Below are 139,383 nucleotides of genomic sequence, written 5' to 3' on the forward strand. Positions count from 1 at the left end.
CACCTGTTGAAAGTGATGACATCAGCTGACACTGCACAAAGATCTGAGGTCTGACCTCCATGTTTGTTTGAGAAGAGAGTTGGTGATCAGTATTTTTAAAATTTGCCTGTTTATTTGTAGATGCCATCTTTTTCAGAAATCTGAAATAAATAAGCACCATTCAGGTGGCCAGAGATTCCCTGGAACTGTAAAAAAACTCCATCTCACTCTTCCCTACCTGATTCAGAGAGTGGACACCTTCTGTTTTCCGCATCCTCACTTAGCAGTTGTGACTCCTCAGACTTAGCTGGAGAGGTCTTTTTAAGTGAACTAGTCTGCCCAATTCTGCTAACATTTTCAGGCAAATCAAGGGAGTTTTCCAAAAGAAAGCATTTTCAGCTGAAAGTGCCATCTATTATCTCTGTTCATTTAACTTCCAGAATTTCTTAACTGTTCAACAGATACAATAGAATCAGCAACTTATAAAGTCTCAGAAAGACTTTCCAAGTACATTGGGCTTCAGCAGTGTCAGCAAGGCAGTGCATAATACACCAATCCATCAGTATGAAATGAAACATTAAATTTGAAAAGAATGCCCTAACAGCCATGAAAGGGCAGCTGCATTTCAAGAGTGCCCTGAAAGATGAAAGCAGCTGAACAAGAGTTAGGAAAATGCAGTCAAGAGATTCGGAAATGTGAAGACTCTATTCTCTTTGAGTGTTTACTATCTCTGACAGGCAAGAGATTTCATGTGAGGCTGTTAAAAAATTAATAGTGAGTTACTATATCTCACCAAGAAACATTATCTTGATGATCAAGCTGGTTGATCCCATCCTACTTATTAATGACAAGTCCTCCAACTCCCCTCAGTCATTTATTTGTGGTTTTATCCTTCTTACAAACAGTTTTTTATATTTCCACTTAATCATTAATAAGTCAACAATATAAATTCATTCCTTTTATTATGCTTCATCAAATAATCACTCCAATCTTCAGTGATTGCACAAGACTGAAAGAGAAAAACTGTTTTTCTGTCCCACAGGAATGTGAAAATTTTCTAGCCCTAATTTGGAATGGGAACCCAAAATCTAAGCAGAAATACTAATAGTGAAATATCTCTTAAGTATTTTGCTGTGTTTCTGTGGGAACCCAGAATGCAGAGAATATTTCTCTGCCTGTTTTGAAGGGTTCTACCCCGCTGGACAACACTGTTTTTGACCTTCGTCCATGGAGAAAATTGCCTACCCTCTGGGAAGAATTAGAATCCACACTGGTGTGAACTAGGTGATAGAATATTATGTAAGATTGTCACAGGGTGAAAAATTTAGAGGTTTTGGGTTCATTAATATAGTAAGTAGATAAAAGCAAAAAAACATCAAAATTGAGGATTGTTGTTGTTCTCCAGACCTTCTTCTTCTTCTTCATCTACTCCATATTCTGCAGTAAAAATAGTCTGGGATGATTGGATAAAGAATTCCGCAGTTCCTGTCTGCATGACAAGAAAATTTACTAGACATTGGTAGAAAAGTGAAAATATCTTTTGTTTTAAGTTTTCATTGGGTGATTTACCTTTAAAAGACTGTGTAATCTTGATAATTTGGCTTTTTCTTGCATTCTCTACTTCATGCTATATTTGGGTCACGACAGTGGCTTGTATTTCGCTGATAAGACTTAACAAACAACTTCAGAAGAAAGAGAAAGCTAAAAGTCCCATTCGTCTCTGACTCCAGGCAAAGACACTAAAAAGCCTCCCCCATCAGGGGAGACACAATTAAGGTGCTGGACTGCGTCAGTTTCTATTTTACAAAAATAAACAGTAAAACTAAGTCTGGCTGTTTAAACCAAAACTTCAGATCAAAGTTATCTGCATGGTCTTTTCCTGTATTTGAACAGTAAACAAACAGTTGTTGATACTAGCCTTTTCCTACAGGAAATTGACTTCAGCAGCTCAGCAGTTTCATATGAAAATAAGCTTTGTCCATGCCTGTCTTGGGTCAACATTTGCACTCTAGCTAAAACCTCCTTTCTTGGAGGCATGCAGCTGTAGAGACACAGCCATGAAATGATATCAAGAGTCAGTGTCAGTGTGGATTCCAATAGCGTAGAGCCAACTTTGAGGTCTGAGCAGATAATTTTGGCAGATAAGCAAAATGCATCAGAAATAATTGAAATTGAATTGGTCACAATATGAACAATGGAAATTTCCTCAAAGACTTTCAGTACAACTTCTAGCTAAACAGCGAACAAAAATAAACCCCCAAAATCACTGTCACTCTGAATACAAACTCTGTAGAGAGTAACCATAGGAGTCAAATCAAGCTGCTGAAATATATTTAAAGGTCAGGAGAAGACTAAGCTCCCTGTGGCCTAGAAATGCAACAAAGAGTTTTGCCAACCAAGACAGAGTTTATTTTCTTTCTTCACCTTCCTGTAGAATGGTTCCTTATGGTGAAAGATGTTAAAAACAAAATTTTTGATATCACCTCATGGTGCTGATAGACCTTCACACACCATCTTTATCAGTGAAGCTCTGTATGTTACAGTAAATTTGCTTCTGTGATCATCCCTTTATTTGGTGTGCAAGAGTAACTCTTATTACTCCTGCCAGACACAACATATTCCCATCTTCTCTGTTTTTTTTCCTTTGTTTTTTGGCAAGCTGTGTTTCAGTGATGGTCAGGAATCATGCTTCCTTGCATGCCACTGCACAGCTGTTCTGTGCCCTTGTTCAGTGAGATGTTTAAAGTACATTTTTAAATGTCAGTTGTGCGATGAGCTTCACTTATTTGAAATTTTAAAGCTGTCAGTACCCAGATGAGTTCATGCTTAAGTGATTCATGGAGGAGGTTCACAGAGCTAGTTGGTGGCTAGCTTTACTTTGAAATAACATCAAATTGATGGGATTAACTAATAGCACACACTGGTTTAATCTAGTTCCACATTCTCGTATTTTAACAACTTCCTCTAATTTATTGTTGCAAACAGAATAAAGTCCAAAGAGGTATATAGAAACTTTCTATGTGAAATGTATTTAAGCATATTTTAGGCTTTTAAAGGGCCAGTCACAGAAAGCAGGGAAGAACTGGGAGAATAAGCAGAGAGAGTTCAGATATTTAAATGTGAATAATCATAGAGAACTATTTTAAATCATTTCCCTACCTACACAAATAGCCTGCAAGTGAGAAATAGACCATACTACTTAAGAAACTTAGTTTTGCCTAAGTGTATTGAGAAAAATCGAGGACCTCTTGGTGCATTACTAGATGGAAGTGTCAGAACTGAGAATTACTTTAAACAAAGGGTGGAGGTGTACATGAAATGAGTGTTCTGTGATCCAGTCATAGCATACAATGTCACTTATATTCCAACAGTTCCACATCTTACATGATTACTTTAAGGAGGCCTTCTTCAGTTAACAAGTCCAGTACCTTGCATCTAAGAGCTTAAAAATGCTGACATATTCTCTGAATTACTGTTGTTGATTTTCAGGATTTGATCATCAGAGAAGCTCAAGAGGCCTGGCAGGAAATAATATGCTGATATATAAAGGAGGTAAAAAATTAGAAAAGCTTATCTAGGTACTTGAGTAAGTGATGTGACCTAGTGAATTCTGTATTGTGAGATTGATCCTCTGCAATTTAACATTACATTAACTGAGAAGAATATAGAAAATCATTACATAACTAATGATACACAGGTTGTATGAGACAAAAACTGAAGAAGGCTGGTTACACATATGGAGGGAGTAGATGAGACTGGACTCTGGCCAGTTGGGAAACTGAATGCAGTCAAGAAAGTATTTCTTTTTCAGAAAAGGATATGTGAAATTTTTTGCATGTATAGGAATAATAAAGGAAACCTTTCGTTAAAAGTAAGCCTCTATGTTAGCAGCAATGAATAGAAAAGATATTTTGAGTAATGTTTATTGATTATCTAAATACAAGTTGCCAGTGTGATATTGTTGCTAAAAAAGAAAAAAGTGATATTTCATACACACAGGGAAAATAGTGAGTAGAGACAGAGAACTTCTGATCCCTTTATTACCTCTAAACAGTAATTAGTACTGCAAAATCATTTTTAAATGGAAAATGTCTCTGAGGAAAGAGAAGAATGTTTATAGGTTAAGGAAACCTGCCTCATAGAGAAAGACACAGAAACACACTAAGTGAAGAAGAAAAGCATATTGAAGCCTAAATCCCCGCAAATGGAACACAGATTAGGCAGTGTGATACTGCAGCCCAGCACTGAAAAAACACGTGGGTGGATGCTTGACAAGCTCACGATTTTCATTTCATTTTTTCCCAGAAATTTAATGACCAAGGAGAGCAACCTACTGTGGTCTGTTCTGTGTTGTCCATCACTCAGCATTTTAAAATAAATGTTAGGCTTTTTTTCTAAAATATGTGCCACTGCTGAAAAAGGAACTAACGCTGTAATGATGCATCACTTGCATCAAGCAACCTAATACAAAGTATCCTGTTCTTTTCCAATGAGAACGTATTTCTGGGATAAGTGTGACCTTTTTATCATTGTCTCCTGGATATATCTATAAAAAATGCATCCACTGCAGCCAGAGGGACATATACAAGGATCTTGTGCTCCTTGACACAACATATTTCTGCATCTTAACTGGGCTTTGTTCCAAATTACCCCAAATTCTCAGAGCAAAACTAAGGTTTAGGCTAATGAGGAGAAACTGGTCTTGTGTCAGGAAGGGTCTGTACTGCCCCCCACTTTAATGAAGACAAATTATCCTAAAAGATCCTAAATCTCCACCTTGGTGAATCTGAAGGTAGATTTTGAATCTATATGATTAATACCTGTCTTTCCATCACTGACATCAAAGTACTTGTTGATGAAATATTTTCCTACTAGATTATAGGATCACTTAAATGTAGATAGTTTATGGCAGAACCGTGGATAGCATACCTCAAGAGTTTAGCGAAGAGGGAAACATGAAGATTTTGCCTCTGAAATGTCTTGCTGTCTTATTTTAAAGCTTTTGTGCCATTCTCTCAGCTTTATTGAAAACTGATTTCTATAGCATGACCCTTTCTGATTAATCACTCAACCTCATTTTCCTCTTCTGAATTGCAATAGCTTGTCAGAGAGATTCATTCTAGCTTCATTTCCATCTTGAGGACTAGCTGTAATTAGTTTTGAAGTGTTTGGGCCTTTTTTCCTGAAGTTGCTCAGTTTTCTCAGTTTTCTCTTTTTTTTTTTTTTTTTTAATATCAACTCATTTACCTCAAAAGCAATCAAATGAACACTCACTATATAATTGGACTGTAGAGGCATTAAGGTATTTTATTCCTGGCAGCAATATTTTCCAATTTTATTTTACCCATTTAAACAACAGCAGCAGCATGCAGTACAAATATTGAGAGCTAGAATTCTACAGAAACACCATTTCACACTTTTTTGTTTGCATACTGCAGAACACTGCCTTTGATCATGTTGAAGGCAATCTTACCCCCTTTTTCTTCTCTCAGATGTAGCAAACTGGTTGTATGTTCTCACTTTTCATGTTAGGCACCCTACTACTGCAGAAAAGTTGAGTTCACAGAAGCACAGAATTACTGAGGTTGGGAAGGACCTCAGAGGTCACCTAGTCCCAATACCCCTGATCAACCAGGGTCACCGAGACCCAGTTACATAGGACCATGACCAGATGGCTTTTTAATATCTCCAGGGAGGGACACTCTAACACCTCTCTCAGCAACCCATGAGAGTGTTTGGTTATCCTCAGAGTGAAAAAGTGGGTTTTGATGTTCAAATGGAACCTCCCATGTTTCAGTCTGCCCATGGCCTCTGGTCCTGTCTTTGGGCACCACTGGAAAGAGCCTGACTCTCTCTTCTTTGCACCCTCCATTCAGGTATCTATAGTCATTGATGAGATCCCCCAGAATCTTCTCTTCTCCAGGTTGAACAGTCCCAGCTCTCTCAGCCTTTCCTCATCCAGGAGATGCTCCTGTCTCTTTATCACCTTCATGGCCCTTCACTAGACTCTCTCCAGCATGTCCATCTCTCTTGTACTTGAGACCTCAGAACTGGTCATAACACTCCAGGTGTGGCCTCACTTGAGCAGAGGGGAAGGATCACTTCCCTAAACTTGCTGGAAATACGTTGCTTAATGTAGCCCAGGATACCAGTAGTCTTCTTTGCGGCAAAGGCACATTGCTTGCACATGGTCAACTTGGTCTTTGCAAGACCTCCCAGGCCCTGTTCTGCCACACTCCTTTCCAGACGGATGGGTCCTAGTGCTTGGGGTTGTTGCTTTCATAGAGCAGGACTTTGCACTTCTCCTTGTTGAACTTCATGAGGTTCTTGTAAGCCCATTTCTGTCATGCATTGAGGTCACTCCAGATGGCAGCATGACCCTCTGGTGTATCAGCCACCCCTCCCAGTCTTGTGTCAGCAGCAAGCTCCCTGGCTTACTTTTGTCACCTAGGTACTTACAGAAGCCCTTTTTGTTGTCTGTGACATATCTCACCAGGTTCAGTTGGGATTTAGCTTTCCTAATCATATCTCTGCATGCTTGTTAGTGTCTCTGTATTCCTTCCAGGTTACCTGTCCTGGCTTTTACCCTTTGTATGCTTCCCTTTTTGTGTTTAAGTTTGGCCAGGATCTTCTTGTTCATCCACATAGGCTTCCCAGCATTTGTGCCTGACCCTTTCTACTCATTGGGATGGACTTCTCTTTGAGTTTGCAGAAGGTGATCCCTGAATATTAACCAGCTATCTTGGGCCACTTGTCTCTCCAGGGCATCATCCCATGAGACTCTTCCAAGCAGACATTTGAAGAGGTCAAAATCTGCTTTCCTGAAGTCTAGCATTTTAACTTTGCTTTCTGCCCTATTCCCTGCCTACAGGATCCTGAACTCCATCATTTCATAGTGACTGGTCTTATCACCCCCAGCAAAACCCTCCTTGTTATTGATTGAATTGTCCAGCAACACCCTCGCCTCATTGGCTCCTCTTTCACATGAATCACCTGTCATCAGTCCTTTCCAAGACCAATCATTTATGGCCTTCTGTGTTGTCCCCTCAACAGACACTGGGGTGTTTGAAATCCTCTGTAAGAAGGGAATGGGAAGCTGTGTCTGGTTCTCTGTTGGAGACTTCATCCACTTGTTCTTCCTGGTCAGGCAGCTCATAGCAGACATCCACTACGTCACATCCACTGCTCTGCTCTTTCTCCCTTACTCATATGCTCTCAGTTGCCAGAGCAGAGGTCCATGTATTCCAGTTTCTCTCTCACATGAAGGCCAATTCCCATTCCTCACTTTCTCAGGCTGTCTTTCTAAATAGTCTGTATTGTCCCCATGCAGGCATGGGAGTCTCTGGGCAGCAGGAAGGAAGAGCTGAGCTGTTCTCTGCTCCCCGAGAGAGCTATATACTGGGTATCTCAGAGGTAAAGATACCTCTTGGCAAGACTGCAGAAAGCTGCAGAGAAGATGCTGGCATTCAGGTATCCATATCAAAACCCTTTTCTCTGAGGTTGGATGCTTGATTTCAATAATCAGAGCTACACAGGAACAGCAATCTCTGAAAAAGTAAAGTTTTCATTCACTGCAAAACCTAATTTTGCTCTTTAAGTAACTTAGGCCATCCTGGTCTTTATGGTGACAACACTCAGCTTTGCCAGCTGAAGCTTTACCAGTCAGAATCTTGAAGGAAATCTATAACTGATTGAGACCTCATGTCTCTGACCACGTTATTCACTGTGTCATTTATGTTCTTTTATTCTCCTAATCTCCTAAAAACTTTTTTGAAGAAGCTGTAAAAAAGCTATTGAAGGTGTCCTTATGCCTGATACTGTAACTGTCATTACAGAAGGCTGAAAGCTGTCTCCTAAAGCAAGTCAAAAAGAAAACCAAGATGAAACAATCAAAGAAAGCTGGCACAGTACAGCAGGGAATTCAGTGGAGAAAAAATAAAAGGCTAACACAGAAGTGGTGGACAGGAGACAAAAGTGTGTGGTTTTTTTTCATTGTCACTGTAGAGAAACCACTTTTATTTGGTAAGAGTTGAATAAACTCTACCAGTAATGCAATGAAAGAAAATCTGCAATTCTCTTTTCTGTAGAAACATTGACTAGCAATGTCACAGTTTTGCTAAATAATTTTGCATCTTTCCTCTGTTTCTACATGACCTCAGAAGAAAACTTTTTTTAAAAATTCCAGATTTAGTTATGAGTGGGGATTCTGTAACACAATGTATCAAACAAGGAGGCCCATGGGAAAGAAATATATATGGACCGATTCTTGGTAGATGTTTCAGAGAGATGTTTATTTCTCCAGCTGCACGGCCAGAGCTCTGCCAAGGAACTGTTCAGTCACGGGACCCGACGGTCCTTGCCCATGCAGGGGAACACAAAACAACCAATGGGGAACGAGGCTGACCAGGGGCAGGGAAACCCTGTGCCTCTCCCCCCAGGGCCCCTCTCCCAGGACCCCATGGCAGGGGGGAGGAGCCCCAACATAAAACCAGTGAACGCAACACATAAACTGCTGCAGTTGTATGTGTTGTAAGAGCTTCTGCTGTGCTTCCATTTGGAAGTGAAGCTTTCCAAGAATCATGGAGAGATGTGAACTATTGGGTGTGATTGGATATACTCAAATGGGCAGCAAAATTAAGTTTTGCAGAGTTTAATTAGAAGGCACCACTCATGTGTATGTTGGCTTGCTCTTCCAGAACAGAAGGGATGTAAGAAATGTCTATCAACATTATATTGCTGCTGTCACCAGGGTTCCAAATGTCCCCATCAAGACAATAGTTTTGTCAAGGTATTGAATACACACTCACAACTGAGTAACTGAGGTCTAAAATATTAATTTCAAATTGTCCAGGTATCTGCAGTGCAGCAGACGTTTCTAACATTCCAGGTTAGTGTTACAACTACTAAAGTTTTCCTTCCTTTCTGTAATTGCATATTCCATTATTGCTACTCAGATCAGTTCTCCAATCACCAGCCTTTCATTTTGATACATGCTCAGAGGAAACATACATGATGGAATACTGCTGGGCTCTTCTGAATGATGGAAATGGCATCCAAATACACCTAATAATAGCTAAAATTCTTCTTTTCACTTACAATAAAAAAGACCAATTGCTCACAACTGAAAGAGCAACAGAAAATAACAGTATTCATACACCAGAGGTATTACAAGCAGCTGTAAATTTTTCCACTCTCATCCCCTCCACAAATTTTTTAATAAATTTTCTAGAAAGGAAGCAGCTCTCAGATAAATTTCTTCTCCAACATCTTTTCATACAATTGCATAAATATATACAATACGATATACAATACGAACAAGCCTGTCATCTGCTATTTTTACATCGTAATTTTAAGGAAAGTTTGTCACATGAAAGCAGAATTTAAGATCCTATTTACAACTTCAAGTGCTTTTTCCTTACGCTCCCTTATCTAAATTTTTCTGCTTTATGACTGCTCTGGCCATGCTGTACTCTCCTGATGAAACCTGATCCACCCTCAAGCCTGTAGGGTTTGTGAAATTATTAGGTATTATGCAGAGTTAAACATTTTGGACGTGTAGCAGGTCTGATTACATGCTCACTGGTCTGCAGTGGAACTAACATACAGATGATTCATGAAGATTATTGTTTCATTTCTAACCCACCCAATAAGTCAGCCTTTGTGGACACATATGCAAACAGTAAGAAAATACACCACACCCTTTTAAAGGATCCCTTTTGGGAAACAAAGGTTTTCTTTGCTCAAGAGAACCTTTTTAATATGACTAGGTTCACACAATCCTAGTGGAAGTGTGTAACTAAGAAAACAGGCCAGTCTGTTTAGCAAATCTTATCAAACTGAAACCAGCAGAGTTCACCCTGTCTTTGGTCTTTCCTCATTTTGATTTAAAGAAGGGAGCCACAAGTGCAGTTCTTTAATTCCCAGAAGTTTCTAGGGAGCCAGGCAAATAAAAAAGGAAGTGCACAATAGGCCTTTTGTTTGTTGTTTAACTCTTCCTTTGTCCTATCCCAAGACGAAACAAAAAAACCAATATGATTTCCAGTTCACTTTATTTTGCCTATTGCTCTTTTTTTTGGTCCACATATATATGAATAATACTCTTTATACAGGATTAATAACATTTTTGATCTACATTCTAATCATTAAAAAGTTAATGCTTTTCTACTTAATTACCCACGGAAGCAGTTCTCAGTGTCTCTTTTGGAAAGATATTGCAGAACTCTGCTATATCATACACATCTCAGGAGCACTACACACCTCCCCAAGGTGCCTGGAATCAGTCTACTGCAAATCCCTTTCACAGTACCTTTCATTGGACAGGGTGCTGGGTCATCTTGTCTAGACCATGCTTTTGCCATGAAAGGTTCGACCAGATAATCCTTGAGGTCCTCTTCCAATCTGGTATTCTATGAAATATTGTACAAACATCAGCTCAGTTACATGATCTTGGCAGTTATAAACATCATCCAATATTTAAATCCTCCAGAGTGTGATACAGAGCCACTTCCTCCCAAAGCCTGTGACTGTTATTAATGGCTCATCCTCACTTCTTGAGGTAAGAAATTAAATTTTTGTTGTTGATGGCATGTAACACAGGGGTTTTACATCTTCTTTACAAAGTAAATTGGTAATGTCAGCTGAGATGTCTTCACACAGTCAATGGTATCTTGCCACCTTTTCAGAACAAGGACTGATAACTGTGTTTGGACTTTGCCTTGTCCATGGGTAACATGCCCTTCTAAACATCATACCTCTGTGTGTCTGTGTGTGTGTAAAGAGTATCAGATTCCATGCATGGAAATGTGTTCAGTAAAGATGGTGATGGCCGTATTTCTGGAACAAAAAAGAAAGTGGGGAAGGTCATTGCTTCTTACACAGGCTAGAAGGTAGGTACCAAATGCTGGGGTCTCCTCCCCCTGCCATGCGGCCCTGGGAGAGGGGCCCTGAGGGGACAGACACGGGGTTTCCCAAGCCCCTGGTCAGCCTCCTTCGCCATTGGTTGGTTTGTGTTTCCCTGTTTAGGCAAGTACCCTCGGTCCCAGGACTGTAGGAGTTCCTCAGCAGAGCCCCAGCCATGCAGCTGGAGAAATAAACATTTCTGAAACATATATCAAGAGTCTGTCCATATATATTTCTTTTCCACAGGACTCCTTGTTTGATACAGCGTGTTGCAGTATCCCCACTGCAACATAATGGTAGAGAATGCGGGCAGAACGATCCCCAATCCCTAAGCGACTGATGTGTGTGAGTAAACCCTAGAAACTTTGGATTCCTCTTCTTGTTTTTGTTTTGCTATTCCATATCTAAACTATGGAGGAACTGTGGGAAGACTCTTGGCTCTCAGAGCCGCACATGGACATTTATCTTAAAATTATTCTTGAACAACAATTTGTAAATTTTAGCTTAATTCAAGCTCAAAAGGAACTGAAACATTTCCTTTCTTGGTTGTTTAAGAACTTTTTCTATGGGATTTAATTCTTACCAAAGACTTTTGGAACACTGTTTAGACACAGTTAGTTCTTGAGTCAAAATATATGCCGATGGAAGAATATTTTCGTGAATATTATTTAATTACCGAGACTGTTGAGCAATGTCAGCTGTGTCCTGGTAAAGGGAAGCCTGGCTCAGGGACCCTGCGGCCTCGGCCACATGGACCAAGCCCTCCGTGAGCAGCAGCGAGGCAATTCCCGCACACAGGCAGTGCCACACGAGTCACAGTGTCGGTGGCGGAGTGAGGCGCGGCAGGAGCGGCGCAACCCAGTAGTGCCCACCCAGCCCCATGCAGCGCATGGTGGAGCGAGCCCCGTGAACGCCCAAACGAGAGGGGCGGCGCGCGGGCAGCGGCTGGTGGCAGTGGCGGTGGAGCGGAGCCGTGCCCAGCCGAAACACGCACTGGAGCAGGACGCGGGGGAGTCATCGTTCGGGAGCCCAGCCGAGACGTGGATACAGCGCCTGGCAGCGGCAGCAAAGCTGCAACCAGAGGAGATGACGCGCAGAGAACTGAGCGGTGCGGCCCGGCCCGCGCAACCCCGGGAGGAGTGCACAGGCACAAGCAGCTCCGGTGGCCCCGGCAGCACTAGCAGCCCTGGCAATTGCAACAGGGGAGTGACCGAAAGCGAGAGCAAAGACACAGCGAGATAGAAAACAGCAGCCACTCGGAAAAAGGAAAAAAATCACTGTAGCTAAAGTTTTAGGAATAGTAAAGTGGTATAATGTCAAACAAAATTATGGTTTTATAACAAGATGTGACAACCAGCAAGACATATTCGTTCATAGAACTGCTATTAAAAAGAGTAACCCTGAAAAATGCATCCCAAGCTTGGGAGATGGAGAGGTGGTAGAATTCAAAATTTTACTAGGTAGAAAAGGGTTACAAGCATCGCAGGTCACTGGGCCTGATGGTGTTCCTGTAAAAGGCAGTATATATGCTAAAAATCATAGTCATGTTAGACAATATCTCTATTGTAGCCCCCCCCTACAGTCTCCCTTTCCTAATACCACCTTTCCCTTTTACCCTATATCTTATTACCCCCAATGTATTCCCAATCCATTTTTTCATCCATGGTTTCCCTCACAAAATCATGCCTTTGCCAATTGTTTCCCCAAAAATCCCTTTCCAATGCCGAGTGGGGGATGAAAAGGGGGAGGGAAGAAATTAAACCCTCTCCTGCCTCAGTTTCCCCACAAAGCATGCTTGGAGAGTCCTGTCTCCCTTCTGTCAGCCTTAAGATGTTCCAGAGAATCTGTTTGGACATTTAAAGACTCAGGAGGGTGGCTTATTTTGTTTTAAAACTGTTTTTGTTTTGTTTATCCAGTTGTTTTCAATGTTAAGTTTTAAATCTCTTTTTGTTAAAAATAAACAGGTGAAATGTCGGGGTCTCCTCCCCCTGCTATGCAGCCCTGGGAGAGGGGCCCTGAGGGGGAGACACGGGGTTTCCCAAGCCCCTGGTCAGCCTCCTTCGCCACTGGTTGTTTTGTGTTTCCCTGCACAGTAAGGACCCTCGGTCCCGGGACTGTAGGAGTTCCTCGGCAGAGCCCCGGCCATGCAGCTGGAGAAATAAACATCTCTCTGAAACATCTATCAAGAATCTGTCCATATATATTTCTTTTCCACAGGACTCCTTGTTTGATACAGCGTGTTGCAGTATCCCCACTGCAACAACCAAAGAAGCCTGTCAACTGGAGACAAAATGAAGGATAACCTGAGGAGCTGTGGGAGGAACACAAAGTGAGAAATTGTAATTTATTTAAGAAGGGATGTAAAGAAAGTGATCTAACAGCTTGGGAAAGAAAAAAAGCAAAAGCCAAACAGCAGTGCTCCTGCCCTCTCTCATATCTTGCCTCTCCAAACCGCAGTTTTGTGTAGCATAGTTTTCTTGTTCCCTCCCTTTTTATCCACTCCTTGCAGTTTCGCCCCCCATATTTCCCACATACGTTTTCATTCTAGCCCTCTTTTCACTGCTTAACTGCTTCACTCCTTTTCATTTGCTTCCCACAAACATTCATCCTTTCAGATTTCCCAGTGACTGCAGAACTGCAGGACTGTGAAACGACCGGCGTTTGGGTGGTCTCACCCCCTCTGGAGTAGACTGACTGCAAGCAAGAGTAGCCTTCCATGAGTCTGTCCTTGTTTGGTTAAGGTACTAAGAACTAGTTTTTTTCTTAGTAGCTGGTACAGGGCTGTGTTTTGGATTCAATATGAGACTGATGTTGATAACACACTGATGGCTCAGTTGGTGCTCAGCAGCACTAACCCTGAGCCAGGGGCTCTTCAGGTTCCTGTGCTCTACCAGTGAGGAGCTGCACAAGAATCTGGGAGGGAGCATGGCCAGGACAGCTGATCCAAACTGGCCAAAGGGATATTCCAGACCATAGATCATTATGTGCAGTATTTAAACTGGGGGGGAGTTGGCTGGGTGGGGCTGATTGCTACTGGGGGACAAGCTGAACATTGGTCAGTGGGCGGTGAGCCGCTTGATGGTGCATCACTTATTTCTCTAGGGTTTTCTTTCTCTTTCTCTCTCCTTTTCATTATTATTTTAACTGTTGTTACCATTAGTAGTATTAGTGCTACTAATATGTTTTATTTTGCTTCAATTATTTAACTGTTCTTATCTCAATCCATGAGGTAGAGTCTTTCTCCCTTTGATTTTCCTCCCTGTCAGGGTGGGGGAGCAAACATGCTGCTGCATGGTACTTAGTTGTCAGCTGGAGTAAAAACATAACTGAGCCTTATGCAGTGAGCCATCTGCTTTTCTGCCTTGGCTTTCCCAAGTCATTCCCACAGGTTCACTTATGAACATTTCTTAACTCATGGTTTCTGTTTTCCCCAGTCCCTTTCTTCCTGCCTTCAGAGAATATTTGTTTCAAATTTACACAAAAAAAATACCTTAAGACCTTTAACTCCTGGATGTATTTGTGCTACCAGTGTTTCCTTATTGGACCTGCAGCTGAAAAGCAGGACTTACAGGCACATATGCTGCTCAGGTCTTATTACATGCAAACCTCAGTGAGGCTGGTCCCACCATACTGACCCTACAGGAAGCTTTCTGTCACCTCCATAAAACACATGCATTGCATTCAAAGTCTGACTGCCTGGTTGTCCATCCACAACAATACAATACAATGTACTTTCTCCTTTCTAAATTAAAAAGGCTTTCCTTTGAAAGCATCTCACCTAAAGGGATTTCACCAGTTTTAAAAAAGCCTCTTTTAAAAGAAAGATTTTTATGTGACAACAGCCCATTCTGTGCCTTATGAAAGCATTTACAGAGTTGCAGACCTCAGGTTTTAAACTACCACATGCAAAACCTTAGAAAATGTGATTTAAAAATAGAGGTTAACTGTCATTCCGTAGTCTCATTCTCATTTGCCTGAATCTGTGCTCATAGGCTAGAGTTAGGCCAGAGAAGCTTTTTTGGAACAGCAGCAGCAGGTAGAAACAGCTAGGGTTTTTTTTATTTCTAGGGACTATTAGGTTTTCTTACATTCATATAAGATCAGTATATCTTTAATTTAGGTGTATGAAAAATAACAAAAGCTGGGAATTCTATCCTTTACTCTAGCTGGGCATGGTTTTCCTCTCTCCTCCTTTGTGTGGGAAACCAAATAAACAAAGAGGTGACTTTCATCACACTAGGGAAAACATTATCTTAGATATTTTTAATCAGCTTGAATGCACAAGGAATCTCCTCCAACCTTGAAGACCACAGCCTTGCTGTGTCGCTTTTCCCTCTAGTTCTTACCAAAGCAATCCCAGAGCCTTCTTAAAATTTAAGTGTTTCTTTTCAAGCTTATTCTCGATACCTTTCTACTCCTTTCTTCCTTTTATCCCTGTCTGCCCTGCACTTCACAAGTGAACACCTGAATTTCTTGTTTTCAGACAATTCTTTTTACACAGTTATTAAAAAATAGCAGCTCAAAAGTGCTAATATGAACTTCCAGAAACTATAAGTCCTGAAATAATACTATAATCCTGAATGCCTTTAACTCTTGGGTACCATTTTGAAATTCTTGTATGACATAACAATCTATTAGATCATCATATATATGCACTTATTTCAAACAAAACCTTCTGCTTAGGAATTCATTTTCATTCTGGAGCAAGAAAATATGTCAAGAAAAGTTTCCAGAAAAAAAATTCTTCATATGGCTAGAAATACTTGAATCACTCTATTCTCATTTTTCCTTATTTTACATGATGTTGTAATCTGTAACAAAAGTGTGAAAGTCATTTCAGTACAAAAAGAAAAGGAAATTCTTTTGATATAAAATAATTTCTCCCTAAATATAATGTTGTCACGTTGATATGGAACACTTATCTTAGAGGAACAGTAGAATAATTTGGAGAAAAACAGTCAGTCAGGAATATTTTGACTGCTGCAGAGTTCCACCAAACAAGTGCCAACGTCCCTGGGAATGGTGAGTTAGATACTGCATTGTCTGGCTCTTTTGGAACACAGGATGGAACCGCCCATACTTTAACTAACAATTAAAAACTGGCAGTTATGAGCAGAAAAGCACTACATTTCTCCTTAGAGAAACTGCACAGAACTGAGGTAATTTCTCAAACTAAAAAAAAAAAACAGGAAGCAAATAATTGAATACAATAAAGGTGCCCAGAACATGGCAGTATATTAAGGATGAAAGGCTACAGGAAAAAAATTACTCAAAGAAAGAACAAATGTGCAAATATTTGCTATTTACAAAAACGTGTCCACCTGGGCTACAAAAGTTCTTAGTGAATTACACCCCTGATCTTTCAGATATGTTTTGTTGTTCTTAATCTTACATGGAAATACAGATTTTCAAGGATATAATTCAAACAAATTGATTTAACCACTTACTTAATTGCTTAGAGGACTACAGCCAGAGTTTGGGATTGTTTGTGAACCCAAGGGATTTTTTGGCTCAAATCCTATTTACAGTTTTGTTATCTTTTAAAAAATTCATCCTAAATATATACTTCAATTATAACTCAAGTTCTAACTGAACCTGAGTTCTAACTAGGAAGTGTGAGAGACTGAGAGGTTCCCATACTTTGGTGAAACCTCAAAATCAGACAGCTAACCTCTGTCTCCAGAAATGGCATGGTAATGATGGAAGAATCAGTCTTCCCATGAGAGTTTTTCATTTGGGAATGAAACCAAGAAATGCAAAAGAAATGAAGGTTTGGAATGATTCAGAAATGATGCCTGATTTGATCCCATACTCTCTCCAAAAGCATCAAGTATTTGGTCACTTCATCTATGTATGTCATCTGCCATCTCACCTAAATGCACCTCATCCATATGCAGGACAGTATTCCCTCTATGTAAAGTATCCATGCCATTTAAAACATTTTCTTGATATGATCAATTACAAAAATCAGAGGAGCTACTGATCTGATTTTACAGTTTGCCAAATATCTAGTCAGCTGCCTAGTGTGCCTTTTCTCTAAAATTTTACAAAACCAAACCAAACCACCACCAATAACAAAAAATCTCCACCAGAAACATCAACAAAAAAACCCACATACCAAACCCCCCCCCCAAAAAAAGCCACAAACAAACAGAAAATCCCCCACCACATTAAAGTAATCCTCAATTGCTTTCATCATGGTAACTTTCCTGGCCCCTACCTCTGCTCTCACCTGCAATGGGTTTTTCTGTAGTTCCAGAGGGCATAATAGGTCTCAGCTGAAACCTTGAACAAGCTCCTCTATGTCCAGCTACCTGCAACAGTCTATATCTATTTGAACCAATATTTAGATCTGCCAGGAAAACATTTTCATTAATGAGCCCCCACTGGATTTTCCCCTCTATCACTTGTGATAAAATTAATTTTATAAACCACCTCATCTGGCAACCACACCATTTTAAACCATTTTATTACTATAACATTGAACATTTTAATACCTTCAAACTTTGCTTGTGAAAAATTTAATACAGCACACAGCATCTGGAAGAGAAATAGGGAGGCTACCAGGAGGTAGCAACTCCTTCATGCCAACAGCCAGGTCTGCCAAGGCTACCCAGCCAGCATTTCAGGGCACTAAGACAACACCTGTGCTCTTAAGTTGTTTTGAGGTGTATGTAAAAAAGCTGTGTGATTAGGCAAGGTTTTAGCTACACTAAACAGAGCTGAGGAGTGATAGAGAAATATTTCTTTAATTTATTTCTAAGGTTGAAGCCTAGGTTGAAGCCAGTCTTAAAGAACTGCTTAGGTAAATGACACTTTAACTGCATCTGGCCAGCTCTAACTGGAAGAATCCAGAAGTGCTAGAAAACTGGAGAAATACATGAACTTTGCAAAGTCAGCTACAGCTATAAAACAATTTCCTGATACATTTGAAGAGGGAGAACCGAACATGATAGAAACCTCAGGTAACATTTCTGATTGGCCTTGTACATGGAGAAAATCAAAGAACTGGAACTGTGTAGTTAGGGAGGCAATTTGCAGCTTGTGTCAACAGCACAGTATAGAAGGTAATAAATAGTGGGGACAGAAACCCCATGGGGAGGGGGGGGAAGAAGAGGAGAAACACCTGACATCATTTGAAAGGCTAAGTCCAAAGTGGAATTCCTACAGGGGCCAACATGCCAGCCAGAACTTTGCCACATCAAGTGGTTTTATTAAGTCTTCTGTCTCCCTGGGTCAAAGCTGCCAGGCTGAACTGCATTACAGGTGTAGGGGCTTGATTTCTGCAACTGAGTGAGAGTGTTATACAACAGAAATCATCATTTGCTTGCAATACTCATACCAAAAGCAAACCTTCAATTTTATCTTACTCAGTGTTAGTTCTATTCTTCTGTCAACTCCACCTAAATTCCCTTTATTAAGTTCCTCAAAGAGGAAAATATCCTTTTTTCCAGACTATGAGAAATAATAGGCCCAATGGTTAATTCTGAAGGGCCAACATCCTTTGACAAAGTAAACCTTTAAATCTAAAACGTGCTTGTTAGGTGAAGCGGCTATTGATATTCTTGATAGAGCTAGTTAGAAAATGTCTTTTTGCTGGATAAACTTCAATACATACTTCCATCTGCTTTTGCTTTTCTTCCAAAACACTTCTAAAATAGGCAGGAATGGAGAGTTAAGCAATTAATTTTCCATTCAGATATACACATTTTTCTACCTTTTTAGAGTAAAAAAGGCCAGACCATTGTCCCATCTGTCCCACTAGATAGTGCTGCTCAGGCATTGCCACCCGGGTGTGATGGTGCATGCACCTCATCTGGGAGGTCACGGCCCAGGATGACTCAGATGTGCTAGGCCTTTGCTGTTTGCATTCAAACTGCATCATTACTGAGGCTCTGCAGCTTATTGACAAAACCTGCCCTACTATTAGGCAGGGAACCAAGTTTCCTAGGGAACTCAGGAATCAGTTTACTAACAGCCTTACACCAGTTTTAGATCTCTTTGTTCAGGTCCATATATTCCAATGTTTTATATTTCAGTTAGGTTTGTCACACACCCACAGACCCATAGACCCACACCCACATACACCCCTCCCCCACAAAAAACCAAAAACTGTTGGAGGAAAAAGAGGCTTTGTTTCCTTAATTTCATGGGAAACCCCACAGCTTCCAGTTCCCAAAACACAGTGAAGGCGCGACATTGCCATTGTTGTGTGTTAGTATTCTTACTGGAGTGTAAATCCCAAGGGAATGATTTCCCCTATTGCAGGGGAACCTGGAAGAGCAGCAGAAATTTCAGCTTTTTTCTCACTTCTTTCACAAGTCTGCCCATATTTTGGTGTTGCAGTAAAAATGGTGAAGCCTCTTTTGTCTGTATGAAGTACCCTCCCTCATGATGAGGGGATGATAAGGCACTGTCCTTTACAACCTCAAAAGGTAAATCGATGTTCTCAAACCTGTAGCTTTGTCTTCTTATCCCCATATCTACAGAAACCAAATGAGTAGCTCATGAGGCTGACTTTGAAGCAACAAATACTGCAGAGGATCTGCTTCCCATTGTGACTGGTCCATATGTGATGGCAACATTCAACTTGAGTTGTCAAATCCAAGGAGAGGCTTTCTTAGTTTAAGGACCTGGTTTTTCTGTTCATAGTCTTTGCTGTAACTTTTGTTGATGACTCAGATGATGTTCAGTTATTGATGAAACCTGCATGCATTTTTAATGGGTACATGTAGGGATCACTTGGCTGTAATTTGCTCACTTGTGTATCAAAAAGTTTGTAAGTTACTTGGCTTTAGTTTTAGGTGAGATTGAGTTTCAAGAAGGCAGATTTTCACTGTTAAGAATCTAAAATGGTCATAATACTGAATCTGTAGAAACAGCAATCAAATAATATCATCAACTGGCAATATCAATAAACCACTTAACTTCAAGTAAGTTCTACTCCCCAAATTTGACAACATTTAAAAAGACAAAAAAAACCTCATTCTTAAGGCTCATGCTAAATGTTTGATTTTCAGGTAATTGAACTGGTCATTTATTGGTTTAGAAAACTATTTTTCAGCCTGGGAATGAATATTTTCTAAACCAGACCACTAGCATGATTAGCCAAACAATTTCTGTGTAAAAACAAGTTTACTCTTCCCAATAAGCACATACACTGAGATATTTATATGGTTTGAAATAGCTCTATTCAAGCCAGTAGAAAAACTAATGCAATTCAAAGCCCTCAGATCTTAGTTGCATTGTAAAAATTGGTGTCGATTCCTCCCTATCCTCACCCTGCTCCTGCAACCTTTTCTTCAGATAGGCACAGTGTTGGTCACAGGTGAGGCTACTGAGAACCTCACTACCTGAGCGACTGACTGACACCATCTCAATAGGAACTGTTTAGCTACACTTCCTAGTGCTGGGCCACCTGTCTGTAGAGAGTGCTGGATGTTTTCTATCATTTTTAACACATCTAGACAAACTCTTATTCCTCTTCATTCCAATTCATTTGCACCACTCATCTTCTAAGTCTTTTTAATAAAAACCCTTTTGAGACATTGCATTACTTTATTTGGAAACCGTGAAAATTTTACTTGTCTTTCATTTCTTTGTAGTTCTGTGTACATGCTGAGATAAAACTAATTCTAGTTCTCTGAAAATTTTCCAGTGTGTCAAATCTTCTGTGGATAAGATACAACTTAGGTCCTTCATGAGGAACTTCACTGATATTTAGATCTGTCCATATGCTTCCTGCACTCAGGTCAAACAGGTATAGGAATCACACACAATTTACTCACCTAGGGCAATGAGATGTTTCTCTCCCCAAAAAGGCTCTCATGAGGGGACCTACACTTTATGCAGATCCTCTGCTCAGAGGTTAACCTCCATCTACACCAGTAAGGATGAAATGTGATTTTCCTGACACTACTTTGGAATTCTCTCTCTCAGAAGAAATATCACATAACTGCTTCTTTCTACCTGTAAAAGGGACCATTACTGACTGCAGTGCAATAGCCCAGGTAGCACCTATCTGTGTCAGCTTCAGAAAAAAGGTGGCATCTGGCTAGAACAGCTTTGCAATTATATTCATATATTTTATAGTAGAAAGAGAAAAGTCAGATATGTATAAGAAAAATTATTAGAGGGCTAGAATGACTTTGTATGAGGAGAGACTAAAGGCATAGAGACTGTACAGTTTCAGGATGAGATAAATAAGAACAGATGAGCAGATATAATAGCTGGTATTGGGATGGTAAAGTACTCACTGAGAACCACTCCTTCTTACTCAGTTCAGAGCCAAGACACATATAGTAGAAGTCAACGTGCAGGGAGAAGGTATTACACTCCACATGTTAATTATGTGCCATTTATTGCCTCAAGATATCACTGTATCTACATTTTGGGAAAGCTTATAAAAAGAGATGAACATTCAGGTAAGTCTTATTCAGGTAAATGATGTCAGTATTTGTATCTATTTTCAAAGTCATAAATTAAGCTAACTTCCTCTGTGCTGGTTATTCTCTAACACTGCACACATCCCTCCAGCTAATGTGATGTGTTAACATAATTTACTTCTGATCTTTATACACAGGAAAGCACTTCCATGTTCCTGGAATCCAAACTGGTTAAACTATTAAAAAAAATATTTATTTGAAGGTTCAATCAGTTCTTGTCCCAATCCATTTTCAAGTGAAGTTCAGTAACTGACTGTACAGTCAAAAACCTTAGTGACATTTAGGAAGTCTTATTTTACAGTCCAGTTTCATACAGCTCTCTGTGGTTATTCAGAGAGATATGCTAACTAAACCAAATGGAACTGTTGATACCCGAAACTCACCCAGCATCAAATTTAGATTTGTTTCCTAGTTCTAAGTGTCTGCCTTTACTCAATCAGTTTTTTTCCAGCTGTCTTGTATATAAGTAGTTTCAAACAGTTGAAAACAGGTTTCTGCCTGGTTTTAGCACAGATTGTTCAAAGCTTCCCAAAGCAATTAATTACTTGTCTTTGATATTTAAAAAGTTTCTCATACAGGATGTGTCATACCTTGCATTCATAATGTGCTTTCATCCAGAAGATGTGATGGATTTTACAATGTCTGAATCTTCATGCCAGAAGCTGGAAATTATTTTTAGCCTCCTTTTTCTCATATTTGGTCTAGTTTTGACCAACATTTTACTAGAAAAGCAAAAAGGAATTTGGCAAATTCTGTCAATCTGAGACATATGAATGGAATACATATAAAGAATATAGATGCAAAAAAAAATAAAGATATTGTAGGCAGAAAATTATACAATTAGTAGTGCCACTTAGGCAACTTGTAAAGCTGGGATTTCCAAGTGCAAGTTTCTTTTAATTTGCCTGGCACTGAGCCACAGAAGATGAAATATTTTTAAAAGTTCTTACACAGGATCCACCAAACAAATGCAATACTCAGTGATACTACCTACTTTTGAAAATCCTAGGTGTTAATTGCTGCAGTGTTGATGTGGTGATTTCAGTTTGTTCCAACGTCAGCTTTGAATATGTTTTTTCATGATGACAGAGTCCTATTTTTGAATGCCACATGTTTATTTGTTGGGGGATGGAGGATAATTTTCAACATTCACACTTCAAATCCAGGCAAGGTCTGTGGATGGAACATCAAGACTATTACAAGCTGTGATTATCGTTAACTTATTTTCAGTTGAGAATATGGAATAAAAACAAAAAGTTCAGAAATTGATAGCCAGTATTTGTCATCTGAGAGCAAGTAAATTAACTATCTGGTATCCTAAGCAGGGAAAACACCATCATTAATGAACGTATCTGATGAAGCTCTATTTAAAAGTTTCCCACATGCCACAAATTGGGGCTGTCTCACTAAGACTACACTGGTTCCACATTGAACTGCTGATACTTCCACTGTAGTCCTCTATGATTCTAAAAGACAGGCAGAAGAAAAAGGTGGAGGAAACCGAGTAACATCTATAATGTTCTTGCTAAAATTCATATGAAGGGCTACACAGAATCCACTAGTGTAGGAGGTAGGTAGGAGATAAAGTAAACAACGAACTATACCATCATAAATAGCAGATTTTTTATAAAGGAGAAGTTGTGGAGCAGAATAAGTGATATAAAACTGCTCAACTATATGGAAAAAAAATTCATTATCTCTTGGCATTGAGTAATCCATCATCAGTAAGGTTTTATTCTTCCCTGCAAAAAACCACATGCAAACTCTTTTGTAATCATCAGCTACACAAGCAGGTGGCATAGGTATAATTTTTCAGGATTTATGATGTCTTAATTTAGTCATTAACCCTGTAATAATTTTACAGTTAGTAGTTAAGAAACAAAAAGTAGGTATTATTATTATTATTATTATAAAAATCAGATTTTTATACTACTGAATTTTAAAATACGCTAATTCCACACTGAACTTACACTAGCAAATAATAACCATGGTTATTAGCAAGTCTAAATTTCAGAAATCTTCACCTATTTACATAAAGAAAAAAAATTAAATATAAATGAAATACAAATGCAAGTGTATTAATTACTCGTTCTTGCTAAATGCCAATCCTCCTCATCCACTAAAAAAGTAACACAAATATTAGGAAAGCTACATACCTAAAGGTTATAAAGAGTCAAAGAAGCAGAAGAATTGTACCAAACACTGAAGTTCCAAAACACAGATTGTCCAGACCAGTGTATCACCGATAAATGGTTGTGTGTGTAAATAGATGAGAAAATCTTAATGGTAACAAAGAAAGGGTACAAGGTACCCTTTGCCAGTTGCTGTAGAGGCTTGACTAAAGTGAAACTGAAAAAAAAATGCCCAAAGGTGTAGAAGAATATGCTTCAAGAATATTGTTACAAAATTTCAACAGGCACAACTTATTTTGCTTATAGGAGTTTTGGCACATTTTAAAGGACCACTTATGTGAGTGCCACATGAAAGTAATTTCAAAAATGGGAGCAAAGCACATTCTTCCCCAGGCAAGATGGCATCTAGATTGTGTCCTAGAAAAATCTGAAGCCTGTATAAAGGAGCCATAGAATCACAGAATGAGTTGGGTTGGAAGGGATGTTAAAGATCATCTTGTTCCAACCTCCCTGCCATGGGCATGGACACCTTGCACTACATCAGGAGTCCCATCTTGGACTGGCCTTGAACACTTCCAGGGATGGGACACCTGCAACTTCTCTGGGCAACATGTGCCTCAGCATCCTACCAATTAATTTTTTTTCCTAATATCTAATCTAAACCTACTCTCTTTCAGCTTCAAGCCATACCCTCCTGTCCTGTCACTACATGCTCTTGTAGTCTCCGTCCAATCTTTCTTGTTGGCTCCCTTTACGTACTGGAACCCCATAGGCTGTTCTGTCCTTTCTTTGCTAAAAGTACAAAATGTCAGTGGTGATCTAGTAGCTCAGTGAATCAGAGAGCAGCACAGAGTACAAACTGTCCTGAAGAGTTACTTAAAGAGTTGCAAAGGATATATTTGGTCTCCATGCATTCTCTTCAGTGATTAAAATATTACCTACTGCAGACTGGAAGAAAAAAACATGAGAAATTATAACTCTTTGTTAAGGGATGAACTCATGAACTCTGCATAGACAATGAAGAGGCACATGCAACTATACTAGCTAAGTCACCAGCTGTGGAACTTGTTCCTTTCTGTAAGCCTCTCACAACTTGATTTTATCAGATAGGGAAAGTCTCATCACCTTGCAAGTCTGGATCACAGGATCTAGTTTTCAAATTCTGTTTAGTGGAAAAGGGACAGAAAGAGAGATAATTTCCCTCTTTTGCTATTTCGAAGTCAGTTTAGTGTATGCATAACTTTGAGTCAATATGATGTAAACACAGTCAGCTGAACAAAGAGAATCCTTCATATCCCAAGCAGGCAAGAAAATGGAAACAGATGAAACAGGAAAGGTATAACATCTGAATGGTCCGAGACACTTGAGACCCAACAACACCCTCAAGACCTGATCATTAGCAAATTACTCCTTATGAACATTGCTTCCTTACATTACTGAGAAGAAAGAAACCTTCCTGAGGCTATGTTATTGAGAAAATAGAAGAGCCAACCAACAGCACACAAGCACCAAGTTATTAATTTGTTAATCAGTTCAGCACTGATACTGTAATGTGGTGCTATTTCCTTAGTGTATTTTTTAATACATCCATTATTCACTTCATAAGTATATAAGATCTCATGTTAAACTGCTATTCTTTTTATAATGAGAATAATGAACACTGAAAACTTTTTGGAAAGGAAGTCAGACCTTGCTGAAGGAAAGTCTTACTTCTTAAGTAATGGATATATAATGTTTCCTCCTCAGTGTGCTCCAAAACAATTCTGAAAAAGAAATGTCTGTAAGGTGCAGTAGATATGAGGTAAAAGATCATGCTTTGCTTTGGGAATTTCTAGGTTTCATATCTTCGAGCTTTCATTTTTATTATTGTCTGTGAATTGCTTGGAAGGAAGCATGGATTGCAAGAGTTTAAAATTACATAAAAACAAATATGTAAATACACAATTCCAGTATAACCTGAAGATTACAAAAATGTTCTCCAGTTTGGTCTCTCTTGTTAAGATTGCACTTTCTTATACACCTAATGGACAAAAATTTCATAAGAATATTTTTTTAGCTTTTCATGTATCAAGGTAAAAAAATCGAAGACTTTCAATGCTAGCTGAAAAAGCCACTAAAATCTACTGTAGACAGCTGGGCACACTCAGACAGAGCACTAGCCAAAACAAGACATTTTCAAAACTGAGCATCAATATTTTGGACAGGTCATTAGCAGCTGTAAATCCTTGGAAATAATTTGCATCAACTAAGAGCTGCATTGGAAACATCGTTCAGTTCCCTCTGTCTTTGGCTTATGAAGCAAAGCACAAACTCTAAGCAGCAAAGCAAAACTCTGATCAGCAAAGTACCCTGTTCTTCGCATCTTCGCTTCTGATATTGATGGCTTCCATATCGATGGTTTCCATCCAGAAATACAGCTCAGGATACATTCATGTAAAACATATCCTCTCATTTGTCAGTCAGAATTCCAATGCTCAGGACTATTAGGAATGAAAGATACCCAGTCTGTAGGCAGAAAGCTGAGAATTTGCAAACAAGATGCATGTTAAAAGTTTCATTGGGACATAGTTGTGGACTTAGCAATAAATTGCACTTTCTGAAAAAAGATCCTCTTCATCTTAAGTTGCTTAATGTCTGTAGAGCAATTTGAGGTGATAAGACTGCAATGCCTTGCAAAAAATCAAAGCTATTTCTATTTTCATCATTACTATGAACTTAGAGCTTTTATTTTACTTCCCTTCTGTGGCTCTTTGTGTCCTTTAATTGCCTTTGTCTCTCACTGTCTTTGCCTACTTAAGATTGTAACGTCTTCAAGACAGGAACCATTACTGCAGCTTCATTGCTTAACACTCTGGGCTCCTGACAGCTACCTAAAATCTCAAAAGTTACACATATTCTATAATGTCAAGACTAATTCTCCAAGCAGTTTCTGTTTAAAATAGACACAAGGATTATTTTTCAACTAACATAAAATACTTGCTGGTCTCTATCACGCATACGGAAACAAAATATTTTGCATAAATCTGTAATTGTAAAGCCCAAATTTTATCTGATGAGTATAACCTGCATTTGTCTTAGAATTCATACTCAGGTAAATTGCTTTTAAGTATAGCTAGAGGGACAGGTAGATTCTATACATGGTGGGAAAGATCACAGCATGGCTCTTCTGCTGGTTTCACTATTTCCAAAACTCAAAAAGAATCTGCATATTTAACAGGACAGGTACTTTGGGTTTTAGTGCTTGCTACTCCTAGAGCAGTGGTTACTTCTGCACACCAAATTTTTCTCCCCATAGTGGTGAGAACACTGTGTTCAGCTCTTCAGGAAGTTTGTACAGGTTTCCATTTCAGCTCTGGCCTTTCCCTTACCCGTAACAAGGGCAATCAGGCCTCAGTCACACAGTAGTCCAACAGTCCTCACTCTGAAATACTTGCCTTTGCTAGCACTGCAGACAATGTTTTGCCAGCCTTTCAACCCATTTGTTTTCTTCCACATTTGCTGTCATATCTCAACACCCATCGGTGCAATGACTTATGCTGGCACATGTCTGCAGGGACTGTCAGGTGCTGAAGCCTTTGAAATAGGTCTCCCCATCCTTGAGGAGGACTTGTTGTCCATAAGTGAACATGATTTTATGAGGATTCTGACTGTGAATATCTCCTGAAAGCATTAAAATTTAAATAATGTTTCCCTTTCGTGTTTAAAGTTTTGGATTTTGGCAGTTTAAGTATTTGAACCAATCCCAATGTTAAATATTCTCAAAGGGAAAGAACCATGTTACCTTTGGATCTGGATTTTCTGCAAGAAAACATTTTGCTGGATCAAGACCATAAAGAGGGAGTTAAATCTGAACTGCAAATAGTGTTCTAATTCTCAGACAGACTTTGTAATTATGTTAATGATTTGACTGTGTTGTTCTAGCAAGGCTGATTCTGGGTTTGTGTGCAATTGCAGGGCATATTTTACTCAATTCTAACACTTCCTAGATAACTCCTGCTCATAGAAAATTATAGAAATTCTGACCTTTATTAAATTTTGCCTTGAACAACATACAGAGATGTGACCCAGGAGTAAGATATTAATGAGAAGTCTTCTTTCTAGAGGTAATTTCTAGAAAGTAACAAAGGAGTCAAGCAACTAAGAAAATTCTCAGACATACAACATACCTAACTTAGAGGTAGGTAAAGGTATAATGTGACCACACTACACCTGAAATAGTTTCATATGGTATTGTATACCAACACAAATTTCTTAAATGATATTTGTTTTCTTTTTCTGAATAACCCTTCCTTCTTACATTGTTGATGATTTCCCTTTTTTATAGCTCCATAAACAAAGGCTGAAAGAAAGGTAAATAAAATTGACCAATTAATTTCATTCCAGATTTTTCCTAAAAAAATCTAATTTGGGGGTATCTATACCATTTGCACATACCTATGAATTTAAGTGAAGGCTTACAGTTGAAATGATAAGTAGAATCAAAGAATCAGTGCATCACCATGGTTGGAAGCTACCTTTGGATACTCCCTGGTCCAAACTTCTAGGTCAAACTTGATCAGCTGGAGCAGGTTACTGAGGACCAAGTACATAAACAGATTGTTTGATAACTTAACGGTTTAGCTGTAGTTACTTGAAAGTCTTAGTTGACAACAGACCAGAATTTACAGCTAAAAAGCTGATCTTTTCTAGAAAGTAAAATCCTGAAATTAAAACATGGATACTGATAATGGGAAATTTTTTTACTTTTAATAGTCACCACAGTTCTTAAATGAATGTTCACGAAGTACTAACTGGAAAGCACAAAGTAAATAGTCAAGATTCCTTACATTTTAAAATGGGTTTCCATATTAAAATCAGCTTTTAATGTGGCTATGATTTTGTTTTACCAAACACATGAGGCAAGTGTCAAGCTGCAAACAGGAGAGAATCTGTATTTATTTTCATATCCAGATTATTATACTCACACCCATATATTTGCTGACAACTAAATTAACGGGTAATTCTCACCACAGAATCTATAGGTTAAATTAATCTTTTAATACACAAGGTATTGCCCTTCTTTAATTGGATCACATTTATGCACATTTTCAATGTCAAAAACCAGAGATTGTGTTGTATTTTGCAGCAGGTATACCCAGGTTATGGCAATAGCAGGAGTGCTGTACTTGTGCACAGAGCTGCCTATAAGCACTCTCCATGTACCATTGAAAGAGCAAGCATTACTTACAGCAGCTGTTCAATACAGCCATGGAGGAGCAGGAAGACTGTTTCTAATTTTAAAGACTGGAAATTTGGAGCTATAAACAATAAATGCAACAAATCTGGCCAACTCCTTGATTAGGAGAGGCTATGTAATTTAGACAGAATATACACTTGGATCAGTTGCTACATAGAGGATTCATGCTAATCCAATTTAATTTCTGTACTAATCTTAAGTAATAACAGCCATCTAAGATGAGAATATACTGACAATCTTCTCTTCAGTGAACGATGTATGTAGATTCTACATAATAAGGTCTTAAAATAGCCTTGTTTTGAATGCGTTATATGTTTTGATACAGGAAGCTGACTTCATATACTGCTAAAAGAAGGCTAATCTGATTTGCACCACAGCACAAAAACTATATCAGGTTGGAGCCACTACAGACTCTAATGATACCCTGGAACATCCACATTTACTGTAAAATCTGTTTTCACCTACAGCAGAATAATTTTATGCTGTCACAGTTCTACTGGAAAAAGGAAAAAATGTAAAAAGGACTGCAAGTGCAGCCATATGAGATCATGCTACTTAGGAAGAAACAGGATGGAAACCTCTAGAGATGTAGCTGGAAGTGTTTGTACTATAAGACATTGAATTGAATCTTTTCTCATACAGCCTGCTCTTCACCTTACTCAGAATAGGTCAGCTTGTTCTGAGGGTCTGGGCCAAATTATCAAAATGCAATTCAGTCTTTTGCATACTCTTCTTTGCTGATCACCTCCTATAAATAAACTCAATAAAAAGGGTTACCTCTTGCCTACAATTAGTATTTTCTTTCACTAGTTCTCCAATTCACAATTCAGCTCCTGTTTTGCAAGGAGATTCATTGTGTATTTGAAGAAAAAGAGAGACACATTTGTGTCTGGCACTGCTTTGCTTCCAGCAATAAAAACAATAACTATAGGTCTCTGTTATGCATTACAACAGGAGTGTAGTCATTACGTCATTTCATTATTCCATATCCACTGATGCCTGATTAAGAATGATTTTACCCAGTCTATGATTCCAACATCAATTTAGTTCATAAGAATTTGTTCCTGTTTGCATGTTTTTTTAAACAGAACAACAGCATGGCAGATGCTTATCTTTGCAACATTGGTTCAAGAGAACAAGGATCTTAGAGGTAATGCACATCTATCTAACTTGGTTATACTGCAGGGAGCAACAAAAAAGAAGGTAGTTGTTTGAGTCTGATGAAGGAGATAATATACTGAAATAATGGTTCTTTTGTTTCCTTACTTCCCTGCTAATTCAATTAGAATGTAAACTTCCCCTAGTAGTAAACTAGCATAGGATCCAGTGCCAACAGCAAGTCTGGCTTTTTGAAGACACCACGTTATCAGACATACAGAAGAATTGAGTATTTCAAACAAGAATTCAATCAAATGGGATGTTGCTATCCTTATCTGTAGAACTAAAGCTAAGATACTTTAAGGATTCAATTTTGCTGGAGGTTTAATCCTTTTGGAATTAGTTTTCATACTGAGATAGGGACCTTATTTCTTTTTGAACTTTGTGCTATAATAAAACACCTAAGTTTGTTACTCACCTAGGAAGTATTGATTTTCTTCTCTTTTTGACAAGTTTCCTTACAACCACAAAGCTGTCCTTTCCATTTTAATAAAACCCATTGGAAATGTTATTGTGGCAACGCTGTTGTACCACTACGCATAAGAATTTTCCTGTGCTATTGTTCTGAACCTCTGGGATTAATAGGTCAGCTACAAACATTTGTTGTTCAACCCCCACATTCCTTAAAGTGGCTAAATAACTATAGGATGCTGTCTGCTCATGTGCTGGAGTTAAGTGCATTCAGAAAGTCTGGAAGGGTGAGAATGGATGAATGTATGAGCATGTCTCCTTTTGGGACCAAAACTAAACAACTCAAGTTGACTCAAGTTCAGAGGGATCAGAGATCACCACTTTGTATCTACATAACCAGAACAACATCTTTATCATGCAGTAAACATAAAGTATTTTCATACAATCAAGTTCTTCAGTACTTGAAAAACACTTTTGTCCTTTAGATAAGGGAAATCTAAAGCAGAAACTGTCCTATTCAGGATCATACATTCATTGTGAGACATTTGTATAATCTTCCTGCAACCTACTGAGCCAATTCTAACTTCATTAACATTGTAAGCTTCTATAAATTGCAATATTTTCCCTTTCTTCTTCACGATATTTTTCCATTGCTTTTACATTGTTGCCATAGGGTCTTATATTCCATAATGTGATGCCATGTACTGCATTCTTTATTACCTCTATAATCCAATGGGTTTGATTTTGATTTCTGTAGTTGCTTTTGACTTGGGCTGCTCTTCTAATATGGCAATGTTCTTTGTCTGTGTATTAACTATGATATTGTCATCACTTACACCTATACACTTGCAATGAAACCAAACATTCCCCATTCCTCATAGGCTGCTGAATCCTTTGCCTAGAAAATTTTATTCTAAAGTAGAGAACCAGCAATTTATGGTAACGGTACATATGTCTGTGTCCTCTTCATCAGTTCTGACTTAATATCTACCTCTGTAATACTCTCAGGGAATCACAAAGGTCGTCTGTTCTGAAGACTGGCCTGCCTACAGTTTAGATTGTGGTGTGGTAATACAGTGAGAAAGCTAGAGCAAAAAGACATTATTCTAGAACACCTAAGTATCACTCAACCAAAAAACTCCATGATTTTTATTGACTGATACAGTCAGACAAATTTAATCCTGCAATTGCTCAAAGTTACTAATGCTTTACATCTTTTTTCCCAACTTTAACCTGTAAAATGCTGTGTTTTAATAGATGCCAAGTAGTAGAATGTTTTTCTAAAGTCAGATGAAATTGAGATAACTCATTAGTTCACAGAAATGACCTTTAAGACAGATCTTATCCTAAAATTATGATTCCCGCATTCAGCCTTTGACAGTGAATTTAAAAAATGAAATCTTTTCCTGTTTCTGGAAAATCAGGATGTGATTCATAAACAAAAGTGCAACATTTCCACTCCCCATGTGATAGCTAAGAACTGTACTTGGGCTTTTCAGTTTCACATAAAATGAACAGAACCCAAAGCCAAACATCGTGCTTGGATCTATATACTCAGCACACCACTGAAAACCTTTCCAGAACATAATGCTGTTCCTTGCAGACTCTATGACAAAATTAAAGCTGATCTATACAGCAGTTTTGCTATTCCCATGCAGCAGTCTGAGTACAGGATTTAAAGCTTATTTTACAGCTACTTCTGCCCAACTACGAACTGTAAAAATAAAACAGCTCTTCTGTAGCATTTTCTAAAAGAGAACGGGTTCCAAAGCAAAGATAATGTAAACTCCCTGAGAACAGTGAAATGTAGTCAAATTACATTTGGATCCAGCTTTTCCATTCCAAATCCCATAGGAAATTTTAGTTTGCAGATGGAAACTAAATGTCTCAATGAGATGTGATCTAAGTGGTCCAGTGAGAGATTTTTATGAAAAGAGCAACTAAAAAAAATAACAAAGATATTATTGATTTTCTCTTAATTCCTGTTTCTCTCTCACACTCATTCAAAGCCTTACTTTAATTCATAAAGCAACCATTACTTTCCAGGGATGTTTTAATTTCTATTTTACAAAAGAAGTGCAGTATTTTTTCATTAACGTGATATCCTCAGGACATACCAAATAATATGTTTCATTTAATGAATGAAAATCCATATGTGGAATGAATCTTTTTAAAGATTGCTCTAATGCTGTCTTCACAGATTCAGAGAAATCGTCTTCCATTGTTGGAGAAGTCACTGCGCACACCCTGTCATAGTAGTCAGTCAAGTAATGTGCTAGAATCCCAATCAGGTTGTCAAGCACTTGCATTAAAAATACGTCAGGATTATCGTAAGTGAAAGACCTTAGATCCCTGCAAAGGTCTGCTTTATTCAAAGTCTTTTAAATGTTTTTGCTCATGCATACCCAAACTTACTTTGGTTTGGTACCACCAGTGATAAGAGTGGCAACAACAGCTTCACTTTCCTTCACTGTTCTCTTCAACTTTATAATTTCTTAAACCAGAAGCTCACCTTCAATAAGCAATTGTTGTATTATATCTCCAAAGTTTCCAAACAAGGACTCTTCTCTGCTAAATCAACATTTCAACAAATGTATGTATCACTGCCCCATCTTTGTTCATCACTTAGCTTCTCGATTATTGCAGCAACTTCTTGCAAACTAACTATGCACAGGAGAGTTACTGGTTTACTTACTTTGGGGGCCATAGAGCAAGTACATGTTTTTCCATGCAATTACTCACAGTTATAATTCAAGCAGCATCCTAGGTATGCAACAAAGATACATTCATGAGCTTTCCAAGGAAAAAAAAAAAATAGATCAGGCAGATACAGACAAAGAATTCATCTCAGAAACTATGTTAGACCTGTCACATCCTTATTACAAAAAGTCTATTGCCTTGCTTTGATGCAAGAGGAAGTGAGCACCTGGAAGACTATAATACGGAGTAACCCATCTGTAAATAACATACTATATTCACAGTCCCCTACCCAGGATTTATCTGATGCAGGAAAAAGTCACAGTTCGAATCAAGCCAAATAGATTTTTCCGAAGTCCAAAAAAATTTTGGATTATGTGTCTGCCATGATGGAGAATCTTCATACTTCACAGGAAAAGGCCTTCAACCCAAAACTCTGCCTCCCAGGGAAGACAAAATTCCATTCTGCTGCAGACTGCAAACTGTGAATATCAGGATCCTGCACCACCCACAAGTATAAAATGCCAAAGGACGGATTTCTCAACAGGCAACTAAAATGCTGTAAAGAACTGCAACAAGAACAAACCTATAAAAATCTTCAGCATGCAACAGAAGGGGGCATATTGTAGCCTAAAAACTAATACAAAACCAGGATGTATGCCCTGTAAGATCTACATTTTTAATTTTTGACACAAGTCACTAATATTTTTTCCCCGTACAGTTTGCAACATAAATGTGGATGTTAGCAGTTCTGTGCACAGCAACAAAAAATATCCATTGAGTTGTCCATCCAAGTCATTGTAACTGTTGTTATCCATACACAACACTTATCATTAATTATCTGGCACTATTAACTTAAGTTGTCATATCTTTACTGATTCCCAGAAGATTACACTGGTGAAGTAAGACATATCACAGGGTTCTTCCTCATATATGGCAAAGAAGAAAATGCTTTGTTAAAACCACGTAAATATTACTTTTTTTCTTTTAATAATGTAGTCCTCTTGGTGAACAGTCCAAGGGAATTTTTATGTTCTTTACATACTGAATCCATACAGCCAACTAGTAAAATACAGCTGTCCTCACCTCAGTAGACATGCCTACAAAATCACAGTGTGCTCTTTGGGCAAGCAAAGCAGAAGCCAAATGAGTGTTTCAGTTATTAGAAACATAAAGTCAGCAAGAGTCAATTGTCTTAAGTTTATTTGCAAAATTAAAAACTAATTCACAAGAGGAAGCTGAATTAGAACATAAAGAATGTGTCTGTATCCAAGAGGGAATGAAAGCATTGGAAGTAGTAGAACAGGGTAAAAATTTGCAGAGTTGAAAAATTAATTGGAATATGCCATGAACACCCAAGGGAAGATGGTCCTGGGGACAGGGCACCAGAGCTAAGTACAGAGGGCTTGATTCCACCATTAGCCTTAAAGGACCCCAGTTTTAGGAAGTACTGAGTGTCCAGACTCTGAGAAGTTGGCCAGTTGAAGGTAATAGGAAATCACAGACCACATCAGTTGATTCTGGAAGCTCCCTCCTTGGTTATGGGAACAAAATATACCCAAGATACAGTTCTGAATTTATTAAAATATAATCCCTTCCCTAGCTCTGCTCCATGTACCTCTTTCCCGAAAGATATATTAATATATTTCCAAAGAGGTCCTGAGAGAGGCAAGAACATCAACAGCAGTACTTGCAAAGCAAATAATTCACTGAGCTATCCAATCCAACCCTCTACACTCAAATGTTTTTATTTTAACTCCTGCCAGGTTTGCATCTTTTACATTCAGGGAAAGTATGTTTCTCCACATAACTACTCTGTGAAGAGTGAACATTATTTACTATATAACTTCTATATTCAGAAAATAAAAAGAAAAAAAAAACACAAAAACCCTAATTCATCACCACAAATCTTTATTTCAGAGTCGCTCAGTCAAATCAGTGGATTTACTGCGGAATAAAATTGGCATATTGTGATGATGAATCAAACTCTTACAATAATTTCAGGTTATTTGTGGCCAGTGAAATAGCAATACTTACAAAATCACTGTAGCAATCATCTTTTAATCTTGGTTTCCCTATAATTTGCAGCATGATTTAGAAGAAAAATCACAAGGAAATTTAGGCAGGTATTAATCTAATGGGAAATGAGGACCGTGTAGATTATGTTATGTAAGCAAGCCTGTGACCAGGCAACAAAGAAACAATCCTCACAATTCATGACAAAAAAAAAAAATCAGTTGCCTTACTGAGAAGTATTATTTTAATATTATTTAAGTATTTTAATATTATTTAATATATTTTGAATAAAAATATCAAAAGGAAAGTCAATACCTGATCCACAGTCACACAGGGTTTGCATTCTTCTGAAGTCACGTTACCTTTGTAAATATTGTTTCACATATGTGAGTATCAGCATAAATATCCTGGGGAATTTGGGAGTCTGTTTAAACCAACGCAGTCCAGGAACATAAATACAAAATCATCAAACCACTTGATTCACAATGCAAGAAGTATTTTTAATTGAAAAAACAAGTTTAAGCCAGAAGAGACATAGAAACATAGAATCACAGAATGGTTTGGGTTGGAAGGGATTACCAAAGATCATCTAGTCCCATTCCCCTGCCAGGTGAAGGGGGATTTCATACATCCAATTGCTCAAAGTCCCATCCAACTAGACACTGAAAACTTCCAATGATGGAGCATGCACAATTTCTCTGGGCAACCTGTTCCAAGGTCCCACCGCCCTCACCACAAAAAAATCTCTTCCTTATATCCAGGCTAAACCCACTTGCCTTACATATAATTTCAAGTCTTCTCAAAGACTGAAACACATTTTGCTGGCAGAGAACAAAGCTATTGCTTAATGCAGAAATACTTCAGATTTACAGATCTAAGTGAGCAGTAACTACTGGTCACCAGAGCCATCCCATCCCCATTCCAGGATTGCTGGCACTTCACATACACTGCAAACATGTAAAATGTTTCTTGAAATTAGTTGACTTTTAACCTGCTTGTTCTGTAAGAATAAGCATTCAATGCCTTGCAAAGCAGAATTACACTAAAATACCTCAGACAGCTACTTCACAGCCAGGCCAGGCTTGGATGTGTCTAGACTTTTTTTTATTTTTTTTATTTTAACTGTCACTAGTTTTCTTTTGGAAAAGCAGGGGAATGTTTGAGGCTGTATTTGCTAAGAACTCTTTCCCCCTTCTTTAATCCTTCTTTTCACCCTCACAGAAATCTGCTGTGGCCAATGCGCAAAAGCAGCTCCTTTAAGGGAAAATTTCGCTTTGGTTGTAGGTACAATTTTCTCTAGACTAAATGACAGCTTACTATTTTCTCCTCCGAATTCATACTCAGGAAAGTTAGCTCTTCTCCTTTTAAAATGTCTTCTCAATCTCCAGCAGTCAACATATTTATTTGACTAGGTAAAAAACCCCAAATACATAGTGGATTAAAGAGACCAAATGAAAGTTGAAAGTTATACATTAATTACAAGAAGCATTCACACAATTCTTTGCTTCTATGTCAAAGTCACTCTCCACATTATACATTATTTTATTTAGATTTCAAGGCAGAAACGTACATGCTCTCCAAAATTACCATTTGGTAATTACCATACTCCTGTATGGTTTGGTAACATTAATATTCTTGATTTCCATACAGTAAGTCATTTTGGTTTTTGCTGCTGCTATCTATCTCAACAACTTCCTGGGGCAATAAGTTCCACAGTTTAACCATATTTTGTGTGAAGAAGTTCACGGGATTAGAATTTTGTACCTATTAAATCTGCTTAATATTTCCAGAGTCTATGTTATGCACCAGAGAAAATGTAGTTAATAAAAAAACTAATCTGAAAACCCAAGACACAAAATGCATCTACTGCATTTTGTACAAAATCTATGATGTATTCTTTGGCACCACTCTGTCATCAGTGGTTTAAAAAAACTTGGGCAGAAACATGAATGGAGATTTTTTCTACCAACAACATGAATATACTTCCTTCTAACTGAAAATAACTTTGTTTTGAACAAAATAAAGCAAATTATGACCAATTACTGCCAAATCTACTGTGTGCTTTTGTTTCCATTCGGCTAAGCTCCCTGATCTATGACATTGTCATAATAAAGAATAATTCCCAAATACTATCACTGTGCAATTCTCATCTTTTGATCACCAATAAATATTCCCCAGAAAAATGAAAATTTTTTCAGTGTCATTGGACTGTGCAACTCCAGTACTATTACTTATGTATTTGGTAAGTGGCAAATTTCTTACTTCTGCAGACTTTTATTTTAAAATAATTATCATAGGCACACAAATAATTAATTTATTATTTTAGGGCTTTTTGGTGCAAATTTCTGTCCCCTTAGAGCTATGTTTCATTAATGGATTATCTTGGTTCATCTCAAAATTCTCCAGTATTTGTAACTGTGGGTTTGTTGCATACACACTCACACACACGTATACAGCACACCAGGACTCTACTACTCTACTTTCTGACCACGGTTTCCAGCTAAATAATAGTAGTTCATGCTCTGCAGTAGCCATACCAGTTTATATGCATGATGTGAAAGCAGGCAAGCATAATCAGTGTTCCGTGGCCACTTTTCTTTTTTTTCCCTTATGTAAGAAATAATTTTGGAAGAGTATATAGCCAGGGATATAACCAGTTTTCTTCAAAGACTATCGAAGAGTATTTGTGTGCCTCTAATAACATACGTACAGGTGCAGGACTCCCACTGTGCAGACCTGTAAAGTCAATCGAAAGTGGTAGGCTCCTCTATTCTAAATATTTGCCATGGGTTTATAACCTGGGTGCCACCCCTAATGTCCTTGATATTGACTGTATTGGCAGAGATCCAAAACATGGTATCTTACTGAGAAAAGATCAAATCACTCCCCTGAGCTCATTAGTTATATTATACACCTTAAAGCAAAGTAGATTTGAGGCACTACAGTGAATAAAGGGTCAAACATATCAACCAGGCCAACATTCCATCCCAGTCCATATGGACAAACTGGTGCGTGGGAAACCTGGGGAGTGCCTGGTTTGCACTCAAACATCAGTGGTAGAGACTGAGGACATTCACATGAAGTGTTAGTGGAGTCACTTATGTATGGTATGGTCAGAGTGAACTTGCTTGGGATTCTTCTTGTTTTTTGGAACTCCCCCCAAAATACAAGCCAGTTGAAATAAAAATTACCTAACTTTCTTCTGAATTACATTATAAGCCAGCTGCAGTTAAAGTGACCCTGTGCCATCATGTAGGTTTTTTGTGAACTGCATTGTCCTTGTCAAATGCTTGACTCCTTGTCAATCTAATCCCAGTCTCAAAGGAGGACTGTAAATAGAGAGCAGTTACTGCACACTTCTGATCCACTGCAGCAGCCAGTTTCTTAAGAGAGAAACACATAACCCAAAGCTATAAATATTTTTATTTTCCTTCTTTCTCAGGCACTTTTTTCACCCCAGAGAGTGGAAATAAAACTGAGGAAGCTGATCATATTACCCTGGGAGAGATGAAATGATTGCTCTGATATGAACAGTCTTTGGTGGGATCCTAAGGAACAGTATGCATTGGTGACATTAGCAGTAGTCATTAACTTTTGGTCTTGATTAGCGGTCCCAGGAAATGTGTGGCTTGCAGTATGCTTAATAGTTACTGCTGCTGGTCTAATATATGGTTTACCACTACAAGCAATCTTCCATTTTGGAAGGCGTGTGGGTGTCTCAGATACATCATGTTTAGTGGGAGAATTTAACAGGAATTTGTACTCAGTTTTCAAGAAAAGGAGAAATGTTTGACACAGATTTCTATGATTTCAGGTGTATTTTCTGTTACTATCTGTAAAGCTGTAAGACAAGATATTGTAAGGGACACTATAGTTTCAGCCCTTTTTCTTTCTATGACTTTAAATCTCATGTATTTCTTCCTTCAAAAACAAAACTTTTTAACAGGCTAGTGTCCACATAATGACCACTAGCACACACACTAATAATTTCCACAATGACTGATGACTGATGAGAGAAGAATGTATCTGGTTTGAAAGTTCTTCTGCAGCTGGAAGCATTCCCTTGTGTTTTAATTCCTGTTGGTCACCAAAAAAGGCAAAATTTCCTCACAATATTTGGGGCTGCATTTGTGATGGTGCTCAAAAGACCAAGTTTGGGTTACTAATGTTGAATCAAAAATTCAACATTGGTCAAAGGCAAACTTTATTTTGGCATTGCTCTCTCTCTTCCATCAGTTTCAGAGCTGGATCCAAATTTTGCTCTATACATGTCAGAGTTCTGGCATGATCCAGCCAAAGGCAGAGCAGCAGATCAACTCAACTGATTTCACTAGTGCATAAGTAGATTCTGAAGTCATTTAAGAACAAGTCAGGAAAGAATCATGGAAATGTACAAGCTTACAAGCAACTGAATCCAAAAACAAACTAAAAGTTTGAGCAAAAATAAACAGCTTCCCAGATCAGGGATTATATGCCACCCTAGGAGTACTGACTGGTGTATTGCATTATAATCGATTGCATTTCAATGCATGTTTGCTTTCCGGCTTCTATTCAATTAAAACACTCCCAGGTTAATCAGGCAATTTAACTTTACTGCTCTTATTACCATTAACTTACAAACATTGAGTGACATTTGCCCTGGAGACTGCTCTTATGTTTCATACTGCTAATGCATTCCTTCACTCAGATTTGTAGGGGTATATTTAATGGAATGGAATGGGACAGAAGTGTCTCACTGTTGCTGGTAATCACAGGCTTTTGAGAACAATGTCATGTCTTTTCGAGGCATGAAAGCATGTGTAATAAGTTAATCAGTGTTTCCCTGGTGTCCAGGTCTCAGGGAGCAAGGGCAAAGCAGTGGGCCCTCATCCCTGTGGCAAATAACCAGGTGTCGTGGCAGGGACCTACCAGGCTGCAGGGACCTACCAGGCTACAGGGACAGGCCTGGGATGTGACCTGGCTGGCAAGATATGGTGGCAGGAAAGACCTTCTAGAGAAAACTTTACTCTTAATGTCATACTTGGTTTTCATCAAGGATGTATTTTCTCTCGGCTGGATATCAGTGAAAGGTGGTACTTCCCAGAAGTCATACTTTAAAAAATGAATTGGAAACCCTACTGCGTGAATTACAAGTGATTAACCATCTATCCTAAGGACCAGGTTCATTCTCCATAAATAAAGTGCATTGCAGAAGTGCAAAATAGAGCCAACTTTTGTTGGTTGCTCATTACACTGTATGTCTGGCCATTTTCAAATTCCACCAGACAGTTAGGCATCAATTCCTTTGTCTGTATCCTTGAGCACTAAAATACTGCTTCGTAAGAGACACCCTGAACTGTATTTTTTTTTCATTTCAAGGCTTTTACTTTGGATAGTACTTTACAGAAGGGTAAATGGTGCGTTCCATTTATAACAAATATTTGGAAGAACAACAGCCACATTTTTCCCTCCCACTATGTATCCCCAGGAGCAAGAATAGCATATATTCAACAAAGAGAATGGTGCTCTATTTTTGTCTGTGAGCTGGGTGGTCCAGTTGGTTACTGCACTGGCCTTTCTTCTCTGAACATTTTGATTTTAATAATAGCTTTGGGCACAACAGAACATAACAAATTCATCCACTTGTCCTGACTTGTATTACAAAACCTCTGTACAATATACAGTGTTCTTTAATATACTAGGGAAGTTTAGAAACCAAGGGAAAACATCAGTCTATAACTTTTGCATAAATTAATTTTACAAATATAATAAAAATTTAAATGAATACATACATTGATTATATGATTTTTGACACCACACTTGTTACAGGTGCTGTAAAATGTCTGTCAAATTTTACATCAGATGGAAACTGCCATTTTTTTCTCAAGAAAACATGTCTGTTACTTTTTAATTCTTATATACATCCTTCTAACCTAACTAGAAGTCAAGATAAAGGGGAATAGGTAATATTTTCCATCTGCTAACGTTTATAAATACCAGCAACATTTCAAAGGAACCTTAAATGCTGCTTGGTGTATTTCTGAAGGGCAAAAGTTTTTAAGACTCTGTAGACTGCACTGAGAATGAAAGAAAATTAAGAAACGCAGTGGGGGAGATAATGTTTGACCAACATTTGTTTAAAGCCATTGAGCTAAAATGAAGGTTAACTTCTTTAAAGGAGACTGTTAAGACAGGCACATGCTGTGGTCCAAAAGCAAAGTTCTTGTTCTTTGAATTCTCCAGACTGCAGCACATCCTTGTCACTGGACTCAAAGGCATTTGAGCCAAACAGAAAGGATGCACTGCTCTACTTCTTACCACACCTCTCCCTGAAACTTCTCATCATGGCAACTGGAGTGATATTAATTGCACAAAAAAGGACACCTCCAGACACTCTCCAGACAAAGAGCTGACCATTTTTGTTGCTCCTCTGAGAGCAAGGAAGTACAACTCTGATTTCTTACCAAAAAGTACATTTGCAGAAAATCAGCATTTTCATAACACTCTATAAATACCATACAATTAGAGAATGAAAAACACAGTTTGGACCTATACAATTAACCCACCTCTTACCAAGTGAAATCAAAACTTACACATTTGCAAACCTAAAGTGAGGCATCCAAGTTAAAAGTAACTTGATTTTTAAGTACAGAGAAACTGCAATTCTTAACCAACCTCTGTTTCAACAGCTGATAATGTTGTACCCCAGACAAAAAAATGCATCATCTTTCAATTCTACTACTTGTAGCGGGTTCAGTTCATAACCAGGCGGAAACACCAATTGAGTGTAGTGGTTCGGTTCAAAATATCCATTACTTACTTTGCTTCTGTGAGATAAAAATTAGAAGAAAGCATAGCAGGCACAAAAATTAAAAGAATACAAAGAAGTTTATTAACAGACCTAAAAGAAAGGGAAAAAAATCAGACTAAACCTTCAGAACACTTTCCTCCCCCCACCTTTCTCGCTTCCCCCACTGACAACATAAAAAGACAATCCTTGAGATTTTCAGTCAGTTTACCACCTCTATAATAACGATTTTCAGTTCACTTAGGGAGAGGAGTCTCTCTTGCTCATGCTATGGAGACATCTCCACAAAGAAGTTCTACTATGGCTTCAATGTCACCGCGAGACAGCCGCCCAGGTTGGTTCTCTGCTCACATGTGAGAGTCCGATCCCTCGACTTACAGCTTTCCCCACAACTGATTTCAAGGGTCCAATCTTTAGCTAATGGGGTACCATTTTAAGGTTGAGCTGTTCAGAAACAAAGGTTCTCTTCACCTATCTCTGGGAGCATCTTCATCTCTAGGAATAGAGGCCCTCCTCCTCCCCTGGGAGCAAGGGTCCTCATCAAATTACAGCTACTGTCATTTGCTTATTTCAGCACAGGTACTTTTGCTCACAATTACAGTTTGAATGCTCCAACCCCTCATGCTTTCATGAAATTACAATGGGTACTCTGATATATCATAGTCCATCACCACCATAGCTATACAACAGAATTTCAGCTTCTAAGCTTGAAGCATCTCCTCTTTCTCCTCCCTCAGGGTTTCAGCTCTTCCTGCTTCACTGACTTTGGCATCTTTACGGCGTTTTCTTCACGTACCTTCACCTTCCCTCTTCCTCTGACTTGGGAAAGGATTGATGTCTGCAGGCTTCATCTGTTCTGGAGGAAACCTGCAGCACTAAAAAAGGGTTAATCTCACCTGGGCTTTGCAGGTGGAGTTCGCTTATTGCTTTCGGTCACACGATCTTTGCTGGGCAGCGGGCAGCGGCCTCAGATGAGTTTCGGCCACACCAGGGGCTGCCTGCACAGAGCAGGGCTGTGGGGGGGCCGCGGGTGGAACCACAGCCGGCCCGGCCCGGCCCCACTGGGCCATCTGCAGGCCCCCGCCGCTACCTGTCTGAAAGCCAGAAGACGAGAGAGCTTTCCCGGGCTCTGTTCGTTCTTAAATGTGGATCACAGAGGCGTGTCAAGCTTCTTAAGTGGCTTTAAAAGTTGCCAATATTCAAACTAGCCAGTTGATTGGTTCTGTTAGGTCATAGAGGAAGCTGTAAGCACCTCTTTGCAAGAGAATCACTTCTGTGGCTGATGAAGCCTTCTTTACTAAAAAACCAAACTATGCTAAACCATGACACTACTCTAGATTTCACTTCAAGTCAATAGACATTCTGTGGTTAAAATGGCAATACAATAGATAACATTAGACTCTGACCAGTGATATTTGCAAAAAAAAAAAAAAAAAAAAAAAAAAAAAAAAAAAGAAAAAAAGAAAAACTGATGAGCAATGTGGGTTTTTAAATACAGAATTGACTGCATTATGATCTCTGGAATACACATTGCTTAATTTGCACTGTTTTCTACTTGATTAGCTGTGTTTGTTCTCTTGAATTTAACACTTCTTAAAACTTCTGGAATCCAGGACAATTAATCATAGCAATCTACAGCAGGGCAAAAACATTTGACACACTCAAATCAAACATTGTTTACATCTGGGAAACATCAGCAGCTGACGCAGGTCTAGGTCTTTGTTTTCCCAAGTATTCATCTAACTGTATCCCTGCTCTTCACTTGGGTTTGAGTTTTGTTTTCTAATAAAAGCCTCAACTGGCATCATAAACTATCGTATTTGATCCTTTATGTAAGCAAATACAAAAATATTGATTTTTCCTTAGCAAACCCTCCTGTTTCATTAGTACACTTTTGCGGTATTTGAAGTATTTGTGACCTATCGACAGTCCTTGATTTCTGTTTCTAAACTGTTACCCTAGAGTATACATTGACAGTACGGCATATTACACAAAACATCATATCCTTCAGTCTTATAATCTACCAAAGTATTCAGCCATAGTCAGAAACATTTTTCTTCACTTTTTGCAGCTAAATAAAAATAAGTTCATAATTATTTCAGATTAGATACAGCATGCAGATGGAGAGGATCCAGTGATCAATCACCACATCTGAAGTACTGAAATTGTTCTTAATGGTTTGACTTTCATTGATCTTCCTGCTCTTTGCAGGAAAAGAAACTGCATATGGTAGATTTATCAGAGTATTTTTTGTTAAGTATTAAGGCTTTAGTTATTAGAAAGGACTGCCAGTTCTGCTACTCTGCTCAAGAAAGTACTCCTAAAACATGTTATTTTTGCTAGCAAAACCAAACTGTTGAAAGACAGAAAAAAACAGATAGTCTGCAGATATTCTGCCAACGTGATTGTCAAATACTGGTGTTTATCCATATGTTTTAAAAAGTAGTTTTAATGTCCAGATTAATTCTTAAAAAGGGTAAAAATTACTGGCAGAGCTGTTCACTTTAAAATAAACTGGGACAAATTAGGCAGTCCAAGAGAACTGGGATTCACTCCCTGCTGACAGGAAAATTCATTGCAACCACCTCATAAACGTTATACTCTAAGCAAATATCTGTCCTTAGAGACTCAAACTCGTGGGAATGCACTTATTCAAAATCCCAGCACAGGGATCCCAGTACACAGGTCTCTATGATTCTGATCCTATAAAGTTTCTATAAACTTTGACCTCAATTACGAATAGTGGTCCTTAAAAATTATTTCCTCTGTCAAAATACAGAAAACTCGAGTCTTCCCAAGTGAGGCTTTTCAGTCTGCAGAGTAACTCCAGATAGTCCCACACAGCACTCTACTACAGTGCCCCACTAGGACTAAGATTTCCTTTATAATCGGACTCAGCTATTCCTTCAGGTCTGCTGGCTCAGACTCTGACCCTGACACAACTGTGTCCAATATTTTCATCTAAAATAAAACAGAAATCAAGACACCAGTTGTCTGTGTTAATATCTTCATGCCTTTGAAAAAGCATCCATGCTGACCTTAAAGAAAATAATGTACTTTTATACAAAGTCAAAATTGCAAAATAAACCAAAGCAATAATAATAATAATAATAAAAAGTTAAATAAATTAGTAAAATTCTTAATACTTCATAAAATAATTTGGCATTTTTATTTTTTTCCTTACCCTTATCTTTTCATTCAGGTTAAAATTCATGCAAAGGGCAGAGATCACCTTAAAAATCAATGTGTAACTTTGCATGCATTATTTTATCTAGAAGTGAATATTTAGTTTAATTAGATTTCTACAGCTCACTCAAATCCAAGTCTCATTGCAGTCATTTGAAATAAGAATGATTGAATGTGCTATTGCTTTCAAATTTAGCTCCTATCCAAGTTCCCAACAAAACAATCTGTTTGTTCAATTCTCATAAAATACATATCTTTGCTTTTACAACAATTGATCAATATTATCTGTCAAAATATGAATGTTTGGTGTTACAGGAGTCTGATCGGACACAAGCATGCTCTAAGACTGATATCAGTTGGTCTCCCCAGGTGTCTTGGTCCTAAAGAAGCTGGGCTCTGTGCTCTTGCTAAGGGCTGAACCATGCTGAAATGTGCCTCCAATGGCTTCTCATGCACATAAACCAGTGGGGTTTCCTCTTCGCAGTGACAGGCACCCACATAACTTTCTCTGTTTTATATAGAATGTGTATATGTATCAAATGTTGAGCAGATATACTACTCACACATAGTCATGGAGTCTCCATAATGTATACAACAACTATTAGATGGAAAATAGCAGCACATCCCCTTGCAGTTACATAACAGTCCTGCTGAAGAGTAGGGAGAAATAAGGTACGTATTTACACATACAATTTGGTTTTCTCTAGTTGTTTTCGAATTACAAGCTAAAGTTGTTTTTATGAGGTGAGCAATTAAATGTATCATAATTTCCTAGGATATTAAGTGATTTCTGCCAGTGGAATTATCTGTGTTCCCACTCACTTTCTCTGTACCTATGCAGTTCCCTGGTGCGCTCTCCAAGAATAGTTCAGTTACTTTCCAAGTCACTGAAGATATTTCACTTTTAAGCAGCTATGTGCTAAAAAGCTTCTACTGTAATCATTCTGAATCTTTAATAGTATTGAAACTGTCAGGCAAAAATTGCATTCTCCTGCTGTTCTGAGCAGCAGGAGAATGAAGATGACAAAAGACCCATGTTAATGTTAATCATAGAGGAGAAATACAACGGCATTTTTCAGAAACATAGGGCTCTGCTTTAACAGGCATAGGCTCCGTATTTCCCCCTTCTAGTCCATTAATTTTTAAAAAATATTAACTGCAAATAAAAAAAGTAACAACAAAGAAAAACTATTAGCCAAATGGACTGAATCAGGAAAATTCTCCCTCCCTGTATTTCCCATTGGTTTTCTATTTGCTGTCGTTTTGAATCATTAGATTGTTTTAAGTATGTTCCACAACTCAGTATTCTTCAAGTAACTTGTGATCATTCACTTTCTTATCCTCCTAGCATCCTTCCAAGATTATTCCCTACTCAGACAGGGCACTGAAGAACAGAGGTCTAAGGTGCTTGGGAGCATGATTAACATCCTCTATAGTTTAGATGCCTACATTGTAGCTGACGCTACAGTGAAACTGTCACTAGGATCCATTTGATGGTTCTTTGAGAGCATTTCTGACCATTAATCTCACCAAAACCAAGGGTTTCCCTTAGAATGTGATGAAAATGCAGTACGAGACCCTATTTACATGCAGATACCTACACCCTAGATACAAAAACTTAAAAATAAGAAAATATCCCACCCTGAAGGATTTAGACAGAACTCCGTTATATCTGAATGGCAAATCTTAAGGAGTAATTCCAGCTATGCTGCTGCCAGCCATGCAGGTTCCAATAAAACCCCCAGTAATATGCCTGGTAGTCTTGTCTGTATACACACACTCCCACAAAACTCTACAAAGGCACATCTTTTACAAACTCATTTCAAGCTGTCTCCATTCCAGCAGTCAGGCCATCACACCAGCGATGGCTTCTGCATAAGGCAAAAAAGGCACATCCCTCAAAGCCAAGTACAGCACCACGTTGATGTATCTCCAGACACTTCTGAGCAGAGTTAGCTCTCACAGCCAACTCTAAGCAGGGCGGTACCTCTATACCGCCTGTGACCACCTGGCTCTGCCTCCACTGAGTGTTTTGGCACAGTTGGTGTTGACAGATTACGCCCATTGTGCACCCTTACTATTTGTCTCTTTTCAAAACATTCTGCTGAGACTTTAGCCAAAGACAAGGTAGTAGCCTCAATGCTCCTCAGATTTCCTACTGTGCAGAAAATTTGCTTTTCTTATCAAATTCACAGAGCTATTTGAGGGTCTCAGCTTCTTATTTCGAAGTTCTGTTAGAGTAGCAGAAACACAGACTCTTTAACTAAAATTCAATAGCTTTTTCTATTTCCACTTCTGAGTATTAAGACAACACTGCATGCTTGTAGGTATTTATGTCAAAGCACATACAGAGCTCCATTCTTCTTGTATTCAAAAGCAACGACAGCCTAATTGCTAAGACAAGGACTAATTGTCCTTATCCTTCCAACCCACTCATGAGTTAAAAAAATACAATGTTTTCTGGTTTTCCTATGGAACTCAGACGCTGCAAATACAGGTCAGGACTTTCATTCTCTGAAATACCCTCATGCTTTTGACAATCGAGGCTTAAGCAAAATAATGTCCAGCACCACAGTATTACATTTTGCTGCCTCTCAAAACTCATACCTTCAGTTTCCAAAAGATCCCACATATTGGAGCAGGTAGACACCTGCTGCCAGGATCCACACATGACATTTAGACAAGGAAGAGACACCACCTACACCAGTCAAAAAAGGGGCACACCTGTGTAGCGTTCCCGTACATTCATCTGGATGCCCCATCCGTGTAGAAGGGCATTTACACCATACACATTCATTTAATTGTGGGGATGCCAGAAATGAAAGAGGCTATTAATTCCCCCCACATGAACATTGGACAGAGGCAGAGAGCATGCAGGATTTCCTCACCATTCCTTACCAATACTCCGAAGGATATTTGCTACTAACCTGCTTATGGTGAGGTCATACTCTTGGAAAAAAGTACTGAATTTTTTGTGTTCTTGACCATCTTTGTCCTTGGCGTGAAGCAACTCTGTTCCTCCTTTGGCCTCCTGCTATTTTTCTTGAAAGAGATGACAGCTGCCTCTGCCTTTGTCTTGGCCCTGCTACTCATCATCTTCTTCTGTTAACTCTTTGCTGAAGCTCTTATACCCCATGGAAATACACACTTCCCCAGTTGTTACTGAATGCAAAAAATCCCACAACTCACAGCAGTCAGCAATGTCGGGTAGCTGTCACTTCTCTTTTGGTCTAAACATTGCTGGGATGAACCACTCTTCAGTTCTAGGAAGGATTTTGAACAAGTTATTTTCTTTCTTTTTGAATATCTTTATTCCTGAGACTCTGTTGTGACATCAAATTAATTTGCAATTAATAAATGAGCCAGATTCTTGGTACCAGATGTGATTTTCTTGCCGACAGAAACACCCTTTGCGGGGAGAGGTAGCAAGGTCCATACAGCAGAAAATAATCACTAACTCACATTAACACATAGTACAACCTATGTCAAAAGAGTCAACAATTATCATTCTGGGTCCCTATTAATGTACACAACTGTTAAGAACTGACTACTGCAGCTGCTTTTTTTCCTAAAAACACTATGAATGTTTCTCAGATTTTAACCACTGAGACTACATCAGATAACCAGTGTTGCTTCCCATGCATGGTTTCAACTTCCCTGCCCTTCTTCAGCTATATAAATATTAATGGAAGATTACACCTGGATGAAGAAGACACACAACAATGATTAAATTTTCACCTCCAAAGCATGGACTAGTGACAGAATCCTCTACCCCTACTCCACAGCACATGAAGTAAAATCTACTGATTCTATTTCTTTGGATCTCACATTTTTAAAGACTCTTTGAACTAGAGATTTTAAACATGGCATTCTTTTAAAGACCACAGTACACATCTGGCGGTATGAAGTCACCAAGCTTTCTTCTTCACTTAGTATCCAGGCCAATCTTGTTTTATAAATTAAGCTTATGAATTATGATGACTGGTATCTCTCAGGTGACCTGTTCACCAGGTGAACACAGTTTCAAACAAGTTAGAAATGGTCCAGAATTTGCCCCAAAAATGGCAATTAGGTTGAAATGAATGTGGTTTTATAAAAGTCAAAATTTTTGCTATGTGGTTTCCAAACCAAAGTTTTGAAACTTGCCTTGAAGCTTGCTGCACTTTAGGTAAAATGAGGATTAAAATGAAACTCCATGCAGAATATAAGATTATTTGGTTTTGGCCACACAAAATCCTTAACCAAACAGTATTTTGGATAAAATGAATGGGTTGGGCTTTTTAATTGAACACTAGTTTTGGTGGTCCAAAGCATTTTAATACAGAAAACAACAGTTTAATAGAAAACTAAACTGAAATCCTTAGTACATTATTTCACTCTTCTTTTTTACAAAGAGCAATTTCTGCTAGCATCCAGAAATTGAGAAAGAGTCTTTGGAAAAACACACAGGAAACTCTTTTGAAATTGAATCATTCCAAAATTAGGGTAATGAAAAAACAAGTTGGTGCCTTCAACCCTTGTGAAAGGATGTGAAAACAAACCAGTACAGCTTATAGGGGTTATTTATTTATCTATATACAATGTATGTAGATAAATAATCTAGTAAATTGAGCACTTGTAATTTGATTCAAGCACAGAAATGCTTCTCATACTCACAGACCTAAGTCTCAAACATGGAGCCAGAATCTTAATGGAGAAAAAGGAACTATAAAATATATAAAACACAATTACTCGGACATTCAACTGTATTTTATTTGTGTGCATAAGGTATGGAAAAATGAAGAGTCACTTTTAACAGATACTGCACACTTGTCATACAACAGTGCTGGACTGAAATGCATTTTGTGAAAGGAAGGTTTGCAACGCAGACAAGTTCTTTTGTTTTGAGCATATGATCTTTATTTCAACTATTACATAACTTTAAGATTTCTGAATTGAGTTTTTTCTCTTTCCTCCTACTTCTATTCTAAGTCTTGATGTTCATACTTTAGTTCCCACACTCTTCACAGGACAAGGAATTTATGTACATTACTCTGAAAGGCACCTCAATCAACATGACACCTTTATATTTATTTGTAAGATACCACTTGCACAAATTGAAGTGAGAGTGAGGAGTATACAGTGAACACAAGTCGTCAAGAATAATAATTATAAAAGAGGAAAAATAAAGAGTCTGGCATATGATAGTTTCTTCATTACTCCTTAGTATATTTATAATCAACCAATTTCCTTTCACATTTTCCAGCTCTGTAAAATAAGACCTGTACATCCTCCCAGAGTTCGTTTGTAAAACATACAATTTCAAGTAGCCATGCTTAAAAGAGTTTTATAAACTATTTTATAATGTGGCATGATAATTTCCCTGTGCAGATAGTCACTGGACACATAAACTGTTTCTTTGCCAGAACAATACTTCCCGTTTTTGATAATGATGAATTTGACTAGCTTCTAGGAAAAGCTGCCACCTGGTTACATCCAAGATCAGTTCCTTTGCCAGTGATCTCTCCCAAGTCACAGGGTTCACAGATGAAAACCTCGAGTGTCCTGCACAAGACCTGAAGAGATATCAGTTCCCCCACATACAGCTTTGCATAATTTTACCAGCCAGCTTTACCCATAGGAAGGTAACTTTACCCCTTTTGCAGACAAGGGGTCCATTTGCCTGGGAACTCTCCGGTTTCTGGGAGCTGCCTGTGAATTCCATGTTGATGAGGCTTGATGGAAGTGGAGTTTTCCACCAGCAACACTCATGGTCAAGACAGAAGCAGTGACTTGCAGCAGCAGCAGCAGGCAGCTCTTTGTCCACAGGAGCACCTCAGTATCTCACTGGTTCCATTTCAGCAGATCTGAAATCGTTATGCCAAGTTCCTCTCTTCATCCTCCTTTCCTAGTGTTTAGGGAAGAAAGAAATGAAGAAAAAGAAAGCCCAGAGGAAGAACTTACACCAGGATATCACTTCTCTTGCTGCACCACACTACCAGTGTTATCATGGCACATGTCAACATGACTGGGATCAAGATCAATGTTATGAGAATTTCATCTGGTGGATCTTCCCAGTGAACCTGCTCTGAAGTACAGTTTGAAAAGAATTGTTTATGAATTCCAGTGATAAAGCCTTCTGCAAGGGGGTTTGGCCAAAAGCAACTTGCATTGTTGGCTTCACGTTCTGTGCACTGAGTAAAGTTGTCATAATACCTGCAAGAAGAAAATTAGGCAAGTTTAAATAGAATGTATATGCATATTCCACTTAAAGAAATCTATGGAGTGCACCACACGAAATCTCTGAGTGTGTCTATCATGTAGATACTCTGCTGAAGGACCTCTAATGGAAGCTGTGGCTATTCACTGCACAGTTAGACAGAAGAAGAACTGACTCCATGTACTAATGCAACTGAGGGACTTCATGTGAAATTCTGAGATCCCATATGGACACTGGTCAAACCCTTGTCTTTTGGGTGCTGTTAATACAGCCAGGATCTCCTAATGCCACTTAAGTACAAACAGAACTCCCTCATTAGAGACATCTACAGACTCTTTAAAAAACATGCACATAAATGTGCCAAGAATAGGATATTCTGAACAAAATATGGGTAATTTATGCCTCAATTGCCACTGGACATGATGTTGTGGCAACAATTATGATGTGACACTAGGACTGAACCACAATATGCAGTACTGTGTAAAAATTTTGGTTCTGTTGCACTCTCATGCAGTAAGAAAATAATGGGAAAATAAACACAAAGAAAATCAGCTTTTGACAGAAGTCCTCTTCTTTCCAACTCCAGCAAATGCCCAGCAGGGAATAAATGAATAATTTCTAATTACGTGTTTGCTTTCGCAAGGCTGGGAACTCCTTGTAATACCTAGCACTTTATTTCAATGCTGCATGTGCTAAAATTTACCTGTCCAGGAATAACCTGTATTTATGAGAATCGGCTACCCCTCAGGAAAAAAAAAAAAAGGAAACAATAAGCCTAAATGAGTAATCATATGGATTTTGTGGTGTTATTACAAGCCAAAGAAATTCAGGAAGTGAATGGATATGGGCAAGGAGATCGGAAATTAGGAAGACAAAGAGTGTCTCGTCAGTGCATGAATAAGGCAAGAAATAAGGAAGCTGAATTATTTTCTGTTGCATTTCTTTTAGTCCTGCGTGACTCAATAAACTCCCTTCAAAGGGGAATTAAAAATAAAAAGGAGAGAGCAAGAATCCACATGACACCTCCAGGGACAGCATCCTGTATTATTTTTATAGCATCTGAAGACCCTACTCTCCCTTACAGTCCATATACATATGGTAACTCCTGATGAATTACTCGTTCTGACATTAAGTCCTACAGGGGACTAATGTTGACTCAATCCTTTGCTGTAAAGTAGAGGAGAAGAGACATTCAGTGTTTGGGCAAGAATGAAGTCTTCTGTCTACTGTGTGTCTGTAAGGGGAAATGTCTGCCTGCTCATGCTACAAGCACACAGGTTGGAAACAAAGCCTGCTGAGCATCTAAATTCTCAGGGCTGCGTTCACAGAAGAAGAAAAAGCCTCACAGAAAGGCCCTTCTGCAAGTTCCTTGCAGTTCTCATTCTCAAGGAGTTTGAGCCAATACTGCTTCATTCATAAGCAAATACACTGGACAATCTAACAAAGCCAAACTCTGGCATGAAGATGCATATATGCATAATGTATGTATATTTTAAGCAGAAAGGAAGCTTTTGTGACATCAGCAGCCACAGGAAAACAACAGGAAATAGCTAAAAATAAAATACAAATATCAGCTGTTTGCTATTTTAGAAGTGTCATTCTTATGTGTGACCTGGTGGCATCCATTCTTTATGTCCTTGAACTAAATTAGAAGCTGGAGATGTCTAGCTGAATGTGGGAGATACAGTCCCAGACGACCTGAAGAACAACACATCTAAAGGAAAGGCTACAAGGTTCAGCAGTCTACAATGCAGAGATGGAGGAGCATCCAGCTGCCCAGACAAGTCAGTGCTCCACCTGGCACAGACACCAGGCCAGACTCCAAAATGCTGGACTCTGTTCCAGCCTGCTCTGGGCCATGGTCTCATGGGCACCCTTGTGCCATCAATGACTGCTGTTACAGCCACCTCAATAAGAAAACCAACAATAAATCCAGGTGATTTCAGCATAAAAGTATCCTAAGCTCAAAGATTTGATGATAATTTTTTTTCCTCTGTGTTTAAAATCCTATAGAAAATTCAGTGTTCAAAGAAGAATTCTATAGATTTTTTTTTTGCTTAAATGTTAGCTGGTGTAAACAAAAGTATTTCCTACTGATTTTTTATTGCAAATGTAACGTAGCTAGAAAAACCTGGTTAAGTGTTGCCAAAAGGCCAGATAAAAATAACTTGGGAGATACATTGTATTCGAAATACTGAATCCCTAAGAGCCAAAGTAGCATAAAAATGTTATCGTAATAGTTGGAATTCCTTACAATTTTTCCTTAAAAGCTTCTCTCACCAAAAAAAAAAAAAAAAAGGAAAAAAAAAGCTACCCACACTACAACTCTTAGTTCACGCAATTGTGAGAACATAGATAAAGGAAAATCTCAGCTGTTGGTGAATTGCATGTCTGCCAGTAAAGCTGAAATCACTTAAATATTTATGTAGTTGAGTAATTTAGAGTTTATGCACTGGAACAGAAAATTCATATTAAAAAAAAAGATCCTCTGAGTGGCACTGTGGAACAGCTGCCTCAGAAGGGAGGAAATGCATCCTCATTACTACAGCATGGATGTTTTTGTAGTTGACCAACTGGTTTGCAAGTTGTTGGCCTTTTTTAAGAGGGAGATGGGGTTAATAGATATTTAATTCCAGTTCAGTTCTCCTATGCTTAGATCTTTTATGCCTTAGGTAACTCTCTTTATTCAAATGATAAAGGCTGGAATAGAAAACTTTTTCATTCTGTGTAATAAAATGGCTACCACAAAGATGCCCTGGCCTCTTACTGGAGATACTTCAAAAGAAGTGCATTAAAGTTACACAACTTGCAAAAATGAAGAACAAGAAATTATAGTTTCTACTTATTCCCAGAACAAATAACTGGAGAGCACATTGGAGCTCAAGCTTCTTCACCTCTCAGATTATAAGAGGGTGTGGGAACATTCTTATTCTTTGTGCTGAGTCACAATTTCATCTCTTTTGGGCTAGCTACAAGGGACCTAGGTAGTACTCAGGAAAGGGATATTCACTGGGAGCCAGGTCACAAGCTTTGTGACAAATGGGCCAAAAAAATTAATACGAGTTTCAACTCAACTAAGTAGTTCAATACAAAAAACCCCAAATCTAAGCATAGTCTGAGCAGCAAAATTCATGTAAAGATGTGCTTTACCCTGATATGCTCAGGACAACTGTAGTTTCTATTGAGGAACCAACTCCTTGGTCATACTGCACATTATTGAAAATACTTTTAGAGAACATGAAAATAATTCCTTTCAGAGCAATCTGAAAGGAATTATTATAACTCATTTGTCATGAAAGACAATTTTCAATATTCTAGAATAATACCTCATTTTCAGAGTACACACACTTTTTCTCCTGTACTTCATGTTTCCATTAAACCAGGTAATAACAACTGTGTAGTTGGGTTTTTTTGTTGAAACTGTGGAAAATTTTATTTTGTGTCTTACCCATGAGAAAACATATTTTTATGTATTACCTATAACTAAGAACCTGGACAGTAGACAGGTATTATGAGGAATGGTAGGGGACACATTTGCCTTACTGGGACAGTGTTTCATGGAGAGTCCACTCAAACTATTTAAATAGACAGCTGGGTTTATTACTCATTACTGGGTTTATTGCTCATCTATCTCAGGGTACACCATTGCCTCTCACTCAGGGCACTTCTCATTTTAAGTGGGGGCTTGAATCTCATCTGTAGTTTCCCACATCTCCAGGGAGGAATGTGGTAAATTCTTGCTCTTTCTTCCTCAATATTCCTGCATGGGAAAACTGCAGAGATGACTGGTTTACAAAAACACAAAACCCACAACCCCCTCCTCCAAATTTTCAGGAGACTAAGAAAACAAATAGATCGTTTAATTAAGAGTTTTCACAAATAAGCATTTTCTAATGCAAAATTGTAATCTGAAAGAATCCCAAACAATTCTCAAAAAGCTGAATAACATATATATGCTACTTAAGACAAACATTTGAGGGCATTTTCTGGCTGCAGCCAACAGACTCAGTGTCAGTTCCAATAGGAGAATTTTTCCACCTCTCCAGCACTCATGGACAGACCACCACAGAGACACTCAGCACATAAGCAGTCAGGAACGTTTTGCAATTGCTCAATGAGAAGGGCCAGGAATTAAAAACCAAAACACAACACTTCCACTACCCTGTTTAAAGTAAATCATCTTCATGAATATTGATATAATTAGAGAAGGGTAGTGCAAGATACATATAATACATGGTGAGTAATTTTTGTTATTTTGAGTCCACTAAGTTCTCAGAGAATACAGTGAAAATTCTCTCTAGCATAATTGAGTCTTGATGCAAACCAGGTAAAAGATATACCAGGGACACTCACTCCTGCTATGCTACAATCCCAGACAGCAATCTTGAGGCACTGTTCCAGGCCACTACAAGTCATGTGGTGTATTTTAATAAAGATGCTTTGAAACTATTTGCTTCCCCCCAGATGATTCAACCAAAAATTTCTTTATACACAGTCACATATTAAATTGAATTATCCTCATAACCTCCACCCAATCTGGAATACGAAATGCTGAAATAGTAATAATATTAACAAGAATTATCATATGATGAGAAAGGCTTTTCTTACCACATTTCCAGATGAAGTGGAGGCAGAAAGTAGCAAAAAACCTCACAAAAATAAAAAGTCTATTCTTATGTGAGATGCAGCCAGACTGTATAGAACTTCAGGGTGTAACGGCCTGGATGAACTTCAGATAGGAATCCGAACCTAAAGATTTCCTGAGGTTTCACCATCATGTTAAAATGACAGCTTTAGTTTTATAGTGAATTATGAGCCTACAAATATGGTGGAATATTTCTGAGATTTTCTCACTCAACATCTCTCCAAACAGATTTGTGTCTGTATCCCACCATTCCTTTAATCACATATCTTCTCCCAAGATGAGAGATGTGATTCTCACAGTCACATTTTTACCTCCCTCATCAGATCAGATCTAATGTTGTGCAGCTCCAATACAGAATTCAGCCTGAAGAAAATAATGTGCTACAAAAACATAAGGAAGGAAATGAATGGGGGAGTAGGGAAACTGGTTTAATGACAGCATTATAAAGTATAGTTTACTCTCATGCCACTAATAATAGACACTGTGACAGGTTTACTCCCTTGGGTTGAAAATAATAAACAGATTCTGGTATCCTTTGAGGTAATTACAGATCTCCACCCTTAGTTTCACATCAACAGCTGTCTGGAAAATGCAAAATGGTTGAATAAACCTAACTAAAAACTCAGAAATGCACGCCTATTACTAAATTGTTGTTAATTGCCTAAAGATAAAACCAGAAAATGTAAATATAAAGAGCAACTATAAACAGTTACTTTACACACCTAATATCCATCTCCAATGAGCAACAGAAACCACTATATTAAGCAAATGTAGAACAAGGAGGTAAACAAAGCCTGACATCAGGTACTACGTTATTAAGATCAAATATTTAGTAGCGCCAGAATTTTACCAAGCCAGAAACTTCAACTGGCAAGCAGGGTTTACCTTCCACCACTCCTGGCCTATATTTTAATGATTACTTAGTTGTAAACTTGGCCATTTTTGGAGAACACCTGGTAAGAGGGGAAGTAATCTCTGAAGCCATCACTACATCACATCTTCAGAAGCCAACCGCATAACTCCCTTGAATTAGACAAAAATCAGAAGAGTAAGTGAAGGCAAATCCTAATCCCACAAACACTTAAGCATACATATCCAGCTTCTTATAAGCACAGTATCTCCTAAGTAGCCGTCATTGACGATGTGTGGAAGATGTCCTTAATATCATTAATAGAATCATACATACATACATACACCTTACAGTCAAACACATCAGGCTTGTGATTCTGTCAGGGAAATGCAAGTTTTAAAACCTCTTACTTATGGATCAAGTTTCAAAGTTTTTGTCAAGTTGGTCAACTACTGAAAGCCCATCATTTCCTCAGGTTTCTCACCAAAGGAGACAGCATGTTTCTGGGGGCAAGTATTGAAACACATCACATGTTTTTGTGCACATCAACATTTGAAATTTTTACAACTAAAATTTTAAACCTTGTACTAGAACATGTGAAGGGAAGCAGAAAGCATTCCAAAATTCAGAACCAAATTGTAAGACCATCTTTTGATCTCCAGTAAACACTTCTCAGTGCTGAAAATGGCAGATGCACAATCTCTGCTATCTCATATGCTTTTTCTCTATTATAGTCAGTTATTTCCCTACTCAATTCAGATTACTTCATAATGAGAGAGCAAAGGCAATACCTGACTAAGATCTCGATTTTTTTCTTTCCCATCAGCTGTGCATCTCCCGTCAATGTCACTAAGAAAACCATAACCATTTTCTGGCGCATATTCTCCTTCAAAGGCTAAGCATGACAGAGATGAGTGCCCTGAAAAGGCAGTAACACCATTTTAAGCACATTCCTACTATTTATTGTCATGTGCGACTTCAAACCAAACTTTTGCATGCTTAGAAACTATGCTGCCTTTACAGTCAGTGGAAACACTAATCATTGTAGGGCATGATGCACAAGACAACTTCCTTTAAGCTTCCCCTGCCAAGGAGGGGAGTCCAGGACAACTAGCACCTTGGACAGATGAGTCCCACACCTGTTCTGCCTAGCAAAAAAAGCCTCACAAAAAAAAGCCAGCTAGTAGAGAATTACACTCAAATCTGCCACTGTCAGTGATGGAGAGACATGCAAGCAGTATGTTATCCTTGTATCTCTCTCAGCTCAACTCCTTCGCAAAAGCATTTCCACCTGAGTCACCATGGATCTGCATGATCCCTACTCCAGTCAGCGCAAGTACAAGTTCTCTTGGTGCATGCAGGCATTTGGGTCACCCATTGACACCAGTCACCTGTTGAGGCGGTTCTGCTTTCTCCCAAATATATCAGCCACTTTGTTTATTCACCTTGTAAAGTTTGCTACAAATAACAGCTTATTTGTCTCCACTTTTCTCAGAATGTTCCAACTCCATGACAAAACCATCATTCCACCACTGCTTCCAAAATAAAATGCTCAGCCAGCTTCAGTCCAATCATCCAACACCTGGGCAGGAGCCAAAGTCAGGACGGAAGTTGCTAGCCCAGAGCTGCTCTGAGCTCATGCTGCATCATTTCAGGGGGTTAAGGCTTTTCTTTCCGTCTAGATGAACCAAGCTGGCAGGTGAACAGAGAAAATGTGGCTCTAATTCAGACTGGTGCTCCACAGCTGGGCCTCCAGACAGCCACTCCAAACAAGCAACCATGAAGATAATCATTTTTCTGACCAACAGACAAAAACTCACAGGGAAAGAAATAACAGAAGAGCCCTTCTTCTTCATTCCAGCGTACATCTACAAACAACTGCTTCATGTTCCATTTTTATGAGGATATTAAAGAGCATTAAAGTATCACCTGCTGAGTGCAAGCTGTTACTAGATTCCACTTAGTCCAAAGTAGCACAAGCCTTTTATAATACCACAGCACTATTTCTTCAAGTGGAAAGAGGGGAGAGAAATATCTGGTAATACACAGCTGTGAAATAGAAATCATCAGTCAATCAGGCTTACACTCTGAGAAACACCCACTGTAGCATCTCCATAGATTGAAAAATAAAATAAAATAAAAAAACAGACCAACAATTAATCTGCTTCTAAGTTGAACTTTTCATCATCATTTTCGTAACCCTCCTTACATAATTTTTATGAGCATATGTAAAGAACATATATTTTTGCTGATTATTTATGGAAAATGGGTTTTGTATACACTGAAAAAATTCCTGTAATTAAAAAAGCCACTTGTTTTGGGAGGAGAGAGGCTGTTGTGTTCTGTTCCAAGCAGAGCACAAATAATGGGAGTCAAAAATCAGTTGACTAATTATGGATCTTAAGCTTCAGATTATGTTCAGCTACTGGACTAATTAAAGAAAAAAAAAATCCTTTTTGCAGTCTTGCAAAATAAATGTATTATCTGAAATTGCAATCTAGGCATGGACAGTTCACAAATAAGACCAAAACTGATGAAAAGTTAACCACAAAATCAGATGAATGGTAACAACATTAGAAATTGATTTAAAATGTAGCATAAAGACCTGTTAGGGAAGAAGCCTAACACAGAAAAATTCTGCTGATCTACTATTCAAGTGCATGGTTATGTTTTGGCGTGACTTTGACAGCACAGCATGTTCACCACTGAATGTGGGTTTTTTCCTTTCTTATGTCTTCCCCTCTTACTTGTGGTGGTAAAGACACATTCCCTCTCCTTATGTAACTTCTTCTTGTGTTCCGCGGCTTCCCAAGACTGTTCCAACATCTCATACACACTACAGAAGCAAATGGTGGACCCAAACAGCCTTACTCCTTATCCACAACTGTGTATGAAAGATTCAAGTGTTGCAACACTCCCTGGAGTTGCTTAAGGGTAAGCCATCAGCCTCCTAAGCAGGTGAAAAAAAATTATGTCAGGGGATTTTGGACAACATCCAGCCCGACTGTCTGCAGATCAGGAGCAGAGGGACCCAGCATCTTGAGACTGTCACCTGGGAAAGGTAGCTGTTTCTCAGCTCCTGGATCTGCTGAGTTTATTCAACTTCTTGGGCCCAGCTAAACTCTACCTCAGTTTGAGGAAGAACAGTGTAATATGGCACATCACCTGTGATATGTTACAAACGCTTGCCATAAGAAAGCTGTTACGGGGTCTGATAATACTTAAACACTGTGAGTAGCCAAGTGGTACGGTTCTTTTCTGAGCCTTTATCAAATTCCTCTTTGGCTGATGCAAACAATGACATATTTTCACTGTGACAGTAAAAAACCTATCTGTTTTCCTGCATAGAAATAGCCAGCAGCAGAAACAACCTTACATTTTTGCACCTATTTTTTATAAGTAGCAATACTAATAGTAATACTTTACCCCTGCACACCACAAATCAGCCTAGATATATATTAGATAAATATACTCCCCAGTAACAGGAAGCAAAAATCCATGATAGATTACAGTGCACCATGATAAATTATACATAATATAGAACCATCTTAAGATCATCTTGCTTCTTAAGCTACCTTCCTGCAGATAAAAATCAGACCCAGCACCTCAATGATAACTGCTAGTCCCACAGGCAGACATAGAACCCAATTCTAGATGCCAAAATGCTCATTTTAACATTTCTATGTTTATGTTATAATGACACCTTAATATGAAACGGTACATTTTAGCAGTCAGTGAAATGTATGAAAGACATTTGTATATCTGAGAGAAATGTAAAACATCAATTTCCTGGAAGCTGCAAAGAATTGTGCTCGCAATTGTTCATCAGTGCACTATGCCTTGACGACCTTTGATTTCCACTCCTTCTATACTCAGCTCTGACTTAGCTGCTTAAGAGTGCAGAAGACTGCACTTCTTGTCTTGGAACTACCTTCTGACACTATTCTGTAAAGATAAACAGAAATGCCAGAGTCCTGGCAATTAACCATGTAAAATATAAGTACCATTGCATAATAGACTTTTGTAATTGAAACAAGACCCTGAATACAGAACATAATAGTATTAATTCATACCTATCGTATTGTCAACAGTTAACCACATGACTAATAACACACATAGCCTGGCGCAAGAAATTCTATTTTTTTGTCTCTGCTGAGTTAATCTCCATTATTGCACATTCATGGTTGATCCATTTAGAAAACAAAATGTAGAAACTGCTTTGCAAACCAGAACAGAAGAACCAGAAAAGTCTGTATTAACTTTTCATTTTTGTAACACATTTATATTTTCATTTTCACTGCCTCTAAAAATATACTGTCCATACATATGCATAATTCATACCAGTCTATCAAGTTATACCATATTATTTTACCACCAAGCAACTTTACACAGAAATCTTGTGCATTGTTTTTTTTTAAATACAGCCTTTAATAATAAGCTCCATGAAGACTGTTTTCTATTACTGATCTTACCTCAATAAAATTCAAAAAGGTCATGAAAGTTGTTGAAAGGTATATCAGCTGACAGTCCTGAGATTTAACAGCAGACTGCTTTCTAACATCACCTCTACTAAATTGCTTACATTGTTTTTTCCAAGTGACTTAGAATTATTATATTCTTGCATCTTTAACTATTTGTTAGTTGACTTGGAAATAAAAGCACTGACATACTGATGCCACCTTGTGAGTAAAAGCTACCACCATTAGTCCAAGGCATCTACTGAAGTACACATCAATTTGACTCACATCACCCTTGCTAAAATATTGTAACTGGGGTCTTCAGGTGACCTAGACTTCATCAATGCTGAAAACTCTTCCAGGTGACCTAGACTTCATCAATGCTGAAAACTCTTCCAGAACTTTAAGAAAATATTAATATCAATGACATCTGGGCAAATGCCAGATTTCACTCCCTTTTTGAAAAAAAAATACTCAAGGTAACAAGTGTTGTAACAGGTAATGTTACAGGTGTTAAAACTTGCTGGAAAAAGCACTTGAAAAACTGAAATCTGATCTTAAAAACTGAAAGTTTTTCAGCTCTTGATAATGAAAAGGTAATTCTCTACCTACTTAGCAGAAGGCTCAGAAGATCCTTCTCTTTTTTCATACTAACAGAATTTTCCCAAAGATTTGCAAAATTATTGATAAATTGAAGAATAGAAATATTTGAGCTCTCAAAAACCTTGAAGAGAAGGATAATGGGCTGAAAAAGCACATCATTCTGGCATGATATGGTCATGATATGTTTTTTAAGGGAAGAGCCAATGTCTTCTGTGGTTTAACAAAGAAAGAAAGTTATCCCTGATGAATAACAAATTCCAGTTGTTTTTTCCCCATTCCACTGCACTGTAGCCCTGAATACATGGCTTTTGTAGACTGTGATTACAACATGTATTGTGGTATTGTAGTTCACCAAATCTGAGTTCTTGGTAGTTAGTGTATTTAATTCAGCAGCCTCCCAAAATATTGGCAAATTTCTCCTTATCCTCTACAATAAACCCATTTACTGGTTTCAAGTGAGCTCTTCAAAGCAAGGTTTTGTTTGCAAAAAGCAAGATTTTTCAGTGTCTAAAACAAAAACCCAAGAAATCTCATCAGGCGAAAAAATGATAAGGCTTTGCTAGTTTGTAGCATAGCTATGTCTCTAACATGCTGCAGAACAAATTGATGGCTTTGCATTTATAAGCAAAGTGGTCTGCAGGTCATCACAGAATGTATAAATGCCAGTGTTCTTAATACAGCAATAAAATTCAGAAGTCAGAGTACTTCACTAAAAATTCAACATTTGTGAATGCTTTTCACCACCCTTCTGCATCATGTAAGATGGCCACAGAAACACAGTTTTAGAAATGCATTGCTGTAATTCTGCACTAAAGAGAGAAAAAGTATTAGAAATGAGGATCCAAAGCCTTTCCAATACCTCACCTGGAATTATCAAATATAGACTTTATTTTCACAGCCATGTATTATATAAAATGTCTGTGTCTCTCCTTTATAATAAAAGTGAAAATTATAACTGCACTAAAGTACCATAGTTCAGCCTCTGCATCTATCAAGAGGAAAGCAGTTATAAGGGAATGAAGTATTCCTGCCTCATGTCAAATCCTGGTGTCTGAACTCAAACTAACCACTTTATTCATATTCATCAGGACATACTCTTATCTACACAATATAAACTAAAGCCAATACATTTCATATGAAAGTAATGAAGATTCACCTGAAATACAGATCCTATGAAAGATATTCTACTATAGCCCCAATAAGGGACCAACTGTGCTTTGCATTAACTTCACAGCAACTAGGATGGCTGACCCCAAAACAGCACGTGATTGTACACATCCTCAGCACAGCCCTGTACCTGGCTACTCCGTGACGCTTTATAAACTTCAGGTTTCTTTCATTCCCAATGTTTTGAATAATAGATGGCAAGCATTATTATTTCTGCAACGAAAAATTGCTATTGTCAGCCACCAGCATGATGGCAACAGAAGTGCTTGAATATGACGTTCTTTTCCATTGTTTTACTACCTCACACCTAACTGATCTATAAGCTGCTTTGCTTTGCTTTGCTTCTGAGAAGAAAGGCATGAGTCACACAAGGAAAACAGTATGTTCTTGAAGTAACTATTAACCAGCCTGGTTTTGCCACTGCTGCCATGACCTCTAGGAGTTTTTAGGTGGCTTTTTTAGGTACAAAACTACTCTAAGTTTTGATATGTAAAGAGGTGAAAGAAATACACAGGTAAAAAAGATTAAATATCAGCATAATCTTCATTTCAATGAGAGCTTAAAAAAAAAGCAGCATCTGTATCTGTATGAGAAGCTCAAAGGAAGACAATCCTACCAAAGAAGACCAAATGCTGGCATCTACCACACCAGTCCTTTTTCTATACGCCACCGAACACTAAATGGTAAATCAGCTACACTGACATGAGGGCACACAAAGTGCAGGTTTACTCAGCCTTCCTTCACAGAGACACTAAACTGACAAAGAATATTTTCTTCTATAAAATCTGGACTAACAAAACTGGGAGGACTTACAGCTGGCTAAATAAGGGATTTTGGTCCCCCTTCTCAGTTAGATTTTCAGGAGAAAAAAAGACATTACTCTTCAGACACATACAGAACTTTAGGCAACTACATTGCAGAAGATCACCCAGAGACAAGGCAATACGATGGCCTTTTGTTGTGCAAGTACATTTGTGATTTGCAGCATTTTTATCATTACTTTGGCCAAGGTAAACCATAACCAATGTACTAGTCTGTCTACAGGGATACAAATTCCAGCACAAATACAGACACCTGCCTCCTACATGACACAAGCGAGGAAGGGTGGGACTCCCTTTGATCAGTGGTGTTCTGGATCTAAAACCACATGTGCTTGTCACTCGAACATCCAGTTTCCAGCAGCCTCAGGTTGTCTTTCATGTGAGAAAATCACATGCAAAAATCCAGAATTGAAACTTTTCTGATAATATTTAAAAGAATGAACCAAAGGTGTCAGCTTTCTAATTGTGAGACCATTACTGTGGGAACATATTAGCTCACACGAATCAGTGGCTCATCTCAGCTGTAAAATAAACCCAGCGGTTTGTCTGAGATTTTCACTATTTTCACAAGGGATTTGTATTGAGATTTGATACTAGGGAATACGCTGACCCTATCTGGAAAGAAATGGAAGAGGCTGTTACCCAGGAAATGAGAAGGCTGAGGTACTCAATTTTGCTTTGGTCTTCACTGGCAAATGTTCCAGTCAGACCGCTCAACTTGCAGAAGGCAAAGCAGGAATTTGGAGAATGAAGAACTACCCACAGTAGGAGAAGATCAGGTTCAAAAACACGTAAGGAGCCTGAAGATCCACAGGACCCAATGAGAGGCATTTGCAGGTCCTGAAAGAACTGGCAGAGGAAGTGGCTAAGCCACTATTCATCACATTTGAGAAGTCACAGCAGTTCAGTGAAATTCCCATTGGAAAAGAGGAAACATAACACACCTTTTTAAAAAGGAAAATTTAAAAGGAGCAACTCTCCTCTGAAGACAGGCTGTAGAAGAGGCTTTGTGCAGACCTTGTAGCACCTTCTAGTACCTGAACAGGGTTAAAGGGAGCTGAAAGGGACAGTAGTGACAGAACAAGGGGAATGACTTTAAACTGAAAGAGAATAGGTTTGGATTAGATACTAGAAACAAATTCTTTACTGTCTAGAACAGGTTGCCTAGAAAAGCTGTGGATGCTCCATCTCTGAAAGTGTTCAAGGACAGGCTGGATGAGGCTTTGAGCAATATGGTCTAGTGGAGAATGTCCCTATCCACAGCTTGGACATCATGAATGATCTTTAAGGTCCCTCCCGACCCAAACCACTCTGCAATTCTGTGGTTTTCACAGGACATTCCTCTTCTGTATTAGTTTTGTCATTAGCAGCTGCATGAAATTGCTGATTGGTGTCTAGACCAAGCTTCCTGCAGCGGTCAGTGGGGAAGATGAAAAAACTTAGATAACCAACCAAGAAAATTACTCAGTTTGCAGGGTTCTTACATACACACTCAGCCAGCAGAGGTTCTTAGCTGCAAGCTTTAGGAGGCGAGGGCATATAATTTCATTTTGGGCTTCACATGTTTCTTCCAGAGTTTGCTTTCCCATTGATCTTAATGTGATCTGGCTTTCTTTTATGTAATATTTTACTAAGTTTCTTTGAAAACTAGGCACTTTTATGATTAGCTTAGTTGCGCCAAATTGAAACAGGCAAAACTCCCACTGACTTTAAAATTGAGCAACAGGATTACTTTTCCAGATTACATCAAATTTAGTCACACAGATTTTTTCCTTAATTCTTTTTTTCAAATCCTCAGCATCTGTACAGAACATGGGTGGACTCCCTCGTCATCTTCAAGGGGACAGAAACTGTTTAGAGAATTAATATTTCACGTAAAGTGTTGAGGGAAAACTACACTAAGGCTGTACAGAAAATAAGAATAGCTATTTACAGTGAGCACAGACCTTGGTCCATGCTCACAGCAAAGCAGAGAGTTTCAGCAGGTGCACACATACCTGCAATAAATCTCCTTCAGATGTACAGTTAAAGAAATAATTCACTTTCCTATTCTGATATGAACCGAAATTTAAAACATCAGAAAAATCAGACTTTTAACATCTTCCAGGTAGTGTAAAGCAATGTCACACAGCCACAGCCTCACAGCAAATTAGGGACTCCTAGAGCTGTAAAAACAGGTAAGAAGAAATGCAGGGATTGGAGGAAGAAGTTTGTTACAATCAGTTCTTTTTCTGAAACAGAAAATCCAGACCTAATATGTGTTACATGCACTACTTTGCTAGAACTCTCTTCCAAAACACAAATTGCTATTTCACCCTTGGACTCCAAAACCCACAGCTACTCCTTGGCTGGTAAACACAGAATGACTGGCTGGGAGTTCCCGAAGTAGCAGGTATGCAACCCCTAGACACTTGTGAGATGAGGGCTGCAACAGTAAAATTGGCTTGAAATAAGAGAATGCCTCACCTGTAACAGATGACACAATCTGTTTATAGATGTAATGGATCAATACTAATCTTTTAAACTAAGAGTTGATGCTTTCCCACAATATATTCACTCACTCTTACAGGGTTTAAAAAGTGACTACTGGGCAGATTGCGTGCCATTATTCAACAGTGCTATTATTCAACAGTGCAGACATGGCCACAGCCATCTCTATGGCCTCAAAACTACTGAAATGCTAGTAACTACACTCAGAAATATGTGGAAAATGGGGATGCAGAAGAGAGAAGACTGGTGCTTGGGAGCAGGCCAAAAGCTTAACACTGAAAATCAGCATTAGTACATTTTGGTCCCACATTTCCATAGGGCCTAGGCCTAGGAGACAGACGCAGATTTGTTTAGAGACTGTTTGTTCTAGCTAAATTGTTTCCAGGATCCAGTCAGAAGTATTTGAAAAACTCTCTCATGAGCTTAGAACAGAAAGTAATCTTATCAATTACAATAAGGAACATTTTTTCAGGTTCATGTAAGACAGCTCTGAGCACTCCCATCTTCGTCTGGCCACTTGCTTCAGAAATTAGTCATACCTGGCCTCTCAACTGTAGTCCCACACCAGGATTTATCACAGCAGAGTCAAAAACAGTCTGTCTGTTAATAATAGACTTTGGTTTGTAGCCAGTAGTTGATTTTACATATTCAGCTGTAGTTGCTAAATATTAAGAAGATAACACAGAAATATAATACATATATGTAATATATAATACAGCACTACTAACATACTTGTTACTATAAGTAGATAGAAATATTACACGTGAAAAATAAAAACCTTTCTGCAATTTCCAGTCTTCTGGCAAATGAAAAATATATTTGCTTTTGCTAATTCCCCATATAGCTTTCACCCACACTTTAGTCTCTGCTTACTCACTTGCCATGTACCATAACTTTGAGTCTTTTAAACAACCTCGTTGTATTTTCATCTTCAGAGCTCTCTCTGAATAATCTAAAGGCCTCAGCAAAACTGTGACTAGGTAAACTCCTCCTCTTCTGTCAATGAACACCTCCAGCTGTGTTTTGAAGGTTTTACTTTTCTTGTAAACTGTTTGTGGTTGGCCTTCATACCCTGATGTTCAAGCAAGAACAACTGAAACCCACCACATCTAAATGACTTAAAATATTTTAAAATCCCACTTTGATCCCTCATCATATTTAAGCTTTCAAATACCATTGAACAATTTGACCCAGAGTACTTGTATCCTAACTAATTGCAAATCCTCTGAGAAATATGCAAAAATTAATAGGGAAACTTTCTCCTAATAGTGCTTCTGTCAAACCTTACCTGAGAATTTACTGTTTATATGTGCTCATTTTGTATTTCCAGCAAGACCAATATCAGCTACAGAGGCTAAAACTCTCATATTGGTTTGCAGTATCAGCTGCCAAACACGGGAGCCTTGTCTGTTCAAAATCAGTGAAAAGGCTGCTTTTTAAAGAACACAAGTTTGTTAAGAATGTCAGAGATGTTAGAGAATTTTACAGTTTAATTAAGTTACAGCAAACTGGAGTCACTGCAAATTCTCTCACAACTGTTTGGCCAAACAGTGAAACACTACAGATAATTGCTATTTACAATCCCATAACCAAATGACAGCCATTTATACCGAAGAGCTAAAACTCCTTCATGAAACAAGGAATTTAGAAAATTAGCAGATTTCCACTAACTGTTACATTTCAATATAAGTTGCAAAGATTTCTTTCTAAGTGAAAAGTGCCATACAAAATTTACTGCATGAAGAAACAGGTTTTTTTATACAAAGCTCCCAGTTTTAACCCACTATCTGATCAGGCTGATTAATTGTTACTGCTGGAGGCTAGATATAAAATCAGCACAAACTAATACTACCATGTTTGAACATCTGAATTTTAAGTGCCCATGGCTAGATATATGAGTTTTTCATTACTTTGTCAGATTACGCCGAAGTGTTTCTGTCCCACCTTTCAGGGCTCCTCCAATGAGCTGGAGGATTAGCCTGTATGTGTCCCTGCCCACAGCAGGAGGGTTGGAGCTAGAGGATCTTTAAGGTCACTTCCAACTCAGGCCATTCTGTGATTCTGTATGCTTCTTATAGAATGCATGACATCAAATAACAATGTCTGCTCTCAAAAGAGTAAAAATCTTAAAAGTCTGCTGCTTCTTCAGTGCAATGAACCCTTATGATAAGTTTGTAATCAGATTTCTAATGCTTGATTAATCCTTGATTTAGGAAATAAATTTCAAAACAAATTCCTCCTGCTACTCTCTTCAAAAGTAGAACTTGAAACATTAAAAAAAAAGGTGTTTTTTAAAATGTGTGTTATGTAAAACTGTAAGATTTTTCTTCTATAAGAACCTTGAACTCTTCTGGTGCTGCTTTTGAAGAAAAATGAGCAAAGCCTCAGATTCACCAACTTCTTCAGAAAAATTGTCTTGTAAAGGGAATGAAAACTACACCAAAGAGTGAGCACAAGTGGAAAGGATAAAATCAAGGTAGATTCTTAACTCTAATTAAAAGTCAGGAGAACTCAGAGACTTCAGTCACCTCCTAACCTTAAAAAATTCTTGCACCGAAATATGTAAACTATTGAAGAAATTTTAGCAGAAGTCTTCCAAAAAGCTGCCTGTTTTTTCACCTGTATTAATAAAGGCACAGTCTAATATTTTGGCTCCTATAGGTACTTTTCACTGCTGCAAGTAATCCCATTAGTTGAGGTTGCTTATCAATACAAACAAGATATCAGCAAAGAACTCCTGTGATTATAATACAGTTGTAATGAAGATAAAATGGAGCAAAATTACAGTGTTTCCTTCAAAATAAATAAAACATACCTAGATGGGTTATAAAATTAAATGTATTGCTCCATAACATACAGATATTTATTAAATAAATTTAGCAGTACCAGCACTGCAAGGATTTTCTTTTTCTTTGTATACACACACTTCTCTGTCAGATTTGACTGCAATTTCTGCAAGCTGCCTTAGAAGAGCTAATCTTCTCTTGGTCTTCCCAACAGCTGGAGAGAGCTGCATGAGTGCAACTTTCACTCCAGTGCCGTAAGATTTAAGAATCTACCTTTTAACAGATTGCAAGATTTTAAAGTCATAAAGGTGTACAAATAAACATGCTAAGAAGGAATAGCATCTAAATTGTTAATACACTGTCAGATTAAAACATTATCAACAGACGGGGCATTTCAACACAGGTGTTAGTGGTAAGGGAGTCAAGGGGAACTGCTGCAACACAGCACTGCAGTCTAACATTTCATTATCTGTAGAGTCTGTCAGCGATCAGCTAGTTAAAATATTGCATAACATGACACGACACTAAACAGGAGACAAGATCAGCGATCCTGCGAGAACATATCTGGGGCTCAATGACACTGTAACAGATGTGGTGACAGCTGGCTTGGGGCTACTCTGCCTCCACAGCAGCTTCCAGAAACAGCACCAGCGTGGTTTCAAATGCAGGAAGATGTCCTGCTTCAGGCTGGCTCGTACCACACCAGCTCTAGTTCACTTGAGTCTCATTTTCTGAAGTGCTGAACACCTGCAGTTTCCTCTGATTTCAGCTGGTGTAGAGGGTACTCAGCGTTTCCGTAAACCAGGCATTATGCATGAGCAGACATGGTCTTAAGAAGCAGATGTTCCACAAAGCCAAAAATGCCACAAATTTCACAAGCCCTGTGAGTTTTATCCAGATCAGAATTTGAAGTGTGCAGCTTTATAGAGAGATGTTTAAATATCTTCAGTAACTACGGAACAGGAAAAGAGATTAGAGAATAAAAATGCCACCCTCGCTACTGTCAGTTTTGCAGTACTTTAGACATCCAAAGAGAATGGGTGGTGCTCACTCTCTCCATGCTATCTGGCAGGCAAAGAAACAAATGACAGCAGGTTCAATAGGACAAATCATTTTAAATTTGGATAGGGCAATTTCATACGAGGTGAATTTCTGAAACAGTGTCATCTTACTGAAAAAAGGAAATCAGAGGAGGGAACTGCATTGCTATCGAGAGAGATCAGCACAATTCTAAAAGCATTACTGCTTTAGTGGTTTCACACAAAAAAAATTACCTAGGGAACATTTGCCTAAAATGCACAGAAATATAGATTAAATGTAAACACAATTGTCTGAGGTAAATGCAACAGCAGCTAGTATTAATTAGCCCATTGATTAGTTTTCACTAAAGTGGACTATTTTGCACACTCTTTATGTTAAGAGCTAGGTCTCTCTGTGTGCACATGGCCTTACTGCAAGGGCTTTAGAGCTACACCTTAGCCCTCTGCAACTGGCAACAAAATACAGAAAGTTTTCTATTTTCTGGCACAAAAATATTTTATATGCATTAGGGGAGAACTATTAAAACCAAAGCTAACTCTTACATGATAAATTCTGTCAGGTTGCACCACTTTTTTGAGTCCACTTTCTTCATCATCTCTTCAAAGGATCTTCCACAGGCAGGCAACTTTTCTAACATGAGAGATTCATTGCAGAGCTCAGTCTGTTGACGTGCACCTAGGAAACATCAGAAGCACCTTTAATCACAAACACTGAAATAGAAGCACAAACACATCACTCAAATTTGTTCACGCAGTTCAGCTTGCCACTTACATTCTCATAAGCTTAGCATTTAATTTCCTAAGCAATTATAGAAAATAGATAAAATACATATTTACATAAGTATGTTAAAAACATAACTTAGTATAAAAAACTAAAGGTTACCATACATAGTACTGCCTTTTAAACCTAGCATAGAGGAACCTATCTAATCACTTTTCCAATCTTACTTACCTACTATCATAACTTATTACCGTCCATTTGCATTTTTAGTTAAAAGCTAACTGAATTCCACATTTCAGTGTAGAAAGCACTTTTCAAGCTTACACAGATGCATCCCATTCAACTAACTATATTATTGTGAAATTACTTTAACATTGGAAATATCTGTATGCCTTACCAGCTAAAGGGTGTAAATCTCCACAATCACAGCTTTTTCTTTGGTATTTATACTAAAGGAATTGTCTAGAGATCAAGTCCTACGAGGAACAGCTGAGGGACCTTGGGGGTGTTTAGTCTGGAGAAAAGGAGGCTCAGGAGAGACCTTATTGCTCTCTACAACTGCCTGAAAGGAGGGTTTAGCCAGGTGGGGTTTGACCTCTTCTCCCAACTAACAAGTGACAGAACAGCTCCAAGTTGTGCCAGTGGAGGTTTAGATTGGATATTAGGAAAAATCTCTTCACCAGAAGGGGTGGAACAGGCTACCCAGGGAGGTGGTTGAGCCACAACCCCTGGAGGTATTTAAAAGATGTGAAGATGTGGAATTTAGGGACAAGTATTAGTTGTGGACTTGGCAGTGTTGGAGTAACAGTTGAACTCAATGACCATAGAGGTCTTTTCCAAGATAAACAATTGTATAATTCTGTGAACTGCCTACAATTATCAAATGCTGAAATTACAGCATATAGCTACTTGCAAAGAAAGAGCTAACCTTGACTTGAGCAAGCCTGTAACTTTTTCAACCTATAAAGGCAACTCCATTATATATAATCAGTCAAATATTTTTTCTCATCCAGAATGTGCCTGCATGGGAGTACAAAGGTAATATTTTGTTATTTGTTATAAAATTGAAATTCTGAAAAAATTCTCTTCAGACTAATGTGCTTGATTTTGAAAAGCCTGAAACATTTTGTTTTGATCAAGCCATTAAACGTCTTGCTTTACCTCTACAGATGCCATTATTTTGACCATTCGTCTGTATAAAAAATGCATTAACATTGAAAATTACTTGTAAATATATGTATATAAACATATTTAATACAAATGCCTAAATTAAATTAGTCAGAAGAAAGTGTGTGTATTTCTTCCCTTCACAGCAGCTCAAATCCAAGAAAAATATTTACCTGAACAAAACTGCAAACCTAACAAACTGGTATATCAGGGAATCCTCCTGAGAACTCTGGAGGAACACCTTTTTTTAAGAATAAAGCCAAGGAGAACAGACCGCTTACTCATAAAAAAATTTTCACTGAGAACATATTTACACCAGGGAGAGAAGGTACTTCTTTTGCTTCTATTAGCTACTTTGAAAGCAGGATCCTATCACTGCTGAAAAGAGCTGGTGGTTCTACTTTTATATTGTAAAAGCCAAACACATTGCCAGATGAACTGAGGTCAAAAACATGCATGACTTTGCTTGGTAAGAAGTACAGAGAAGTCCTCATGGCCCCATTCCTTACTATCCAGTAAAAGAAGTCCCAAACTCTAAGGCAAGATGACTGGTCTCAGGCTTCAGATCATAATCCAGCCATCACTCAGAAACTTGAATATCTCCATTTGAAATGAGGCATGTGATTGTAAAACAGGCTTGAGTGAACATCGTTTCACCCAGGAAGGAGCTGGCTCCTTTGGAGCCTGGGCAGGAGCACCTTGCAATTTAACTCCAGCTATCACAGCTGACTCCTTAGCTGGTGGTCACTCTCTCCGTGATGCTGTATGACAAATGACAGCCATCTCATCTGGACAAATGAACACTTTGCTTTCACGTATTTTCCAAGAGCAGCAGGCCCATGATGGTCCGACAGACCATAAACCTCTCCAGGTGTACGGTTGACTCACTGGGACCTAATCCTTGCTCCTTCATCATGTCTGACTGTCAGTGCTCTTAAAGCTGATGTGAAGCCTTCATCCATGTCAGCAAAAAGTCAGAACTACAATTAATCACCAGTGGCAGAAATTGCAAAAATTACCAAATAGGGGCAGCATAATTTTATCTGTGGGAAATTAACGTGATAGCATGGATCCTGCCTACTTAAGTGATCCTGTCAATTCATCTGGCAGCTGCAGCAGTTACCAGTTACACTTTCCACAGCGAGATCTGCAGATGAATGCTAAAGTTGTGTAGAATTCGAAACCAGATATGAAAATTACATAGCTGGCAACCTAAATCCTGCACTAATGCTTTGACAAAAGTTACACAAAGCTGTTTTTTCTGGCAGGATATTCTAAACAGCCAGCTATCATTTGATTTATAATAAAATCCAACAGACTACAGGTTTTTCTTCCACTGTGTTGTGTGCTGACAATTTACTCCAGCCCCTTCCCAGAAAGGTGCTTGAATAGATTTGCCACAGACTTGGTATTTTGGTTGTCTCTCTTTAAAACTTCAATATTTTGCAGGGTCATAGAAAAAAAAAACCTCTATCAGAGAGTTATTTGAGCACAATCTGACAACACAAGAGTTTCTGTCTAAATCCCTGATCAAAAGAGTTCAAAATCATGGCTAATTCTACAGTTTCACCATCACTATTGAGAACGGCCTTTACAAAACACTACAACACTCTCTTTTCATACAGCCAATGGACTAGACCAGTTGAAAAAATGCATGACAACTGACTAATTAAGATGAGATAGGATGGAAGTGTTTCTCAAATGGCAGCCATTAGTAAAACAGAAACAGAAGTTTGAATTTTTGAAGTAAAACTCACCTGCAAATCCAAGCATCATTAGACCATTAACTAGGAAGGGAAAAAAAAAGAGATGAATTAGATAACTCCACACACTCTTATCCAAAATGACTAGTGCAATTGCAAGCCAAGTAGAGGATAACTATGTTTCAACAGAATATTCAAAATGCTTATTCAAACATTAGTTTCTATTTTCTTAGAAAGTGTGTCTGAATAAAATAATGAGCACTTAGAGAACATTGTTTTTAAAATTCTTTTCATCTATCCTTTAAATGGCTGAGTCAGACTTGTTATTGGTTTGTCTGTAGCACTCCTTCCTCTAGTTTCTAATATTAAGGATTAGGGACAGGGCAATTTTTACTTTAAGCTTCTTAATGGTGAAAATGTTCAAGAAGATGATATATACACTCAAAACACAGGTGTACTGCACATTCTAACATGGGGAAAAAAAATCCTTTTGTTGTTAAGCAAACACAGCCATAAGAGAGTGTGTACTCTCCTCATTTAGAAGCATATTGCTGTGTTTAAGTCTCCAGCTTTTGCACAGTGAAGTCACACATTTGGAAAAACATTACAATCAAAACCTATAAGCTTCTTATGCAGAAGTTACACTAACACAGGTATGTCAGAAGAGCATCCAAATGGAAACAGACTATACCAACAGAAGAAGCCTTCCGATTAACGATTTGCAGTATATCCAGATGGATTAAATTAACAGAAGCGCACCGCGTTTGCACAGATCCAGCCACAACCAGGGTTTTGTAAATATAGCTAAGACGGACGTGGCTTCAATTATTTTTGATGTCCCACTGAAAAATAAAAATTCCTGACAAGTCTTGTGTTAACCTCACATCAGAAATTAAATGAATGATTTCACACAGATGGGTGCTTCCCAGTTTATACAATACATGGCACCCCAGTAAAACAAATCAAGATATACATAGCAGCGTATCAGTACCAATCATTGATCTAGACCATGGTCACTGGGATGTGCCAAGCTGTCAGTTGAGTTAACTGAAAATTTTCGTGTACATGCAGGCAAGAATTTAGATCTTTCTAAGGAACATATTTTTCTTCCAGGCAAGCAATAATCTCTGTCTTAGTTATTAATGACCCAGAATGCACTGCAAAGAGCAGGAATTCACACATCGGAAAATTGTGCTGTATCCAAACCACAGAGATGAAACTCCATAATACACTCTGATGACTGTATCTCCTTCACAAATAGAGCACTTTGCTTTCCAGGCTACTAGCAGATGGACGAATAAATATACTTGATGCCCTGGGTAGGTTTTTCTTGAATCCTCATTTGAAAATGTGCCTTATCGACCACAGAAAACTGAAGATCACATTAAAAGCACACACTTTACAATGAACCCAAACCCACTCATTCTGGGTAAAGGCTTCTCCCAGGATGCATTGTCCTGTTATCTTAATCTATCACAGTTTGGCTTCCCCGGTTGGCTGTCAGCCTCTACCCCCTGCCACTTCCCCAGAGCTTCCCCATTGGTCCGTGTTCCCTGCTCCCACCTTTTCCCCGGCCCTGGATAAAACCCCTGAGTTCAGTATTGTTCTTGTCTTTGCCCCTGAATCTTCAGCAGTGTAGAAGCAATAAATGCTCCTGCTGGAACTCATGCAAAGGCCCTTCCCATCTCTTTGCCACTGACTTAATACTGAAGGCTAGCCATGCGTCTGTGTGTGCGTGCATGCATGTGACCCTACAGAGCCAAACAGAGACAGTAATAAATGGCGCCTGAACATGGATGGCCTCAGACCGTCCCCAAAAGCATCTCCAGCAGCTCCTCGCAATTGGATGTAAGTCGCTTTTCAGTGCAGCCATTGCCCCAAAGAAATCTCTGAGTTTTCTCAGCGGTCTCGGCAGGGGAGACCGACAACCTTCTCAGGAGAAGAGAAGATCGGTCTGAGTCGGTGGACCAGCCTCAAGACTTTATTTGATCCTCTAAGGTAATATGGGCCACTTTTGTATCCTTTTCTGTTAATTTCCTTCTATCTTGAGAGCTGGGAAGAGAGGGAGATGGGGGCTCAGTTGTCCTGTCTCCTGCAGGAAGTTTTTCTCCCACTTCTAAGAGTCCTTGTTCGGGAGAATCTTCATTATACAAGGGAAGGTTTAAAACACTTTGTTCAGTGGTTACCTAAGCAGTGGTTAGTTGAGTACTTAAAATGCTTTGTGCGATGGTTGTTTATGTCGGGAAAAGGTTATTTGCTTTACAAGCTAGCAAAAGCTGTTGATAGTCTTGGGAAACAGTTGGGAAATGTTAACCCCAGTTTAAAAAACCCTTTGCCGCTTCCCTCTCCCTGCATCCCTGTTCCCTCTGCCCTGACTCAAGGGGGACCGGGAGATGGATTCTGCCCAAGTGCACAGGGGTGCTACTGACTCCCTGCCACCTCCCGATCGCCTTTGTTCCCTGCCCAGGATGGTGATGGCCAGGCTATCCCAGGTTCCTTCCCAAACCGCTTCCCTGTACCTACTTTGCTGGTTTTTTCCACTTCAAATTTGCTCCAAGATTGCGGCGGCAGCATGGCCAGACCCACTATCCTAGCTGCTTCCTTTGTTTTAAATTCTGCCGCTTCCCCTCCCGTCATACAAGATGGCGGACGCCACGTGGAAGCTGCGGCCGCAGCGGGCTTTTCGCAAACACGCGGGCCCCCTCTCCCGCCTGCTCCTGCTCACATCACCACACGCGGCCCCTCCTCCGTCCCTGGCCCCTCCCACACATCAATGAGCGTGTTTGTTTTGGATCCCTCCCCCTTCATCAGGGGTCCCCTCCCAGCCGCAGACCCCGCCTCTCCCTCCTGTGGCCCCGCCCTCTCCACCAGTGACCTCGTCCGTAGGAACCAATCCACTCTCGGTTTCCATGGTACTGTGGCTGGAAGTGAGGGTGGTATCAACTGGAAAGACTCCAGGATGCTCGGGGACAGCAGCACCTGTGAGTGCACTGCCCTGGTCTCCTTCCCTTCACTGCACAGCCATATTGAGGCTGCAACTGCGCACGCTAGAGCGCAAAGCTCTGCGAGGGCTGCTGCACGAACGCAGCACTTGCACCTGCTTTGTCAGGGGAGGTTGCGAAGCGTTCACACCCTCCTGCTCCAAGCTCTGCACCGGACCAGCCGCTCCTGCCAGGCTCAGCCTGCCCCTCAGCATTGGCTCTGTGCCCCAGCCAAGCCGGCTTTGGGCCCCAGTAGCCCCAGCAGAAGCTGCGAGAAAGGCGGCAATGACTCCCCTGCAAAGCCTGCAGGGCAGCCCTGGCACTACGACCCCAGCAGGTTCCAGCTGCAGCTAGAAGAACCCTGAGCTGAAAAGGCAGCATTTGGGAACTCCCTGAGAGCCTTGAGACAGCCTGACGATACTAGAGACAGAGGGGATCTAGTTCCCTTCGAACACAGACTGAAGAAGCGACAGCAGCTGTGGCAGGTGATAAAGAAGCCTGACCCTACCGCTCTCAGTCTCCCCAGTGGTGCCGCAGCAGAGAGGCAGCAGCCGCCAGCCCCAGCAGGGAGCCATAGGGCAGCAGCCAGCAAGCAGTATGCTCAGCCCGAACAGAGGGCTGCTGACCGCCCTCTTCGGTCTTCTAACCTACGCCAGACCTCCCTTCCCCTGGGGCAGCTCCAGCAGGGCACCTGCCCAGCCGCTTTTCTTCCCTTTTGTCGCGGCCGCCAAGCCCAAGCCCGCCTGCAACCCACTGCCGGCTCGCACCTGCCTGCCTCCCCCTGCCGAGGTGGGGACATGCCCAGGCCGGCTCCGCAGCCAGCCCGGGACCAAGCCCCGCGCTGCTGCTTGCTGCGGCTCGCCCTTGCCGCCCACTTGATGCAGAAATTGAAGAAGATGTTTATTCTCGTTTTCAACCAAGTGGACCTGGGTTCCCCCACCAGCTCCTGGGAAGACGCTTTGCCTCGGCTCCCCCCAGCCACACCTTCACTGCCGTGGCGCTGCTGAACCACGCCTCTCCCCCCCCCACCGCCACTATGGGAATGCCCCAAAGCTGCCAAGCGGCGGCCACCACTGCTCTGTGCCCCTGGCTGCAGGAGCCCCACCTGCATGATGCCTTTCACGTCAGTCCCAGCCCTGCCCACACCCCACACTCCTGTGCTGCAGAAGAAGCAGAAAAAGAGGGGGGGGGGGGGGGTGTCGCAGGAAACGAGCCGTAGGACCCCGACTGTTCCCAGAGAGCTGCGAAAACATCGTAGAAGAGGCGGTGGATCTGAGCAGCTCACAGGTGCAGCTGGAGCATGCAGAACAGCAACCAAAGAAACAGAACAGTGACGTATCAGATTCTGACGCTGAGTGTGAAGATAAAAGGACTGGGGTGAAGAAGCCAAAGGCCACAGATGATACCTGGAAACTGCCAGAGAAAAACAAGCCCTACATCAACCCAGCAAACACCGTTCCTGTAGACATAAAGCCGACCAAGATGAACAAGGTGCAGTCAAAAGACCAGACAACCACTGCTTGGAAACAGAGATGACGCAAAACAGCACCGATGTCCACCATAGAAACAGACACGCCATCCCATTACCAGAACTGCGACCAAAACTTCGACAGGATAAGTCAAGACACCTTTGGTGTCTCCCCAGATATTACCCCTTATGTTGCTTTCCCAACAGTTAGTTTTCCCTACCACCACCCCTCCACTTTGCCCTTCCCACAGCCACACTCCCCAATACTCCTATTGAGATGTTTTCTGTTAACTTGCAGCCCTCTTTATTTGCTACTTCTTATCCATTCCCTAGCCACGGGTTCCCATACCCCTGTTACCATTACATCATTCCCCTTTCCCCAGAACTTGAAGTAAGAGAAGGGTAGAGGGGAAAGGACCCCCCCACACCTGAAATTGCAAATTTTTAACTTTGTTTAAAACCCCAACAGAAGCAACTGCCAGAGCCTGTGCTCACAGTCACCACCATGATGCCGAGCACCCAAAACCTATCACCCTGCCGTCGTCTGGATGCTCCTGGTACCACCAGCGGTGAATGCTTGGACTTTGCCACAGCCCAGGAGAACTGTGCTACTTCAACCTCACCTCCACCTATGAGAGCATCCATTCCAGCATCCAGAGAGAAAAATCCTCTGAAAGATTTGAGGACTTGTTGGGACATTGGGTTGTGGGTGCTTCTGATCGTTTTTGTTGTTTTGCGTATGTTTGGTTGTTTGGGATGTTGGGTTTTGGGATTCCTGGGGGAGGCCTTTTTGTTTAATACAGAAAGGAGAAATTGTGGTGGCCAGCGACAGAGAGTTCTCAGTAAGACAAGTCCCTAGTACCACAAGAACCTCTTAGGTCAGGGTGACCGGAAGGGCTTCTCCCAGGATGCATTGTTTTGTTATGTTAATCTGTTGGGGTCTCCTCCCCCTGCCATGTAGCCCTGGGAGAGGGACCCTGAGGGGAGGCACGGGGTTTCCCTGCCCCTGGTCAGCTTCGTTCCCCATTGGTTGGTTTGTGTTTCCCTGCACAGGCAAGGACCCTCAGCCCAGACTGTGAGAGTTCCTCGGCAGAGCCCCGGCCAATGCAGCTGGAGAAATAAACATCTCTGAAACATCTACCAAGAATCCATCCATATATATTTCTTTTCCACCGGACTCCTGGTTTGATATATGCGTGCTACAGTATCCCCGCTGTAGCAAATGGTAGAGAATGCAGGCAAGACACCGATCCCTAAGGACAGGAAATTCGTGAGTAAAAGCCACTTTAGATCTCTCTCTTCTCATCTTGGTTTGGATATTCTCTCTGGACTATGGAAGAATCGTGGGAAATGTGGCTCTCTGAGCCACAGAAAAAAATATATCTAGAAGTTAAAGGAATCCTTGAACAACAAAACAAGAAAGTATTGCAACCAGGAGATCTAGAACATTTTTTTAACTGGCTTTTCAAAAATTTCTTCTATATTTCTTGAGATTTACTTTTTGATATTAATCCTCCTGAAAATCCTGGAGCTGAGAGTTTTTGGCACGAGATCTTGTTGGAGATGAAGGATCAAACAGAACATGCATTAGTGATTGAACCCTTGCGTGGATCCGTCGTGGTCAGTGAAGCTATTCAGGAGCATTTGTATGGTCCCATTACCCCTAGAGCAGAGGATGGCCATAGTCCCGTGGCCAAGGCTGTGTGGCGGCCATCTCAGGAGCGCGTGACTGCAGCCGTGCTGGCGGAGGTGCCTGCGCTGGATGCGCCCGGCCCCCTCGGGAGCGCGCGCCTTATCGCGGACCCCATCCCTGTCTCGGGGTCCCCGGCCACGTGACCGCGAGTGAGGGAGCGACGCCACAAGCGCTGCAGGTGCCGTGGGCCACGTGCAGCAGAGAAGCAGCCCCCACAAGCAGCCAGAAACCGGGGGTCAGTGTGGAAGCCCGCTCTGAGCATACAGCTCGGAGAGCCCTGTGGAGGGAGAAGCGGCGGTTTCCACAGCGACACGAGAAGCCGCGCAGCGCAGCACTGAGCCGAAATGGGGCCGCTCTCAAAGCAGCATGGAGTTTGCGGAGCGGAACCACTCACAGGGCACAGGGCCGGCGGCGATGGCAGCGCGGGGCTGTGCAGAGCCCAGACACGCGCCGGAGCAGTGCCACTTGGAGGGCGCGGAGCAGCCGCAACGCGGGGGCCCAGCCGAGACGTTGGAGTCGGCGAGGCGGCGGCCACACAGGACCAGCAGCCACGACAAACACGCAAGCATGTGATAGGAGAATTTATAGCAACAAAAATCACAGGAACTGTGAAATGGTACAATGTAAAAAACAACTATGGATTTATAACACGAGATGATACAGGGGAAGATTTATTCATCCATAGAACTGCTATTAAAAGGAATAACCCTAAAAATTACCTGCAAAGTGTAGGAGATGGGGAAGTTGTACAAGTTGATATAGTGCAAGGAAAGAAGGGTTTACAAGCAGCAAATGTTACTGGGCCTGGAGGTATTCCAGTCAAAAGCAGCCATTATGCACAAAATTATAAACAATATTCATCCCAGCAGCTTCCCTACCCACAACCTACTTTCCCCTTTTACCCTATACCCAATATGTACCCTTTCCTAGGTTTACCCCATCCCCAGTTTATTCCTAATGCGTTTGTCACCCCATGGCTTCCCTATACAATTCCCTTTCCCTACAATTCTTCTCCGATGCCAAGGGGGGGATGAAAAGGGGGAGGGAAGAAATTAAACCCTCTCCTGCCTCAGTTTCCCCACAAAGCATGCTCAGAGAGTTCTGTCTCCCTTCTGTCAGCCCTAAGATGTTCCACAGAATCTGTTTGGACATTTAAAGACTCAGGAGGGTGGCTTGTTTTGTTTTGAAACTGTTCTTGTTATGTTTATCCAGTTGTTTTCATTCTCCTTTTATTAAAATAAAACAGGTGAGATGTTGGGCTCTCCTCCCCCTGCCATGTAGCCCTGGGAGAGGGACCCTGAGGGGACACACGGGGTTTCCTTGCCCCTGGTCAGCCTCGTTCCCCATTGGTTGGTTTGTGTTTCCCTGCACGGGCAAGGACCCTCAGCCCAGACTGTGAGAGTTCCTCGGCAGAGCCCCAGCCAAAGCAGCTGGAGAAATAAGCATCTCTGAAACATCTACCAAGAATCTGTCCACATACACATTTCTTTTCCACCGGACTCCTGGTTTGATACATCGTGTTACAGTATCCCCGCTGTAACATTAATCTACCCCAGTTTGGCTTCCCCGGTTGGCTGTCAGCCTCTACCCCCTCACCACTCCCTAGAGCTTCCCCATTGGTCCCCGTTCCCTACTCCCACCTTTTCCCCGCCCCCGGATAAAACCCCTGAGTTTAGCATTGTTCTTGTCTTTGCCCCTGAATCTTCAGCAGTGTAGAAGCAATAAATGCTCCTGCTGGAACTCATGCAAAGGCCCTTCCCATCTCTTTGCGACCAACTTTATACTGAAGGCTAGCCATGCGTCTGTGTGTGCGTGCATGCATGTGACCCTACAGAGCCAAAGAGTACTAGGCACTCCCCTGGCAGATCACAGACTGCACCTCCAATTCTTATTCTATCAATTCCTGTCACTGTGCTCTATATCTTTCATAGTTATGGCTGCAGTAATCCTCATAAGACCACAGCAATACAAATGAAGAGAGGGTTTACAACTACAAAGAGCCAGGCTGACCCAAGTGTCAGTGAGGTAAGCTGTGAAAAACCAAACACTGAATAAAGGCCTACAGATTAGTGCTCACAAATCCTCCCACCCACAAGAAAATGTGCTTTTTGCATTTTTTGATCTGCTCATAACAAAGTAACATAGGATGTTTTTCACCATTCTCAATGAAATGAGTCTGGATACCTTCAGAGAAAGGTAAAACAGCAATTCAGATTACCATGCGCCACCCCTCTATTTTCTTTGCTCTGAGTTACTCAACTCATAACAAAGATTTAATTAGGAGACTACAGCATGCTGGCTATGATAGCTTACAAAAAAGCTTTCCAGTAGCTCTTTTAAGATGGGGCAAGCTCAGCTTTTTTCTTGAAAGGCTGATGCCATGATGTCTCTCATTAGAAGATTCATAGAGGAAACAAAATGGGTCAGTGTTGAAAGGTGTTACCAAGATCCCAAAATAAAACAGTTGCCATACAATCCTACCTAAACTAACATTTAGTGAGAGAAAAGGAGGTTCAGTTTAACTGTACTAGCTGCCTGAACTAGCTGCTCACCTTTTTTTCTCCATACACGATAGCATGTGTGATCGTCCCTAGCATCAGCTGAATCAGATGGGAAAGGAATGACCAGGTTAGAGCCAGAGCAAGAGGTGAAGCAAAGTATCATCAAATGAAGGATGAGGAAAAGTAGGTCTGAAGGGGTTTTGGAAAGAAAAAGAGAAGATAAACAAAGTAGGAGAGAGTAATGGAAAATAAGAAATCTGAGGGAAAAAAACCCAATTTTTTTATTTACAACCTACTTCAAAATCCTGTATATGAAAAATCTCATCCTAGACCTTCACTAGAACCTCTTACTATCTACTCTCTACTCTCCTTTTGTAAAAAGACATTATTCTGACACTAAAAAGGGAGTTCAAAATGAGATTCACAGCAATATGTAAATTTACAACTGGACTACATGACAGGGTAACTGTCCTGTAATTCTGTCAAGTAGATAAGCTTTTCCTGTGAAACGGAAAAACATTTCTCAATGTTTATTTTTCTTCTATACTGTTATTTTTCATTGATATTTTTCCCAGAGGCTTAAAAGAAGCACTGAATGTCTGTCTTGCAACTACTTCGATAAGTCTGAAGCAGCATACGACTTCCTATCTGTTCTTCACCTTTCTCCAAACATGTTTTAAGAATAATTCTGAAAACCTTGTGCAAGTATATGAGTGAAATGTTAGAATTTTCCCTTGTCTGAATGTTTCTTCAAGATGCTGCTATTACTGACAAGATAGTAAGAGTTTTTGAGTGGCTCCCATACTTTCTCAGAATAATTCCTATTTTAACAGATAAAACTGCTGTATGCACCTTTTAACCAGCAATTACAGCAGCGTAATACTGTGCATAGTCTTCAAAATGTGATGTTTATTCAAAACATAATTTTCATCAGTCATAATTTTCATAAGCAAAAAGAACATTTAAGGACCTCAAGTTAAACCTCGTGTCAACAGCCTACCTCTGTATCTCTTTTTAAAGGCAGTCCTACCAATTACCATCATTTAATCTTTATCTACATCAGGACAGATCTCCATTGGAAGTTATGTACTAACCAAACAGCTACCTCTCTGCAGAACTTAAGTTTCATTGATAGCAGCACATAAATGTGCAAGAACTGTCCTGACATACAGTTCACAAAAGCAAGTAAAACCAGAGTTTGAAATGTGAACTGCTGCTCTGCAATCATGCATGTATGATTTGTTGGAAACATAGGTGAGAGATTAATACTCTAGTGATATAATTTTGTCATATTGATCAAATCTCAATACCCACATTTTTTTATAAACCTGATTTTAAATACTGAATAAGCCAATCTTAGAGCAGTCTAGTGCTTCTACAGGTATTTAAATGCTGAATAAAGCTACCTGTTGCACAGGTGCTATTAAAGATCATGTTAAATTCAACAATCTTTTATGCAAACCCCAAGTCATACCATTACAGGTGCTCTAGCAGGAATGCACAGACACTTCAGGGTATCTAATGCTAAAGAAATTGCCCATGGAAATGAGTTCTCCTGTGCTCTCACACAATGTCAAGAGGCATCCTACTACATCAAAAAACACTAGTTACAATTGGGGTACGGTTCCTTTATTATCTGTTTCCTAGGCATTCATAATTTCAAGAGATTCATTTCACTAGTGTCCATCTGAATACAGAAGGACAAGATGAGCTAACACAAGCATTACATGGTTGCCTTACAAAGCCTTTTCTAAAAGTCCTATGTTGGGGTCAAGTCAAATGTACGTGGCCAAAAACAACACACACTCTGAATTAGGCTAAGAAATCCTACAACTTCATGGGAAAGCCCAGAAAGGTCCCTGTATAGAGGCCACTATAAAAGTGGAAGGAAAGGAAAAATAATCTTCTTGGTACAAAAACTAAACCACCTGTCACTCTTTAAATAACTCTCTGCACAATATACATGGCTCAGAAGGTCATCTTTTGTTCTCAGCTACCAACTGTCCTTTTGACACTTCTTCATAAGAGGAGTGGGATGGGGAGAGGGGGACAGGGACAGGACACAAGAACACCATCACACAGTGTGAAAGCAGCCAAGGAAATGAGGCAACTGAAGTTCAGAGACGGGCAATGACAGGAACTCAACACAAAGGAAGGATGCCAGGAATAAACAGAAGCTTGCAATAAATATAGTACTTGAAAAAAGTGCATTCACTTGCATTCAGAACTGACCCAGAAATGAAAACGTGTCTCAGTGTATGGAGTGGCAGGAGCAAGGTAAACTTACTGGCAGGGTGCACTGATCTGTCTGCAGGCCCAAGAAGTTTTCTAGAGAGTTAGCATAACATGGAATTCAGCTTTGCATTATCTCCTGCTTTGATGCTGAATCCTTTTTAATACCCTTTTTATCCCTTTGTGTCAATGGTATGGAAGATACATATATAGCCATGGAAATGTGATATCCAAAACTAAAAGTGCAGTTCATTGCTTACTTTATCACAGCTTGAGGCACTACATTATTGCTTTTAAACTGTGAAGGCAATTTCAGACTGTTAACTATTTTGGACATTGGAGCCTTCTTCCGGCAGAGCAAGAAAAGCATGAAAGAAAGCAATTTAAGCCTTTCCATTTCATTGGTACAAATCAACAGGGAACTTTACTGAGGGCATCAACTGTTCAGACCCGTGGTGGTTCAGAGTTCCCCAGCTTTCCAGTGACTGCAAGGAAATGTGACCACTATTCTGAACTCATGCTTCAGCTGAGAATCTTTCAGAGTAGCAATACAAATTACTGTCCTTTACATTGTTTTGTGAAGTTCTTAAATCATTGCTGGCAGCATATTAATAATGCTCCACAATTTCTGAACAGTCTGTCTACTTCCAGAAGTGCTGGACGGCTTTTCTACTACTTTGAAACTGGTGTGTTTTATTTAAATAAATATATAACCAGTATTTTTAATAAAATATTTATTTCTCTATTCATAATTAATCATTTATCAAATAAATAATTAAATAAACCATACCAGTTCAACAACTGACTTGTGAGGGGATTTCTTAGCTGTACACTAAGATCTGTATTGTACTGAAAGTTGCATGGCTCAGCTTGAAATTCAACAATGTTTTCTTCAAGCCTTTTCTGTTCCATTACATTTTTGATGAAGCAGCGTGTAACTGAAATATAAAATACTTTTTTTTATAGCCACTGACTTTCAGACAGTGAATAAACTAAGTATTCCAACAGCAGAATCAACTGCTTGAAGTAAACTCTCTTCAGACATTTACAAAAGTGGCATACACAAATGTGATCTTTTCAGAAAGTAAAACTGAGGAAGAGTAAGAGGAATACATTTGCTTCTAGACTAGGAAGAAATCTGTGGCATTGGAAACTGTTTAAAGATGACATTTAGGAACAAGCACAGCATCACCAGCTGGTCCAGGGGAGTGATTGTTCCACTCTAAGGTTACTCTATGGTTCTATGACATAAGGTGAAAGGAAGAGAGTTCCAGAGGCTTACACACATCAGGAGGTGCCTACAGTTAGCAGAGGCAAGCACAACTTTCCTAACAAACGCAAATTCACCGAATTAACTTCTGTGTGTGTTATCTAGGACATAAGGCAAAGACTGTTATTCTCCATGTATCTATGGACCTGCCAAAGGTTTTGTGCTCCTTGTTTTCATGTAACTTCTGCCTGCAAGACCTGGTCGTCTGAGTCTCGGCACACAGTTGCCACATACGTGTGTAACATCCAGAACAACACCAGACCACAGCTCTTCATGATTTATGACTACAGATAAGTACACTTCTAGCAAATTGAAGTGACAGATCTTTTTTTCACCCCCTAAACATCTCTACTTCTTCAGGTTCACTACAGACTTGTGAGGTACTGCTACTGAGGTCTCCATTTTACAGGAACTATGGAAATAATGACAGAACTAGGAAGAAATCTGTCTAAGGTCATAAGCAGGAACCAGCATCAGTCTTAACTGTGAGCCAGTAGCAGTCTGGTGCCACTACCTATTTCACTATCTCCTCTCAGAAAATGTTACCAAAGCAACTGAAGAACATCTCTGTGCCCAAAAGATAATTGTGAAATGTGTCGGCTGTGCAATTTACGGGAAAGGTACATCAACTAATGAGAGAATAATTCTGATTCATTGACATCAACAGTGAGATAGCTTGCAATTACTGTTGAGAGACACACACACCCCAGACCACATAAGAACTGTGGCAGCCCCTGAAGCTGGCCATCTGCATCCAGGATCTCAGCTTGACACTGTACCACCTGATCACCTGGAAGCACATATTTGATCTAACGGCTGCTTATTATTGCAACCCAGCTGCCTGCCATTAGTCGAAAAGGCAGGAAAACATACAAAAAAATGTGATGTGACATAAGGTTTCTCTATAATAAGGAAAAAAGTCAGCACAATACAGACTTTATTCCATACCTAACCACCTGTGAAAAAGTGTAAAGCACCAGTCCCTCAAAGCCAGTAGAGGGTCCAGTTTGCTCCTGCAAAGCAGTCTGAAAGGCAAGTCAAGCAATCTTTTTTTTCTTTTTTTTTTTCAATAACTTTGGGAAGGGGAAATGACCCATGAAGATTTCACAGACAAGGGTCACTGCACACTCCCTCCTGAGGAAGTGTTTAAAACCATGGGATACTTGAAGACATTTAAAGTTCCTTCTTCCCTTGACAGGCAGGACATTTAAATCAAGATACTACCATCATAGAAGGCCCTGGAAAAATTCCACCCTGCACATCCACCTTTTCTTGATGCTGCATGTACTCCTCTTGCAGATTCCTAATGCTGTTACACACCATGTTGAGGCACTACATCAACATGATTCCAGTGAAGTCATGTTTTCTTTCAATTCTATGCCTACCATGAAATATTAAGTTGGCCTGACCATTCAAATGTGGGTTGTTTTTCTCCAGTAGCCCAGCTCGACTACCAGGGTTCCAGAGCCCTGGATACTCACCTACATGATCACAGAATATTTTAAATGACACATTGCCAGGAAGAACTCACAAGAACAATAAAACACTTAACAAAATTTCAGAGCCTCACATGTCTATTTATACTGCTATATATGTCCCTGCTCATAGTAGGTGTGAGTGGCTTTTTACAACAGCACCCTTGCTCCAAGGAATAAACACTGAAAACAGATCCTTGCATGGCAGCATGATCCCTGCACACCATAATTTTTCCTGGGCATATACAGGTGTATAGGAAACTGCAAAGCAACAGATTCTGGCATAGGAAATTACTCAGACCAACCTAGAATGATCTAGTAAATCATCCCACCAGGTGCCCATCAAGCCACTCTATCACAGCCTTCCTCAGTTGGACAGGGGGAGGGAAAATATAATGAAAAGCTCATGGGCAGGGATAAATCACTTAACAGCTACTATCATGGGCAAAACAGACTCAACTTGGTAAAATTAATTTAATTTATTGCCAATTAAAATCAGAGTAGAGTAATGAGAAATTAAACCAATTCCTAAAATACCTTCCTCCTACCTCTCTCTTCTTCCCAAGATTAATTTCACTTCTAATTTCTCTACCTCCTCCTACTGGAGCAGTGTGGTAGCCCGTTAACCGCCTGATTCTGTGATGCCATGTTCCCCCGTTCCCTCCCTAGCCCTGGCCGCTCCCTCGGTTTCTCCCTATTGGCTCCTGTACCCCCCAACCCCGCCCAGGGACCGCCCCTGGGCCCCTGACAAAACCACCCCACGCCCAGACCACGAGGTGTCTCTCTGTGCCTCCAAGGGCGCTGGGACAGGATATGAATAAAGCCATCTTACCACCCCCATGGGAAACCCTTCTCTACCTTCTTCATCGCCACTGCATTGTAACGCTGCTGGCTGCCGGAGCCAGATCGAGGGGCTGTCCGAAATGGACTCCGGGATGCGACTGGTCGCACGGCCCTAGGTAACCCCACTGTGCTCTCAGGGAGCTGCAGCCTGCTAGGCAGAGTCCAGAGGTTACAACAGAGCAGTGCAGGGGGATGGGGAATGGGGGCTGCAGTCAGTTCATCACACATTGTCTCTGTCACTCCTCCCTCCTCAGGGGGACTACTCACACTCTTCCCCTGTTCAGTGCTGTATCCCTTCCACAGGAGACAGCCCTCCACAAACTTCTCAAACATGATTCGTCCCCATAGGCTGCAGTTCTTCGTGAACTGCTCCAGCATGGGCCCTTCCACCTGGCCTCAGGTCTTGCTAGGAGCCTGCAAACTTCCCACAGGGTCACAGCCTCCCTTGGGCATCCATGTGTTTGGGTGTGGGGTCCTCCAGGGGCTGTAGGTGGATCTCTGCTCCCAAATGGTCCTCCATGGGTGCAGGTGCACAGCTGCCTCACCCTGGTCTTCACCACACGCTGCAGGGAATCTCAGCTCTGGCTCCGGGAGCACCTCCTCCCCCTCCTTCTGCACTCACCAGAGTTGCTTCCCTCACATGTTCTCACTCCTCTCGTACAGCTGCTGTTCTGCAGCAGCTTTTTCCCCACCATAACTATGTAATCCCAGAAATGCTCCCACTGTCACTGATGGGCTCAGCCTTAGCCAGCAGTAGATTCGACTGAACAAGATTGGTTATTCTCTATTCATCTATAGAACAGCAGTGTTTGTTTAGCTCCAACACCATCAGTAGAGCCTGCAAAACAGTTTACCTAAGTTGGCCTGCTTTCACAGCCTCAGAGATGTTCTTAGCCTGATATTTTCCGTGGCTTTGCTCCCATATGGCAGGCAAACTTTTTCACCTAAAGCCTGAAATCCTCCTAAGAATTTTGGAGTCATGCAAGAAATAAGCAGAAAGGGGAGTAGGTAAGAATGAGTACTCCCCTCCCTCTAGTTTTGCAAATGTGTCAACAATACTTTTACTCATGAAGTTATAAAGAGCCTGATTTCCTACATGAGGTGTTCATTTCACATTGTTCCTACCAACACTTTTTATTTCTTCAACAAGTTATTTTTTTCTAAATCACTGCATGATAAAGTATGAAGTAGCTGGGAGGAAAAGAAAACCTAAATATTGCACAGGCATATTTGGCATGGAACAGCATGAGCTGTATAGCATCAAGCATCCTTATGGTGCTGCACTGCACATTCCACCTGTTCTGTACTGCTCCATCAGAAAAGGTAAGACAAAGAGGAGTTAGAACGTACTTAAACTTACTGAAAATAGGAAGTCTAAAATGTCACATTACTACACAGAGATTCCTGTCCCTATTTCAAAAATATTTAAATCCAAGAAAAGAGCACTAACATTTCTTTCCAAAAATCTTAAAATACAGAAAGAAAACAAGTATTTTGAGGAGCTTAATTTTCTTTTGACCTTTACTTTGCGATGCTCTGACTTCTTTGCTATTTCTGGTTTACACTGGAGCCAGTTAAATCGAAACTGGACTGATGCTTATTCCAGCAACATTATCTCTACTTCATTGTGCATCACTAAGTGTTTCATGGTAAAAAATTTCCACCCCAAACATAGCCCTGGAAGTATGTTGAACAACGACATTTACTAATGGCAAAGGCTACCATTCCTGAATGCAAATCTAGTCTAGGTCCACTGGTCAAAAAGAAGAGATTTACATTATTTTTTAACATGATACACTAAGTTCTGACTTTGACTTAGCTTGAAATATGGATTTAGCTCATAAAAAACTAAATATTGATCTGCTTTTCTAAAAATAAAATAGGAATAGAGGAGATTTCACACATACTGAACGACAAGTGATGACTCCATGGAAATAAAGGCTTTGAGCATCTCTTCACTGAAAGCCAAAACAAATTTATTTTTCCCATTTCTCTTGGAAACATAAACTTAATGCTCTATCATTGTACGTTTACAACACACATTGCTAAATACATTTAAAGAAACCTCTTCTAATATTAAATTGGACAAGTTATATTCTTGGAACATGGAGATCCTTGAGGAGTAAAGCTGGAACAGCTCATGAACTCCAGAGATGTGGAAAGACAGCATTACACTTGCAGCCATTTGCCAAAAAAAACATGAAGAGAAAACCTCTTCCACAGGCCCATGCGGCTACCAGACAGCAAAACCCTGATGCGAAGGCTGAGATCACCTTTGAGCAAAGGGCCACCTCCACTCCAAAGCTACAGAACGTGTGTCTGGGTATCCTGGAGACAGTTGTCTTCAGACAACACTAACTGCAAGCACTCGCGTGACGGTCATGGTGCCACATCAGGAGAACAGCCCTGAGGACACTCTCCAGTCACAGAGCGTGAGCAAAAGAGAAGATTACAGATCAAAGCTTAAGTCCAAGTGCTGAAGTCTCATAAGAAAGCTGAGCTTTGTGTCCTATGGATGACCACTTGAATTACTCCTACAAGGTTCCATTTACTTTTCCAATATCTCTTCACAACATCCTATAGCTGTGAAATCTCTTCCCCTTTCTGCTAAAGGCAGGAGGGCCACCCAGAACAAAGGCCACACACCCTGTCAAATCTCAAACTATGTCTTTTCAGACAACAACAATGCAATAATATTTTATAAAAATCAGAGTCTCTAGCATCAATCTCTCCAGACACAAAAGGATGCAAAAGAAATCTGTCATTTGTGACATTTGGAAACAAAACGATTTCACACAAGAAGTGACAGTCATTACTGGCCAATGTTAATTACACTACAGTGTTAATTCTGACACTGCCCACAGATAATGCTCTACAAAATAAGGGCAAATTAGTCACATTTATTAGAGTGTGAAAATCTTAAGACAGATGCTTTATTGTAGGGCCCAGTGCTTCTGTAGAATCCTTTGCTTACCCAGCTTAACCTGGCTAGATGCAAACAAGACGTGCTTTCATCAGCCTGGTGCTCTGCTAGGGCCCCAGCAGCACCCACCACATCTTCCTCTTCAGGTGAGAGTCCCCCTGGCTCAGAGCATGGGGGAGCAAGTGACATCCCATCTGCAGAAGGCCATCAATCTGTCTCCATACAGGCAAAATTCTGTATTCCTGGAGATAAACTGAGGCCATGGGCTGTTATACAGACATGCCCCTTATCCATGACAATATGGTAGATCATGTTAAGCTGCTCTGATGACAACAAGGGATCCACTGTACCCTTTGGATCATTTATAACAGTGGCACTGCATTTTCTTTTGAGGGTTTTAGCAAGGAAAAAAGCTGTCTCCTCTTTTCAGACTGGTTTCAAGGAAGCCAACACATGAACGGAGATTAAGCCTAAAACTCCTGAAAGGGCACCTTCCTCCTATTCCACTTTCTACTCCTTTCTTTCCTCATACTTGCACATTTCCACAGAAGATCCAAGAGTCTTTCAAGCAGCTTTCAGGTTGCTCTACATATATATTCACATTAAAATAAAGCCAATATTTTCTGTTTATATTTTCCAGTTTATCTCAATGCAAGCCTGGCTGTGAAGAGATTCTTATTTTAGAAAAGGCAGGCTGTTTTCATAAAACACTTTTACAATTCTATTCTGAAATAAAATGGTTCATGTGACAGCTTTCACTAAACTAAAAGGGTGTGAATTAAAACAGGTTTCATCATGCTTGTGAAAATTAATCTCTCTCTGAGCCCTGAATGAGAGCACGGTTTGCTTTCTTCATGTGTCTCTCAAGTGCTAATTTCAATAGCCAAGACACAGATGGTAGCAAATGGTGTTTTGTAAGGGACTACTCACTGCATTTTTTTCCTTGGTAAGGCAAACCGAAAATTGATTCATTTGTCTGCGATTCAGGCCATGAATCATCTCAGTTACCAGCAGACAGGTGGGAGAAACTGAAACACAAACTGTACGAAAACTACTGGTGGTGCAATGTTTAAACACAACTCACAAAACCTCCCATAGCTCCCCTTGAGCTCATGCTCAAGACCCTTTCCTTAAAATTGTGTCATTTGTGTATACCTGCACCTATAGCAATACCTGTTTGTCTCAGTGTAGAACTCTATCTCCACTTCATAGCCTCTGGTGATTTGCTTCATAGGCAAAAACAAACCTACAGGCAAAGCCCTGAGGCACCAAAGACATTTCAAACCGTAACAAGGATGTAGATAGTGAGATCTTACTAATTTAGGAGCAAGAGTTTACTAGCTAAATGGTTTCCAGGATTAGATCTCATTGTTGTATATCAGTTTTTAAAAGCCCTTTTTCTTCTCCATACTTTCAGCCTGGAGTTACCTTCAAAAATGGAATGCCATTCCTCCTGGGGCCTGGGACCAAGCCAGCTGAGACGGCATTCAATGCTCTGTGCTACCACCTGCAGTCCACTTGCCACCACATGGACAATCCTACCATTCATCCACTCAAGGGCACTGGTATGAACCTGTCCCCTGCTGCATGTGCAGACCTTAGGAAAGAAGCAACACCTTCCTCAATAAAAGAATCAGGAGACACAAACAGGGTGATGGGTGGTGAGAAGAATGCGTGGATCCAACAGCAAATTGGAACACAGGCTGCATTTTACACCAGATGCTTTGCTTTCAGGATGGACATTGGTGGGGTTTGCTGCCCGTCTTCCTGCTTGCCTAGTGTGGAAAATCATGTCTTTAGAAAATGAAACATCATTTTGGTAGAGAAGTGGTTTTTTTAGAACTCTGTGGTCTATCTCAAAATAAGATGTTCTGCTTTGCAAAGGTTTATTTGTTTTATACACACACACTCGTCTATTAAATTCAGAACTCCTACAACGGTATTCCCTTTCTTTGTTCTACCCTTTGCAGCTGCAGATAAGCATGAAAATAATGGAAAACAAATCCCTTGATTTGATTTTCAAACTTTAACCCACTAAAATTGTTTCCTGTTGTTTGGGGGTTTTTTTTCATCACTGGAATCCAAACACTCCAGGAGTTACAGATGCCATGTTCCACATAGGGGAGCTCAGGACCTTACAGAATTTGGACTTTTATACACAGCATTTTCATTATTGTTTGCAGATGAGGTATAGTCTTTAAAACAGAAAGTAAAAATGTAATTGGGGCCAGGCTTTGTTTCCAACTGTCCAGTCACTCACCTCTGACCAAAGTGCTAAGCTTGGCTAACCCCTGTGAAAACAGGATTATGAAATGGAAAAACCTACAGACAATCTTTGAAATCTGCATACAAGAACTGTGCTAGATAAGAACCATACCAGCTGTCTTGATATAGGTTTATATTAATATAGTGAGAAAGGTTACTCTAGAATTTTAAAAAATACCCAGCTTTACTCTTGTAGCATTTTGTAACTCAAATACAAGTAGTACCACTGAAATTCAGGTGTTACATAAAGAATGAAGGAGAAGTGTTTGGGCAGAGATACCGAAACAATGACCTGTGTAAAAAACCCACTTTGTCTGTTAGAAGCCCTTAAGTTTCTTCTTTCCTCAGTTTCCATACATAGAAGTAGAATAAGAGAATTTGGCATGATAGTAAATACATCATTATTTCTTACATTATTTCTTAGGTGCTTAGACTCCGCAGTTAGTAGCTGTCTTCTAAGTATCTTAGAATACTAAGCAAAGCAGAGGATTTCATCTGACAGCTGGTGTTTCCAGCTCTGCCCCATTCTGGATGTTATCAGCACTTCACAGAGAAAGCAGAACTGATGACGTGCCTGTGTACCAGGTACCTCAGCTGATGCATTCTTTCCCCTCCACACCCAGCAAATCCAACTTCTCCTACAATCACTGAGTGAACGCACTGCCATTTTTTGCCATCCTCACTAAGGATGGACGACACAGCAGGTAGTTATGCAAAGAAATAATGTGTCAAGAGTCCTAGGCAGAAAGGTACAGAAAGTAGTGGTCTGAGGTTACAGGAGTACAGACCCCACCCAGATGGGCTTCCCACTGCCTTTAGTGAGCTAACACTGAGGAACTGTGGCAAGAGTTTCAGCGTAATGATAGAGGTCACAGCTTAAGACAGGTCTCTGGTTAATCAAAAGAAGCCACTAGGAATGACCATTCAATTAAAGTAAAAATCCTTCCAAAATAACTGGTTTTAAAACTGTGTTTGTATTCTTCAAGAAGAAATTTAGTTTTCTACCACTTTAGGCTTTTCTCATTAAAAAAATCTGATTTCACATCATAGAACCTTAGGGTTTTCCTACTAGGAAATCAGTCTCATTTCATTGTTAATTATATCTACCCTTTCCAATTCCAAGCAAAAGTAATGCATTATCAGTTAACAGATATCCTTAAAATCTTTTGTGTGTCTGTTATTCTATTAAGAATGGAACTAGCACAGTTAAAAATGTCTAGCACAATTGATTTATCTGTGCCTCTCTGGTGAAAAATGCCTTTCTGTAGCTCCCTGAGCCACAGGGACACTGACCTTCCCTCTACTCAATCTCTGAAAATAAATCTCCAGTGGTCAGTTTTGTTTTGCAAAAATCGCAGTAACATCAAGACGTCTCCCCATACAAAAAGATTATTGCCTAGTTCCCTAAGTTCAAGACTGCATAAATCTTTCACATGTCAAGACAAGTGCTGGCCGTCCTTTTATTCCTTTTCAGCTGAGAAATAACAGAAATCTGAGCAACTAAGGTAAGATTTTAGCATTCCTCAAGCCACAGAGAATCAGAAACTTGTGCATGTGACATGTCCTTCTTTTGACAGACCAGGCAAGGACAATGCTACTGAACACTTGAACACTGTCAATACAACTGCCCATTTGTTTGCAGGTCTTTTCATGGAAAGATGTGCACTGTTTACCAGCTTTGTACTTTGGAAGGGGTGTAAAATAGAAAACAAAGTTCTGAAGTCCTGAGATACATCTTCTAATAGTACCAGGCCTGATTTTTGGTCCCTTAAAGTGTGACTCACAGAGAATCAATTGCATCTCTTAGTTTACTATTGAGTGAAGAAGATCGGAACAGACTTCTGGCAACTTTTGATGACTGCAACACATTAAATCTGAGAGCTCTAAAACGATATACCTAACAAGGAACAATAAAATAGTTTTTCTAGCGGCTGAGGCACTCATAAGGGAAAGATCTGAAGGATACCTGTGCTTGATAACTACGTGCTTAGAACTCAACTACTCTAACAGGAATCAGCCCTTCAGTCTGCGGGAAAAAAACTTCCTCAACAGCCAAACACACCTCCCCAGAATCCATATGGGATCCCAGACGGAAAGCCTGACTAACACTAGAAGTCTGAGATCGTTTTTCCTGGGGCCTGTTCGGGGACTCGCCTCGGCGATGGGTGGCTGCCGTCGGCGCGATGCTGGAGGGGACCAGCGGTCCTGACGCTGTGCCCGGCCCCGCCGCCCGCCCGGCGCTGCCGAAACGCTCTCGCTGCTCGGGATGGAGAGCCCCGGAGGGAAAGCGATCCCCGCTTCGTCCCGACCCGCCGTCAAGGGACGCCCGGAGACCCCCTCCCAAAGGGACGATCTAACCAAAGTGGGGGTGCTGCCACCTTTCCCGAACTTCAACCCCACGCCCCAGCAGAAAGCAGTGCCCTCGCGGGCCGCGCATACGCGAGGATGCTCAGCCGGTCCCGGTGAAGCAGTCCCGGGGCGGGAGCGGCCACCCCGCCAGCCACTTACCCCAGAGCAGCAGGACGGGGAGCTGCCGCCGGCGGCTGCCCTCCGCCTCCATCCCGGCGCGGGCGGCGGCGAGCGGCCGCGGGGGACGGAGCCCGCATGGGGCAAGCCGGTCCGCAGCCGCACAGGGCCCGAACCCGCCTCAGCCCGCCCGCCGGGGACGCTCCTCTTCATGCCTCGGCGTCCAGCCCCGAGCGGCGACGGCAGCGGGGGCGGGCCCGCCGGGGAGCCGCTCCCCCGCCCCCGGGTGCTCCCAGCGCCGGCAGGGCGAACCCGGCGGCCGGACCGGGCCGGGCGGGGCAGGCACGTGTGAGTGTGCTCTGTGTGCAGCCACACGAGCGGCGCCGTGCTGCCCGCTCCTCCGACAGCTACGGCAGTAAGGATGCCGCTCTCAACCCATCCGTCTTTACGGGGAAGGCACCTACCCCGCACGAGGAAGGCTCTGGTCTTAAGTGTCCGAGGGATTCAGGGACTCTTCACCCCTTGCCCTGGGAGCCAGAGCAGCTTCTCCCCTCCTATCACAACATCCTGGCGGTGGGGGTGAAGGCATGAGGAGCTGGAGGGCCACCTGTGTTAGCCCACCTGCAGCCCTTGCATGGCACCAACATGATTGCGTGCTCAATATTTACTGAACATGGGCAGCGAGCTGGCCTGACCCCACACAGACCCAGAACAGCTTGAAGTTCTAAGACGCTAAGTGTATTTTTATGTTGCCATTTCATCTTTGCCTGTCTCTTTTCAGAGATGGTACAGCTCCTGATTTTCATCAATATTTAAAGACTGTGTTCCTGGAGCTTTCTCTCTAGGAAATTAGCCTCTCCATCAAGAAACACCAGACTGGGAAGCTGCTTAAGGCAGCTTTTCTTACCTAAAAATAATTGTATTGCTCAGTAACAAAGACCCAGAGTGTTGTTCTAGGTACCTGGGCATTCCACCTCAATAACTGCCTTTTAGTAGAACATTAAATCACTACCATTATTAAAGGTCAAATGTACCATAAAATTTCAAATTTCAAAAGAGATTTTCAAGCCACACACAAGAACAAAGGGTAGTTTTATGTATCAGTCAGGTTGTTCACGTTGACTTTGTATGTTTGCATAGCACAGTGGTTCCAAACACTTTTGGAGAGTGGGACCCCAACACAGTAGCAGAATTATGCATTGCATGTGCCTTTGTAACCATTGTTCCACTACACAACCTTTGTCTGATTTATGTTGTTATCTGGGCTGAAGGAAATGGAAGACTTTGGAAACCACAGAGAAGGCTGGGAGTCCAATGGTGAAACAGCTCTGCAGACATTTAAGTGTGTCAGTTAGAATGAACCTCCTATCACTTGTGTGCCACTTTTTCCACTTAGCTGGAAGCAAAGCTTGTAAAATACCATAAACCATAAATAAACCATAGCTCAGGGAGATCATCCTTCAGCAGAGGGGCTGCCATTTCTGCTTTGTAAGGAGTGTTTGCAAGCTGCCCCTGCCAGAAGGAACTGCAGCGAAGTGACAAGCGTGAAGGCACATACACCACAGACTTGTTATACCATCTATAGCATCCTTTCTAACAGTAAGATCTTTGTATTTCCATCACAAATTCCATTTCTTGCAAATCTGAAAATACAGTTAGTATTTTCAAAAATTTAGACGGATCTCCAGGAGGTTAAGCATTATGCCTTATATGGAATATTACATGTTTAAAATGTTTAAAAAATTACAGTATATTATACAGTATAAAGGCAATATTTTTTGTAACACATATGGAGATAATCCTGACAGGGTTTTTTACATCAATTGTATTTGTTTTCTTTGCCTGTTTCAGATGAGGAACTGGCAAAGTGAATGTTACTTCTTCCAACTCTCAAGATTCAGCAAGCACTTCCCATTTTGTGCTTGCAGGACATAGTTTGAAGGTGCAAACAGTATTTCTGAGGTAGAACAAATAGACAGAATTTATAGGTAAATGCACTAATTCAGCATGTTGCACTGGATCACAAGCCAGCTGTGCTAGGTGATATCTTCAGCAATGTGGTCTAAAATGAGTAAGTCTGATTCACATTTGAACAAAACTGTGACAGCATTAGAATGATCAGCAAGAGGGTTCAAAAAACTTAGGCTCTTTGCAGTTTTTCAGTAAGAGTGCCCATTCCCCCACCCCCCTCTATTGCAGTAATGCAAATAGATTCACTCCAGAATGACTGCAAAAAACCTTTTTGTTCTGCAAATCTGCCTCAGTAGCATTATGTACCTACACCAGCAGTAGAAATCCAATTCACCTTTGAATAAGAAATACCAGAAATGTCCTTTGCTGTACAAAGCTCTGAATCCCATCCCTGACAACACACACGAGGAGTGATCTCAGAACCACAGTCTGTTGTAATTTCAAGACATACAACCTCACACTAACCCTGTCTTGGATACCCTGAAGACAGTGCTGCAATCATGTTACTTCAGGTATTGTTCTGAAATGCTTAAGTCTGCTAACAAGACACTGAGTAAAAGAAAATATAGCGACAGACATGTAGGTATTTGTTTCAGTATGGAAAGTTCCTGAGGAGTCCATGGTGGGAAGAGATGGAAGAAGTCAAGTTGCCCATGACAGATATTATTGCCAGCACTGGAGTGTTCAGAATGGTGCAAGATAAAGTAATAAACTTTCCTGCTCCAGAGTTTAGCTGATTCAACAGAAACTGAAAAACAATAAAATAAATTAATAAAAAGCTGAAGACATTACACTACAGAAAGCAACATTGCCTTTCATTGTCACCTCAAGAACTGGCCCAGAGAGAGAGGCTGCTTGCCTGTATAGAAAGACTTTGCTCAGTGTCAGATGAAAAGCTTTCTTCACCTTTTCCTAGCACAGCGATTTTGTATAAAAGAAACATTAAGATTTCAAGACCACGTTTTAATGGGATTGCTTGCTGGACTGAGGTTTGAAAAAGTAGGTTCAGTTCGCCTGTGGTTTTAAACTAAAGTAGGTCATCCTTCCTATTTAGTGCTCCTAGAAGCATGCCTTTCCTGCTCCAGAAATTAAAAAAAAAAAAAAAAAAAAGGATCTGCACATTATTAAAATAATTCCTGTCTTTTTGCCATCAATATAGGAAATGTAAAAACATGCTAAACCAGTCCCCCCAGTTAAAAAACAGCTTTTTCCTGCAACTCAAAGGCCCCACTGTGGTATATTGGCTGCACATAATACCCAAATTGAGTTTACATCAGTCAAATCTGATGAGCTGAAACTCTTTATGTCTACATTACCTGAACTGAAGGAGGGGAAAAAAGAACATTTTTGTATGTAAAGATCTTAGACTTTTGTACATAAGAGCAGTCATGGAATAGAGAAGCACACAAGTATCTTGCCAGCCTTCTAAAGCTTAAATTTTAAGCTGTGTGTGGATGTGCTCTGTGATTTCAGCAGGGTTTCCATGTTCAGAGCAAAGCATCTAGGCAGTGTTCACATGTTCCAGACTACACTCTATTTCAGAAGTGCTGAGCTGTGAGTATTTAGCACCTCTACGACCTCTAAGCACCTCTTATTTTACATACCTGGCTATGACAGCCTTTCCACAGCACAGCATGTAGGCTTTGTTTGAAGGAAGGGGAATATTCAATTACTTTGTTTCCATACTAGTTTCTAGTACAGTAAATTGTCTTGATAAAAAAAACCCACACAAACTACTTCTGTACCATTCACGATCAACATCAATACCTACCAAATAAAAATTTAAAATTCCACAAGTGTTATGATGCAGGTCAAGGGAAAGCAGACCGATTTTATTGAATGATGGCAAATGCCTCTTCCCTCTCTCTGGAGGGAAGCTCCCTATTCAAGGGTCTTCCACCAAGGCACCTGCCCCTTGTTTTACAGCCAGCAGTGCAAAATGCTCCCATCAAAGGACCCAAGTGCAAATCTGTAGGAACTGGGATGTCTTGCTCATTCCTATGTGTTGTTCTTTTACCAAAAGGAGTATCCCAAGACCACTGGTGACTGTACATCATGCACATCGTAATCTTCTCTTCCTGTTGTGCATAGCTGTTCTTCTTTTTCAACACCAGCCAGAAGCTTTGTTAGAACAGAAAATCTTTGTAATTTGGCCCAGGGATGGGAAACAAATCATGCCTTCATTTTTAATGTAAATGTGAACATTAGCAAAAGGCACACAATGCTCTATTCGTTCTAGACTAAATAAAGCCAAAACTAATTTAAAATATTTTAAACACTTCACTGTCAGTTATGTTCTTGAGGCCCTGACTTTCTACTCAGAAATTAACTTAGCTTTTTGTGACAGGCTGGCTGAGCAGTTTGGAAAATGCCGGGAAAAAATATACAGACTGTTTCCCATACATGGTTGTATCTCTGAGAAATAGCTTGGAAAATCAGGGAGAAAAATAAAAGAAGAGAAATGGAAACACACACCATTGGTTGGGATTTTTTCTCTTTTAGAAATAATAACAAGGATAGAATTTATTTTCATACAAAATATTACAGAGCTGAAGGCTGACATATATCTGAAGGAACATTCAAGGATCATTTTATAATCATTGGAACTCAGCTGACTCCACAGAGGTTGGTGAAATAGCAACATAAACCTACTGCAAGAGAAAGCAGCAAAGCCTATTTGAGTTCAGTCTGAGCACAGGATTTCTGATTCCACATGTGGGGCCTGATCAGTGCAGTTATGCACCAGCATCTCCTTAGCATGAAAACAGACTAATTGTCCTTCCTAGGTGCACAAATGACTGGCGTTAGGGCTGAGCAAGACAGATCCTAGGACACTTCTTAAATGAGAAATTCCATAAATTTCCATTCCATGGAAAAATGCAGCACTATATAAAATGGAAAATATTACTATAGTAAATATAACGTTATTCAGCAGCACCAAAGGAGTGCAATACATAACATTTCTAATTATCTAATTCTTAGTATAATTGTCCTTCTAAAGTAAAATAGAAAATAAAAAAAATAAATTACAAGATGTTTTCATTAAGGCTAAGTTCAACCTGCTATTGCATTCACAAGTATTTCTATCATAATAAATCATCCTATTTTAATCTTGCCATCTTTACAGCCCCAAGGCAATCCCAGTTCATGCACAGAACACTTACACCTCTTTCACTGACACATCTCACAGCATGTGCTACAAATTGCATAAAATGTGAAAGCAGGCACAAATACTGCCTCTTGCTGTTTTACTTGACCAATTTCCCTTGGTGCAGAGCCCCAGGTTTCATTACTTGAGGAGAAGACCCCTTCATCATTCACTTTATTAGTACTGCCTCCCTTACTCCTGACTGAGAAGATATGCACAGTAAATACTTTTAATTATTAACGAGAAATTTGGAGAAAATTTGTTGGCAGTTGCCTGAAGAATATCACTGATTGTCACTGCCATTGAAAAAGGGAAAGGGAGGAAAGAAAGGTGATGTGTCAGACACCATTGCTTGTGGTTTCCATCTCTTTCATAAATCTGTCCCAGGATTGCAAATGTATCCACTCACAAGGGTTCTTTTACCATTTGACCACATACTTTCATGTCTTGGGATTCCCTCCAAATGACCTCAGTGAAGGAAACCAATTATTTTCCCCACATAGGAATAAACTGCAGTTTGCATTTACAAGTGCCTCAATTAAAGGTTTAATTGAGTTTGTTGCACTTTCAGAAGGGAGAGCATCTGCTCGGGTTCTGCTGACCTCAAATGACAGAGAATATCTCAATGTGACAAGTGACCATAGCTCTCATTTGAAAAAATTATGTTTCTCAAACATCTGGGGCAGCACAGAAATAAGAACAGGACACAGGTGGGAACAGTGGGTTGAAGATTTATCTTGGTAGCACTCACTATCTTTGTATTGTATCAAACAGCAGTGTAGGCTGCTGAGACTGGTGTACTCAATCTCTGATTCATTGAGAACTAACTTTAATTTTAAGGAAATTCCTGCTATTATTAACAAAAAGTAAAGTGTGCATTTATGCATTAGGTAACATGAAATAATATCAATCCTCAGATGAAAGCAGAAACTATAGAAGAAAGAAAATACTATCTTTTCAAATGTTTACTTTTTATGAAAGGTTTTGTTCATCAAAAATTTACCTTTAACAGAACATGTAGCCCTTCATATTTAATTGAATTGCTGTAAAAATCTCTCACTGTTTTTGGCTCTAATAGTAGAATGATCTGCATCTCTTGGAAGTACCAGTTAAATCTTACTCAGGATCCCTTCTTAGCATCACTTCTTTTTGTTTTAAATTTAGAAAAGATCAGAAACAACAAAATGAGGTAACAATAGTTCCCATAACAAATTTACTAGATACTAAATTTTTCCATGGAAGGGAACAAATAATATAGATGAGCAAAAGGGCTTTAAATAATCGAGATTAACTGACATAGGCAGCTATTTTGTTGGCAGACACAGATATAAAATATTCCAAAGGCGAGCTATCTTTGGCATTGTCTCCAGGGATTTCTAAATCAGAGGAAGGATGTAAGTGGATGACAGGCACAGCAGGTGGTGTACCACTGGCCCACATGCACACTTGCCATTTCCAACTACTGTATCAGCTACTGAGTTTCAACTCGATGATTTCAGGTGGAATTTACTGCTTGACCTTAGCAGAGTACAATGCTGCACTAGAGGAAGTGAGAGCTATCAGAGAATATGAAATCTCCCCCAGCCCAAAAGTCAAACCAAGATTTAAAGTTCACAGTAAAGTCAAACAGTGTAGAACACATCAGAGGTAGGGGGTTTTTGGCACTACTCTTGCAAGAGTGTCATTTGCCTTAATTATACACTAGAGGTTCAAATAAATGTGAGTTTCAAAACCAATTCCAAGCAGAATAACCCAGAACAAAAATAATTATAACATTACATAATTATAATTCCCCAAAAGTGCTTAAAGTGGGGGGAAAAAAGAATCCTAAATATTTAATCAAAAACTCAAAACCCATTCACACTGTAAATTAAGCAACTGCTTTTAAAAAACAGTATTACCTCCAAATATTTTAAACTTGCTCTGTCTTCTACACATATGTCCCAACTCTTCCTCTATCAGAACCATCACTGTTAATTCTCTTGTCTACTCTTCAGAACACTGCTATTCTTAATTCTGAATAAAGTGAAGGCCTATGACTGAACTTGTGATGAAAGCGGTGTTCATGTAAGAAATTCTATTTCTTAAATGAATAAATTTCCTTTAAGAGATTCCTTGTAATGTTTCTTTCATTCTGGGAGAAATAAATAAAAAGATCTGTCCTGGTTTCAGCTGAGTTAGTTAATAGAGTTCATTTTCTTCTTAGCTGGTACAGAGTGATGTTTTGAATTCAGTATGAGACTGATGTTGATAACACACTGATGGCTCAGTTGGTGCTCAGCAGTGCTTACCCTGAGCCAGGGGCTCTTCAGGTTCCCATGCTCTGCCAGTGAGGAGCTGGGAGGGAGCATGGCCAGGACAGCTGACCCAAACTGGCCAAAGGGATATTCTAGACCACAGGACATCATGTCCAGTATATAAACTGGGGGGAGTTGGCTGAAAGGCACCGATTGCTGCTGGGAGATGGGCTGAGCATCAGCCAGTGGGGTGGTGAGCAATGGTGTTGTGCATCACTTGTTTCTACTTATTTTTATTGCTCCTTGTCTCTCTTTTCCATTACAATTGTCAGTAGCTGTAGTAGCACGTTTTATTTTGTTTTGGTTATTAAACTGTTCTCGATTCTACCCATGAGTTTTGCCTCTTCTTTCCAATTCTCTTCCCACTGGGGTGAGGGTAGTGAGGTTGCAGCTACATGGCTCTTAGTTGCTGGCTGGGATTAAGCCAAACCAGACATTTTTGGTGCCCAATGTAGGGCCTGGAGGATTGAGATAACAAAAGATCCAATCAGAGCTTGTTAAAACAAATTTTAAGGAACCATTGAATTCGTTTAATTGTTGTTGGTCACCACGTTGTTTCGTTTGTTCTCTGCATGCGTGCTCACAGGCCCGTTATAGAACACTGTTCTTTCTGCACACAGACCCTGTGGTGATGCCTGGGCTAAAGCTGTTCTTTGCAGCAGTGGTTTATGACATGATAGAATCGCTGGTCATTAATCAAATCCTGTGTGCTCGGCACTGCATCACCTCTGATCCTCGGGAGCCATCTAGTGGGAACTGTGAACAATCACACCGTTTAGCTGTTGCTCGTAGCGTCAAAAGGACCTTAATTTCCTAAACATTTACTTAATTTCTCTGTTTTGCTGAGTATGAATATGACAGTTTGCGACATGAGCTCAGAAAGCACAAGCAGGAGATTGTTCCTCAGGTAAACACTCCCAAGGATTTACATTAAATCTGTATGTGTAGGAGATGGGCATGGATTTACTTTTCTCAATTTTTTTTTTCTGTAACCTAAAAAATATTAATTAATTGACAGCAGAGCTTCCATTAAACTCCAAAGATGCTGATCTTCTATAGAATAATGTGCTGTTTAAACAGTAAATGACAAGACTTAAGCAGGGAAGCATTAATATTATCTGGACATCATATTAATGAATTTCCTTAATCAAAGAAATCCTTTGAAGGGAATTTTCTTCATCAGATAAGAGAAAGTAATTATCGGCGGGGAGAGGATGTGGGTCACAGCAGAAAGGATGCCATACTCTACCAGGGAGAGACACCCCGTGGTACACAGCCTGAACTGCCATTCCTGTAGCCACCTGCAAAGAAACAGCAGGATGAATCATATACAGGGATTAAACAATTGCTTATAAAGCCATCTCTTTTAATAATACAGGTAACAACAGGAAATATCTGATGTAAAAGTGGCAATTTCTGTTTCCAAAATGCCACTCACAAATTTAACCTCATCATTAAGCTCACAAATCTTAGTGTTGATCTTTTTCGTGCCTTCCTCTCCCCTTGCCTGAGGTGTGACTGTCCATGCAGCTAGAGCTCTCATTCTGTCACATCCTCTATTAAATTCACAATAAACGTTTTTGCCATCAGTGCCAGGCATCCCCACCCTCTCATCACATTAAGAAAATCCTACTGCCTAAAGTTGTTTTTTGCAAATTTCTTGTCTTCACTTAAAAGAACCTTCAAAGCCCTCCCCTCCTCTGCCTTTTGCTGACACCTTTGTACACTTATATTTGTACGCTAGACCTTCTAATTCCCAGACAAAGGATATGGAGGAAAATCAAGGCTTTCCCGACTGTAAGAGCCAAAAGAACTCACAGCCACAAAGGTCACTGCAGCTTTGGTCAGGTGTGGCCTCATGATGTACCCAAGCTGCCTGTTGAGGTCTCAGTTCCTCTGCTGCTTCCACCCAGGGGAGGCCATGCAGCAGATGTGCCTCAAAAGGCAGCGTGTTAACTGGCCCCTCTCTGCAACTAAGAAAGCAGCTGGGCCCCAGCCAAATTGCTCAAAAGAAGTTCTGCCCTCAGCAGAGCAGAGGTGCTGCTCCATGCTTCTCTGAAGGTGTTCAGAGATGCCCCAGAAACAGGAGGATCAAGTAGGGCTGCTGCGAGGTAGGTGATTTTTCTAATACAGTCAAAGGACAGCAAGGAAAATGGGGCATTTTATTCTTTAGAGGGTTTCCTGATGATTCCCATGTGTGTTGGAAATAAACACTGATTGAGGGACTTTTCATTAGGATGTGCATGGTGCCTGTAGCTTTGGGAAGGCAAAAGATAACACAGGTTTACATTTTCTTCCAAATCTACCAGGCGCCTAAAAATGCAGCCACTCCCTTGCCTGTTTTATCAAAATGGGCTTAGCATAAATAGTTTAATCTAATGGAGATAGGAGAAGGAGAGGTTAACCTGGACTGTGTTCACAGAAACAGGCTGAAGGAGAAGTACATGTGCCTTTATATTGGGAGCTCCATTGGACTGAATCTCAGGCTCAACTGAAACCAATTTGATGGCAACTGAAAAAAAACCTCAACACTTGAAGAATCTGGAAAGATTATTTCTCAATTCTCAGTTCTCAAACCATTAAAAAGGTAACTGAAATATATATATTTAAATTCTTCCATTAAATGAGTATTTCTGAACATCAACAGCATGAAGGTAAGCTGTAGTTTAATAAAATCAGCTGCAAAGCATATGGTTGAGCAGCCTCTGCTGTCTTACATTCTACATGGTAATGCTTCCAGGTAAGACCATTAATGCCACTGACTTAAAATCCTCTGACTCATTTAACTTAGTAGCTTGGAATAAATGTCCATGATCTTCCTGAACTACAATGCTAAAACCTCATGTGTTATTCCACCCACATTTCTCATCTTTACAGGCAACAGTTACATACTGAATATACATTTTAAACTAAACTCCCTCTACTGTGCAAACATAAAAAAAAAAAAAAAACCAAAAAACAAAAAACCAAAAAAAACCAACAACAAACAAACAAAAAAAGCCCACCCCAGGAGTAAATAGATTTAGCCCAGAAATAATGTAAGGAAATACTTACAAGTTAAATTTTGTCTCCTCCTCTGTTAAGGAGATAGGTTTTGAGCTTGTTCTGTTCTGATATCCAGGAATCAGGCATTATGAACCTAATTTTGAATTACCCTAGAGCACAACATGACAATAGACGAAGTGGCCAAGCCTCACTGCATATTCTTTTAAAAACTCAGTAGAATGCACTGGACTTAAATATTTAAAGAACTCCATGCAGCAATCAGCTGTGATTAGGGCACATCAGTGTGCTTCAACGTACATGTTGCACTGGTGAACAGCTGCCTCTATATACATCATACCAAAATATCAAGCTTCTGCAGAAAACAGCTCCAAAAGCACTTTCAAAGACACAAAAGGTTCCAAGTGGAAACAGGACTTTATGTTGATTTATGAAAGAGAATGAGAACTTAAAAGAATGAGTGAGGATTGATACCAACCACACACAAAGGAAGAAGTGCGTGGTGCCATTTTCAGAGTAGGTCATGTATCAATGACAAGCACACTTTTTGACTTCCAAAATGTGCTCTGCCCCTGTGTATCTTGGCCAGAGATGCATGAAAAGCACTCTAGTGCTTGCCCTGCACTTGTATTGGACACAGGGAGAGCTGGGAAGCAGCAGCAGTGAACAGTGCAGCAAGTCTAGAACTCTTCCAAGCACAGGCTCTTTTGCACAAGGAAGAACTTCTGGGGAAATGGAGCCAAAGGAATAGCAGAGCTCCCTTCCATTCCAACCTTGCAATAGGCAAGAGAGCCAAAATACCAAACCACTGCAGGAAACAAAAACAAACAAAAAATACAACTTTTATTAAGCATTAATGAAGCTCATAGTTCTGCTTCATTAGGAGCAGGTTAGCTGGTACTCAAAAAGCAAAATAATGGAAAGCATAACCAAGGCTGTCTTTTCAGTGTGTAAAAACTTCTACAGCAAACGAATAAAACTCTAACAAGTAAAACCAATGCTGTATGGTAGATCTCAGGCTAAGAGAAACCTTCAGCCCAGTGAAGAAGAGCATGGGAAAGGAAGAGGCAGCAGCTCAGTGCATGATTTCCCACAGTTCAGAGCAGAGACAATAGGAGAAAAAAAGCACTTCTGACTGAAAGATTGAGAAGGAAGAAAAAAATTACCACCATCTTCTTTTCATTATGAATTCCCAGAACAGATATGTGTCTTTAGATGTGTGAATATTCTCAGTTCTGGAATTTAAAATACTTGAAAGTTGAGAACAAGGTGGAGATTTGCTCATCTTCCACAGAGAGAAATAATTCATCTTTGCTCTGGACAGACAAGCAGTGCTCCCCTTAAAATCCTGTGATCCTATGTTGAATAAAGTCTGCATATTCTACTTCAGATTAAAACTACCTTTAGGATTATTTTATAAAAATTTCTTGGGCAAAATTAAGCAATATCAATGCAGTTGTACATTAGACAGCAAACTATCTTTAACTTCAGTACCTGGAAGAATGACAGAGAAGGTCAGGCTGGGTACTATTGAGAGACTTCTAAAAAATAATGCAATCATCAGTCAGAGTCAACATGTTTTCTTCAGAAGTAAAGCTTCTTTGTCTAGGTATAAGACTATTAAAAAAAAACCCTACAAAGTAATGCTTACAGTTGATACTTTTAGGATTAACCAGAGGCAGCTTTGAATATTTGGCCACACATTCATTGAAACAGGTGTTAAATTTCCCTCATAAATGATTATCCTACACACAATAATGTTCACACAGGGTACTTTTACTTGAAGGCAGTATGGAGAGAAGGTACAATGTTCCTTCCCTTGTTTCTCTGCAAGGTAGTTCATACAGTCCTGCTCTGTTGTTGACTGATGCATTTTTTAAGGAGAGAAAGAAGAGCTTAGTAAGCAAAGTTCATACTTGTTCAGAAGAATTGACCTGTAGCCCATGTATTTTGAGTTTAAGAATATTAGTTTAAAAGGTGTGGCCTTTTTTAAATATTGGGAAGCTGGTTTCAGTTTCATATATGACAACCTTCTTGCAACAGTAGTGCTTATTTGCCTTTTCCTATTGGTAGTCTTTTATGTTGTTCAGGTAGCTGTCTCCAAGTACATAGCTGGTGTGCTGCTTCTTCCACAGTAAGAATCCTACTATCATCTTTTTTCCCGTTGCTTTTTTCAACTGCTGTGTGTGGCAAAAACATAGTATGACTTAAATTATGAAGAGATCAGATGTAGCAAAGGTCATTTACAGAGATTTCTTACCTGTTCTTCAGTTTCATGAAGTTTGTCAAAGGAGAGTAATTATTTCCTATGTACTAAGTATTTCACTGAACTCAGTACAGTTACTGAATAGGGGAGTTTAGCATTTCAACAGCAGAAAGCTCTTCTGGCAATTCTTACCCTGCAAGAGAGAAAGATTTGCAAGCGATGGCTGCTGAATAAAATATGTCCCAGTTACTGAAATGAAAATATGCTAATGAATAAAAAAATACAATATGGTGAATAAAACATGGTACTGAATAAAGCACAGTGAATAAAATACAAATTTAACAGTCCTTTTTATTAGAACTAAAAATTCAGCCTTTAGTGTCTCTGTGATACTCATTATTGCACTTTGTATTTAGAACATTTGCTTGAATAGGGTGATAATGGTTTTGGTTTTATCCTGCTTTTGTTTTTCAGGGGTTTTTTTCCTACATGCATCTCTTCTGTGTCTTTCACAAATAAACCTCAAGAGACTTTGAATATTCTTCTTCAGACACTTAAAGGAACATCATGAGCAGATGTGGTAGCAGGGAATTGAATACAACTCCATTCACAACACATCAGACATCTTCACTCCATTGACAGCTGTGTGGTTTCAGTGTTGTGGTAGCTCCTGTCCTCTCTCTGTCTGGGCAGCCTTAGCTGCAGCTTAGAAGACTGTCTCCACCTCAAGGTGGTATGTAGTTAAGACTTTAGACAACTTTCTAGATAGACAGTACAAATGGACTTAGATCCACTCAGGTCTGAACCCAGTGAAGTTGACAAGAGTCCCATAAGGAAGAAAAGGGAACACCAAACAGGATTCAATCAGTGTCTATACGTGCAAAGTATAAGGTAACTTTATATGGTTAGGTCATTGTAGCATTACCCTTCTTCTCTAATAGCTGCATTCCAAGTCCCACACACATGGAAAAAGGAAGAAAGAGCAGGTCCAAACCATAATCACACTTCTAGGCCAAAAAGAGATGCAGGAACCCTTCTGAGAGAGGGCACAAATCCTTGTTGCAGTAAGTCAGGCAAACACCAAAATGCTAAAGCTTGACCTGTATTTATAACCAACACCAACAAACATAATTAAGAAAGAAACTAAAGAGAAAAAGGTGGGATATCTGAGAGCTAAAGCTCTAAAATAGTCATAGTGCTGAACCTCACTCTGCACCAAAACCAAAGCTATGTCATCTACATACTTCTGCTGACCCAGGAGCCAGTATATAGACATGAGATTGAAAGTGGAAGATAGGCAGGAGTTTGTGGGGTGCAGAAAAAGGAGGAAATAAAATAAAGGAGTGAACCATGGCAAAAAGAAAGCAGAGGGAGAGCTGCATAGACATCAGACTTTATAAGGCATCTAATTACTCTGAAATAAGAGCTGTCTATTTTGTGTGTACTGAAAAAGGCAAGGACTGGCTGTTGCAGCACAGCATGTTCCAAAATGGCCAGCCTTCACCTCCAGGTACAACCTGTTAGATTGGAGGGGGGAAGAATCACTACACATTTGCAGCTACAGTACCATGTCTTCTCCCAGCAAAAGTGCCACTACACATCCCAAAGGAGTAGACATTTGGCATAGCAAAATTCAAGTTAACTTACATCTGGCTGAGAAGTCATGGGTCAAGTCTGGGATGGAAAGAATGGCAAGGTCAGAAGGAAAAAAAGGTAGAGGCAAGGACAAAGGAGCATGTGGAATTCTGTCCAAATATAAGCAAGGTCATGTGGAACCAAATTCTGTAATTTCCTACTCACAACTCCTTAGCTTAGCAACTTAGATTACCTTTTTGTTTTTTAAGTGCTCTGTAAACATAAACAGGTCACGATCATTCAATTTTACCATCATATGTTTAATCAATAAAACATGTTAGAACATAAGTTGACATAAAAAAAACAAAAACAACAACAAAAAAACACATTTAAATGCATGCTGTGGAACCTGTAAGCTCTGCTTAGTACTCGGTCCATTCATTTGTGTTTTGTTTTGGGTTTTTTTAATAAATTATGTTAAAAGTTGGTTGCATATTCTTACTGTGGATAAACAGAAATCTTGACAAACCAGCACTGCCTAAACAAAGAAAGTTTTTTCCTTACCCTCAGATGATAAGGTCCTGTATTATTTCAAATAAACTGCCCTGGTTATCTTAATAATAATCTTCAGTACTACAGTGACACCTCAGCTCTTCTACAACATTCACTTTCATTCCTGTTTGATCAAGTTTTCATGAACTGTTAAAGTGTATTTAATGGCAGAATACTGTGCATTAACCTGAGGGGGGGTTTTTTTGTTTTTTTTAATTACCTAGAAGCTAACCAAGTCTCTAGTTTTACAGGTAAGAAGCTGAGTAGACTATGGCACTCATTTACCACTCAGGGCTTCCTGCCCCGTTATGGTGCTCTCCCCAGATGTGTGTCTTGTGGCCCTTACTGTCCTGACATCCAGCTGGCCCCTTTACCTATGCTCCAACACCGTGTATGTGGAGTCTGGAATTCTGTTTACTCTGTCACTCTAATGCTTTCCTTGCACTGAAGCCTGACAACTGAATGAGATTTTTCCTGATACTGGTTGTAAGTCTGTAGAGAACACACAGTCCTGACAGAAGGCTGGCAGTGTTTTACACAGATGAACTTCTAGTTACTCAGCAACCAGCCTTGTCCCTTTTCCACATTTTTTAAATTGGCATTGGATTAAATTTTTTTTTTTTTTGCATGTCTTCTCAACACTAGTCTTTTTTTCAGTATTACCACAGTCCTAGACTTTCTTTAAAACAGCTGAAAGGAGCAGGGTACATTCTACCAGCCAAGAAGCTGATTCCTGTAAGGGAGTGGCTTGAGGCACTGAGCAGCTGACATGACAAGCAGGGCTGTGCAGCACTGTCCTGGTCTGCCTTTCTAAAATACACTTTGCAAGGACATCAGCAGAGTCCCCACAGACTGCTTTAATATTTTTGGGGTAAGTGGGGTGAGATCCCCTGCTGTCAGCCAACCGTTTGGTTTGCTGCCTCCTCAGTATGAAATTTTACTCCTCAACCAAGGACAATGCATAAGACAAATTCTGTTTATTGCACTTGCCTCTGCAGAAGAAAGAGACGCAGGGACATGGAGGCTGTTACACTTCCCCCCCCCTCTACTGCGTGAAACACAGATTGGTGAATTCAGGTCATGAGCAAAAAAAAAAATTAATTTAGGGAGCCACACATGAGGATATGTGCACAATCTTTGGAACATCCTGCTGGGCTTGGGAAAGGACTTCCCTGTTTTTTCTGCAGAGCTACAAGACCAGCTGACAAATCTAAGGGAACCTGCATAAGAAATCAGCCAGGCTTAAACACCTATTTGATTTACTCAGAAAACGTGCATTTGTATAAAATAATGAGCTATTCATTCTCTTCTTTTGTGAGCTTGTGTAAGGTGTATGCAATAGATATAGCATAAGTTACAATGCCTCAGGTGATTAGAGGCTATTCAAACAATAGTAAATTCAGCCGATATATTAAAGAAAATTCACAACTGATGATTGAAGGTGCAGTTCTAAAAAAGACTAAATTAAGTTCTGATTTTGGCAGATCATCTCATCACTACAGTTTTACAACTTTAACTCATTTTGTTAAATGAAGTAGTGAACTTCTCTAAAGCATCTTTGAAGGACTTGATCAAGTAAGCTCCCAGTTCATTGTTTGTCTCCTGAACAGCTGCATCGTAACTCCCAAAGAGTGGTGTTGAAGCCTTCACATCCTCTCTGTTCGCCTGGAGTAAAATGAGGTTAAGCTCCTCTGCTACCCTTTCATATTTTTGGTGATCAAATCTGCAAAGACTGGCATCATCAATGGGGTAGGTGATGCCAATAGGGTAGCAGTCCCTTGGAACTGGGAACTCCACATTTTTCAGCATTGGCAATTCACAGAGAAATGTGAAAAGGTGTTTAAGTGCTTGGGATGACAGTGGGTTTCCAATGAACTTAAACTCCTGTAGTTTCTGACAAGGGCTTAAACCTAAAATCAACATGTTGACATGAGTGTCTTGGATATTACAGTCCTCCAGGGTAAGACTCCTGAGCACTGAAGAGCAATGGCTGAGGAGCTTAAAGAATGTTGATGGGTAAAGCTCAGGTATATCGTGACCACTCAGGTCCAGGGCTTCCAAGTGATTGGCATGGAAGCTACTGGCTAAATAGGCCATATCAGCATGGTTCAAGGAGCAGTTAGAAACATCCAGCATCTTCAGTGGAGTTTTTAGTGGGCTGCAGAATTAAAGAGGAAAAAAGTTATGGTACAAAATGTTGAAAAGCTACATTTACAAAATTTCATGCATCTAGCCACATTGTGAATGCAGTCATCTACCACATTATTTTTTCTAACCTTTCTTGAGAAACAGAAGCATGTGACAACAATAAAAAGTATATTTTCCTCCTGAAAGTAGTACCATTAATTATCTCCTTCTTTACATGACTCCACTGTGCTATTTTAATGGGGTTTGTTAATATTCTATATATCTATTTTGTAACCACTTATATGTTGTCAAGTGTCTGCAGGTGACCTGCTGAACTAACAGCAGATCACTACTATCGTAAGAGCATTGGTAGCTGCTTCTTGTAGAAAGCTGCTATAATTCCAGAGATTTAGATAATTTCCATTAAGGAAGGATTAATTCCAATATTAAAGCCAATCAGTATTCTGACAGGATATCTGCTTTTGTTTCTAGTTGGGTTTTTTTCTGTTACATTTTTCTGTTACATTTGCCCAAGATGTTTACACTTTGTAGTGTTCTGGAGTTGCAAAGAGACCTTCTGATGAAGAAGGTTGGAAGCAGTGTAACTGAGATTATCTGATCTGAAAGATGATCACTTTCATACTTACTACATCTCAGTGAGACTTCCGCCACAGGGCTCAGCTGGATCAAGCTTAGAAAGTTGCAAATCATTTAAATTGCATCAATCAACATAAGCAGTATGCTATTCACAAATTTTAAATAAAATGGCTTCTTGTACAGGAAGAATTTTAGGTGATTTGTCTGGATGAAACTTCTATCTGCTTTTTTATTTCTAGATGCTCTGAAAAGCTTACAATTAACTTATTTCCTGTTCCAATATGAATACTACTGCTGGTAGTTTGCTAGCTTTTTGCAAATTGCCAATTTTCCACAGGAATTCATAATGAATATTCATGTATCCGCTTAGTTTGCAGTACAGAAAAACATCAGATCTCTCCTGTCTTGAGACAAAGAGACACAACAAGCAACTGAAATCAAAGTCTCAAATCAAAATCTACTATTCCCGTGCCCTCCTTAAAATACAGTATCTGTGGAAAAGTATATTTACTTACTGTTCTTTAGCAGACAAAAATTCACTATATACTGTAAAAAATACTTGGAATATGACTCAGGATTTGCACCAAAGGCCAATGCAAGCTGATTAGTACACAAGCTCAAATAAAAAAATGTCTGGGTGTACCACTCTCTTACGTGGTAGCTGAAAGTATATTCTCACCAGATGGACTCTGGAAGACTAATCAAAACAGTCAGCTTTTCAAAGTGTATCAGGTATACATTGGCTGCCAATTCTCCCCAACAAATCATCTTTCCCAGTTTCCTGCTGCCCCTTCCCACACACACCCTGAGATACACTCACTTCCCTTACTCTCAGAAATTCCCAGCTTGCTGATGGCACAAAGTGCTCTTTTTTACAGTGCGAGTGAAAGCAGGATGACCAAATTACCTGAGAAGTTTCTGCATTCTTCCAGTGAGTATAGAAAATGACATACTCAGCTCGGCGAGCTGCGTCATTTCACCCATCTTTTCTCCAATGTTAGAAAGCATCTGTTCATCTGTAGCTGTGAACCTCCGCACATTAAATGTTCGTGCTGGCAAGGTCAAGGACATCAATAGAGGGAAGTGGATGCTGTTGAAGAGTATTTCCAAGTGTTCCATTTCCAAGTGAACATTATGAACTATTTCCAGTTTGCGCAACAAGGAGGGATCAGTGAGCTTTATGATATAGAAGAATTTCTGCAAGGTCAGGTTGTCAGATCTGAACGCCACACAGCAGATTTTCAGTGGACAACTGCATTTCTTCAACAGGGCCTGCACGACCAGCTCATAGTTACGCTCTGTAACAAACAAGTCAATTAGCACATTGATACTGATTTCAAAGGTACCTGGATTGCACTGTGCTTGTTGCAGGTAAACCAGCAGTTCTGAACAAAGCTTAGAGAGCAGCTGCGTCCTGGCCCACCTGCCCATTGTCTTCTTGCACTTACAGAACTGAACTTCAACATCTTTTATACCCGTCAGGTCGACCACTTTCAACTTTTTCATGAAGGGAGAAGACTGATTCAGCACATAGTCTCTCAGCCCTGTCAGACAGCTTTCCAAGCACACTGAGCATGTTCTATGGCTCAGGTCTTCCTGGTAGTCCAGAGTAGCTCCCAAAAGTTTTCCCATGTTAAAGTCAAAAAGTGGCCAGTTCTCTACCAAGTCGTGAATCACTTCCCCTTGCTCCAGTAAATAGCTGGCTTTAAAAAGAAGAGGAAAAAGATCATGGGCAACAGCACCAAGACTCTTCCTGGCAAACTCTGCATTTGACACGAATGCTTCGGCACTAATGAATCGGAGAGACTTCATTGTTGTCCTGGAGTCCTTACTGTCATGGAGAGTGACTTCTATACTTAACTACAGATCCTGGTTGCTTACGATATTCTATTTTTATCTGCAGCTGCTGTTTGCTGCTAGCGGAAGCCTGGGAAGCCAGAGTGAACAGTCACATGCTGCTTTCTATTTTAGAGCTATACTGTGAGTCTGCAGTAATCATCTGTGAGATCTTTAGTCAGAGAGCTTTTAAGCCCTCGTATTTATATCAAAGATAAGTAAATACAGACTGCTCCCCAGCAGGACCAGTAAGACCAGTGCAGTACACACACGAGAATATTGCTGTATCTTTTTTATGCCATACAAAAAAAGCACTCAGAGTTCCACTTAAACACATAACATGATCTGTATTACACTTTTCTTTCCATGAAAGATGCTATGCTGGGGATTCACATGCTGATTTCAATGGGGATGATTTCCCAGAGTTATTATAGAGCTTCTCCTAAAAACTACAGCCATAAAGGAAAGACTGAGGCACTACAGTCATTGGGCTACAACGATGTCCCTCTGTTTCGCCCTCCCTATCAGCAAGGAATAGCTAATACAGTTTCTGCAGTGGAAAAGACAAGAGACTCTAGAAGAGCTCAGAGCTTTGATCACCAGGACACTTGCTTGTGATAGGAAACTGAAGGTTGATTACAAGACAAGCTGAACAAAACAGAGCACCATTAAAACTCTCTCATAACTTCCCAGGCAAGCATCTTGCTGCTCCTTGCTTTGAGCAACAGATGGTCTTTTCTATCCTTTCATTTGAGAAATGATGGTTCCATTGTGATACTGAATGGGACAGCATTCAAAATCTACCCAAGCTAGGAGAAAAGCCTCTGTCACCCAGCTATCACAAGAGATGATGTTTCTTTCTTCCAATCTAGCACTTCCTCCCAGGGGAAGCATTGATGGACACCTCCCTCACCTCTCGTGTTTTGCTAGGCAGCCAGTGGGATGGAGACTTCCTTCAAGCTGTTCTGACCCTGTTTTTCCAGATAATTCCACATCTGTTTTCCTGTGAAAAATTCACAACACACTTGAAAGATTCAAATTTTTTTTCTTTTCAAGTAAATTCATTGTGGCATATTTGAATATTTTATCAAAAACAAAAGAAAAATCCCAAATATGCTTTAAATTACAGGGAAGAAACATCTTTATTGTGTCATTCTGAGGAAGCTCGCTATTTTTACAGACTTCTGGTTTGTATTGTTTTAATTTTGCCTTGAAATAGATGAGTGGTAAAAAAACAAAAAAGGTGAAACAGATAGAACATGACAAGGTATTAAGTATTTTCCTCTGTTTTTCAACTCCAGTTCATGTATATCAGACAATGATGATGTAGGTATTACAGTATTCTGTGCAATTTTATAAGTGCTGAAACTGGCCACATATAACTGATCCCTGTATGACAAGAAAAATGTACAAACTGAAACTTTTGTCAGTTTAGTTTTATTACCTTTAGAATGGACTAAGCTAGCCATTGAGGCATATACACAGTTTTTTATCTATTTACCTAGTACATGTGGACCTCTTTATCTGCTTAGCTGGTATATTTGGACTAGTGGACCAAAAGTTCCAAAATAAACTACTCTACTATTGTCCCAGATTTTTATTAGAATACAGAAAGAGGAATGCTGCCTGGTTGTGTAGGGATGGGGTCAGAAAGGACAAGGCTTGGCTGGAGCTGAACTTGGCAAGGGTAAGAACAGTAAGAAGAGCTTCCATAGGTATTTCAGCCAAAAAAGACAGGTCAAAGAAAGTGTACTTCTCTGATGAACACAGCTGGGAAACTGGTAATAACAGACTAAGAGAAGGCTGAGGTCCAGTTGTTTTGCCTCAGTCCCCACTGACAAATCTCTCTTCTCACACCTTGCAAGGCAGGATTGGGGGAGCAAAGTCCCTCCCACTGTAAAAGAATATTGGGCTTGGGACTACCTGCAGAACCTGAATGTCCATAAGAATCGAACAAATGTCCATAAGAATTGAACGAAACGAGATGAATCCCAGAATCCTGTGGGAATTGTCTGATGCAGTTGCCAAGCCACTCTCCATAATACTTGAAAATTCATGCCACTCAGGTGAAGTCCTAGGTGACTGGAAAAGGGGAAACACTGTACCCATCTTTAAAAAGGGTAGAGAAAACAACCCTGGGAACTACTGACCTACCAGCCTCAACCTCTGTGCCTGGGAAGATCCTGGAACAGATCCTCCTAAAAGCCATGCTAAGGCACGTGGAAAACAGGGAGCTGATTTGGGACAACCAGCACAGCTTTACCAAGGGCAAGTCCTGCCTGTCCAACCTAGTGGACTTCTGTGATGGAGTGACTACATCAGGGGAAAAGGGAAGGGCTGTGACTGTCATTTGTCAGGATTTCTGTGAGGCCTTTGACCCGGTCCCTGACAAAATCGTTTTCTTTAAATTTGAGAGAGATGGATTTGATGCATGGACTGTTTGGTGGATAAGGAATTGGCTGGACAGCTGTATCCAGAAAGTATCAGTCAGCAGCTGAATGGAGATCAGTGACAAGTGGTGTTCCTCAGGGGTCCTTATGGAGACAAGGACTGTCTCAATCAATGACCCTTAACAAATCTGCAGATGCCATCAAGCTGAGTGTTACAGTTGACATGTGCAAAGGATGAGATGCCATCCAGGAGGACCTGGAAAAGCTTGGAAGTGGGCTCATGGGAACCTCATGAGCTTTAACAAGATGAAATGTGACGTGCGGCCCCTGGGTTGGGGGCAACTCCCTGTATCAACACAGGCTGAGGCATGAGAGGATTAACAGCAGCCCTGAAGGGAAGAACTTGGAGTGCTGCTGGAGATGAGCCAGCAGGGTGCACTCACAGCCCGGAAAGCCAACTATATCCCAGGTTCCATCAAAAGCAGTGAGACCAGCAGGGCAAGGGAGAAGATTCTCTCCCTCTCCTCCGGTGAGACGCGACCTGGAGCCTAGACTTTAAGTATTTACCTGTCTAGGAGCCCTTACACCCTTGTCCAGGCATTTCTATATGAAAAACTATCCAGCTTCAGCAGTCTGTCTAACCTTGTGTGGTGGTTTAAATGCAGATGGCAACTAAGTCCCACGTGGCTGCTCTCTCACTCCCCCCTCTCCAGGGGGATGGGAAAGAGAATTGTAAAACCCATGTGTTGAGATAAGAACAGTTTATTAACTGAAACAAAGTAAAAAGACAAAAAAAAAAAAAAAAAAAAAAGAAAGAAAAAACACAAAACAAATAAAAACCAAAACAAAATAAAAGATAAAACCAAAACCCAACCTCTAAACAAGAACCGAACCACATTTATAGCTCCTAGCAATAGGACCATCCTGGTTTCAACATCCCAAGAGTATTCAAATTTTTCAAAATTCCCAAGTGCCACTGAAATTAGCCTAGAGAAGATGTGGGAGAATATAGGTGTGATTGTTAATAGTTCCCACCAGATGGCTCCCGAGGTTCAAGAGATGATGCAGTGTCAAGCAGGCAGACAGGATTAGGCTCATGAACAGCAGTTCTACCACATCACAAGCTAGTAATACAAAGTACAACAAAATCATAACCTCAGCCCAGCCACTAAAGGTGATAAACAACACATCAGGGAACACAGACTGCAATAAGCATAACATAACAGAACTCTGAGAAAAAGGGCAATAGCCCTGAGACCAAAGAAGGCTTCCATATGCAAGTAAATTAGTAATATTGTTAATCCGCTTCCAAAGAGTGTTTATCATGAAGCTCAGAACTCTGCTACTTTCTACAGAAAATTCCTGCTTTGCCAAGCTGTCATGAAAAATTTGAAAAGTTCATGATATTTGTGGTCTTAGAATCTGATCTGTGTAGATGCAATTTTACATCAGCTTCATCTACAAAGAGCTAAAGAAGTTACTTTATTATGGCAGGTATAGTTGCACAGGAAAAGTAATGCTAATGATTGAAAAAAAACCATAAATTTTACATAGTATAACATGAAAACTGGATCAATCATAGCAATTATTTCACATGAGAATGAAGTAAAATAACAGTTTTCACTGAAAAAAAAAAAAAAAGCAATTAAACTTATTACTAAAAAAAAAAAAAAAAAAAAAGAGCAACTAAGTACCACAGTCATTCATACAAATTGACTGGTTTTGTCAGCTCAGACTTCCTCCTCTCTGTCAGAATGATTATGTTATTTGGGTATTAATTATGTTGCTCAGGTGTTTGTTAAAGATTTGATCTTTTTCTTCCATATTTAATGAACAATCGTCTGGAATTGGTTGCACTCCTTTCTTGTAATATTGATGTTAGGGGAGGAAGAGGAAAAAAACCCAAAACCATATTTTTGTGCATCTAGTTTTTTAAATAGTGCTCTGTTGTGCTGAGTTTTTTAGTCTGGATTTGGGTGGGTGTAGAAGGAAAGAGAACATCACCTTGCCTTGTCAATCAAAACCTGGAAATCTTGCAGCTTTCTCACTTCTTCCAGTGAAAGTCCTCCTTGATCTAAAGAGCCAAGATATTTCTCTTGCTCATTTACAAATTACAGTTTTATCTGCATAAAAATGCAAAAAAATTGTTTCCCCATTGAGCAAATCAAACATACACTCTTCACAAATATAGTGCATAGAATTAGATGGTTTGTTGAAGTAAGTTAATATACTTCATATTATTACTTCATATATTTCTCTCTTAAGAAATTCTACCTCCTTATATTACAGCTGAATTGGTCCAGCTTGACACATTGATTGACCTGATGACTAATTTGTTTTGCATGCTCATAAATTGCTCACATTAATATTAATAGCACTGCACACATATTGTCTCTGAGCAGCACTATACAATGAACAGCGACGTACATAATGTTAGATAAATTCAGCTATTTAAACAGAGAAAAAGAAGTTTAAAACTGTAGTTTGTTTAATACAATTCCTAAAAGGTAATGATGAACTGGTCACAATCTTCCTCAGATTTTCATGCTTCTCCAAGATTCCCCAGCTGCCAAAGGCATTTATTGGGCAACAGCAACAGTCTATGGACTTCCTCATCTACTTGATTATACAATCCGGTTACAAACCTCATGCTATCTCTTTTAGATGGGGAGGAAAGATCAACAGAAATTTTCTGATGTGGACTTTGTCAGACAGTAAACTGCATCCCTCAAGAGGCATCAATCCCTATTTTGTTAAAGAATGTCACTGAAAACAAGCCAGTAACTACAAAATATATTAGCTTATTCAACTTGTCAAATTAAAATATACCTCCTCAGAACCACATTAACATGATGGCTGCACTTTTAAAATGTGTCTGTGAAGGTTAAGAGTATCTGACTCCAGCTGCAAAAAAATGCATGGCATAGAAGACCTTTTAAGAATGTATAAGAAGTTGTCCCCACTTGAGCCTAAAATTCAATTCACCCAAACTGTGTTCTAATGAAACTTGAAATCTATATGCTTAGAAGAAATGGGATTTGCTGAATCAGAACTTTCATACTTTGTCTTTATGGAAAGTGAGCTACAGCTGACTTTTGGAGAGCTCTAAAGCTTCTTTAAAAATAAAGCTGCAGCAGCCATGCATTAGAGGGACTGACCAAAAGACAATGTCAACTTGCAAATTAAATAAATATCTATTTCTACTTCTCCTTAGAATAGAATAGAATAGAATAGAATAGAATAGAATAGAATAGAATAGAATAGAATATACTGTTTCTGGAATGGACCTACAGTGATCATTGGGTCCAACTCTTGACGAACTCCGGACTGACCAAAAGTCAAGCATGTCCTTAAGGGCATTGTCCAACTGCTTTTTAAACCTTACCGACTTGGAGCATCAGCCACCTCTCTAGGAACCCTCTTCCAGGTTTTCCTCACCCTCTTGGCAAACAAATTATGATAGGCCCACTGACCTCTGCAGGAGGTCCTATGAACACTTCAAGGTAGACTCAAAACTAGAGTAAATCTGCCAGCTAAATGTGGGACACTTCTATTTGTGTTAGACTAGGAATCACTAGCTACACCAAATCTCTTGAGATTAAAAATATTGCATCACAGTGAAGTACATAAGGTTTAATATAGCCAGAGTTCACATAAATGTTTTGACAACTCTGAGCAGTTTTAATTTATCTGAATTGCTATGTCTCAGTCAGGTCTAAAAGCACCCTCCTTATCAATCAACACTAGCTCACTGTGAATGGAATGAGGAATTGCATTCTGGTAGGGATGACAAAATGCAGTTACAGTACATTCATTACTGTGAATATCACACTCTCTTTCATTTGCTAAGATGCAACAGAAAGAAGCTCCCCTGTCTAATTGTCACTTGGAATAAAATCAAGAAAGCAACTTGGTTCACCTGAAACATCTTGGTCTGTTCAGTACGCCATCTCAGCCCATAAAATTCAGGTAAATTCCATGATGCTAAAATAATTCCTACGAAAATTAACGCCCATTTATGGAAGTAAATTTAGGTTTTACATAAATCCATTCATTCTAAGACATAATTAATAGTTATTATTTCAAAGTACCTCAGAATATCTCCTCTTACAAGTTAAAAAAATAATAATTACAATTTCTTCATGCACTCCTTAGCTGAATTTAAATACTAGTTAACATAATGAAAAAATGTCATATTAAGAACTACAGATGTCTCTTAAGATGGCACCTTACTTATCACTATCATTAGTACTGTTAATACTAGTTTTCTGTAAGCACCACTGTTACTGACACCTTAATAAGTACTTTACTTTGCTTGAAATAACAGATAACTTTCACCCAGTCCTACGTGTATTTAATAACATAACAGGGATGCCATATAATGCAATTAGTAATACAAGGGATGTTAAAAATTGTTCATCAACAAAACATGCAGCAATTCTTCTCTGGGTATATCATGTTTGGGTTTTTTCAATGTCAGACACTCCCGTACAAATTCGTACCTGTACAAATCACTCCTGTGATTTGAAAAGCTATACTGAATATTTGCAGTACCCAGTGTTCACAAGCCTCTCTAGAAAGCACCTCCTGGGTTTCAAAAATAAGTATTTTAATAAAATGCAAAATGTAAAATAAAGATTGCAAACTAGTAATTTCATTGATATCTCCAAGATCTTATGTATCTTTTCACCTATCAATTATACAGCCATCTGGACACAGTCCTGAGTATTGTGCTCTGCTTGGGCAGGAAGGTTGGACTAGATGACTTCCAGTGGTCCCTTTCAACCTTACCCAATCAGTCATTCTGGGATTCTAGGATTCTGTTACATAGTTACATATTCACCTATTCCTGCGTGCTGCTTTAGAGCTAATTTATGCATTATACTATGACCTATGCTCAGGAGAGAATACTCTTTCTTCCTTAAAAAAAAAAGGAAAAGAAGGTGTAAATGCAGGAATTTCACTTTGTATATTAACAACAAGACTCCAATTAATTCATGCTATTCATGTCAACAACAATTACTTGTGTATTTCAAATGTTTCCGATTCTGTAAGTATTCAACGCTTAAATAAATCTCCGCACATACTGGTTGAGTACATCAGTGAAGAGTCTCTGAAAGAGTCTGTTGCTCTGACATTGATCCAGCCATACATTAACTAGTGGGAAGTCGAGGACAGGGAGTTTACTGCTTAGGAGACTTAAACTGCTGACCCCAGGCTCTGATTTTTGTTGTTTCCATGTACTGCCTCTTCATTTGGCCTGACCATCTACTGGGAATTTTACTGGTTGTTTTCACAATGTCACTCATCATGATGCAACAGCCTTCCAGAAGAAACATGCAGAAGTCTTTGTGCCCTTTAAAATCTATCTTTCTCAAAGTGCACCATCATCCTTCTTTCTTACCAGGCTAATTCAATGGTTTCTAGATCCTGTTACAGTCTGGACGGCCCTGTTGGAATACATACTGACACTAGAGGGTGACAGCTCCATGTAGCATAATCATAGATAACATTGGCCACTCCAAGCAGGCTGTGATGATACCAAGATATTTGTAAATTAAAATAAGCTACTGAATAAGGATGAGAAAAATGTTCTGTAAAAACAGTTACATTCCATCATCAGGACAAGTCTCTTTTTGATACACAGGGAGACAAAGTTAACCCAGTTTTCACAGAGAAGGAAGAGAATGAAATCTGCCTCCAGCTCTGTAGTTCTGAAGTCAGTATCTCAGAGTAAGGCAATAAATACTTCAGATTGCACTGACAACATACAACTCCCACCACAGCTGAGGAATCCTGCCACGTTTCTCCAGCCAAGAGATAGATTATCTAAAATACATGATAAAAGCAGTGCCTGTAGAAAACCAGGCCATAGAATGTCTGCATCCTTCGTGGAAATCTTGTCAAAGACAACTGTGTACAAGAAAACCACTTTTGCGGTAAGCTGAACTACCGAAGAAGAAATAATGGCACTTCATACTGTGTCCATCCATAGAAAGAAACAATGAAAACTGAGTAGCTAGACAGAACCTTAATCCCTAATGAAGCCTTGCTCCTACTGTTTATGCTGGCTAAGCATAGGCAGCTGCTCTGAAAAACCTAGAAGCTGTGCAAAAATAAGGTATCTAGTCAGGTCTCACAAAGATGTCACATTTCTGAACATTTAAATTCCAACAGTAGTCTCTTACGCACTAGAGCCAAAATCTAGATCTGCAGTATTTTACTTTGTCTCTTTTTTTTTTTCAATAACCACTCATCCCTCAATTGCATCTCTGTATTTGTTAACTAATCTTTTTCTCTAACACTTATTTAAGTTGGTTGATTTGACCTACCTGCACAACAGGATGTGGTTCCCTTACAGAAAGGAGAACTGACAGAGAGAGAGCTCATCTTTCCTGATGTACAGCTCTGTATTTTAACTGGTACAGGAATATTTGAGTGGGTGTGGATTTCAAGCTCAGGAAAAAATGTTTTTCCTTATTCAGTAGACATAGTAACTTCCCCAGGCAGCGCACAGTGCTCCATTTCCAAGTTACAAGATGGTCTGGGGTGCTGCTTCTGTCCCAGTCAGCAAAGCAGCTATATTTACTGGTGCTCCCCAGTCTTATCCTCATATTCGTGGCACATTTCAGAGATCAGTCTTCTGCAACAAAGGGAAGCTGAGCATAGCAGTCAGTAACTCTTCGAAGAGTTCAGGACAAGAGTCTCAATAATGCATTACTTTGACCACAATCTTCTCTCCTGTTTTGAGCTTACATGAGAATGTGCACTTTCACATCCTGCTTCTTTTTGGATCATGTATGAATTAGATGCAAAAGATCACTAAACCAGTGACAATGAGCAACAGAGGACAGGTGAAGGACTGAAAGAGTTTATTCCTGGAAATGTTAATAAGGCAAAGCAAAGGACACAAAGAATCACAGCTCTTCCCTGGATGCTATGTTTTGCTGTCTCTGGGGTTTTTTTGGGAACCTGCAGAATAAACTGTCTTCTCATCTAGGTAGTGGGACAGACACTGAATAACCTGATACACCGGCTGATTACTTTGAACTAATTTGGCCAGAAAAACTTGTTCCATTTCATGTTCCAAAGATCAAAGAGAGAATGAACAGATGGGTTGTGCAGACTCACAAGATTCCCAGGCTCAGAGCTGGTGGCAAGCCCAAAAACAAATGCTGAAAACATTTGCAAGGGAAAAAACTCTGAAAGTTTTAAAGTAGTTCATCATCCATGTCTTTTATTTTGTCCAAAAGCATAGGATCTAGGCTCAGGCTATTAATGAATGTTTATAGACACCAAGTATCACCACCAACTTACTAAAAAAGCTGTATTCCCACTTACACTGTCAGCAAAAGAGGTCCAATGACACGTCAAGTTTAAAAAGTTCACTTCAATGAGATTCTGCTTTTAAAGGCAACACCTGTATATGGCTTTGTTCTGCATGACAAACAATATACACTTTGAATAATTCCCCACAACTTTCCTAATATAATTTATGTATTAACATATCCATTATTTTTCCTCTCACTTGATATACACGTGATTTGTTAACACCTGTTTCCAATTACTTCATTGCTTCATCGTACTGGGAAATTAATCTTAAGTAAATCCAAATAACATAATACTTTATCCAGAGAGTTTAAAAGTTTGTTTGTAATGTTGTACATTTATGGCATCTCCTAATGCTCTTTGCATCCAAGTGAGAGCAATGAGTCACAGAATCACGGAATCATTTAGGGTGGAAAGGACCATAGGACGAAGTGCCATGTCCAGTTGTTTCTTGAATACCTCCAGGGATGGTGACTCCACCACCTCCCTGGGCAGCCCATTCCAATATTTAACAACTCTTTCAAGGAATAACTTCCTCCTGATGTCCAACCCGAACCTCCAATGGTGCAGCTTGAAGCTACATCCTCTTGTCCTGTTGCTGGTTGCCTGGGAGAAGAAACTGACCCCCACCTGGCTACAACCTCCTTTCAGGCAGTTGTAGAGAGCAATAAAGTACCCCAGAGCTTCCTTTTCTCCAGGCTAAACAACCTCAGCTCCATCAGACACTTCCCCTATGACTTACCCTCCAGACCCTTCACCACCTCCACTGCCTTTCTCTGGAGATGCTCCAGCACCTCAATGCCTTTCTTGGAGTGAGGGGCCCAAAACTGGACACAGGATTTGAGGTGCAACTTCACCAGTGCCAAGTACAGGAGGACTATCCCTGTCCTGGTCCGCCTGGCCACACTATTTCTGATACACGCCACACCCTCTTGACCTTCTTGGCTACCTGGGCACACACACTGGCTCATGTTCAGCCTGCTGCCAACCACCACCCCAAGATCCTTTTCCACTGGGCAGCTTTCCAATCGCTCTTCACCCAGCCTGTAGAGCTGCATGGGGTTGTTGTGACCCAGCATTTGGCCTTGTTGAACCTCATAAAATTGGCCTCAGTCCATCAGTCCAGCCCATCCAAATCCATCTGTAGAGATGTAATTTGAGACCTTTCTGAGAGTGCACCTGATCCTCTCATCCAGATCATCAATAAAGATATTTAAAAGGACTAGCCCAACACTGAGCCTCAGGGAACCCCACTAGTGACCAGTCACAAACTGGGTGCAACACCACTCACCATATCTCTCTTGGCCCGGCCATCCAGCCAGTTCTTAATTCAGCAAAGAAGGCACCTGTCCAAGCCATGGGATCAGAGCTTTTCCTGGAGTATGCTGCGGGAGACAGTGTCAAAGGCTCTGCTGAAGTTCAGGCAGACTATAACAGACAACACCCACAGCCCTTCCCCTATCCACCAGGCAGGTCACCTGGCCATAAAAGGAGATCAGGTTGGTCAGGAGTGACCTGCCTTTCCTAAACTCATGCTGGCTGGACCTGAGCCCTTGGTTGTCCTGTATGTGTCGTGTGATTGCACTCAAAATGATCTATTCCATAACCTTCCTGGACACCAAGGTCAAGGCTGATAGGCCTGTAGTTCCCTGGATCATCCTTCTGACATTTCTCATGGGTACGCATCACACTGGCAAACCTCCAGTTGTCTGGAACCTCCTAGTTAACCAGGACTGATTATAAATGATGGAAACAGGCTTGGTGAGCTTTTCCAGCAGCTCCTTCAGTATCCTTGGATGAATCCCACCTGGTCCCATAGACTTAGGAGTGGCTAAGTGGCTCAGCAGGTCACCTGCATAGTAAAGTTCTTCCTCACATTCAGGTGGAATTTCTTGTGCATCAGTTTCTGCCCATTGCATCTTGTCCTATTAGTTGGTACCACTGACAAGAGCCTAGCTCCATGTTCTGGCACTCCTCACTTTGATACTGACAGACATTGATGAGGTCTGCTCTCAACTGCTTCTTTTTAAGGCTGAATAGGCCTAGGTCCTTCAGCCTAGCCTCCTAAGAGAGATTCTCTAGATCCTTAATCAACTTTGTAGCTCTCCACTGGAACTCCTCCAGGAGCTCCATGTCTCACTTGTCCTGAGGAGCACAGAACTGGACACAGCACTCCATATGGCCTCAGCAAGGCTGGGGTAAAGGGGCAGGATCACCTCCTTGACCTGCTGGCAATGCTCTTCCTAATGTACCCCAGGACACCACTGGCCTTCTTGGCCACAAGGATACACTGATGGCTCATGGGTAGTTTTTTGTCCACCAGAACCCCCAGGTCCTTCTCCACAGAGCTGCTTTTCAGCAGGTCAGCACCCAGCCTGTACTGGTGGTCGGGCTTATTCCTCCCCAGGTGCAGCACCCTGCACTTGCTCTTGTTGAAATTCAGAAGGTTCTTCTTTGCCCATCTCTCCAACATGTTGAGGTCCCTCTGAAGGGCTGCACAGTTCTCTGGGGTGTCGGCCACTCCTCACAGCTTTGGGTCATCAGTGAAATTGTTGAGGAGGCATCTGCCCCTTCATCCAAGTCATTGATGAACAAGTTAAACAACACTGGTCCCATTACAGAACCCTGGGGGACACCACTAATGACAGGCCTCCAACTAGTCCCTGTGCCACTGATCATGACCCTCAAAGATCTGCTGTTCAGCCAGTAATGAATTCATCACTTCCAGATCAGCCTGGAAGCAATGAATTCTCCAGCCCAGCCTTACAGATGTTTCTCAGAAGAGTGAGCTTGGTCTGGCACTGTAATGATCCGATAAGCTTTACAAATCCTGTTTTAAAGTCAGAAAACTAGACAACGGGAAGCAGAGTGACCCAGGGTTGTGTCCCCCAGAATATTTTACAGCACACAGAGTATGCCAGAATCTGTTTCTATATTCATCATTTCTGGTGTAAAATATAAAGATGGTGCTATTCATGTGGAAACATAGAGCATAAAGGACACCTGTTCAGGAAGCAATCACCTCTAAGCAGTTGCTACGCTTCAGGATCTCTCTTCCTTAAAGAGGAGCAAACAGCAATCCTGAGAGTGGTGCCTGCCTCATAAAGAGTACATGGGAAAAGATAAGAATTTCCTTAACTCACTTTCCCACCAGCTCACTCATCTGGAAGCAGGAGGAAAAATGAGACAATCACAGACCTCCCAATTCCTTTTGGCACATTGTACTTATTTTCATTGGCATGCATGCCAAAGAATTCCACACACAATTGGAGTGTACTGATTGGAGACAATCATACAAGATTATGCCAGCCTCAAATTTCAGTAAAAACCTTTGTAGACATATACCGAGTACTAGTCTGGGAAACACTTGTTAGTGTTGCTACGTAGACTTAGCCTTTCTCTAAGCACAGTGCTTCAGGTACTTCAAACATTTTGGATCCATCTCCTCATCAGCTGCATCTTAGAGCCTGCATTTATCTCAGAGTTAATTGTAATTCTGTGCATTTGCTAGCAACAAAGTTATTTCTGAACCTTAAAACCAGGCTTGATCTTGAGATATTTTCCAAAGGAGAGGTCCTTTGAGGCAAAAGAAATAGTTTGATCTGTTTTCTGGAGTTAAACCTTAAGTTTTTTTACAGCTATTTCAGCACATACTTTGAACCCTGAAAATTTACAAAACTGAAATAATGTTTGAGAGAGAAAATTAGATTTTGAATGCCTGACTTTTTCAATCCACTTAGTCTCCCTTCTAGAAGGATGTCTACTTGTTTCTACCTGCTAGCACCAAAAAGCAGAAAAACACTCTAACAAATACAATTTAAAGAATCACTTACTGCCCCAAGAAGTCTCTATGTGACAAAGCAGTAGGAAGTAAACTTGGTTCACCTGCTGATTAAAGCTCAAAGACAAATAAGAAAAATAAGGTGGTAAGTTTAGTCTTCATAGCAAGATGCTGTTGAACTCAAAAAAAGTTCAAAATGTTCCAATTCTCTCTTGATCTACTGAACTTTAACTTGTCCCCCACGCTGAACTGATTTTAAACAGAGGGCTCACAGAGCATAACCACTGAACCGAGTATTGCTATACTTAGAATGTTTCTCAACAGGCATGACAGACAGATTTGTTAAACTTGCTACATGTTGTCTTCCCCATTGTGTACCAGATGAAAGTCAAAGCTGCTGAGCTTCCCTGTGACCCCACAAGAGAGCACTACAGATATTCTTTCCAATTTTATTTAATAGAAATTTGCTTATGCATAAAAGAAGAGCCTGGATTTTCCTCATGGCAAATATTGTATCGTAAAAATATAAACTGAATCAGGCTTGAATTCACTATTTATCTGACAACAAGTTATAAGCACTGAACACTAATAATGTTTTGTGAATTATGGCGATATAGCGATAGAGTTGCACTACAAGGCAATTCAAACCACCTGACCAATCAACAAATTGGTTCTTTAAAACTTCCTCTTTAATAGCAATGTTTTTCGATACTAACAGCAATTTCTTCTCCTTTCAAGCCTTTTTCTGGCATTATTTTGCTAGCACACTTTATGGACAAACTTCAGGGAGAAAAAAGCACATGCTTTTCTCCAACAAACATCTGTAAGTGCATCTGTTCTTGTATTCCAAATTTGGTATGCATATAAAATATTGTTGATTAGCAATCTTCATTTACCAAAATGTCACCCAATCCAAGCCTTTCTCAAAAACCTGTATGCAAGTAACACTGTTGTATTATTCTGCTTCATTAAGTCATACCTGTTGGTTAAGCCAAATGCAAAGTTCCCTAAATAATAAAACCCAATGACTATAACTGAAGTGTGAAAATCAATATTTTCTCTTTTGAAAGTGAGAAGCAGCCTGTTGAATGTACTCAGTTCTAAAGCTGAGGAAAAAAGGCAGAAGCAAGGATGGTATGTTGCCCCTTCCTTCTTAACTTACACAGAAGGACCAAGTTACTCTTGAAAAATGTGAATGTTTACTCATATTTATTTTGTTTGTCTCTCATAGGAGAACGAAAACCCGTACAAAATGGAGAATTTACTAAATGCTACCTGAAGCTCTTGATTACTTATCATAATCATAAAATTATCACCAACATCCATCAAAACACTTTTTGTTGTCTCAAGTTCTTTTTTACGGGCACACACATCTGCTATCACTTCCCTGACTGCACTTACATTCAACATACCTTTATGCTTCGACAGCTGTTGGCACTTGTCTTTGGAGCTTGGGTTTGGTGATGCATATTGAGACTTCCTCCATCCTGATTTCAATGCAAAAAAAGATTGCATAAATGGCACTTTGTCAAGACAATGCAAAGCACTGACATCCATGTCACTCTAAGATATGTCACTTGACATATCTTTCAGCTTACACCACCCTTCTTTATGTAATTTTATAAACACTAAGTGCTCCCAGGAAACATTCCTCACTGCCAATCACAAACACCTCAGTTATTACAGTAACTGCTTCCAAATATTGCAAATGCTCTTCTACTGCTTCATGATGCATGCTGAGGTAACTCTCAGTTACAGAAAAACTCAAACCAACAACCAAAAAAAATCCAAACCAACAATCAAAAAACCCCAAAACAAACAAACAAAAAACCCAACAACAACAAAATAAACCCCACCAGAGACAAACAAAAACATGATAGCAATAACAATACAATAGCTGTTCCACTGCCTTGCCAGGAGCTAAAAGATCCATTGGGGAAGGTAGGGGAAGGCTAAAGGCAAAGGGATAGAGAAAGGGGAGTGTGAAAGAGAAAGGGCAGGGAAAAGGTGAGGGGAATGGGAAGAGTAAAAGAATCAGTTGGGCCTCGAAATGCAAATGCACTTGAAATGCATCTGCACATGCACCAGTGGGGTGCAGATGTACAGGAATTTGCTACTGGGATCTTTGATATCCACGTGCATTAAACATAGCCTCAGGTGAGAACCAGACAAAAATCTTTACATGATCCAAGAGCAATATACCAATCAGAAGATGGAAGGTAACCATTTTCACTATCACTAAGCCTGGGATTTTCTCCACTTTACAATGATGACTATAATAAGGCACGAGGTGGCAAGTTGCATTTTATACTATCTAAATATGACTAACTTTCAGCTGAGAAATTTGTCCAACCTTATAAACCAGTTACCTGTCTATAATCTGAGCAATTTGGCTATACCTCAGGTACATTTTTTTCTTTCATGCAAAGGCACCAAAGTTAATCAAATTTACTTTACATTTTTTTAGCTAGAAGCTTGACGTTAGAACATAGAAATAAAATAAATCCTCATCACTTAAAATTTAGTTACTCTAAAATTCTGTTAGTCTTCCTCTACAGTCTCAACAAGCACTGTTTGCACATAAGATTGGTTTCCTTCCCTTGCATAGCTAAGTGACAAAGGTAACTGCACTTTCAAACTGTTTAAACTAAATAACATGTTACATCTACATGTATCACATTTTCATTTGGTCAGGGACAGCTAAATTTCACCCTTTATCGAAATTTTTACTATTTTATGACACAAAAAGTACCACACATAACATCCTCTTTCAATGTTAATGGCATGGAAAAGAAACACATTTGCCTCACAATATAGACTCATTCTAAAAATATACATCAAATTAGTCTATGAAGTTTTACTTTTTAGAGAAAGAAATTAAAATATTCTTTTAGACTATTCATCCTGTTTACAGAATTTTTTTAAAGAGTTCAGCAACAAAGTCAAACCTGTTGGGAAAACTAGGATTCAATGTTACCATTCAGGAACCAAAGGTACATTATCATGTAAGAAGTAAATGTCTGTAAGTTGTAAAAAAGCCTACTGCAAAGCAGCACATGGAATTATCTTCTATTATACTAAAATTAAATTACTCCCCCTCCACATCAAGTGTGTGAATGAATGAGTAATAAATATATAATTACCTCTTACAGTTCCTAGCCTGGTAACTCATTCCATTAATTTGATTTTTCACAATATGGATACCTCTGTTTGGTCTTTCATGCTTTTGCCACTACTTACCACTTAAGATTACTTCAAGGCACAAAATGTTTCAGGTTTTTCAGATAATAACCATTTGTTTGTCAGCCACTGGACATATTTGTTTTGCAATACAAAATCTATAAATTCCGGCAGCTTTAGGTTAGTCCTTTGAGTTAATCTATATATACACTAAATCTTAAAGTTCAGTTGTAATTTAACAGTTCAAACTTTTAGATTGTTTTTAAAATCTTATTCTATAGTCACTTTCCAAGTAAGTAGAAGACACTAAAAATAAAAAATTTATTTGAATGAAAGAAATCACATGCATAGGATCCCTTATTACCTGGAAAGAGGTTATAAAAACTGAAAAATCCAAATGAAAAAGGGTGTAAAAGATGGGAGGAAAGTGATTATCTCATGCTTGCATCACTTCAGAATACAGAATGAAGCGCTGTGATCAATAAACTTCATTGTTATCAAGTTTCAGCAAGACAAGGAGAGTTTAGAATCAGCCATGGAATGCAAAAGCCTCAGACAGAGCAGAAATTCTTGCAGTGCAGAAAAGTTTTGTGTGTCAAAAGGAGCTGCGGTGTTTTACTGACAGCTTAGTAAATTATTAACACCCTGGTCTGCTGCTTAAAAATATATTATCTATTTATACTGATTGACAGTGTGTGGTCTGCAGCTTCAAAAGAGGTAGCTCTGATCAACTCAAACCTGTGGACATGAGATGTAAAGAACAGGTAATCTGTCAAAAGGGAAGAGAGAGTAAAATTAACATAGCCGGGTTATAGAATATAGAAAAATCAAGATATGGCATGCCCTGATTTCTTGATTTTCACAGTTTAAACATAAGAACTAATAGCCTTGAATCTTTCCGTTAAACCTGAGGAAGGATGTCTGAAGAAGAGCAGAGAAACTGTTTGAAGGTCTTGAGAGCAAGTCTGATGAGCGGGTGAGGGAGCTGGGGTTGCTGAGCCTGGAGAAAAGGAGGCTCAGGGGAAGATCTTATCACTCTCTGAAGCTATTGAGCAAGGCAGGTGTAAGGCTCTTTTTCCAAATAAGAAATTATAGGATGACAGGAAACAGCATCAAGTTACACCAGGGGAGGTTTAGATTGGATATTAGGAAAAATTTCCTCACTGAAAGGGTTGTCAAGCCCTGGAACAGGCTCCCCAGGGAAGTCAGTGGTTGAGTTGCTGTCTTTGGAGGTATTTCCAAGACCCATAGGTGTGGCCATCTGGGACATGTTTCAGTGGAGGACTTGGCAGTATTAGGTTTATGGCTGGACTCAAGCTTAAAGATCTTTTCCATTTATCATTTTAAGGGGAGAAAAAGTTAATGTTATTCACCAACAGTTGGTGAGCAATGTTGTTTGTAGAACACAGGATGCGAATTCCCCAAAGTATACATTTCAGGGGCTTACGGTATGAAGAGAACTTTGTTTTCTAAAGCAATGGCAGCATAAAGACTGGAGGTCATGTTGCTTGTAAGTGTATGTGGCATCATAATCACAGCGTGTGGCTGTACTTGAGTATTATAATTGGAGTCCATTTCTCCATCAAGCACTTAAGAGCATGGGAGAAAAGTGTGCCCTTATTTTTTTCTCCCAAACAAAAGGCCATCACACCATAGTGCAAGCGGCTTCCTAAATATTTCACATGAGACTACAGCTGTCAGTGAGGTTATGTTCATGCCAGTGAAAGAAGACGCCGCGAAAGCGTAACAACTCGGTGTGAACACAACTGTGTTCAGGACAATAGGGAGCGCGGTTTAAACGGACGGTGATCTTTGTAAAGCCCCTGGAGAACACTGTCTAGGGAAACTGCTAAACCAGAACACAGGGGCGGTTTGAGCCCTGCCATCCCTTTTTCTATGAGAGGTTTGTAGGTCTGAAACCCTGCCAGCTAGGACAAGACTGTTTCTTAAAACTTGGTAGTCCCAACCCTTCCAGCGCCTTTCTCGCGGAAACCGGCGAGGTACAGCCGGAGGAGCCCGAGCGGGCTCAGGTCAGAAACCCCCCAGCACCCAGCGGGACTTACCAGGCCGGGCGGTGCGAGGCCGGAGAGCCGCGGGGCGCACGGCGGAGGCGGCCGGGGGCGACCGGAGCCCGGGCCCGGAGGATGCCCCTCACCCCGGGCACAGCCGGAGCAGCGCGGAGCGCCGGGCAGGGGCGGGGGCTCCGGAAGAGCCCTGCCCTGCCCCTGCCTCCGCTCCCGGAGCCCAGCCCAATACGTCCGGGACAGAATCCCGTCTCTCCGGCTCAGCGGCCGGTGCCAGGATACAGCCCAGGCTGCGTGTAAAGCTTCACCTCTTTTAAAGAGCTCATCTGCATCGATGAGCAGCAGGTCCAGTAACTAAACTAAACTAATCTAATCTAATCTAATCTAATCTAATCTTGTAATCTAATCTTTTTCATGTAGTCTCCTGTAGTAAAATTCTAATTGTTTGCAAGGCAAACTGAAACATAAACTCGTAAAGCTACTCAAAAAGTGTTTATCTATCTGTCCATGGATTGCTTACACCTGTCACGTGCTGTACTCTGTGTTTGTGCAATGTTCTCATGTTGAGGGATCTCGCTGTCTAGCCCTCCCAATTGCGCAATACATATTTATCATTAAAAGTGAGTCTAACTAAAAAATCCATTAAAGTGAAAGAAAATACTGACAATGAGGATGTGGAACTAGGTTTATTATTTGCAGAAAAGCCTAAGTATTCATTTCTTTACATGATCTAGATGTAGGTAGTTTCTTAATGCACAACTGCTTCTTATTTACCGATATAAGGATGTTTGAACCTGAATGTAATATGAAGTGGACTCAGAGCTCAGGTGGGTCAGGTGAATACTTGAAATATGCCACTATTTCCTCATTAGGTATGGCAGACATGTAGACAAGAGTCTGTATTCTCCCATGACAGGCATTTAAGTTGATAATTTTGCACAAAGTAATTCTGGGTGTTCAGTCCCAGTCTTTTTGTTTTTCTTTCCTGACCCTGCTGTACAAAGGTTACTACAAACTGTCACAACATCTGATCTGCTGGTCATTGGCTATTCAAACTCATTATTCCATTCCTGCAAACTGGTAGTGTTGCTAACAGCTACAGGTATTAGGAATCCTAGTAAAATCTAGCAAAAATGGTCTATTGGTCAGCACTCAACTAGTTGCTCCCAAAAAAGTAGCTGCTTGTCTCTTCACATATTCACCTAATGCATACCAGAAGTCCCATTACCTTCCTTCATAATAGATTTTTTTTTTCTTCTAGGCCTGTCCAGAGTGTATGCATATCCTAGGCAGCAAGACAAATTCATTCAGATTTCTTTTCACATGGGAATCACCAAATGATTTGGAAATTCTTGAAGATATTGGCTACATGTTTCAAGGTACGGGGGAGGGTAAAAGAGGGGAAGACAGCCACCTCTTCCTTTTCCACCTTATGAAATTAGTCGTCTAGAAGGGTGGTGTTGGCATGGGAAGATATATCATAAGTTGAACTATCTCTGTACTCCTGTCCACTTTGTGTTAGAATTAAACACCATTCTAACATTAAGCAAAATCATGAGCAAAACCAATTTCAGGTAATTTCAAAATTGCCATTTAAAAAAATGTCTAAATTTTTTACAATGCAAACCCGTTAAGGAAATAAAACATTCACAACACAAGGTTGTCCCCTAATGATATGTGTAAGAATAAGAGCTTCATAAAAAGGTATATTTGTTCCAAAACAAGGAGTTATGAAATGTAAAAACTGGATTAAGAACAATAAAAGGACTTGCAGCACTGGAAAAATGTATTCTCTTCTGTCCAAATTAGGTTAGTTTTTGTATCCATATGGTAATCATTATGTATATTCTCATAATTTTGCTTGCTCTTGTATAATGAAAGCTGTTTCACTTTACTGTTTCTTTAGCACACTTACATCTCTTGTTAGACCATTCATATTTTAATGCAGCCAAAAAGTCTATTTTACAATGCTCCAGAAAGGTTACCTCTGCCATGTGGTTCAGCAATCACTCCAACGATGAACCTAACACAGATCTTCTTTCACTGACACTTTTGGGTGTTCTGTTTGTCCTGTAAAATGTATTTCTACAGCAGACCTACCTGTGTTATGGCATGAGACTTTACAATCATCCTACACTCGATGCTCTCCAACATATCTACATCTCAAACATTTTTAAGCTCAACGTTGTGTCCTCATTCCTCAGTGACAGGACAAGAGGAAACAAGTTGCCCCATGAGGCTGCAGGTTGGAGGTTTAGACTGAATATCAGGAAAAACTTCTTCATTGAAAGGGTTGACAAGTACTGAAAGGACTGCCCAGGGAAGTGTTTGGGTCACCATCCATGGAGGTATTTAAAAGACCTGGACGTGTGATTAGGGACATGGCTTAGTGGTGGACTTGGAAGTGTTAGATTAACAGTGGGACTCATTGATCTTAAGGCTCTTTTCTAAGGATTCTATGATTCTGAATGTCTGAATAGCTTCATTATCTTAATAAATATAGGCAGTGTTCAGTGGATTAAATTTAGGGTTGTTCATCACCTGTCAGTTTGATCTGGCTTTTAAACATGTCAAAGAAGTAGGAGTTTGTTGGAGTGATGTTATAAATAGTATTACTGAAACTCTTATCTGAAAAGGCTAATTGACTAAATTATAATTGCCATTTTGTAATGATGCTGTTATTCTTTATACATGTCAGGTGATGGATAGAATCCACCAATTTTTAACAAACCAGTTTGGTGCAGGTAACTCTATTTTAACTTGATAATCCCAGCAACTCAAAAAGTACTTCTTATCACACACAAAACCTGAGCAGGTCACAGATTTTAAATCATGTGTTGTAAAAGTAAAAAGAGAGAATATTTTTTTCATTTTAGAACTTTTTTCCTCAGGATCTACCCTGAAACTGTTAGATTATGAAACACAAAGTTCATCTTCACACACACAAAGGAGCACAGAAAGACAGGGATAGCCAGGAAACCCTTCCAACTGAAGAAGTGAAACTGGGGCACTCTGATCTGTCTTTTTCCAGGGTTGCCAGAGGAGGATGATCAGCCTCACTGTCTGTGTGGTGAAAGCCATCAGGGTCAGTCAAGTGGATGGGCTCCCTCTATCACCCTATAGACCAAGGAGGGTTACTGCCTAAGTGATACATCTTGGAATTCTGCCAGGCATTGTATAAGATGCTTTGAATAGGAAGCAAAGACAGGGGAAGGGGAAGATTAAGGTGTTTTGAGGGTGAACAACAGTAAGAACATAGAGAGGTAAGGGTATTTAGGGGACTGGTTGCATATGAACAGGTTGCTGGTCAGTCTGCTCACGTGGTCATGCCATGCAATCTATTGGTCACTGCAGTCTATCCTGTCTTCTTATCAAAATCCATTTCTATTTCCTGGGTGAGACTCTCTCTATACAGCAGTGTTCTGAGACAGTGACTATAGGACGATAGCAACTTTTGTAATCATCATATTGTTTCTTGGTACTTTACTGCGGTCACTGGATAAGTGAGTTTTATGTCTTTGTTAAAGCTACTGTGAATTTTTTTTTCTCACATCTTGGGTTGTAGATCCAGGATTATTTGTGACTACATTAATTGACATTTCTACTGCTGTTACACTGAAGAACATGTTAGTATTACGATGTCAGCTAAAATTGTATATTATAGAGTTATCCTTTGAAAATATGTATGTGCGGGTAGGAATTAAGCACTGGTTATTAGGCAGGTGTCATACGTGTGTTTTGCACCTCTCTAGATTATCTTCCTTTGAGGTCAGCTTTATCCATTTCAGTTTTCATTGTTTCTATTGTGAACATTCACATGCACATACTTGGCCCACATTTGGTTTTTTCCCATTCTTAGCTACTTACACCTTAGCAGCACTAAACTGATCCTTCTGCATCAGACTTTCTTCATTTCTGTTTTCAATCACAAGTACAGCTATACTGCCTTTCCAGGACCCCTTTTATGCATGCACACATGCTTCCTGAAAGCACTGCTCTATTCAGCGATGGGTCTGAAAAGCCTCTTCCCTTGCTGATAACGCTTGGAGGATCACGCTTTAAAATAAACTATAAATACCTCCTAGAGCCAGTAGGGTGTTTATCACCTTTCATGTTTATCACTTAGTATTACAGCTGGTGAGGGACCAGCTGTAATAACTTAGCTTTCTTAAAACTTTGCTGAAACTGATGAAATAATTTTCTAAGTCTGGTCAGATCTTTGCTTCTATGATGTTGAATTGCCCTGATCCAGGTGCATAATAATAATAACGAGATGCCGTATGTCATTTATGTAAAATTTCAATTATAAATAATTGTTATGATGATATTGCTAAATAAAACTTGACAAAATATGTGCCTTTCTGCTCTATAGATGGAAATACTGGCTTATAAAGTCAATCGGAATTCTGTCATTGACTGCAGTGGGGCTAGAACTATACAAAAAGTGTTATAGTTGTCAGAATGAGCCTTAGGAGATCTACAAGTTTTGTTGCTGCTTTTAATGATTTTTGTTTTATAAATGTTTATAAATACTGATAATTTTATCAGCAGCACTCCATTGTCTTTGTTAACTTTGATTTGGGAGCAGAAATACATACTTCTCAGAAGTCTTGAATGGACAGTCTTCTCTAAGTGTAATAAATAAATGATTCTCTAAATCACTTGCAAAAGCAATGCGATTCCACCAAAGTGATACAATTTATTGCCCAACTTCTCATTACGATATATGATTAAAACATTTCTACAAAGACATTAGCAGAACAACTTGACTTATTTAAAAATATGTGCAGTAAGTTGACACCTTTTGGAAAGTACACACAAGTATCTCCAGCACTCCAAAGAGTGACAGTTTAAGGCACGTGATTATTTTGCAACCTTTGTTACATAAATCTCTGACTAGACCATGTATTTGTAAAACATAATTTCATATATTTCAATAACTAGGTTCACAGCTCAGAGAGACAGAATTCATCTCAATGCAGGCAACACTTCTGGGATTTTTTTAACATTACTAGGTCATAGTGCAGCATAATAAACATTGCTAAAAAGAACTTTATTCATGGAGCAAAATATATAGAAGGAACATCAAATACTTCTTCATTTCATCTTTTTGCAACAAGGTAGGTCATAGTTACATATTCAATAAATAGCGACTGTGGAATGCCCAGCTTGCCTTTTTTTGACAGAGCATGTCACAAAAAAAGTTTAGAGACAGAGTTTTCAGGGAAGTAAGAACTGAACTGACCTCACCAGAGGTGAACTAGCTATCAACTGATCATTCCAATCTAATAAAAAGGGCAAAAAAAAGCTGATACTTACAGCCATATCCTCAGCAGCTCTGAATTTATATTTCTGTGATAGAAATTAGTGGTGCTTGACTGATTAAAGTGTGCTGAAGATGTAACCAAACACTTTCACCCACACATATACATACCACAGGAAATGTGAACATACAGTGAAAGAGTATGCAAAAAAAGAAAAAAGACAAATGATGAACTGTTATAACCTGCTTTTTTGTATATACCCTGGTAGACATTGGGAGCAATTGCCCTGGGAATGAAGGGAACTATAATTCACTGTGTTATAGCTATGAGTATGTTCTCAAATGTGGAAACTGGGGACATGAAAGCTTTTTTTCATCACATTTCAAACTGA

General features: G+C 39.9%; 2 protein-coding genes across 5 annotated transcripts; both read right to left on the reverse strand.

Annotated features, from left to right (window-relative positions):
- Positions 1–47,022: 47,022 nt before the first annotated feature.
- On the reverse strand, positions 47,023–95,928 carry RAMP3 (receptor activity modifying protein 3). Of its 4 annotated transcripts, none has more exons than XM_069007911.1 (4): positions 95,755–95,928; positions 73,650–73,679; positions 70,548–70,680; positions 47,023–50,833 (listed from the first exon to the last, which is right to left on the reverse strand). In XM_069007911.1, exons 1-4 carry the CDS (start codon positions 95,804–95,806, stop codon positions 50,821–50,823), a joined length of 228 nt encoding a protein of 75 aa, XP_068864012.1. In that variant the 5' UTR covers positions 95,807–95,928; the 3' UTR covers positions 47,023–50,820. The 4 variants fall into 4 exon arrangements, with proteins under 4 accessions (XP_068864012.1, XP_068864010.1, XP_068864008.1 ...); XM_069007907.1 differs by having other exon boundaries at positions 47,033–51,141; positions 95,755–95,925; XM_069007909.1 differs by lacking the exon at positions 73,650–73,679 and having other exon boundaries at positions 47,032–51,141; positions 95,755–95,925.
- A 14,283-nt stretch (positions 95,929–110,211) lies between these two features.
- Positions 110,212–115,005, reverse strand: LRRC14B (leucine rich repeat containing 14B). Its single transcript, XM_069007912.1, has 2 exons — positions 114,096–115,005; positions 110,212–112,622 (listed from the first exon to the last, which is right to left on the reverse strand). Exons 1-2 carry the CDS (start codon positions 114,998–115,000, stop codon positions 111,977–111,979), a joined length of 1,551 nt encoding a protein of 516 aa, XP_068864013.1. The 5' UTR covers positions 115,001–115,005; the 3' UTR covers positions 110,212–111,976.
- Positions 115,006–139,383: the final 24,378 nt, after the last annotated feature.

This window comes from Aphelocoma coerulescens, chromosome 2 (assembly GCF_041296385.1).
Source record: "Aphelocoma coerulescens isolate FSJ_1873_10779 chromosome 2, UR_Acoe_1.0, whole genome shotgun sequence".
NCBI classification, from domain to species: domain Eukaryota; kingdom Metazoa; phylum Chordata; class Aves; order Passeriformes; family Corvidae; genus Aphelocoma; species Aphelocoma coerulescens.

Excerpts from the sequence above, each read along its gene's own strand:
- RAMP3 (XM_069007907.1), bottom strand. The coding sequence starts at position 95,806 with ATGGAGGCGGAGGGCAGCCGCCGGCGGCAGCTCCCCGTCCTGCTGCTC. Across the intron at positions 70,681-73,649 it reads AATGATGCTTGGATTTGCAG|GTGCACGTCAACAGACTGAG; the intron begins GTGAGTTTTACT and ends GATGTTTCCTAG. Across the intron at positions 51,142-70,547 it reads AACCTGACAGAATTTATCAT|GTATTATGACAACTTTACTC; the intron begins GTAAGAGTTAGC and ends TTCTTCTTGCAG.
- LRRC14B (XM_069007912.1), bottom strand. The coding sequence starts at position 115,000 with ATGAAGTCTCTCCGATTCATTAGTGCCGAAGCATTCGTGTCAAATGCA. Across the intron at positions 112,623-114,095 it reads AGAATGCAGAAACTTCTCAG|CCCACTAAAAACTCCACTGA; the intron begins GTAATTTGGTCA and ends TTAATTCTGCAG.